Source organism: Phocoena sinus, chromosome 11 (assembly GCF_008692025.1).
Source record: "Phocoena sinus isolate mPhoSin1 chromosome 11, mPhoSin1.pri, whole genome shotgun sequence".
NCBI classification, from domain to species: Eukaryota; Metazoa; Chordata; class Mammalia; order Artiodactyla; family Phocoenidae; genus Phocoena; species Phocoena sinus.
The window spans coordinates 2,687,199-2,826,983 of NC_045773.1; the positions used below are offsets into that span (position 1 = coordinate 2,687,199).

At 56.8% G+C, this 139,785-nt stretch overlaps 1 protein-coding gene across 6 annotated transcripts; it reads left to right on the forward strand.

Annotated features, from left to right (window-relative positions):
* The first annotated feature begins 12,925 nt into the window (after positions 1 to 12,925).
* Positions 12,926 to 88,077, forward strand: FBLN2 (fibulin 2). Of its 6 annotated transcripts, XM_032648303.1 has the most exons (18): positions 12,983 to 13,055; positions 37,775 to 39,093; positions 64,947 to 65,058; positions 66,677 to 66,806; positions 69,088 to 69,268; positions 70,115 to 70,324; positions 70,918 to 71,031; positions 71,524 to 71,625; positions 73,503 to 73,643; positions 77,615 to 77,749; positions 79,582 to 79,719; positions 80,223 to 80,366; positions 80,477 to 80,605; positions 80,965 to 81,090; positions 83,202 to 83,318; positions 83,975 to 84,103; positions 85,180 to 85,303; positions 87,232 to 88,077. In XM_032648303.1, the coding sequence occupies exons 2-18, from the start codon at positions 37,830 to 37,832 to the stop codon at positions 87,587 to 87,589; spliced, it is 3,654 nt and encodes a 1,217-aa protein (XP_032504194.1). In that variant the 5' UTR covers positions 12,983 to 13,055; positions 37,775 to 37,829; the 3' UTR covers positions 87,590 to 88,077. The 6 variants fall into 6 exon arrangements, with proteins under 6 accessions (XP_032504199.1, XP_032504196.1, XP_032504195.1 ...); XM_032648305.1 differs by lacking the exon at positions 73,503 to 73,643 and having other exon boundaries at positions 12,968 to 13,055; positions 87,232 to 88,072; XM_032648304.1 differs by lacking the exon at positions 80,965 to 81,090 and having other exon boundaries at positions 12,976 to 13,055; positions 87,232 to 88,056.
* The last annotated feature ends 51,708 nt before the right edge of the window (positions 88,078 to 139,785 follow it).

Sequence of the window (139,785 nt, forward strand, 5' to 3'; positions counted from 1 at the left end):
TCGGATGGGTGTGTGAGGCGTGAAGGGTTCCTGGGGGGATGGCCGGAGCTGCAGGCTTCTGACTCTCTTTAGAACGTGGGCTTTGGGACTTCCCTGGGGGTCTAGTGGTTAGGACTCAGCGCTCTCACTGCCGAGGGCCTGGGTGCGATCCCTGGTCGGGGAGCGAAGATCCCACAAGCCGTGTGGTGCAGCGCTCCCCCCAAAAGAAAATATGTAAGAAAACCATAATCTGAAACTCTCATAGAGTGTGGGCTTCGGGGGGCATCTTTGTCCTTAGGTTTGGGTCCTGGCCACTAGTTCCTGGAAAAGCAAAAGTCTCTTGCAACACCCTGGGCTACTGACAGGCTCAGATAAGGCGGTGAGTCAGCCCCGACCCCACAGGGTGTCCTGATTAGATCTGAGGCTGCCTTCCCTCCTCTAGATCCCCAGATAGGGATAATCCCCCCATCACTCCCTCTTGCTCTGACATCTAAGGACACAAGGAACAAGGATTCGGGTACAAGTAGTGACCCCAGAAAGCACAGTGAGGGTGGAGGCAAGAGAAGGAGGAAAGTCACCAGCAGGGGGCGTGTTCATTAGTGAGTCACCACCGGGGCAACTGGAGCCCAAGCCAGTTGGGGACCCTGAAGGGCCTGTGCAGTACACCCCTCAGAACTGCCCTGGCGGGGGCCGAGAAAACCAGGTGTTTGCCCAGCCATCCTGCCCCTCGCTGGCCGAGGTTAACTCCGTGGCACTCGGGTGGCCCTGCACACATGGGCCAGGTGCACCCCTGGGACCAGAAGCCATGTGGGAGCAGGGCTGACCCCGGGGGCTGCGGTGACCTCCCACATGGGCTGAAGGGCGGCGGGCAGGGCACGGACGTTGTCTGCCACTGGACCACTCTGATACCCTCTGGAGACCTAATCAAAACACACATAAACAGACCTGGGGGGACATCGCAGCTCACCGCAGTCCTGTCTTTGGGTAACTTCTTATGCCCCCGGCATAAGTGTGTGCGTACTGGATTTTCACAAATCACACAGACTCACGCAACTGGCCCCCAGATCAAGAATCGGAACCTGAGCAGACCCCCGAAAGTCCCCCGTGTGCTCCCTCCCAGTCCCAGCCACCCCAAGGGTACCCGCTCCCAAGTGACTTCTTGGGCTGAGTTAGTGACCGATGTCCGTGTTGTCGTGCGTGACCGGGAATTGTTTGTTTTCACTGCGATACCATCTGCAGGTGTGTGGGCACACCCTGACTCGCTTGTCCATCCCCTCTGTGGTGGGCATTCGAGTGACTTCCAGTTTGGGGAACTACGGGCAGTGCTGCTGGGGATCTTCTTGTCGGGCCGCTGGAGGACGCCCGCCCACCTCCTCTGGAGGAGAGTTTCCGGGTTATCCAAGTTCAAGTGTTCAGCTTTAGCCAATTCTACCAAACAGTTTTCTGAGATGATCGTACTGTGTGAAGCTCCCACCAGCGGCGGACAAGAAGCTGCTGTTCTTCCCTGCCCACACTGGAGACTTCCGTCCTCTTCCTTCTGCAAACCCAGTGGGCGTGGGGCTCGTTCGCACACACCATGTCCTTCTGCTCCCCCACGAGCCTCTACCACACTTCACAGACAACAGAACAGAGGCCCGGAGAGGGAGTCCCTTGCCCCATGTCACACAGCGTGCGGGAGGCGGGATGGGACTTGAGCCAGGCTCTCTGCGGGAGGCGTTCTGCTGGCAGGCGGCGGGTGGAGGGGACGTGGGTGGATGCTCCACAGATTTCCTGACACCAAGTGGTGAGTGGGACTGAGATGCGCTCCTTCCTTGAAGCTGTGCCGCAGGCCGGGTGATGACAGCCGCCCCTGCCTGTCCTCTGGTCTGCCGAGGGGAGGCTGTGCTGTACCCCATCTTCTCAGGGCAGGGTCAGGGGAGGTTGCGGGGAGGACGCCCCTGCCCTGGCTGCTGAGAGCACTGGACGGCACCATGCTGTGACCCCGGGCAGGGAGCCTCTGGGCAGTGCAGCAACTCCCGGTCCAGCCTCTGCCCCTCCTGGCAGAGTCTGAGGGCCCGTGACCACGACCTCCAAGCCTCTCAAGTTCCTCATCTGTTAAACGGGACTGGTGGCGACGCCTGCCTGGAGGGCTGGTGTGAGCCTTGCACGAGCCAGGGGAGGAACATGCTTTGACTGGCACTCTGGGGCGCACGAGACTCAGAGGGCAGGGCCTGGAGGCTGAGAGGGATGCTGGGATGCTGCCTGCCCGCCGCCCCTTTCTCCCACATGTTGGCATGTGGCTTTGTTCAGCTGCAGCCAAGCTGTTGAAAGAGTCCAGAACACGGCCCCTTTGTTCGGTCCCACATCTGCCCACTCCCTTGGCCTGAAATGGTGGGCCAGACCTCAGGCCGGCCACCCGGGGCATGATCTCCGATGGGAACAAGGCCAGGGCTCCCCTCTGTGAGACGGGGAAACAGAGAGGGCTTAGTCCGGCCAGACTAGAACCCACCAGCTCCCGGACTCCCAGTCCACTGCTCCCCCCTCCTCCACCCTAATGTCGGTTCCTAGTGGTCCCTGGGTCCCTCCCAGGGTCTGTGTCGGGGCCGCCACTTTTCTTACACAAGCCCGTGCTGCCCCCGTCCATCCCTGTCTTCCGCAGAGAGTTTTGTTGATCTGGCTCTGTGCGGCCACATTCCCACTTATGAGGAACATAAGTGTGAGCAGAACAGTCACGCTCTTGACCGTCAGGGAGTTTGCTGTCCAGTGGCAAAGGCTGATGGGGCTGCTGACAATTATGCCCGGAGACACAGCACACAGGCACTGTGGCCCCACAGTCTGGGTTGTGGGGGGGGCGAAGCCAGGAGGGCTCCCTGGAGGAAGTGATGTTTCAGCTAAGACCTGAAGGCTGAGAAAGAAGCAGGCAGGCAAGGATGTGGGGCCAGTGGGGAGAGGGAGGGTGTTTCTGGCAGGTGCCACAGCACGAGCAGGAGCTGGGAGGTTGCAGAGAGCAGGGTGTGGGCAAGCAAGTGGAAGAAGCTCCGTAGGCGTGGAGGGCAAGGGACACTGTGAGAGGAGAGTCAGAAACGCTCTGCTCCTATGGAGGGTAGACACAGATCAGAGCCCAACAACTGCAGGGCCTTGCCGGCCTGGCCTCCGGGCGTGGGCTTTGCTCCATGACCCCTGGGAAGCCACAGAAGGGCTTAAAGGCAGGGAGTCACATGGCCAGACTGTGCTTTAGAAATCAGTGATTGCCAAGAAGAAAACAATATCTTCGGGGGCAAAAGACACGAGCAGAAATTTCACTGAAGATGAAATGCAGATGGCTGGCAAGGTGCTCATCCTCATTAGTAACAAGGGACATGTAAATTAAAACCACACTGAGATACCATTTCACACCTACTACATGGGCTAACATTAACAGGGTTGGAGTGGAGGTACAGTGTCGGCAGCAGCTGGCGGGAGTGCAGGTTGGTTCAAACACTCGGAAACAGCAGTTTGGCTTGAGCTGGTGAACTTGAAAATGCACACACCCGTGACCCAGCGCTGCCTCTCCTGGACCCTGGCCCTAGAGGACTAGTACAAATGTCACGGGAAGACTGGTGTGAGAGCCATCAGATTAGCATCACTTGTAATAGGGAAAATCAGACAGCAGCCTAAATGTCGATAGACAGGAGATTCACCCAGTGTGTTAGGGGCAGTGGAATATTACACAGCACTGAAAGGAAACGCAGCCCAGCTGCAGACTGACATGGGTGCGCTCATCGATGCAAATAGGAACATTTACACGGTGTTTGTTTAGGTCAAGTTCAAATACAGCCCAAACGACATAACAGTTTAGGGATGTACCCAGAGGTAATCACCCTTTTCAGGAAAACTGGGGAGATGCTGCAACTGGGGAGGAGCCTGGGAGAGGACTTCTGGATCTGGAAGGCCCTGTCTTTCACAATCTCCCCTTCTGGCATTTTCACAAAATGGGAATCAGCCACTGGGCTCATGTCACATTCTCTCCTGCTGGCTTAACATTTTTGCAATGGGTGTAACCTGCTTGTTTTATTATTAGTCACCAGCCACAGGCGACAGAATTCCTATCAGGCCCACGTTGGTTGCTTCCACGGTGGTGCCTGGCCTCTGGTACCCAGCCCAGCAGGAGTCAATGACTGTGTGAGATCCGGGAATCTCTGGGCTCTCATTGGCTGGACTGGCTCAGGGCTTCCTCGGCTGAGAGCCAATCACTGATGAGCTTGATGAAGTCCCCTTGTGTCTACTGGGGCTTTTACAGAGAACATGCTTTAAGAATGTGTGCTATTAGCTGACAGTATCTGAGTTGAATGTAGAAAAAAATCAACTTCAAATCCAAGAATGCAAATTCATCCGCCCTGTCGGGGTCATTCATGGATTCCTCTCCAGTATCTGGCAACGGACCCCAGTTTCCAATTAGAGGTTCACCCCCCCAGCCAGGCTTTTGGGAGAGCATATGACTTGGGCTGAGCCAATCAGCACAGCCCATTCCTCTGGCTGCAGTGATTGGTCCAGGCCTGAGCATCTGACTTAAACCCCCTCAACTGGAGAGAACCTTACTACCAGTGGAGTATTGCTTCATTTTGTCTGGACTTGAAGGCTTGTGGGCCAGAGCTGCTGGGAATTTTGGTCCCCAGGAGAGGTGCTTCTGGTGGAAAATGGAGGAGAGGGGAGGAGAGCTCAGAGACAAGCAGGGAGAAACTTGCTCCTGGAGACATTTGAGTACCTGGATCCAGCTATGCTTGAAGTCCTCCCTTTTTTGGCTTCAGTCTCTTTGAGTCAAGTGTTCTGTGACTTGCAGCAGGAAGTCCAGACCGGCACCCCTCCCCAGCTCATCAGTGACACCTCCTGAGCCAGAAACCCAGGAGTCACCCCTGCCCCTCTCTCTCTCCGACTCCCAGCATCACACCAGCCTGTGTGGTCTCTCTCCTCAGTATCTCTCCAATCCTACCACGTCCTCATGTCACCACCCTCATCTGAACTCCATCATCTCCCACCTGGACTCTAGTACCAGCCTCCTCAGCACTTCCCACTAATCCTCCAGCAGCTCCCCACAGCTCTCAGAATAAACACCCAATGCTTCCGAGAGCCCACCGGGCCTCGTCAAATCCTGTCCTTCCACAGCCCTTCCTTCAAAGGAGTCCTCAGGGCTTCCCTGCTGGCGCAGTGGTTGAGAGTCCGCCTGCCGATGCAGGGGACACGAGTTCGTGCCCCGGTCCGGGAGGATCCCACATGCCGCGGAGCGGCTGGGCCCGTGAGCCATGGCCGCTGAGGCTGCGCGTCTAGGAGCCTGTGCTCTGCAACGGGAGAGGCCACAACGGTGAGAGGCCCGCGTACCGCAAAAAAACAAAACAAACAAACAAAAAAACCCAAAGGAGTCCTCAGCTTTGTGTGCTCAGCCGGCAGCCGAGGGGCACTGTGGTCCGTGTGTATGGGCAGTTCAATAGTCACCCCAAAGAACTACTTCCAGCCTGGGTCACATCGCCTGAGGTCTAAAGGTTGGAACGTGGAAGGTGAAACTTCTCTCTAGGCCGCACAGAGAGCTCTGGGGTCCTGAGCTCAGCCTCTGGCCCAACCTTGGGAGAGGGACAGGCTGAGCTGACCACAGGCTGCTGGGCTTTGTCGGTGTGGAAAATAGTCACCCTGGGCCCTGACTGAGGAGGAGCAGGGAGCTCTGCGGTTACCGGAGGGCAGGGCCGGAGCCCAGGAAGGAGTCGCCTCTCTGTGCGAGGAAGACTTTTCTCTCCACACCTAATAGCCCAGTTTCTGGCTCCTTCTTCCAGGTTCACGTGGGGCAGGAGGTTCCAGGCTCCTCCACTCAGGGAAGGGTGTCCTGGGCCCTGTCCCCTGGCAACCCTATGGCCAAGTGGGGCCCAGGGGTCTCAGAGTTGGATCAGGAAACACAGGGCCTGCTGGGCCATGGCTCTGGACTGGGAGGCTTAGACTGAAGGGCTTGGGACTCTGGGGAGGGAGTGGGCACGGGGCTCACACAAGCTGCCTGGTGGGACGAAGAGAGCCTGGATTTGGACCCAGGCCCAGCTCTGAGTCTCAGCGGTGTGGTGGAGAGGGATGCAAGAGACATGGTCGTACCAGTTCTTCCTAAAGTGTATGACACCGTGACTATTTTAGTTACTGTCTTTACTATTATTCCAAAAAGCTTCATCCAGGACGCGGGGGCCCTCAGCCACTTTTCTGCTGGGGGTATACTGGGTCTTGCTGGAGTGATCCTACATTTGTAGCCACTGTGCTCCGCTGCTGGCTGGGGGGCAGCTCAGATGGAGGGGGTGGGCGGTTACCCGGCTCTGCTTGGAGCAGGAGATCTGAGTGATGCGTTCCCATGGCTACCACAAGCATCATTACCCTAAACTCGTTGGCACCCAAGGACTGGTTGGGTGGAGCCCTGTCAGGTAACTGGAGGTCATTTGGAGCCTTGGAGGCCAAGGTTCATTATTTAGAGATGTGTTTCCCCTCCCCACATTCCTAGAAGGGGAGGCTTCCAGGAATTACCGGAAATTCCTGTCCCTCAACAAGGCATTGCGCTAAGGGTCCAGCCACCAGCTCTGTGGACCCGGGTAACCAGAAGACTTGGAGTTAGATTAAAGGGTAACAATGAAAGAAGGATGGATGAATGAATGAACAAAAATAGTGCTGGAAGAAAACACAGGTAGCTTACTACGTCCCTCTTGGAATGGAGAAAGCCTTTCTAAGCACAAAGGAAAATACTGGAAAGTTTTTCTACATCAAACTTTACAAGTTCTACATGTAAAAAAAATATATATATATATACAGAAACAAAGTTAAAACAGAGGTGTCTGCTGTATGTACTTGGCGGACAAAGGGCCAGTACTACTACTATACAGAGAAGTCTTAAAAATTATTAAGATGAACGCCTCAAGAATGAAAGTGAATGAAGGACATGTACATGGAGTTCTCAGAAGACACACAAATGGCTGGTAAACATTTACAAAGGCAATCAGCTTCAAACAACGGGACAACATCTTCCCCTGGCAGACATATCACAAGCATTTACAAATGTACATGCCCTTCGCCCTTGCAACTTCTGTGAGGTGGACAAATGTCCCAAAATACAGATTCAAGAATATTCTTCAAATCACTTTTCATGATAAAAAAATTGGAAATGATCAGTGGAGGATCAGATCAACTGTGGTTATAGCAGGTAGTGGAATACTGGGCAGCTCTTGACAGTGGTTGTGTAGATACGTGTTTTGTTGTAGAAAATGGCCACGATAGATCACATAAAAATGTAGCAGAAAAAGTGTTCATTAGAATTTGATCGTGGGTATACATATATACATTCATTCATGCAACAACTTATATGTATAAAACAAAAGGGGTTGGAAGAGGTTCTCTTGTGAAGGTGGATTTTTTGGTGTTGAATGTTTTTTTATGTGTGTTTCCTAACTTGTTTATTAAAAATCAGAGTCAGCCTCTCCCATTTCACAGATGGGAAAACTGAGGCTTGGAGTGAGCAAGAAACCTGCTGGGACCAGGCCTCCCGTCTCTGGGCTGCTCCAGTAGGGAAACGGCTCTGAGACCCTTCAGCCTAGTTTTCCAGCCTGCTAGGGAGGTCCCAGCCCCTGAACGGAGTGCCCCTGGCCTCCTTGCTCTCCCCCCTGCCAGGAGAGCTGGCCTGATTGCAACGCTGGGCCAAGTCTTGTCTAGGGTGGCCAGAACTTTTCAGAAGTGCCAGAAATTTCATCACACCAGGCGGAGGGATGGGCGGGGGTGAGTCATGAACGAGCTAGGCCACAGGAGGTAGGGGCTGACCATTCCCAGATGGGAGGCGTTAGCCTGGGCAGCTTTCCTGGAATAAGCAGACAGCTTGGGAAAGTGTGAGTGAGAGAAAAATTGTAATGGCTTCCCCCACCTCCTCTCTCTGCATACCCCACTCCACGTGCATCAGCCCCTCCAGCCACTCTGCCAAGGGGGCGCCTGGTCCCTGTTCATACCCTGGGGATGGGGAACCCACTGCCTGACTGCAGGGTGCTTCCCTCCTGCCTCGGAAGGGCAGGGAGAGCGTGTGAAATCGGGTCAGACTGCTCTGGGCTGGGGCCCTAGCTATGCCACCGAGCCTCGGTTTCTTTGTCTGTGAGATGGGGGTAATAATATCTAGTCCCACTAGGATTGTTTTGAGGATCGAATGAATTAATCAGTGTAGGGTGCTATTAAAGTGTGTGATGAACAGATACGAGTTTACTTTTCATTTATTTAAGGTAAAGCATCCTTGGGGATCATAAAAAACTGATCCCTGGTGGCTCAGGGATCCAAAGGGATCCTGATGGCTAACTAACCCGGTGTCCAAAATGGGCCTGGGAAATGCCGGTAGGTAATGTCGCCACAGTGAAACTCGGGCTATTAGCCAAGGCTCTTGGGTGCAAGCAATAAAAGCCAAATTTAGATTGGCTGAAGCCCCCAAGGGAATTTAGTGGCCCCTGGAACTGAAAGGGGTGGGCTGGCTTCAGGCCTTACAGACTCACAGCTTACTGCATTTGAGAGCTCATTTCTCTCTTAGGTGAAGGTCTGGGCCAGGTACAGTGGCTCCACGATGCTCAGGTATGCCTTCCACCCAAGTGTGACTTCCACCTGGTAGTCGAGGCGGTGCTGCCGCTCCGTGCCCACCCCAGGCCGCCGCTTCAGCCAGCAGGACGGAGGAAGGGAGGGAGGGGCCACACCACTTCTGCTCCCATTCAGTGGCCTCAAATGTTCACTTTCCTACCTGGATGCCGGAGAGGCTGGGAATGTAGTCTTTAGTCAGGCAGCCGTGGGTCTGTGTCAAGTTTCTATAGTTTTGTTTCTTACATGAAGAGTGGGGGACGGCTGGGCGCGTCTGCCCCGGGTGGCCCAGCATCCACAGGGGATGGGAAGGCCGGGAGGTGGGGAAGTTTTCAGTGCACGGTCAGCTTTCCATGGGGTTGAAGAGTAGGAGGCCGGGGCTACGGACAGGAGCATGCGTGGGGTGGGCGAAGAGGCTTGAGAGGTGGGTGGAGTCCAGACCAGAGAGGACCTGAATTGCGTTCCCAGGACTGCCTGTGCGCCCACAGATCTGAGCTCCATTCACTCCACCTGCCAGCCGCTGCCCTCGGCCACCCCTTGGGCCTGGGGGGTGTCTACCGCGGCCCACACCTGGGGGCAGGGCCAGCACAGACCCTGGGACTCAGGGCCGTCTGAGCAGGGGATGCCAGGGCCTGGCATGAGGCATCGTGGGCTCCAGGTGGGAGGGACACAGTTGGAAGAAGGGCAGAGGGAGGCTGTGCTTTCTACACTTGGCAGCATCTCCGGGCACCTGGGGCTTAAAAAATACTGATGCCCAGCTGCATCCTCCGGAGACTCAGCTCGACCCGTTCTGGGTATAGACGCCCCCGGGTGATTCTAGAGGACGGATTTGTCCGACAGCTGAGGTCTGGGTGGTGCTGCCCTGGGGCTTGTTGGGCAAAAGTCTGACAGGCAGTGCCACCCCTGGGTGAGGAGCGCCTCTGTGCGAAAATCACTGCCCATCCGCTCTGAATATGTATCCTGTAGTTACGGAATATTCTCGAGTCTGGCTGGGCCCAGACACTCACTTTCCGCGCTGCCCAGTCATGGTGGCTACATCGGATGCTGAATGTGAGGCCGGGGCGATGACGGAGCCGGCCCAGTGCAGAGCTCACCCCTGGACAAAGGGGGGGGTCCCTTGGCCCCCAGAAGCAGCAGCAGGACAGGTCCTGGCAGAGGGGTCAGGCCCACCATCCAAGGAGCTGGCTGCCCCCATGCTGCCAGCACCCAGGTGTGCAGGGAGATGGGGGCACCACGCTGGCTCACGTTGGTCTAGGTCGTGTGCCGTTAGGAACAGTAAGCATTTAACTGAGGGCTCATCACCTGCCAGACCTGCTCTAGGCATCTCCAAAGCAATCATAGGAGACAGGAAATATTTTGTAGACGAGGCCACTGAGGGCAGAGGGCTAAAGCCACCGTGAACATCACACAGGGGCACGTGGCTTTAAACCAACCATGTGGCTACAGGGCCCATGCGTGTAAACCCTACGCTACTGTTGTGTGGGTTATTATTATTGTCACTCTCATTTCTCAGATGCCAGAAGAGGCACAGTAACCTCCTCCTGGCTACCCAGCGAGGATGCAGACCCAGGAAGCCCGGCGGGCCTCCTCCGCTCCACCCGGGCGGGCCGGGGGTGCAGGTGGGCCCTGCACCCGCCAACCCTGGCGCCTCGATGCCCGGGAGGCTGCCGAGATGCCATCGATGTAACTCGGCTGCCCACTCTGAGCATTCTGTCTTGGCCTTATCGGCCCGGAACTCCCTCCAACCGTGTCTTGGCTGAGCCCCGGGCCCCAAATTCCTGGTGGGTGATGTGCACTCCGTCTGCGATAACAGCCCTGGCAGGGCTCCGAGGGGGCGGCTGCCTTAGTGCATCTCCAGCTCAGATAACAGGGAAGTATCTCCACTTTCTCTCCTGGAAAGCTGGCCAGGCCTTGGGGGCGGGCTGAGGTGAGGCCGCATCTCCGCTCGGACACCTGGGGCAGGAAGGGTGCACATTGGAGGGCAGAGAGTCGCCCAGGCTCACGTGAGGCAAGGCCTGGTGCCTTCCACAAGTAATGACAGAAGGATTCAATCTACCACTCACTCAATCATCAGATGCTTACTGAGCTCGCCCCTGGGGCCAAGCCCTGTTCAAAGTACTCTTGGATTTCAGTTCAGTTAATCTTCCCAACAATCCCACCAGATTGGCCCTGGTATCATTCAGCTCACTTTACAGTTGAGGCAATCAAGACCCAGGGACGTCAAGCAACTTGCCCAAGGTCACACAGCTGGTGGGTGGTGGAGGAGTTTTTACCAGGCTATCTTACCTACAGTCACTTATAAATGAATTTTAAAAAGGCCGCTAGTGACAAGTACTCTGAGGTGTAGAGAGGGGAGAGTGTGACCGGGGGAGGGGCAGTTGCTATCTCTGCTGGGGTCTTAGGGAGGGCTCTCTGGGGTGGTGACGTTGCACCTGTATCTAATCAAGGATGAGCCAGCCATGGGGACCTGGGGGAAGGGCATTCCAGCAGAGGGAACAGCAAGTGCAGAGGCCCCAAGGGAGAACAAGCTCCAGTGGGGAAAATGGCCCAGAGAGGAAGGGCCTGGCATGGTTACACAGAAAGCCGGGGTAGCCTGGCCCCAGGCTCTCAGTGCAGGCTTTGCCCCTCCGTCTCATTTGTGGCTCCTCCGCGGCCAGCCCTGTCTGAGCCCCTGGGCACTTTCTGGCTTTACCGCCTCCCAGCTGTGTGACCCCAGGCAGGTGGCTTCCCCTCTTGTTGCTTTTGCTCTTTGCTGCCTCGCCCCAGTCCTGGGCTCCGGAGGCCCCTGGCATGGGGGTGGGGCACATTCTGGGTCCACGGCTGCTGCTCTGATGTGAGGTGGCAGCCGCTGGGCCATCTGTCTCCTGGCGTGGATGGAAGGAGCTCCCAGAGGTCCTGGGCTAGGCCTCAGGTCCTGGAGAATGTGGGCCCAGGACTGCGAGAGACACAGAGACTAAGGACAGAGTCGGAGGGAAATGCAGAGACCAAGGACAGAGTAAGACAGAGAGACAGGCTGCTGTCAAAACTGAGATGGAGACCCCGAGGGAGACACAGAGCAGGAGAGACAGGGTGGGTGAAGAGTGAGACGATCCAGAGAGACACAGAGACATGGGCCATCTGAAGGGGACACCGAGAGCTACAGAGAGACGTCGATTCACAGCAGCAAAGAGAGATCAAGACGGAGTGGCTAAGATATAACAAGAGAAAAAGTTGTGAATGCTCTAAACGCCGCTGAATTGTACACTTTCAATGGTGACTTGTACACTATGTGAATTTTACTACATTAAGAAGAGAGAGACAGAAGGTGGCAGAGAGAGACAGAGATGGAAGGACAGACTTCTGGGATCCCGACTCTCTCTGGGACCCTAAGATGGTGGTGGGGAAGGGACCGGGGTGTGGGTCCCTGTGCCAGAGTCCAGGCCTGCAGGGCCCAGTGGGTTTGGGGCCAGTCCCCCTTTCACCGGGTCTGCTCTGGTGCCAAATGTTTGCCCCGATCTGCCAGTGCCTGGTTTTGCTCGTGTGGGTTTTGGGATGGGGTTTTGAGCCCTTGGCCTGCAGAAAGCATCTGGGAGGTAGCCTGTTCCCCGTAGGTCCTCTTACCAGGCACAGGCTCCAAGGCTGCCAAACCTTGTGAGTGGGGACCTGACGATGACCCATCCTGCTTCTGCTCTGGGGGTGAGAGTTACGGTACTTAACGTTTTGAGCTGAGAGCCTGGACTGTTCACTGCCTGTTGGGCCCTGTGCTGAGGGCACAACATGGGGTTCTCCATGGCTCCCCACAGGCAGCCCAGGGTTAATCTGCCCAAGAGATGAGGAGGCTGGGCTCAGAGAGGTCAAGGGCCTTGGTTGAGGTCACACAGTGGCCACAAGCAGATGTGGAGGTTAGGGAAAGGACAAACCTAGGCTGGAGGCTGGGGACCCGGTGCCAGCAGGCCGGGGTGTGGGGGCGCCCACGGCAGGCAGCAGAGGATGGGAGGCGGCCAAGCTGGGCCTCCCTCCTGCCAGTGTTACTTCTAAGCCTCGCAGGCCCTCCCAACTTGCCCGAGGTGGCCGGGCCCATCTTCCCGGCGGGGACACTGAGGCCCAGGCTGGCTGAGGTTCCGGGCCAAAGAACGCTGCGGGCAGCAGGGCAGGGGCTGGGACTCCGCGTTCAGACGGGGCGACGAGGGGGTGCGGCGAGGGGGGCGCGCCACGGGGGAGCGGGGCTCGGGGCGCACGCGCGGCGCGCCCAAGTCCGGCCCCGGGTGCGCGGCTGGGCGAGGAGCGTCGGCGCCGGCTCCGGCTCGGCCCCCTCCCCGGCCGCGGCTGAGACCCCGCCCCGGAGGTGGAGGGGGCAGGGCGGGCAGGGGGCCCGGCGCCGGCTCAGCCCGCCCCTCGACCCGCCCCGCCCCGCCTCGCGCCGCCCCGCGCCGCCGCCGGACTCCCGAGCTCTAGACGCGCCGACGGCGGGGCGGACGGACTAGCGGACAGACGCGCCCGCCGCGGGACGAGCGGAGCGCAGCGCGGTGAGTGCACGCGGACCTCGGCACGCCCCGCGGGCTCCACGCCCCCGGGCCGGCCGTGGGGACGGCGCCCCGGCGGGCAGATGCGACACCCTGGCCGGCGCCCGGCGGCTCGCGAGGTGGCGGAGGGCCCCCACCCGCCCGGGTCCCGCCACCCTCGCCCGCTTCCGCGCCCCCCCCCCCCCCCGCCCCGCAAGTCCCGAACCCGGGTCATCGTCCCGGGAGGGAACTGGGCCCTCGGTCGGGCACCGCCGCCGCGCGCTCTCTCCTCCCCCTCGCGTCCGCCCATCGCAGGCGGCAGAAGTTCCTCAGGCTCCGCGGGGCGGCCCCGCGTCTCCGTCCCGCATCCCCCCTCCAGACCCTTTCGCTCTCACGCACGCCCGGCCCCTCACACTCATCTGTCACACGTCGCTCTTGCGCACGCAGGCTTCACACACACGTGCCTGGCACACGGGCGTCTCCCAGACACGCACACCTCTGTCAGACCGCCGTCTGTGAAACGCGTGTGCCTCGTTAACACACACGCGTGTCTGTCACACACACATATGTCTCACATGTGTCACACACGTGTCTCTCACATCCCTGGGGCGGCAAATAGACCCCCCCCCACCGTGAATCTTGCACACAGAGTCGTACACGCCAACAACTTAAGAGTCCAGCGGACCCCGGCCCTCTCCCCTGGGCGAGCACAGTCCTCCGTGCCGTCCTGAGCCGGGTGGGCCCCGAGTCGGGCTGGGGGAAGCTCTGGGCTGAGGCTCCCTTAGGGTGTGGGGAGCACAGGCAGGGGGCTCAGTAGGCAGGGGTGGCCCCGACTCCGGGGACCTCCCCATTCCTCATCACCCCCTGCCCCTCTGCATCCTCTCCCCCTTCCCACTCTCCCTGCAGGGGTGCCCTCCCTCCCTTTGCTGTCACAAGGTCTCACCCCACCTCGGTTTGTGACCACCACTTGGGCGGGTCCGAGCCAGCAGGTGTCGCCGTGACAGGCCAGAAATGGAAAGAAAATTGGGGTGGTGTTCGTCATCCAGAGCCCCTTGAGTAAGGGTGCCGGTCCAGGGCACTGCCTGAGCAAGCCCTGATGCCTGGTCCTGGCACGCGTTTGTGGCCGAATCACTGGGGCTCTGAGCCTCACTTTCCCCACGTGCAAATGGGGGCGACGATCCCCGCCAGGAGGAAGGGAGGGCCCGGGAACTACTGCCCCCACCCTCGCCTCTTGGCGTCCAGCGGGCCGTGTTAAGAGGAGTGGGCAGGGGAGGGATGAAGTGAAAGGCTGTTACCTCCTGCAGGCGCAAACTTGCCAGCCCCTACCGCAGCTGGCTGTGCATGTTTTGTTTGGCTCTTACCATGTTGTTATTATTTTTAAAAAGTTAATTAGCTGCCAGCATTTACAAATTGGCAGCTTTCACATAAAAGTCCGGATTTCCGTCTTCTGAAAAATCACAAGGTCTGCAGCTCAGGACCCACATCCCTGCGAGGTGCCCTTCGCTAGTGCTGCTTTTCTGCTGCCCCTGGGCTGGGGCAGGAGACCATCTGGCCACAGTTCCCACCCGGCCTGTGTAGACCTCTGTGTCGGCTGTGCCTGCTGTGTAAACTGGGCCGTTTTTGCAGCAGTGCCCACCCCAGAGTGGACCTAGGGTAGTCCCCTCGCCCATGGCTGGGGAAGCCTTGAGTGAGCCTCGTATGGCATTAGTGGTGGGAGCCATGAGGGGACCTGGAGCGCGGGGCCTCTTTGTGATGGTGGCCGGCAATGTCTTCTGGGCTCTGGGGGTGGGGGCTGGGGTCCCTGTGGGAGGGAGGCAGGGATCTCAGAGCCAGGCCGCGTCCTTCGCTTTTCTCCCCAGATCCCATCCATGATCCTGCAAGGTCGCAGTCTTGCCCCTTTTGAAAGATGGGGAGACTGAGGCCCAGGAAGGGTCTCCCAGCAAATAAAGGGCACAGCTGGGATTTCAACCTAGGTTTTTCTGACTCTAAAACCAAGCTCTCTGCAGCCTTTCAGTGAGTCCACGAGGGGAGGGACTTGGTCTCATTGACCCTGGGCAAATTCCCCAAACCACGTTCACACCTGACAGGCAGTAGGTGCTTAATGAACGCTCGTGGAAGGACTGAGGGCACAGTCCTCAGTCCTCGTGGAAGGACTGAGGGCAGTGAAGCTGCCTTCTCGGCAGGGTTCAGCGTGGAGCTCAATTCAGGGCCTAAGGTGACAGTCTCACATGACCTAGAGGACCACTACGGTTCCATTTGATTGGCCTGAAAGCCCAGCACACTTTCCTGCTCTGCTCTCGAGTGACTGTGACCCCAAGACCAGTGTGGTGAAGACCCCAAGTCCCTGCAGGGCCTCAGGGGGACCATGGTGTGTCCTGCTGGGCGTCAGAATTCTGTGTTTGCCTTGCACGTGGGGCTGTGGGTGGGAGCATTTTTTCCTTCACTCCCTGGCTGGCCTTGGTGGAGGAGGCGCTCTGCAGAGAGGGACGCGGGCCGAGGGACAGGCCCAGCTCCCGCGCGCGCTCCTTGGTGGCCTCTTGCTGGGTGGCGTGGGGTGGGGCAGCTGCTGAAGTATTTTACGTCCTGGTTCCTGTGACTCTCTGCTGTCTCTGTTTACCACGTTATGCGGCTGAATTCATGGGATCTGAATGTCCCTGTGATGTGTGTCCTCCTGGAAGTTTGTTGACTGAGTGAACGAGGACCAGCCCTGTCGGCGGCACGTGGGACTTGGGGATGTTGGGCAGCCCCTGGCCTCATCCGTGTTCCTCCTGGAGGTTTTCATTTCTGCTGGGCCTGGCCGCACAGGTGGTGCAGAGGGTCTCTCCCTCCCGTCAGCCTCAGTCTTCCCTTCTGTAAAGTGGGTGCTGTCTGACCACTTTCTGGGGCTCACAGTACTGAAGTGGGTGTTGGGGATGGGAGCTGGGGGTCTGTTGCCTAGGAGGTAGGTGGTGTATCCCCTCTCTGGCTTCTTGAGCTCTGAGCACCTGCCTCCCCACCAACTGAAGGCCCTGCCCTGGGATGTAGTTCTAGCTCTCAGTGGGCAACCCAATCCAGGCGGGAGAGCAGGGCCCTCTGAGAAGGGGATCTCTGAGCTGAGATGGGAGGGTGTGGGCAGAGGGTACAGCTGGTGCAAAGAAAGGACTTTCGGTGGGGCCTGGCTTGGTATGTGCGAGGGACAGGAAGGGAGGAGGCAGGAGCGGGTGGGCGAGGGGAGGGGGGAGGAGGAGAGGGGTGGGGCAGGACATTTGAAAGCTTCGGAGATGTTTCTCTCCAGGGAGCAATGAGATGTGATTCCCATTTTAAGACACCCTCCCTAGCTGCAGGATCTAGAGGTTGTAGGCCTCCGCAGTGAGGATGTTGGCAGGAGGGCGGAGGCCCTGTCCCGGCCCCTGAGCCGGAGGGCAGGTCTCAGACTTGAGAAGCCACAGGTAGGTGGGGAAGCAGGGCTGTGGACAGACACTTGAGACCCAGGGTGATATGTGCTGGTCAAATAGATGTTGGTGTAGCCATACAATGGGATATTATGCAGCTGTAAAAAATGAGGAGGCTCTGATCTTCAAGATCTGTTGAGAGAGGAAAACGAGGTGCTGAATGGTGTGTAAAATACGCTGCCTCTTGTGTCAAATAAGACGTAAATCCACGTTTGCTTATAGGCTCATAGGCAAACACTGAGAGGAAGCCCGGGGGGGTTGCAGTGGTTACCTGTGGTTACCTGCAGGGCGTGTGCAGGTGGGGGACAAGGGTGCAAGGTGAGGTGACACTCCCATTGTGTGCCTTCTTATATTTTCTGGATTTTGAGCCGTACCACTGTATTGCCTGTTCCAATATTACATTAAATTCAAAAGCAGTTGGGCAGTTGGTGGGTGAGTGTTCATTTGTGAGTTTTAAGTGCAGTGTTGAAGGATGGGTTTTAAGTTCCCTTTACCGACCTTGTTGTCGAACACACCGACTTCTTTCTGGCGTGGTATACAAAGGTTCCCACTGTGATTAAAATTAGATGGGAACAAAGTCACTCTTTTGCACAGTTTGGCAATCGGACAAAAGAAAAAATGCCCCCTTTTTGTCTTCCCCCTTTTCCTGTGGGTGTTTCCTTCTGCCGACTTGACTGCTGGCTTTTCCTGGGGCGGGCACCACAGCAGTTAGCATCCCATCCTCAGCCTGTTTCCACAGCCCGCCTCCCAGCCGGACCGGAGCTTAGCGACAGGTCCAGCCCCCCGGGGGTCTGTGCAGGTGGCAGCTGGGCACAGGGAAGTCCCCGCTTTGGACACCTGCCAGGCTCAGATCCCACCTCTGCCACTCACAGGCCATGCTTCCTTCGGGCCAGTGACCTTTTCTGAGCCTCAGTTTCCTCATCTGTCAAATGGGTGTCATAACCCCTCTCTTAGGGTTGTTGGAAGGAGGAAGTAAGTGATACCTACCAGGGTGCTGGTCACTGTTCTTGGGATAAAGCAGTACCAATACGACCTCCAGTGCCCCCACAGAGCTTGCTTTCTGTCAGAGCTGGCCGTGTGCGCCTGGGCTAAAAAGCAGACGGAGCTGGCTGAGACCAGGGTGGGGGTGGGGCTGCTTTAGGTAGGGCGTCGGAAGAGGCCCGTGGAGTACGGACACTCAGGCAGAGGGCACAGCATGTGCAAATGACCTGGAGCAGCTGGAGGACAGGACCTCTGTGAGCAAGGAGGGTGGTCAGATCTGGGGGTGCAGGAGGGCTTTCAGTTTTATCTTGGGTGTGGTGAGGTTTCAGTTCGGGGAGGGGTGAGGTCTTCCTGGGATTTTCAGGCTCCCTCCACTCCCCACCCCAGCTGCTGGGAGGGGAGCAGCCTGGAGGGTAGCAGCAGCCTGGGGCCTCCATCCGGGCCTTGTGGGGCAGTGGGAGTGGAGTTGCAGCCTCCCTCCTCGAGGGTGGGCAACCCTGGGCAGGGGTTGTGTGGGAGCAGCTGGGAGAGGCTGGCTGGACTCGGGGTTCCTTCCACATCAGGGGCCTTGGTCCCTCTCCTTGCACACAGCACTCACAATGGCCTCTGGTGTGGGCCGGCCCATGGTCCCTCCCTGGCCCTCCCGAGGGCCCCAGAGACCCATGTAGGCAATTCTGAAATGCTTCGGTCACGGCTGTCCTGGAGGAGAGCACAGAGGCTCTGGGAGCCTAGGCATGGTGAGGGAGGGCTCCCTGGAGGGGGTGATACTGGCGCTGTGATGTGAAGGTTGAGGGGTGGACAGTGGAAGGTGGATTGGAGGAGGGGGGAAGGAAGGCTGTCCCCGTGCACTGGACCAGACACGGAGGACCTCATGTCCTGCTCTGAGGGTGGCAGATGGGCAGCCTCGGGGTGTTTCTGAGCAGGGGAGGGGCATGGCCAGAGTGCTGGAGGGGCCCTCTGGCAGCCCAGGTGTGTGTGGGGGAGTGGAGGGGCAAGCTGGCAGGCTGGAGGCTTGAGCGGTGACGGCAGGGAAACAGGCTTGGAGGGGGTGGGCCTGACTGCAGCCGCACAGCAAGTGAGGAGGAGGGGCTGGGCGGGAGCTAGGTCTGTCCACCTCGAGGTCCTGCCCCGGGCTGGCCGTCCTGGCTTATGGGGTACTGTGGCACGTACGCACCACTAATTCCTCTCCTTTGGGCCGGTCCCTTCCTGGGGCCCCTCTGGGGTCAAGCCATGCGTCATTTTGCCCCATTGTCCTCAGTGTTGTTGGAATTTGGAAACGTTGCAAAAACACCTCTGTCTTCTCATATATGGAGATTATTGCAGAGAAAGTGCTGGTTTGGGGAAAGGTTATTTCCTTCCTCGAGGGTGGGGAGCCTGGCTTTTCGGTGTGTGGGGGCTATAATGTGGGCAGCCACTGCGACCCCGCCCGGGTCAGTGTTGGTGAAGAAGTGGTGCGCCTGCCTGCCTGTCTCCTGGGGGCGCGGGTGCGGCCGGGGGGTGGGGGGAGCGTCGAGAGCCTCCGCGTGGCCAAGAGGGTGGGGGCCGCGGGCACCCGTGTGCCCGGGAGGCTTTTGTCTTCAAGCAGACCCTGCTGGCCTCAGGCCATCTCACCTCCCAGGGCCTCCGTTTCCTCATCTGCGTACTGGGGACAGCCCTCCTGGTTCTGCTGTCATTTGGTGCCCAGGAATGGCCTGAAGCGTGGGAAGAGGGTTCTGAGGGGCTGGGTGATGGTGGGGTGAGGACCTCGCCAGGCCAGGGAAGCACCTGCCTGGGCCCAGATGATGGGGGCCTTGGCTTCTCCATCTGTAGCATGGGCCTGGTGGCGGTGCCTGCCTAGGAGGGTCCTGTGGAAAGCCCCCAGCGCGGCTCTTGGCACGTATGCAGTGCTTAGTTAACACGTGTTAGCTCGGTTCTGTCGAGCGTCACGCCCCCCTTCTCCGTGATCACTGAGATGCCATCGTCTGCATCAGGGCTGGCCCTGGGCCTTGTGCTCTGGGCTCACCCATTGTTGGTAAGCCTCCCAGAGTTCTTCCTGCCTCAGCCTGGGTCTCTCATCCAGCTGTGTCTGCGATCACCAAGTGAGCTTTTGGCGCTCCAGAAACTTCTGTTCTTAGAGTCTCCCCACAATGGTCTTGACACACGTGCACAACCACGTGGTACCCTCCTTGACCTGAAACACACGCACACACATGTTCTCTTTCAAGACCACCATGCTTCATTCTGGTTTCCATGTCAACTTTCCGAGTCCTCAGGAGCTGAGAGATTAGCCATCCTCCTGGGGGTTCAGTGCTGGCCGAGCTCCCTCATCTGACCCCCTGCATATCCTCAGAGCAGATGAATTCAAGTGTTGTCCGAACATGGGCACTGCATAGGGGGTCTTATGCCCTTTCTTGGCAAAAAAAAAAAAAAAAAAAAAAAAAAGCCAGGGCATGTTGGCTTCCGCTTGTGCTCAAGCGACCATTAGCACAATGCCATCGCGTTTTGTGCTGGATTGCCCCCACCTCCTGTGCCTTTACATTATAGTTAATAGATTTTAAATAGTTCTTCCCCTGTTTTGCTTACACTGATACTAAAAGGAGGCCGTTTTCCACAACTGTAGACAGAATCAGGATCACTCGCTCTAAATCAGCAATACCCGTGAGAACAAAGATGACAGCCCCAGCGCAGGACTGAATCCCAGCCCCTGCTGTTCCCTGCCTCTGCCGGCCTTACGCCCGGTGCGCCTGCCTCCTCTGTGCTACGAAGGAAGGTTGGCAAGGGTCAGGGAGGTGTTCGCTCCACACAGAGTTCTCTGCCATCCTGACTGCGTAAGAGGATAAAGGGGGATGATTACGCACCACAGGGCCGCTGGTACTTCTGCCTTCTCCCTGAGGTCTCACCTCACCCCAAGAGGTCATCTCTAGCCCGACTGGGAGAGGACCCTCTAGCTGGTCATTACACACCTTGCATCTTCTGGGGATCCCTTCCTTGGCACGTTTCCTCCTGGGCGGGGCCGTGAGAGGAGGCTGCTGTCCCTCCAACAGAGATGTCTTCTCTGAGACCAAGTTCCTGGTTCTCAGGTAGCGGCTGGTCCCCATTCCCACGTGGGGGCTGTGGTGTCCCCTACACCCCAGCTCTGTGCCCTTCTGGCTGCCTGGGCAGAGCCCTGGAGGGTGAAGGCAGCTTAGCCTGGGCCGTCCTGTGGCCTGGGGTCCATGCTAGTGGGGGACAGGCTGGAGCTCAGGGCCAGGGATCCAGTGCCGGGAAAAGGGGGCGATGACACCTGGCAAGGTGAGGCTGGGCCCAGTCCAGGGAGGAGGTGGGGAACTAGGCCTGGCCAGATGGGAGGGTGCCTTGTAAACTGTAAAGTTCTGCGCCCAGCTGAGCAGTCATTAATGCTACTTCTTTTGGGTCACACCACTGACACCACAGTAACGGCCGGTCAGGTCCTACTTAGCCACGGGACCTGGCGTGGAGGAAAGTTTGCCCCAGTCCTTGTACCACCCCCTCACCTAACGTGTTTTCTTCTTTAAAATTTTATTTCTTTATTTATTTATTTTTGGCTGTGTTGGGTGTTCGTTGCTGCACGCGGGCTTTCTCTAGTTGCGGCGAGCGGGGGCTGCTCTTCGTTGCGGTGCGCGGGCTTCTCATTGCGGTGGCTTCTCTTGTTGTGGAGCACGGGCTCTAGGCGCACGGGCTCAGTAGTTGTGGCTCACGGTCTCTAGAGCGCAGGCTCAGTAGCTGTGGCACACGGGCTCAGTAGTTGTGGCTCACGGTCCCTAGAGCGCAGGCTCAGTAGTTGTGGCACACGGGCTCAGTAGTTGTGGCTCACTGTCTCTAGAGCGCAGGCTCAGTAGCTGTGGCGCACGGGCTCAGTTGCTCTGCGGCAGGTGGGGACTTCCCGGACCAGGGCTCGAACGCGTGTCCCCTGCATTGGCAGGCGGACTCCCAACCACTGCACCACGAGTCCCCTAACGTGTTTTCTGAGTACCTGACCTTACACTCTCAAAAGTGAGCGAGAATCGTTTAAGGGATTGCTGGGGATGGAAAGGTTGTGGTGACATCACGTGCCTGTCCCCAAGGAAGGACGTGCCTGACCCAGATACACCCCCTCGGTGTGGCTGTGGCTTCCCATGCGTGGGGTGGGAGGAGTGACCCTTCCTTGGCCTCAGACCCCGGGGGGTCCCACAGGGATGGTGGAGCCTGAGCAAATGGCCTGGTAGCCCACCACGACCTGGGCTCAGACCCCCATAGTGCTCTCCCTGCTCCTGGCGTCAGGAGAGGCCTTCCCATCGCTGTGGGAGAGGGTCTCCCTCATGTAGGCTTATCTGTGTCTGAGGGGGTCCCTGCATGGTCAGTGCAGGGCTGGGGACTCCATGCCACCAAGGCTGCCTCACGCCCCATCTTTTTTGTCTCTGCTTTTCTCTGTGAGTCTGGATGATTCTCTCAAAATGACTTAAACGTGCCCACCCTCAACTCACAGTTTCTTCCCACCAGAGTTGGTCTGTGTTTTCTTCTAGTTCCAGTTCAAAATCCTGGGGAAGAGCTCTGATTGGCCCAGTTTGGGGTGGGGGAGCTCTGATTGGCTGAGCTGAGGGCAAAGAACTCTGATGGGCCCAGTTTGTTGGGGGAGAGCTCTGATTGGCCCAGCTTGGGCAAACCTCCACTCTGGGCCAGTCAGTCGGCTGTGGCTAGGGGTGGGGTCACTTAGTCCTGACAGTGACTGCAGCTCCAGCTGGTCCCTAAGGATGAGCGTTGAATGAAGCCGGCTGCCACCGCAGGAGGTGTGCACTGCAGGAACAAAGTTCAGTAACTGCAGAGACTCAGATGTTCTAGGAATCTGGCCAGTGATACATACAGCACAGTTGCTACTCTTGCTTCCTCATCACAGCTGTCAGGAGTGTTCTGGTTGCAGGTGATAGAAAGTACGACTTCAGCAAAAATGTCATGGGACTAAAATGTACAATGGCTGGCTCAGGCTTGGCTGTATCTGTGGGCTCTAGAGATGCTGTGAGGGCTCTGTCTCCATCCTCCATGTTGGTTATCCTCAGGCGGGCTCTGCCACGTGGCAGTCGGGTGGCCCAGCAGCTCCAGGCTCCCTCCCTTCGGCCCAGGGGCTTCACCGTGGGCCCGCGCAACTGGGTTACAGGACCATCCCTCACCAGTCATTGTGAAGGAGGAAGGAGCCTCTGATTGGCCATTGTGTGGGCCACGTAGCCTGAAGAGTGGGAAAGTTGGGGTTCTCTTACCGGGAGGAGGGGGCAGAGAGCCGCACAGCATCGCCAGCCTGCTCTCCATAAACGGCCCCCACATTTCCTTCCCCATCCCCATTTCGCGCGGTGGACCCATCCCGAGGGAATGTGAGGATGTCCCAGTGTGAGTAGAGGCAGCTCTTCACCACCTGGGGTAGTTCCTGTTAGAATGGGGAGTTGGAGGTTGGGGTTGGCACTGCGGGGTCCTGGTCTCCAGCCCAGCCATACTTAAGTCCAAGTGGTCGGGAACTCCATGTACAGAATGCAGGGAGGTCAAAAAAGGCAGCCATGAACTCTGAGGAAAGGTTTCCCTGAAGAGGGAATATTGAGCTGGGTTTTTAGGGATGAACAGGAGTTTGCTCAGGGGCAGAAGGGTGTGCCTGGCAGAGGGAACAAAGGAATGGGCAGACTTGAGGAGCTGTGAAAGATTTAGAGGGCCTAGGGCAGGTCATTTACTTTTTATATTGACTGTGTATTGAATGCCTGTTGTTTGCCCGGTGAGCTGCTGGCGTCTTTACGTGCCCTCCTTGAGTCCTCCCCGTGTTGCTGGGAGGCCATTGTGATTGGGCGCATGAGCAGATGGGAGTGTGTCTGTTCCGGGGTCATGTGCTCTGAGCCGCCCGGCAGTCTGGGGGGAGCTGGGTTCACATTCGAACCCTGACCTCTGGGGCCCAGGGCTTGATCCCACTTGCTGCCCATCTCTGCTCCGGCTGGGGCGGCTGATGGCGGCGGGGGCCCTACGGTCATGCCACAGCCTGGGCTAGACCCCGCGGTTGGCTGCACACCAGCTGCCCTGCTGGCAGCCTTGAGAGATTCCTAAATTTCAGGGCCATGCGAGTGAATAGGGGCGCTGGCCTGGCAAAGGCGCAAGAGAGTTGCAGAGCTTCCCTGGCTGGGCACTCTGTGGGGCTCAGAGGACACGTGAGACGGGGCTTCTGTCTGAAGGGTGGGCAGTGGTGGTTACGCTGTGAGGCTCCCAGCTCAGCCCCTGACTTGCCAGGGGGCCTTTGAAGGCCCTGCGGGGATGAGTGTTGCTGACACTCACATTTATAACTCATCTCATGTCCTGTGTCAGCCCTGTGCTGGGGCCGTACAAGTTAATCAATCCACCCAACCCCACCCTGCCACCCACCAAAAGCATCTGAGTGCCCATGTGGGCCAGACCCCGGGTCAGGGCTGAGCAGGAGAGCAGGGTCCCTGCCTCAGTCTCAACCGTGTGAGATGTCAGCTCCTAGCGTGGGGAGGGAACCTGCCAGCCTCAGCCCCAGTGAGCATCCGTCTGGTTAGAGAGGAGGTGGTAGCAGAGTGCGCCTCGCAGGGCGCCGCGTGAGCCTCGCTGAGGGGATGTTGGCGGGGCTGCCTGCGCTGAGGCCGGACAGGACACGAGATGCCTTAGGCGCTGACGGGCTCCAGTGCAGCTGTGAACCCGGCGGCAGCAGGAAGCAAGTTCTGGGTTCTAGGAAGCAGCGTGATCTGGGCAGAAGGTCAAGGTCAGGGGCTTCGGGGACTAGGGACCCCCTGCCCCTGCTGCGGCTGGAGAAGGGACGGGACCCACCAGGTAAGGGCGGCCCAGCATGCACGTGCATGCACACGCAGGCTCGCTCACACTCACACACACTCACATGCCTAAACACGCCTCACGTGCACACACCTGCCCACGCTCACACAGACCTAGATTTCACATACACACAGATGCACTTACACACCCAAACTCCCCCCCCCTCCCGACCCCCGGTCCCCCGGCGCTCACACGGACCCGCATGTACACGCACCTCTCATGCAGGGACCCTTGGTCTTTCAGCTTCCCTTGAAAACACATCTTGTATCCAAAGGAGGAGGAAAAGAGAACGCAGGAGACGGTCTGCGTGAGCTCAGAGGTAGGGTGAGGACGGGGTCCGGGCCCCGCTCTGGGGACTCCCTCACCTCCTGGAGTGGTTTCTTAGTGTAGATGGAGCCCTGGACTCAAATCCAGGATCTGGAGAAGGAGTGAGAAGGGGCCGTGCCAGGGTTTGGGAGGCTCTGGAGGAGGGTTGGACCCCAAAGTTTATCTCCCACCTTTGTCTTCCTTTCAGGGGAAGAATTAAATCCCCCAAAGACCAGTTTATTCTGTGAGAGGGGTGATGGGTAAACCCATTCTCGGTGCCTGGTACGGAGGAGGGGCCCCTCCCGTAGGGACCTAGTAGACGATCCCCTTTACCGGGAGAAGCTTGCTTTTCTCCGAGCTTTTAGTCACAGAACGTTGACGTTTGTTGACCGGCATCTACTGAACTGACCACGTAGATTTGTCTTCTAGTGAATGGCATTGACTTGCTGGTATTGCACTACGTTTGCATTCCTGAGGTAAACGCTGTTTGGACTCAATGTATTATTATCCCTGTAATACGCTGCTGGGGTCAATTTTCTGCTATGTGACTCAGGGCTTGGCAGCTAGATTCATAAGTGAGACTGGCCTCCACCTTCCTCTTGGAGTACCACGTCTGCTTTTGGTATCAGGACTTTCCTAGTCGCATAAAATGGCGGGAGGAGCCACCTTCCTTTTTCTAGGTGTTGGAACAAGTTTTTAATAGGGTGGGAATTTTTGTCGGCTCTGACTGTACCCTGTCTTGGGTTGGCCTCTGTAGATACTTTTAAATTTCATCCCACAGCACCCTGTGAGGGGAACGAGATGCTTCTCGTTGAACAGACGGGCAAGGTGAGGCTCAGAGAGCCGGAGCCTCTGCTCCGTGGTCAGACGGCAGGTGGCGGCTCTGCTGGGCTGTGAGCGCAGGCCAGTCTGACTCTCCCTGGGCCTGTGCTTTTCCCGCTGCTCACCACGGCGCAAGGATCGTCTGAGATGCTGGCCTGCAGGAGAGCCGTTGCCCTTGCTCTGGGTTTTCCGGGGAGGCTGGGAAGAGCACTGATGGCGCATCAGGAGAGCTGGCCTCGCTCCGCTCACCATCCGCTGGCCCACCCACCATCCGTGCATCCGCTTGTCCATTACCCGCCCAGTCGGCCAGCCGTCCTTCAGCCCTTTGTCCCTGTGCTGATGTACCCACCATTAACCCACCTTTCCATCCACGCCTCCTCCATCTCGTCACTCATCTTTCCACCCACCCACCTGCCCATCTATTAGACATTTATCCACAGGCTGGTTACTCATCCAGCCACTTTTCCACCTTCCCATCCATCTGTCCTCCATCTGCCATCCATTCACTCACCATTTATCCATGATGGGACCACCATCCATCTGACACCCAGCCATCTCTTCATCAACGATCCATCCACATACCAGTTCACTTAACCATCCGCTAGCCACTTTCTCCTCCATGTGTCTTCCACGTGATACCCACCCACTCATCTGTCCACTCATCCATGCATCCATCTATGCATCCATCCATCCATCCATCCATCCATCCATCCATCTACCTGCCCTTGGGGCTTGGCCTTAAGGTAGGGGGTAGGGTTTGGGTGTGCAGAGATTCAGGAGCGAGGGCACCCTGGTTTGGGATAATGATACAAACCAAGATCAGGAGTTGGGAACCAGAGTCTTCGAGGTTAGCGGGAATTGGGTGTATGGAGGGCGACCGGGAAATGGAAAGAAAAGGTGGGAGGGAAAGATAGGTGGGAGCTAGATGGTGAAGGACTTAGAATGCCACCCTTAGGAGTTTTCACTTTATCCTTGGTCCAAGGGTATTCAACCCAGGGTCCATGAGTGAGTTCCAGGGAGTCTGTAAGACCCCTAAAATGATAGGCAACAATTTTTTTTTATATATAAGCCCATATATCTGTTAAGACTCTTGGTTGCAAGTGACAGAAAACCTGATCCAAGTTAGCTTGAGCAAAATGGTTGCTTGAGCAGAAAGTTACTTGAGCAACTTATTCATTGCAAAGTTCAGCTTTTCAGTGAGCTTCAGGTGTGGCTGGATCTAGGTACTCAGCAGCTGTCACTGTGACTCTGTTATCTTGGCTTTTCATTTTCCCTTTTTATTTTTTGAGTTGACTCCAGCCTCAGACAGTCTCCGGCTGACAACAGGATGGCTTCAGGGACCCTCAAGGTTAAATCATCTTTTGTCTGATACAGTGGGAACAAGAGGCCATTTGCCTGATGTCTCACTTGAATTGGGTCTCACAGGCTCAGGGTGGCCTCGTGTCCATCCCTGAGTTAGGCATTGTTGCGAGAGGAATGAGAAACACTGATTGGCCTGACAGTTGAGTGGTGTGGACCCCAGAATGAAATCCAGGGGCCCTTGTTGGAAGGAGGGTGAATGTACGATGGGTGATGAGAAACCACCCCATGTCCACTACTAAGCTTTGTTCACGCTTTCCTTTTTTGGTGGACGTGGGTGGATTACCCAAGGGCCAGAGGTGGTAGGGAACCATCAGGATTTTGAGCAGGGTGGGAGGACATCAGACGAGAAGTCGTCGGCAGGCAGGACCACAGGCAAGCTGGATGCCCGTCTGGGGCCGGGTGGAGGGTATTGGGGACGCAGGTGGGGAGAGCAGTGAGCTCAGCCTTGGCCACGGGCAGGACGGTTTCTCATCACCCTGCCCAAAGAGTGTTTCTTCTCTCCAGAGTCATGACTTGTGGGGAAGGAAAATATCGCTCCCTCCTGTGCCAAAAGCAACATTTTCTTTTCTCAAAGGTTGATTATAAGTCACGGACATTCATCTGTGTAATTTTTCGCCTGTTTATGTTGATAATGAGATTAGTGATTACATATGCAGGGTCACTTCTCACCCAGGGTTTAAGGAGCTTTTTATTCATTTTACTTATTTTTTCTTTATTAGCTAAGAGAGGGAAGGGAAGGGAACAAAACCTGGCTGTTGAACTGGAAGGACAATTTTCCCAGTGTTTTCATGAGCTCACCCAGGGAGGGTCCCCAGGGGCCCATGAGCGTGAGGACACGGGCCGCCAGCACCCTCTGTGCATTCCACCTGGGCCTGACTGCTGTCAGCGCTTTGCACCCGGGGTTGGCCTGAGACCCGGTGTCCCTGTGCTCTGGACCCAGCCCCCCAGCGCCCCCTCGGGGGTCTCAGGCCAGCCCCCTGTGCCCTCAGCCCTGCCCGCTCTCCCCAGGCCAGACTTGTCGTTTTGCAAACGATCGCATCAATTACTGAGATTTTTGCCCATGAGGAAATGAAGGAAAATCAGTATTTAACGGTGGAAACCAGGCTTGATCATTTTTCTTGTGGTGATTTGTGATTGTTTTTCATATCCCTCCCCTCCTATCCATTTCTTTTGCCAAGAAGTCTCTGGCCTCTGCTCTGTTTCCTTTTTCTGGACTATTATAATAGGCTCTTTTCTTTTAAAAGTCTCTGCTCTTGTGAAAAAATACATATAAAAACATACAAAAAGTACATGGAAGTCAGCGTACACCCGCCCCCCATCGCCCTAACCCCAGCACCCTACCCCCTCCGCGGTCTTTTCCCCATCCCCCCCCCCCCCCCCCCCCGCCACCGCAGGTGCCGTACTCCCTCCGTGATGTTAAGCTGTTACCCAGCTCTGCACTTCCTGGGGCTGGAATCTTCCTCCGCCTTCCTGAGGACTTCCCAGCGTGCTGTGGCTCATTGGTGCACTGCCCCCGCCCCGTTGGAACAGTGTCCACCCCGTCAAGACACTTTGCTACATTCTCTGGGGCCCTGGGCGTGGGTGACTGACTGACCGGTGTCCTCTTCTGACCTTGTCTCCTTTCTTAATTTTCATGCCCCGCGCCCCTTTCCCTCTTGCTGCCCACCTCACCTCCTCCCACTCCCTTCTTTGTTCCTTGCAATGCCAGCCGCAGTGGGTCCAGCTGGTTCCTGCCTCAGGGCCTTTGCCCATGCTATTACCTCTGCCTGGGATGCCTTTCCCAGTTCCTTGCACGGCCGCCGCATCTGCGCCAGGCAAGTCTCAGCCGAAGCGTCACCTCCTCGGTGAGGGCTTCTCTGCCCGCTCTTGCCAGGGGCGGGCCCCAGGCCCTGTCCCTCACAACCTCCTTACTGTCTTCTTACTTACTTGTTCTTTGTCTCTTCTCTTCACCGGGATGTTGGCCACACGGGGGGAGGGCCTCTATGGGTCTTGTTCACCGCCACATCGCAGTACCTGCCGTGGGGACTGGCAGGTAGCAGGTGTGTAATGAATATCGACAAACTGAAGGACTCTGGCTGTGCTCCCCTGGCCAGGCAGACCTGGCTTCATGTCTGCGCACCACCTTTTACTGGTGGTGTGACCGGGGGCAGGTCATGTATCCTGTCTGGGCCTGAGTTTCCTTATCTGCAGAGCATGGTTAAACGAAATCAACAACCCTAGAAGCTCTCAGGCCAGTGCTTGGCATCATGTCGGTGCCGAGGAAGTGATAGTTAATATGAACCTGATCAACAGCTAAAATCCCTCCTAAGTTTCTGTGCCAAGAACACGTTTATTATTTTCCCCAGTGAATTAGATGACTTCCTCTTATCATACAAGGAGCACCAGGTCATCCTCTAATTTCCCTTTTGGCCTTGGGTGCCAGGAAGCTGACCATGATGGGGAGGTCTCAGGGGCAGCTCTTGTTTCCTGTTGGGTCTTCAGTGCAGCACTGTTTTTCCTTTCCGCTCTCTGCTCTTTGATTACTCACTCTTGGCTCCACAGTGCACGTTTTATTACTTTTTACTGTAGTAAAATACATATAAAACTGACCCTCTTAGCCGTGTTTTAGAAATTTTAATTTATTTTTGACTGCGTTGGGTCTTTGTTGCTGCACACAGGCTTTCTCTAGTTGCGGCGAGCGGGGGCTACTCTTTGTTGCGGTGCGCAGCCTTCTCATTGCAGTGGCTTCTCTTGTTGAGGAGCACGGGCTCTAGGCGTGTGCGCTTCAGTCGTTGTGGCATACGGCCTCAGCAGTTGTGGCTCGCGGGCTCTGGAGCACAGGCTCAGTAGTTGTGGCGCACGGGCTTTGTTGCTCTACGGCATGTGGAATCTTCCCGGACCAGGGCTCGAATCCGTGTCCCCTGCATTGGCAGGCGGATTCTTAACCACTGCACCACCAGGGAAGTCCCAGAACGTCCTTTTTAAGGCTGAGTAATATTCCATTGTGTAGAGAGACCACATTTTGTTTATCCACTCATCTGTTGATGGACACGTGGGTTACCTCTGCCTTTGGGCCACTGTGAATAATGCTGCTATGAACATCGGTGTGCAGATAATATTTTTAGTACATTACTTTCTTACCTTTCTGAGCCTGGGGTGATCTCAGCCCAGATTAGAAATTAAAGCTAGGTTTGGGGATCATTTCTTGGAGCAGACTCTCTGACCTGCTGTTGCAGGGGTGTGTGTATGTGTGTGTGGCAGAGCCTGTGCCCCCGCTGGTGCCTGGGCTGGTTCCTCCTCCTGATGCACTCGTCACCCAGCTGCTGCTAGTGGCTCACACCTGCGCGCTTCTTCAGACGCCCTTGGCCAACAGGTGTTGGTTCCCCGCATGGGCCCAGGAGGTGATCCCCCCACTTCGTCCCACTGCCAGCCTTGGCCAATGACCCACTGATGTCCCTGAGTGGGATGAGCCCTGGGGTGCCAGTCACATTGCAGAGCCCCCCCCCCCACCCCCACGTTGCAGGCTGGCGTCGGACTTCAGCTGAGACCACATCTTTGCCACCCTGTTTCCCATTCCCTTCTCCCAGGGGTTCTCCCAATAAAACACATGCTCAGAACCCCATCTCAGGCTCTGCTTCTGGGAGGTCCCGGCTTCAGACAGTGTGTAATTAACTCGAGCGTCCCCTCCCGTGGTTGTGCGGCTGTGGGGATGCCGCTGGATTCTGATACGATTGACCTTTGAGCCTACCTGGGTAGGAGCGGGCTCCTTGGAGGGGGCACAATTTCCCAGTGTCTGCCACTTACAGGAGAGACAGGTCCTAACCCGGGAAACCAGGCCGTTCAGGCAGTGGCTTTGGGCCAGGGGGAGCAGGAACTCCTACCTTCCCTGGGCCTCCCTCCTTTGTGTGTAGACAGGAGAGGCCCAGGAGGGTTCCAGAGGATAGAGGGGAATGGGGGAGCCCAGTGATGCCGATGGAGAGTGAGCGTGGACCAGCTGCCGTGGACCAGTGATACCCCGCCATCAGGCCCAGCTTCTGATTTTCCTAGAGAAGTTGGGAATCCAACTTAGGTGTAAAATGTTCTGATTTTAAGTGTTATGACATTAAATCAAGTATAAATGAATAGCATCGCAACGTTTTAATGACAGCAACTAATTTCAGAAGTGCCGTGTGGGCCCCCAAACACACTCCATAGACAGACGGCCAGGCGGCTGGTTGGTGACCGCCCTCTGCTGGGCTTGGGGGCAGCGGGCAGCCATCTGGGCAGGCTTCTGGGAGAAGCTGGGAGCGGCACTGCCCTCAGAGGTGGTGGCCGGCGGGCCAGGTGGCCTTGATGACTCGCGTGCTTGTAACGAGTGTCTACAGGGTCCTGAGTGTCTATGTCCCTTCTGTCATCCCCAGCTGCTTGAGAATCTGTGTTTGGCTGTAGCTGCCTCTTGTTTAAAAGATATAGATCCCCTGCAAACATTTTTAACCACACCAACACCAACCTGAGACTTTGTTCTTGTCTGGGGCTGCCCGGTAAAGATGTAGGATGCCCAGTTAAATTGGAACTTCAGAGAAGTGGTGAGTAAGTATCTCCCACATATTGCACAGGACATACTTAATGCTAAATCATGGTGCACTGTTTATCTGAAATTCCTCTGTAACTGCACGTCTTGTATTTCTATTTGCTAGCTCTGGCAAGCCTGTTCTTGTCAGAATCAGAAGGCTCAGAGAGCCAGAGAAAGGAAGAACTTCTTAACCTTGTGATTTGGTGTCACATGAGGCCAGACCCCACTTTCGGTAGTGGTGGCACTGGTGATCAGTCAGTGCCCCAGGGCCATGAGGGGGGCACCAGGGTGGCCTTGTCCACTCGGAGAGTTTGCTTCTGGGGCCTTCTCTGGGTGGCCACTGAGGTTCATTATCAGGATGGGGTCACTTACTGTAGGGACGTGTATCTGTGTTTGCGGGCGGGAGCAGTGAGGGCGGCAGAGGTGCGGTCAGCTCTGATCGCCAGCCCCCCCTTGCCCGGGCGCCCTGGGGTGGGGGAGGGAGGGAGGATACGGGACGGTGGGCGTGTCTTGCACAGAGCCCTCAGCCTCCTGTCTCCCTGGACACTCCCGGGAAGAGACCCTTGCTGAGTGTGCCCCTACCCCATCCCCCCACATCCTGGTTGTGAGACGCTGCCCCCGGCCTACGTGAGAAGCCCGCTGCCCCCGCCCTAGCAGGGGTCTGGCCAGCCAGGGCCTCCGCCACCTGCCCGCTCCTGTCTTAAGCTTGCTTCAGCTCCGCACAGCTGGATGCACCTCGGTATCGTGTTGGGGGCTCCCATCTTCCTTCCCGTCTAAGGCTTGCTGTCTCCGTCTCTTGGTTATGGACCGTGAAGCCCGGAGAGGATGCCCAGACGCCCATCGCCGGCTTTCACTGCTGGGCACAGTTGGCTGCGTGGCCTTTGTTTCGTGCCGAGTGTGTGAGGGCACATCGCAGGCTGGGTGGTACTCGGAGTGTCAGTCTTTCAGAAACACCCCCGTCTGCAGCCGTCGGAGCTCACGGAATGATGCTATTCCTTCACGTCCCCTGGCCCGTGGCCCATCTCGGACCCGGGGAACCCGGTGTCTCTCAGCCGTCTGTTCGCTCCAGGCCCGAGCGGGAATCCCGCACGCGGTGGCTGTCACGTCTCAGGCCAGTGCGAACCCAGCACAGCATCTCCTCTGCCCATGTTTGCTGTGTGCCGAGGACTCGGGGCCTTTGTCCTTTAGAAGGTCCCCCCTGGACTCTCTGCTGGGGCTGCTTACTTGGGTCCCAGTGCTTGCGGGTCCAGCTGCCGTGTGACCAGCGGCCCGACACCTGGTGGTAGCGGTGTATTTGCTCAGGGGTTTAGGCAGGTGTGTCGTTGGGGACCCTGGTGGTATTTCTGCTAGTCTCCGGTCTGATGGGGGTGTCTGAAATGGCCTCATTCACATGCCAGCGTGTGACCAGCGGGAGTGCACACTGGGCTTGCAGGGTCTCCTGGGCAGGGTCCTCACCGGTTTTCCTGGTGGCTCAGGACTCCAGAGACCAAGGTGGAAGCTTGCCAGCTCCTGCGGGGTGGGGGTGGGGGGGTGTCGGCGTCCCTCTGCGTCCCCTGTGGGAGTGGTCACCATTCTGAGTCTCACTGGTTCATGGTTACAGCCCCCTGCCACCAGTCGCAGCAAAGCGGGGATGGGCTTATGGGTTGGCTGGATGTGTTCGTGCCCTCACCTGAGCCCTCCTGCAGGCTAGTGGGGCTCCAGCGGGAGCTGTGGCCATGGGGGAGGGGGAGGAGCCATCACCAAACCCCTGCTCTGGAGGGAAGGAGCAAGGGAGGTGGGGAACCAATACCCCAACCCCTCTCCTGCCCTCTGATCCCCTGTCAGTGGTGGCCCCTGGGCACTGCGGGAGCCCGGGGACGCAGTCTGAGGAGGGCAGCGCCCCTGTCCCTGCCGGTGCAGAGCCAGGTGGAGAAGGGCAGGGCAGGGAGTGGGTCTGGGGGCCGGTCACCGGCCTAGTGGCCTGTACCCGTGTCCTGTGTCCCCTCCACCACTGGACAAATACCCAGTGGCCACATGGTGCAGAGTTCTCAGGGAAATGCACGGGGCAGGAGAGCTCGGCACTCACCCTGCACGCACGTGTGGCCTGCTTGTGTACGTGCCCCTCTCCTGGTGTCCGCTCCAGGGCTCCCGGAGGCCAGCTGGCACTGTAGCAGTCGTTACAGTCGTACGTGTTAACGTGCGTGCATGACCCAGCTTCGTTCATCCGTGGGTGTCAGGAGATCCTGGGGGTCTTCCTCTGCGTCTGCCGGGTCCCCGATGAGCCCCTACCTCGGAGTGTGCGCCCCGTGACCCAGCCTCAGGCCCAGCCTCAGGGGTCTTTGTCACCACAGTCTGCCTGCCGGGGCTCCCCACTTCAGGGAGGTCAGGTCCCCTTTTTCAGCCCCTCCCGTCATGATTCCTCTTTTCATATTGGAGGGGGGCCGATTTGCAGAAGCCACACGTTCAGGGGGCCACTTCCTGCAGGGGCCGTGGGAAACGGCAGCTGGAGCCCCCCGGGAGGGGCATGTTTGAATCTGAGAACCAGCGATGTAGAGATTGTGCCCTCCTACTTCTCACTCGTATGCGTGTTCCCAGCCCCGCTAGCTTATCTCCAGGGACGGGGAGCTCCCTCCGCACCTGCAGCCTGGTCTGACTCTGACCTGGAGAAAGCTTTCCCCACGCGGAGCTGAGGTCTCTTGCCCTCTATCCTCCGTACACACCTGAGGGGCCACAACCCGTCCTGAGCAACTGGGGAGATGTGCCAGGCGCCCCTGAGGCTGCTCTTCCCCAGGGTAGCCACCCCAAGGGACCCAGCCCCTCGCCACTGGGCCACCTCCTGCACACACATCCCAGCCGGCCCCATCCCTCTCGAAGGTGGGTGCTGCCCCTGCAGACTGACGGGGATTCTGAGCAGCATGCAGGGACCCGGACTTCCATTTTCCCAGCTGGAGACCACAGTGGGAATGACCATGGGGCTCCCAGTTCAGAGGTGAGCCTGGGGGGACCCAGAGCTCAAGCACGTCCAGCCACGTGTGAATGAGAGGAGAGTCCATGGCGTAGGCTTCGTGGGGAACCGGGAGGCCACACGCTGTATGACACCTCAGGGTGGCTGGGGCTCAGGAATTTTCCAGAGAAGTAAGAAGCTGGAATTTTCACGTGAGCATTTCCAATCTGTAAGTGCTGGTTACTAATTGAAAAGTAAAAGCTCACTGCGTGGGGGACTTCCCTGGTGGCGCAGTGGTTGAGAATCCGCCTGCCAACGCAGGGGACACGGGTTCGAGCCCTGGTCTGGGAAGATCCCACACGTCGCGGAGCAACTAAGCCCGTGTGCCACGACTACTGAGCCCGTGCGCCACAACTACTGAAGCCTGCGCGGCTAGAGCCCGTGCTCCGCAACAAGAGAAGCCACGGCAATGAGAAGCCCGCGTACCGCAACGAATAGTAGCCCCCGCTCACCGCAACTAGAGAAAGCCCGCTCACAGCAACAGAGACCCAGCGCAGCCAAAAATAAATAAATTAAAATAAATAAAAAATTTTAAAAAAGCTCACTGCGTGGGACGCACAATGCATTCGTGGACTAGGTAGTGCCCATGGGCCCCAACTGTGACCTAAGGTGTGGTAGAGCCTCTCCGCTGTGTACAGATGCAGAGCTGAGAGGCTTAGAGGGGGCAAGGGCCTTGCTCAGGGTTGCACAGCAAATGAAAACACCAAGCGGGGGGCTGATGTTCTTTGTCTTTCCTCCGGGCCTGGATTCACATGGTTGTGGGCCGTTTGTGACGGTAGGGGGTCCAAGGGCCAGGCCCCGCTGGGAGCCGTGTGTGGGCTGTGGCGGGAATACTGCCTCCTGGATGCAGGGTTCCTGTGAGTGTGTGATGAGGAGGAGTGGGGGGCACGGGGGGAGGAAGTTTCTTTCTTAAATGACACTGTTGAGGGCAGACTGGAGGGAGGGCCTTCGTCCCTCCCATTTCCGTGGTTTGTCATGGGGATCTTGGGCCTCTGTCCTACGGGGCCCTCCACCCTCCTGAGGCGGCCGTTCAGCTTGGGGGGACGTGCGTGTCAGCTCCTGTCCAGAGACCCCCCCCCCTCTCACCTCTTTCCGCGCCCAGCACAGGCTCTTGTCCCTGGAGGCGCCCTTACCATCCTCACCCGGACCATCTCTGGGCTTCTCAAACTCGACAAGGCCCAAACCAGGCTGCCCATCTCCCATGCAGGCCTGTGGCCCTCCTCCACGGCTTTCCCTGCCTCAAGAAGCCCCAGCTTTGTCCTTCCAGGTGTTCAGGCCCAAACTTCTGCTCATCCCGGCCCCCCTCCTCACCCCCACCCAGGCCGTCAGCACATCCCGCCACGTCCTCTCCCGCTGCCCATCTCTCGCCCACCTTCCCATTCTCAGCGCGGCAGCAGACGAACCCTTTAAGTAGAGCGTCCCAGCAGGTCATTCCAGGCTCCAGGGCTTATCTGGGCATTACCACCCTGGCCCTTGCCCACTGGTTCCGCTGTAGTGGCCCCTGCTGCTCCCCACCCCCCTTGTGCAGTCCTGCCTCAGGCCCTTTGCACTTGCTGTTCCTGCCACCTGACATGCTTTGCCTCCAGACATTCATGGGGCTGTGTTCACCGATTTGCTCAGGCCTCAGCTCAAATGCCACTTCCTTGGAGAAGCCTGGCTTGACCGCCCTGGCCAAAATAGGCTCTCCCACACCCCGGCCTCTTCCTGTCCCGTTTCCTGGCTTTCATTCATTTATGTCTTCATTGTCCTCATGACTGCCTGGCGTTCAGTAGCCTCTGGAATTGCTCCGCGCACCAGAGTGCCAGTGCTGGCAGAATGTCCGTGGGGCCTGCCTCACTTGCTGGTAAGCCCCAGTTCTGGAGGGTGCCGGCGTGGAGGGCCTGTGCCCTCAATCCTGGCTGACTGGCCTCGGAGGCAGACCTCCTCTCCTGCTGCGTGACCGCTGAGTTGCTCCGTCACTGCCCTGCCCGACAGGGGTCCTCGCGCTGCCGTCACACTCTGCCCAGCTCAGCCAGGAGGCGGGCAGCACGATGGCTGCTTCTTTCTCCTCTCTGTTAAAGACTTTTAAGAAGTTCCTGTTATTCTGTTTTTTAGGTTTGAAATTTACAAACTTAAAATAGTAGAGATCTCACTTTATTGTCTTTTTTTCTAAATCAGACAATCGTTGCAGTGACTGCGAATGATGGCGCAGCTTCGGGGCCGGGAGTGGGTGGAGAGGGAGCCCTTGTCTGTGACTGAGGAGCGTGCAGCCCAGGGGTGCAGGCCTGACCCCGAGTCACGCGGGTCCCAGGGCTGTGGGACCGGCGACTTTTGCGAGGATGGAGGTGGGGGGAGGAGCGAGGACAGTGAGAAGGTGACATTTGAGTGGCTTGTCGAGGGTAACAAGGAGGGGCTGCGGGAGGGTCATGCCAGGGCCCCTGGAGGGGAGGGTTAGGGTGGCTCGCACAGGGAACCCAGACTGTTGCTTCGTGGTTGGGAAGCCAGGAGGCCGTGCACATTGGGGTCAGCTGCTTTCAGATCACAGCGGCTTTGCAGAGAAAGGGCAGGAGCGGATGGCGGGGAGGGAGGTGGCAGGCGTGTTCCAGGGCAGGTGGGGGTACAGCTCGAGCCAGGGCGAGGCTGCGGTGGTGGAGGGAAGTGGGCAGAGGGCGGAGAGCTGTTCACGCAGCTCATTGGGTGGGCGGGACTTGGTGTGTGTGTGTGTGTGTGTGCGCGCGCGCGGGCGCACGTGCGGGGGACAGCGGGTGTCCAGGATAATTCTGGGAACGGTGGTATTGTTTGCTGAGGCATCTGAGGAGGTTGGCAGGAGGCTCCCCTGCAGCGTAACTTGCGGTGCAAGGGGATCTGTTAGGGGGTGTTCCTGGGCCCTGGGGTCCGAGGGCCATGGCAGGGGGCTTGGCTGTGTGCCGAGGCCTGGGAGGGCCTGGTTCCAGTGTCCACTTGGCTGTGCCCTCCGGCTGGCAGCCACGGGACTCTGGGTGCATGGCTGGGGATCAAGCTGGGTTTCGGGGGGAGATAAACTGTTTGGGTGCTGGTGACTGTGTGTGTGAGACCACCTGTGGTGTCCCGGCACATAGGTGAGGCTGTGGGTGAGACAGCGCATGTAACTGTGCCCGGAGGGCTGTAACCCGGCCTCTGCGTGCCTGCCGCAGAGGGCGTGAGACCCCGATGCCCCAGGCGTGCCAGCCATGTGCCTGGAGAATGCATGTGACAGTGTGCGTGTGTGCGGGACCGTCGGCCGAGGGTCCCACCCGGGGACACGTGTCAGGTGGCAGGTGAGAGTGGGGGTCAGTGGCCCTGGGCAGGGCCACGCTGGCGACTCTGTCAACACCTGAGCGACGGCAGTGCCTGTCTGTGCATCTGAGCAGGTGCGAGTGGGAGCGTGTGCGTAGGGATGTGAGGACGAGTGCACGCGTGTGAGTGAAGGTGGGGAGGCTGCCCAGCCGTGCGCACGTGCCGGTGTGTGTGCCAGGTGTGCACACGTGTCCCCCTGTGGCCGCCACGTGGTGCTGATCCGTGTCCTTTCCGATTCCCCCAGGGCCTCGTGAGAGAGAACGGTTGATCTGGAGGCGACGCGTGGCTGGCTGCGGGGCATGGCACCACTCGCGGAGCCCGTGGGAGCCTGGCTGGCCGTGGCCGTGGCCCTGGCCCTGGGCCCAAGCCCCAGCACGGCAGTCCCGGGGCAGGACTGCACGGGCGTCGAGTGCCCCCCGCTGGAGAACTGCATCGAGGAGGCGCTGGAGCCGGGTGCCTGCTGCGCCACGTGCGTGCAGCAGGGCTGCGCCTGCGAGGGCTACCAGTACTATGACTGCCTGCAGGGCGGCTTCGTGCGCGGCCGCGTGCCCGCCGGCCAGTCCTACTTCGTGGACTTCGGCAGCACCGAGTGCTCCTGCCCGCCGGGCGGTGGCAAGATCAGCTGCCAGTTCATGCCCTGCCCGGAGCTGCCGCCCAACTGCATCGAGGCCGTGGTGGCGGCCGACAGCTGCCCGCAGTGCGGCCAGGTGGGCTGCGTCCACTCTGGCCGCAAGTACGCCGCTGGCCACACAGTCCACCTGTCGCCCTGCCGGGCCTGCCACTGTCCCGACGCCGGCGGCGAGCTCATCTGCTACCGGCTCCCCGATTGCCACGGAGACGCCGCCCCTGGAAACTTCTCTGACGCCGAGGAGGGTGACCCTGAGCGACACTATGAAGACCCCTACAGCTACGACCAGGAGGTGGCCGAGGCGGAGGCCGCGGCGGCCCTGGAAGGCGAGCTCCAGGCGGGCGCCGGGGGCCCGGCTGCTCTGGGAGCTGGGGGTCAGCCACCTTCAGCCATCCAGGCCACCCGCTGGCCGGCTGCCCTCCCCAGGCCCACGGCAGCTGCCGCCCTGGGTCCCCCAGCCCCAGTGCAGGCCAAGGCCAGGAGAGTGACGGAGGACAGACAGGAGGACAGAGAGGAATTGACAGTCAGGGAGCTGCCGGCAGCAGGTGGCCCCAGGGGCCTGGATGGACAGCCCACAGCAGGTCCAGCCCCTGGCCTCCCTGTCCAAGAAGAGGCGGCAGAGGCCAGGGCACGGCCCGAAGAGAACCTCATCCCGGACGCCCAGGCCACCCCCCGCAGCGCCGGGCAGGAGGGAGCTGGGCCCATTCCAGCGTCAAGCACGGCCAGTGTCCTCGCATCACAGGCCACGCAGAGCGCTCCCGAGGGCCAGGCAGAGCCCAGCACCCACGCCATCCTGACCACACCTCACCAGGAGGCGGCCCGCGTCCCACCCACCCAGGAAGTGCCCAAGCAGCCACCGGTTCTGCCCCGTTCTCGGCCAGAGGAAGACACAGACCCCAACTCTGTCCATTCTGTCCCCAGAGGTGACCCTGAAGGTAAGCCTGTTTCCTGGTTTCTCCAGGGACACTCATACCAGGGAAGGGCAGCCTCGGGGCTCTGTAGCCTGGCCCAGGTCTGTGCACAGCTGCCTGGAGCAGGGGAAGCTGGGTCTGCGGGGACAGGCCAGGGACAGCCAGCGCCATCCCCAGAGCTCCAGGCTGGAGGCTCTGAGATGGAGCTTCCTCCTGGCTCAGCTTCTGGGGGTAGCATGGTGGGTGGATGGGTGGGGTCCCTGTCACGGTAGGTGCTGGGCTACCTGATAGGGCCGTGGCCGAAGGCCTCTTACGTGTACCTTATCAGGGCTGGGGGGCCCCTGCAGAGGGGTCCACAGGTGCCCTGGCAGGAAGTGGGAGCTCACAACCCTGATACAGCTGCCTGCTCACACCTCCCTGACAGTAGCCTCTGGGCATGGATGCTGGGCTCTCGGCCTCTGCGGTGGCAGCAGAATGGATGCAGGCTCTTGTGGGTCTGTCACCCCTTCCTGCCAGGGGTCCTGCTAACATACAAGTGGTTTCTGTCCCTCCTCTGCTCAGTACCTGCTGTGGCTCCCACCTACTCAGAGTAGATACTGAAGTCCTCTCAGGGGCCTCAGGCCCTGCACAGCCTGACCCTGGGGCCTCCCGGGCCTTCTCTTCACCCTTTTCTTGTCCCTTTTGGCTGTTGTAACAAAAATACGTAGACTGGGTGGCTGAACAGCAGACGTTTATTTCCCATGGCCCTGGAGTCGGGAAGTCTAAGATCGGTTGTGTGATGAGAGCCTGCTTCCTGGTAGAGCAGATGAGGCCACATCTCATCTGGGTTACATCAGAGGGGGAGCAAGCTCTCCAGCATCTCTTCGTAGAAGGGCACTAATCCCATCATGAGGCTTCCACCCTCAAGACCTAGTTTTCTCCCCAAAGCTCCGTCTCCAGATACCATCCCACCGAGGATTAGGGTTTTAACGCATGAGTTTGGAGGTGGGAGCATAAACACTCAGTGCCTAGCAACCCTCTCCCTCCGCACTGTGCTTAGCTGCACGGGCCTCCTGGCCCCTTCCAGTACTTTCCAGCCCCAGGGCCTTTGCACTTGCCACTGCCTCTTCCTGAAGTGCTCTTCCAGGTGTCCATGAAGTTTGCTTCTTCCCTCCATTTGCTCTCTGTTCAAGGTTACCCGCCTAGAGAGGTCTGCCCTGACCACTCCAGTCAAAGAGCACCCCACCTTCCTCTTACACTGCTGTAATTCCTCCCAGTAATACCTGGCATGGCAGCACGTCGTTACTTGTTTAATTTTGTCTCCCCCGGTGGGATGTGAGAGCCATGAGTGGAGGGACCCCATCTGCCATCTTCTCTGCTGTGCACACAGTTGGTGCTCTGTAAACATCGGGTGAATTAATGAGGGAATGGGGGGGCTCTCTGGCCACCCCTTTGCCAGTCATCACCCCTCGTGCTAGTTCCCTGCCACCCCATGAGCACCCTACACTGTCATCCCCCTGTGTCCCACCCCTTTGCTCCCACTCTTCCCAGTGAGCTCAGGTAGCACCGCTTCCAGGAATCCTTCACTGGGTCTTTGTGTCTTGTATGACCCTTCCTCCATCCCCACTCTGCAGCTCCCTGCCCCCACCTCTGAGGGAGCCCTAGGAGTTGTCTGGGTGTCTAGATATCTCTCTCCACAGCTGCGAGTCCATGTCTTGTTCAGTCCTGTGTCATTCACTCTGTAGACCCTTATTAGGTACCAACTGTGGACAGTCCCTGATGGGCCGCTGGGAGGCAGGAACTGGCCAGTGTGGTCCACAGGCTGTGAGTGGGGGCTGCCCGGGTGGCATCTGGGATGGTTTCCTGGGGGAGGGGCCCGTGTGTCCAGAGCTATGGCCCTTGCTGGGCGTCCGCTGTGTGCTGAGGCCGAGACTGCAGGCTCCCCCATCCCCCAGGCCCCCGCCCTGGCGGCTCCTTCCATCCTGCTCTCGGTGGACGGGCACAGAACTCGCCCTTGCTGAGCACCTAGTGGGTGCCCAGCCCCGTGTGTGACGCGATCCGCCCACAAGCTGGGAGCTGGGCTCCTTCTCATTTTCAGCTGACCAGGTTGAGGGTGGAGAGGTGTGGCTCGTGGCGGCAGGGCACGCCGTGAGAGGTGGCGGCGGGGACCAGGGCTGGGTGGGGGCGGCTTCCGGGGGCTCCTCCCCGCCCAGCCCCGAGCCTGCAGGGGGCGGGGCGTGTGCGTGGGGCGGGGCTGTAATGAAGTCCACGTGTGCCCCGGCGGGCTTGCAGGCCTTGTGCCGGGGGATGGTGCGTGCAGCCTTCAGGGCTTCCAAAATAGACCCGGCCCCGGCCCCGGCCCCATCACCCGCCCCCTTGCTACCAGAGGCCTCTCTATGGTGTGGGCCTTGGAATCCTGGAGAGCTGCTTCGTTTTCAGGAGCCCCGGGTTCTTTCCTCTGCCCCAGGCTTTCTCAAATGGATTTTGGGGTGTGGCTGTTGGTGGAGGCCGCCTGGGGGTGGGGCCCCTGACTGAGTGCCCCTCATCCCATCAGAGGCCCCACCCATGCAAAGCCCAGAGCAGGGCAGGGACAGGCTGTGCTTCTTGGAGCTCGGGGGAAAGGGAGATGTAGGAAGTTGGGAGTGGTGGGCCGGCAGGGTGAATTTAAATGGGACCCAGGAGTTGGCCCAGGCCATGCAAGCAGAGGCTGGCTGCCGTCCACCACCCCCGTCCATCTTCCCTGCTTCTGCTCACCCAGTGTCCACCTGACACCCACCAGCGCATGTGCTCTGTAATTCAGGCGAGCGTCTCTCCGCCTTCTGCCTCATTTTCTCCATCTGGAAGCGGCAGAGAAGGCCCTGCTTCCTGGGGGTGTTTTGAGGATTAAATGAGCTAACTCATTCAAACTCGGCATGGGGCCTAGCACTGCCGAGTAATTAAAAATGTTAACCGTCACTATTCACCATCTGTTCCTCCATCCACCCACTTAATTTCTTCAGCAGATAGGTGCGGAGCACCCTCTCTGCACCAGGGGCCGTCCAGTGAACCGGGCGGGCACAGCCTCTCCCCTTTGGGGTCTGATGGGGGTGGAGGGCGGTAATGGATGAGCCCACACAGATCTGTCGGTGGTCACAGCCATGCACACGGAGTGGGGAGGGTGGCCAGGGGATGCCTGGTGGCTGGGGGTCGGGCCCGACGAGCGTCCTTGGGGCAGTGAGGGCCTTAGAGCCTTCTGACTGCTGTTGTAGGGGCAGCCCTGGGGGTTCCCAAGGGATGAAGAGGCCCTCGGTGGGGAGGACTGGGGAGGTGGTAGCTTTGTCCTGCTTGCCCGTGGGGCCGGCTGAGAGGCGCGCCGTGGGGCGGAAATGACCCCCGGCCATGTTGCCATGGCAGCCCTGGGGCCTGGAGGAGGAGGTTTCCAGCCATTGCCCCAGGCCCGGCTGCAGCGGGGGTCCTGTCTTTGAGCCGGAGCTGTGCCAGGGATCCAGGCTGCCTCTGAGCATGTCCAGATGGAGCCTAATGGAAGCCACATGCCTGGCTCCCTGCCGGGGAGAAGGGCTCTGACGTCTGTCGTCCCTCAGGGGGCTTGTGAGGGCGCCTTCTACCACAGGGCTGGCACGATGGAGGGAGCTGGGGACCACCCCCCGCCCTCCTGGGCCACAAGGGTGGGAACCCGGGTCAGGGTTGCCCTCAGAAGATGCAGCTTCCGGCCCCTCTCCTGGAAAAGGGCTCCAGCAAAACCTGCAGGCCCCAGGACCCCGTGGCAGGAAAGGAGCCCCTTCCTCGGGGCCTCACATCACCAGATCCTGTGGGGCAGCGGTACTTGAACGGTTTGACGTTCTAGTTAATAGAGAAGCTTTAAAATTCAAATAACTGTATATTACTTGCAGACACCATATTGGCTTATGACCTGTGCCTGCACCATCGTAAGCCCTCTGAGATCACTGGCTCCTTTAATCATCACAGCCGCCCCCTTGGTGCACAGCAGAGGAATAGGGCCACTTGCCCACGGACACACATGCAGGAAGCGGTGGATCCAGGTGCCCGTGCCGTTTCTTCATGTCTTCACCCCTGATAGTCATGTCTGGTGCCCGGCGTGTGCAGGGGCTGTGACAGACGCCAGATGGACCGTGTTGCCCCTGCCCTCGGGACGTTATGGTTTAGTGGGGAAGAAAACGTGGTAGTCCTAGGACGAGGACCGAGGAGTGGGGTGGTTGTGCCCTGTGAGCCTGTCTGGGGGATCGGACTCCCCTGGGGATCAGGGAGGTCTTCCGGGGAAGTGCTGTTTGAGCACAAGGAGCTGCTGACTGGGTGAGAGGTGGGGAGCAGAGAGAAGAGAGTGCGTCAGGCAGAGGGCATAGCACGTGCAAAGGCCCTGCAGCTGGAGGGAAAAAGTTGGATTGAAAGGAGGCTGTGTAGCTGGTGTGAGAAGAGGCTGGGGAGCGGTCAGGGGCCAGGCCCGGGGCGATGGTGTTTGCCCTCGGGATGAAGATCTGGGCCTTTCCCCAAGGGCAGTGGGGAGCCACTGCAGGTGTTAGGCAGGAGCTGACAGGATCTTATCTGTGTCGTGCAGCACTTCCTCTGGGTGAAGGGAGGAGAGCACAGGAGCAGGCTCTCCCCGCCTCACCCTGCAGCCCCAGGAGCCAGCCCTGGGCCCTCAGTGTCTGGGGGTCCCCAGGGTCCCCCAGAATCACTGGGTTGTGGCTCCAGGGGGCAGAGGGAGACCCGCCCAGCCTCTCCCTATTCCCCAAAGGATTCCTACAGACCCTCCCCTCTCCTCTCCAGGCTCAGCTGTGGGAGACTTAAGCTTGTGTGGCGTCTGAGTGGTCCCTGAGCGCAGCTTCGGGACCAGAGGGAGCCAGGCTGGGAGTCTGGACACCTGAGCTCATGTTCTGTGTGCCAGAATCAGCCACAGGAGCTCCTGGCTCCCAAAGCGGCCTGGGGAGGGGGCGCCCTGCGAGGAGAGCTTGCAGGTGGGCCAGCCGGCCCTTCCCCTCCTCACCCCCAGCCCACGGGCCTTGACCTGGGATGTCTGACTCTTTCAGGGCAGCGGAGGCTCTGCCGATGGCAGCGGGACCCGCAAACGAGGGGCCTGGGCTTCCCGCAGCCCCTGCTCACCCGTGGTGAGTCCCGGGCCGAAGCTCACACGCGCTCGTCGTGTGACCTGGGGCCTGGGCCGCGATGCCTCTGAGCCCCGGCTTCCTCACTGACCCCGCGTAGCCGGGGTTGGTCCTGCCTCTGTCTGCTGCTCTGCTAATGGTGCACGCCCCTGGCACCTGTCAGCTTCTTTCTGCAGAGCATCTCTGTAAGCACTCGGATTTTGTTGCAAACATTTAGAAGCTGGAAGACTTCACATAAATTCCAGCTTTCTGGCTTTTGTTGAAAATCGGCAGCTGCGGGCACACCAGGCCCGTGTACCCTGGGCCATACACTGGGGGAGCTGAGAAGGGGCTGCCTGACTGTCAGACTTGCGGGGGGGTGGGGGGGCTCTAAAGGTGATAAAACCGAGGAGAGCTGGGTCCTCTGCTGGGGGCATCTGTCAGGCACTGAGTTTCACCCTGTGGCGACCTTGAGAGAGTCTGTTTGGTCGTTCTGTTTTATGGAAGAGAAAATGGCACCCTGAGAGGGGAGGAGGCTTTTCTGGGGGTCATAGTAGAGCTGGGCAGGGGGCCCTAGTCTCCCAGGGGAGGGGCTGGGCTCGTGGCTCCCATGGAGGACGTGGGGCAGGAGTGGGTCTGAGTGGCTTGTAGCTGGGCCCCCTGGCTTTGGCTGCCCCAGAGCTTATGGCACTTGGAGGGGATGGCTGCATTTCACAGCCGCTCCCCATAGAGAGGGTCTGGGGCCAAGGCTCGGCCTGTGGTGGGGTTCTTTAATTTTTAAAAACTGTGTTTCCTTCCTTCCTTCCCAGACAGCTTTATTGAGATGTTGTCCATGTACCATAAAGCCCTCCCATGTAAAGCGTGCAGTTCAGTAGTTTTTGTCAGGGTCGTGAGAACATCATCAGAATCGAATTCTAGGTCACTCTTGTCACCCTACTGCTGTGCCGGTAGCAGCCACCTCCCACTCCCTCCTCCCAGCCCCCGGCAGCCTCCGGTCTACTCCCCGTCGCCATGGATTTGCGTTTTCTGGACATTCCTGGACATGGAATCATACAATACGTGGCCTTTGTGGACGGTCCTCCGTCACTGAGCATAACGCTTTCAAAGCGCCCTGCACGTTGTAGCATGAATAACTGCTTCATTCCTTTCCGTGGCGGACATTCCAGCGTGTGGATGGGCCCCGCTTTGTTCATTCGTTCACCAGGTGGTAGGCACTAGGTTTGCACCTTTTAGCTTTTGCGAGCACTGCTGCTGTTAATATTCGTGACATATTTTTGTGTGGACGTATGTTTTCATTTCTTTTGGGAATGTACCCAGGAGCAGAATTGCTGGGTCATCTGGGAACTCTGTGTGTGACCATAAGATGAAACACCGAACGGTAATCCTCAGCGGCTGCTCCGTGTCACATCCCCAGGCACAGCGCACAAGGGCTCCAGCTTCCCTACGTCTTCACCAACACTTGTCATCGTCTGTCGTTTTGAATGTAGCCGTCCTAGCCTGTGAAGTGTGAAGTGGTATCTCACTGAAGGTTTAATTTGCACTTCCCTGGCGGCTAATGATGTTGAGCATCTTTTCATGAGTTTACTTTAGAAAATTCTAGAAAACACAGAATACACAAGTACACATTCCATTGGCCATCAAAGTGATGACATCATTACTAAGTCACGTAGTGTGTGGAAGACTCCACGGTATGCTCATAGGAGAAAGGGTGTGAAGGAGGCAACCAGCGTTGCAGTGTTGTTCTGAAAATAATGTTGGTCCCGTGGGTCCCCGATTAGGTCCCAGGGACCCTCGGGGCCTATAGGACCACACTTGGGAACCACAGGTCCTGCGACGGCAAGCGTGCAGGTGTGTGCACTGTCTTTCTCACGTATAGCATATTGTGCACACCTTTCTGTCCTGTGCTTTCCTCCGTGAACAGCCCCCCTTGGGACTCTCGCTGTTGGCACGTGGGGAGCTCCCTTTACCAGCCAGGGCTCCGCTGTGTGCACGTCCCAGCTGTTACTGACCGTCCTGGCAGATGGATGCTGTGTTGCGTCCATTGCTGCAGTGAATGGCTTCCTGCTGCAGCCGGTGTGGAATCGCTGGGTCTGTGTGCGCATGCGTTTCTTTATTTTCTCTCTGTAAGCCATTTATCCAAGTGTAACCAGGAGAACCTATTAGAAGCATGCAAATCAGTAATACATTTCACAAAGGAACACCCCGTGTGCTCGGCACTCAGATCATGAAACATCCCGAGACAACCCAGGTCCCCTCCTCCGTGCCCGTCCCGGGAACCGCTTCCCTGACTGTGACTAGCTCTTGGACTTGCGTAAATGGGGCCACGCAGTCTGCTCTCACGTGTGGCGGCTTGTGCTCAGCACGGCATTTCTAGGTCCACATGCTCTGGGCTCCGCGGTTGGTCCTCTTCGTGACTGAGAGCTGCCCCATGGTATGGTCAGACCCCAGTTTGGCGGCTCCTTCTCCTGCCAAGGGCTGTGGGGTTGTTTCCAGCCTGGACCGTTAGGAAGAGCGTTGCCGTGCACCTGCCGTACCAATCTTTTGATGGTCGTCTGCACACTTTTCTCTGGGGAGGTGCTGGCTGCCATGGGCTCCACTGTAGAGGCCACAGGCTGCCTACTTAAAACGCGGTACTTGCCAGCTCACCTCCATTGATGGCGTACCAGATTTTGCTCACACCTGCCATGTATGGGAATGCCTGTTTCCCCAGGTTATTTATTCAACAAGTATTTATTGAGTGCCTACCGCACAGTTGTAGGTGCCAGGGATACAGCCGTGATCAAAATGGTTGAAGTTGGTACCCCTCACGAGGCTTGTGTTCCGTGGGATCGGGGCAGGGGCAGGGGCACACAGTCATTCATTACGTAAAATCTGTGTTGCATGGTGAGAAGCGCTAGGGAAAAAAAACCGAGCGGGGGCAGCCAGATGTTCCCACCTTGGCTGGTGGGAGCTGTCTTGCAGGGCCGTTAGTTTGTGAGTGTGCCCTGCTCCCCCCCACGCCCCTGCCCCCGCCTTGGCCGAGGGCTCCCCAGCGAGTCTGGCCACACCCCCACCAGCAGCACGTGGGCGTGGGGGGTGGTCTTTCTGCCCTCTCGCCAAACCCGCTCCTGTCCTTCCTGCCTGCCGGGGACGCGCCTTGGTCATGGAACGAATGGTCTCTTGCCTCAGTAGTGCGAGTCGCAGGCGACTGCAGAACATCTGGGGTGCACTGTAGGCGTTTCTTGTTGATCCCAAGTCCACAGGTCAGCCGGGCTTGCTGCCCCAGGCTGGGAGTGGCTGCTGGGAGTGGCTGGTCTGGCACAGCCTCTGCCAGGGCGGCTGCCTCTGCTCCATGAACTCGTTCCCATCGCAGAAACAGGGCTGAGAGTGAAAGATGAGACGCGCACGGGAACTCTTGGGCCCGGGCTTAGAACTGGCTCAGCCACTGCTTTCTCCACGTTGGGCTGCCTGCCTGTCAGGAGGCCAGCCCGGGGTCGAGGGCTCCTCTTTTTTTTTTTTTTTGTTTGCGGTACGCGGGCCTCTCACTGTTGTGGCCTCTCCCGTTGCGGAGCACAGGCTCCGGACGCGCAGCCTCAGCGGCCATGGCTCACGGGCCCAGCCGCTCCGCGGCATGTGGGATCTTCCCGGACCGGGGCACGAACCCGTGTCCCCTGCATCGGCAGGCAGACTCTCAACCACTGCGCCACCAGGGAAGCCCCGAGGGCTCCTCTTGATGGGCATCGCCGGGGACGTGGGAAAGGCAGGGAGGAGGATGGGGGGGTCAGACAGTGAAGCTACCCCCGGCCCCGGCCGGTGCTCCTCGTGCCTCATCTCAGTCCCCACACGACCTTACCACGAGTCCTTTCCCCTTCCCAGGGGAACATGGGCCCACAGGCCAGCAGCGAGTAAGTGGTGGGCCCAGCTCTGGATCCAGGTCCTTCGGTGCTTCAGGCATCTCTGACCTGGTCCAAGGCTCCCCCGGGGTGAGGCTGCTCTGCCCCTCACTCCCTGTGAGACTTTTAGGCAAATCACTTCACTGCCCCGGGCCTCAGTTTTCTCATCTGTAAAGTGGGCTTACCGAGGGCTCCCTCCTAGAGCGTGTTCTCACTGGGAGAAAGCTGGTGTCGGGCCTCAGGTGCTGGGGTCTGCCACGTAGCAGGGCTCCACTTACACTGGTGTCCTGGTCGCTGAGGTTTCAGCCCTGGGGGCTCTGCCGGGAGGGCGGCGGCCTCTGAGCTCCGGCTTGCTTCCCATTCACATGCCGAGCAGCTCTCCAGAGGCTGAGCCAAGCCGCCCCACCCCAGCCTCCTGCACCCTGAGCCTTCCGGAATCCCGGGTGCCTCCGTGAACTGGAGGTCAGAAGTCTCGGCTGTGACCTTCCCTGGGGGAGGGTCAACGTCGTCTGCCTGACAGCACCTCGTCTGCGCCGGGCCAGGAGCTGTGTGGCCTCGGGGTCCCTTGTCCTGCAGCAAATGGAGCTTTTAGGAGGAACTTCCGTCTAGCCGAGGTCAGCTTTGCGTGGACTGGGGCTCTGCTGGGCCCTCCTTGTGTACTCCGGGGTCTCCATACAGGGAAAGCGGGCTTGGGGCCGAGAAGTGCTGGGGATGAACCAGCTTGGTCCTCAGAGGGTGAATCCGTGGGTGTGAACTCTGCCTCTGCTGCCCTGGCTGTGTGACCTCAGGTGATGGACTCACGCTCTCTGAGCCTCAGTGTCTGCAAGATGGAAGAGTAATCCCTGTCCCCTCAGGATTACTGACAGGGGTAGGGAGAGGACGTCAGCTGGCTCAGAGCAGCTGCTGTGACTGTGAGCCCCTTCCTTTCCCTGCCCGAGGGCCCTGCACCCTGGGTGGTGGGGCATGGATTTGTTTTCGCTTAAGCGAACAGATGTGGGTCTTTTCTGGTGGCCAGGAGTTGTGCCGCTGTTGCAAAGGCCAAGGGGCCAGGTCTCGTGTGGTTGGGTTGAGGGTGTTCAACTGCCCACTGGCTGCTCCCACCCCGCCGGTCACTCCATCTGCCTCCAGGTGTGCAGGGGGTGCTGCCCCTCCACTATTCCGTCCCTGCCCTGCGCCTTTGTTCCAGTGTCTGCCCACGGAGTCAGCCCCCTCCTGAGGTCTCGCCTTCAGCGGCACAGCCTAGCTGCGGGGCTGACGTCCCAGAAATGGGGAGGGTCTCCTCCTTCACCCTCGCAGGGGCAGCGTTTATCACGTGGCTGTGGGCATCCCCGGACGTGAATCGATCGGTGCGTTAAAGCCTCGTGACACCCACGTGCGGGGGGACGGTCATTATGCCCATTTCAGAGCTGAGGTGACGGAGGCACAGGGAGGTAACTGAGGGCAGCGAAGCAGATGTTTGTCGACCACTGACTCTCGGCCTTTGCCCCAGCACCTCGCAGGGTTTGCCCAGCTGCCTGGCACGAGTAGGTATTTTCCTGTTGTCAGCAGATCGAGGCTCCAGGGCTGCCCTGTGTCCCCAGCCCAGGAGGGGCAAAACAGGGCCCAGGGCAGGGCTGGCAGGCCCCCAGCCCCAGAGTCTGAGATTCTGGGGTTCTCTGGGGTCCATATGGTGGAGGGAAGGGGGAGCAGAACGAGCCAGTCTGGCTGGGGGGAGCCTGCCTGCCTGGGCCCAGTGCTCCCAGAAGCTGACGGGGTGGGCGGGGAGAGAAGGAGACAAGCTGTCTTGTCTCCCAGCCCCCCACTCCCTGCCCCACTTGAGTACTCATTCATGACAGTTCATGGGCCCCGTGCTCTGGGCCAGACTGTATCCGGTGCTGGGGATGCAGTGGGAACCAGAACGGTGGAGACCTCCCCGCCCAGCGCACTTCTGCCCGGGCTGGGGGTGCCTGCTGTGACGCGCAGGCCTGGGACGGATGCGATGAGGGAGCGAAGCCAGGTGCCCCCGGTGAGGCAGTTGGTGGAGGGGAGCCGCTGGTCGTGGGGATGAGGACGCAGCTGCTGCCGCTCCCTGGCTCCAGTTGTCGCCCTGGAGTTGGGGGTCCAGCGTGGCCCATCACTTAAGTTGTCCGAAAGAAGCCTAGGATCTGGAATTTTATATAAGATCTCCCCGTTTGTAAATGTTGGCAACTAATTCACATATATCAAAGCCTCAGTAAAGCATGAAGTGGGCACCGGTTTGCTGCCAGTTTAGACTCACGGAGCGCCAGCTGCTTCTCGTTATACGTCTGGGTCGCAGAGGCCCAGAGGCAGGCAGGGGGTTGGCAGAGACTCACAGCGAGCTCCGAGGGTGGGGTCCGCGAAGTTCCGACTCGCAGGCCAGTGTGCTCCCCCCAAGACCTCCCTGGCCAGCAGAGTCAAAGCCCAGGAAACAGGTGGCACAGGCTCAAAGCCCCTGGAGAGAGTCACAGAGGGGACTGCAGGATGAGGGCACAGCAGCAGTGGGAGCTGTCACCCCAGGCCCGGAGGGGAGCTGTGGCCTTACATAGAGGTGGCCATGCCTGAGTGGGGGCCAGGCTCCATCAGCAGCGGGCAGGGTGGAAGGTGAATCTGGGACGGCAGGTTTGCTGGCCGCGGAGGCACCGGGATCTACAGGACGCCACCTCCCAGGCCCAGGTGCGGCAGCTTGCTTCCTGAGATGGGCGATCCCAGGTCAGTGGGTAAGGGCGCCTTATGGTCAGTCCCATCCTGGAAGTGTCGAGCCACTCGCTGACCCCCAGGGGAGGGGAGGTGCCTTAGGAAGAGGTCCGGGCCGGAGGCGGAAAACGATCGGCCAGGCTTCTGTTTTTTTCCACCCTGGGTTGGCCTCACTTGGCAGGGGGGGCAGCCGGGGGGTGGTGGGTGATCACCTGGGAAGGTCTCACTATTCCTTGTCCGCCACCGCGTGGCCCCTGAAGCCCGGATGCAGGAACAGAGAGGCCGAGGGTGTTGCCTGAGATGGCTCAGCCAGTGGGAAGCAGAGCAGGGTTCTGGCTTCCTAGCTCTGCTTCCACCTACACCCAGTTTAGGGTCTCCAGAGTGGGGGGGGTCTCCTGGGCCCCTTGATTGGGGCTCATTGCTTCACTTTGAATATTCACCAGCCACTCTGCAGGCTGCAGGGGGAGTGGGACAAAGGATGGAGATATTTGGGGTGGGGAGGGGAAGAGGTCTGGTCAAGGTCTAGTTGGGGCTGTGGCCCAGGTATGTGGCTTAAGAGAAATGGAGAGTTGCTGGGTGGGGTCCCTGGGAATTTGGTCTAGAAGAGCCCCAACCTGGCCGCATGGCCTCCCACTTGGGAACGCTAGGAGCCTGAGGTCACAGACTTGCCGCCCCCAGACCCCTGGCCAGTACAGCCCTCCCACCCAACCCCCCGCCTCATCTGATGCCTGGCCCCAGCGTGCCCACTGCCTGTTCCCCAGGCAGGATTTCCATGTTGCCACCGCTCGGCCCAATAATACCACCTGGGGCTTCGCAGGAAGCCACACTGGTGACCTGCTTCCTGTTTGCCTCTAAGAGGAGAAAAAAAACACGTCCAGTTTCTTTTTTTTTTTTTTGCGGTACGCGGGCCTCTCACCGTCGTGGCCTCTCCCATTGCGGAGCCCAGGCTCCGGACGCGCAGGCTCAGCGGCCATGGCTCACGGGCCCAGCGCTCCGCGGCATGTGGGATGCTCCCGGACCGGGGCACGAACCCGTGTCCCCTGCATCGGCAGGCGGACTCTCAACCACTGCGCCACCAGGGAAGCCCGACGTCCAGTTTTTATGCGATATTTTCAACTTTGTATTTGTTTAACCAGTCACTTTCATTAAGGTGGGAAATAAGGTTATGTTTACATTTCTCTTAGTAAATGCTGGCCCGGGAAAAGCAAAATTGCCTTAAAGTTAAGCATTATCTCTTATTAAACTGTGTGCATGTACGATGCACTGGTAATTAAATTAAACTATCTGGAAAGAACAGTTAAATAGAGTTAAGTCATTTACAAGATTCACCTGTAAAACAAAGCGCTATCCCAAGAAGCGAAATGCCATCAGACTCTGGTTTGAGCCATGGCATAGTCTGGGGTGGCCGCGGTTTCTTCAACTAATAATGAAAGAGAGGAAATTCGCAGTTCTTTTGAGGAGAACAGAATGCGTCCCAAGTGTCTTGGTGAAGTTCTGGAAGTCCACACGTTTGGTTTGTGTGAAGTGTGAGTTACATTGGAAGGCTGTGCTGGGTGGGGCTGGGGGTCTGCGGAGGCCTCGGGGAGCACAGCAGGGGGTGGACGTGGCTGGCGGCGGAGGTGAGCCTGGCGGAGGGAGGGACAGCTCTCCTTTTAGGTGAAGGCCCGCCTGATGGGCATCCAGCCTCGGTCACCACGCTCTGTGCTAGAAGGATGCTTGCAATGGTGTGATTCTAGACTGATCTCCCGGGGACTCATTCATTCTTAGGATGTGAGCTGTCCACTCCCGTGTCCAAGTACTTGGATCTCTTTATTCTGTCCTTGTGCTGGGGAAGTTATTTTCTCAGAAAATGAGGCTGGTCCCATTCAGTTTTTCAGCATTTGCCTGCGGCTTCCATGTGGCCGGTGACTCTTTCTGGGGTGCATCCTCTAACCCAGATGCCAGGGCCGCATAGTCCTCTTGAACAGAGCTGAGCTTGTCGCAAGTCTTGGCACTGCTCCGCATCAGGGCAGCCTGTTTGTGTACAAGCGGCTTTTCTCATTCATTGATTGTGAAAGTACCAACAGACGTAGCCCATTAAAATGCCCATGACAGACGCACACCCCCTGCTCCCTGGGAGGCCATGGAGGGAGGGTAGGGCCTGTGCACGGGTGATCCAACCCTCACCACCCCACCTCCCAAAGCTTCCCGGGGACCAGCCTGAAGCCAAGCACCGTGGGGCCTCAGGGCCCCTCCACATGAGCAAAGCCCGCCGTCGAGTCCCCTCGTAACTGCGGCTTCACCGGCCACGGCGCACCAGCATCCCAGAGTCCCACCTGGGACCCCAGCCGCCACCTGGCAGCTGGGACAGACCCTCTAAGGGTAGGGGGCTCAGGGAAGGAGTCTCAGCCCCATAACGGTCCAGTGCTTGCTCTTCTTTCTCTGTGGTTTGAGATACAGCCTGTGCGCGGGCATGTGCGCACGTGTGCGTGATGGAAACGTTTCAGCCTTGACACGGTGTGTCGCAACGGAGAAATAAAGACATCTCCTGTATTACTACATACTGTGATCCTACACCTGCCACAGTGACCAGTTCCCTTGTGCCATATTTGTGTTCTCTACTTGCCCCCAAAGTGTAGCGTATAGCCCGTTTAGTAAAGTAATATTTTATCAGGGGTGGTGAGATCTTTTTTTTCGGTTCATATTTGGTTGTTTTTTCTCTTGAATTTCCTTCTTTTGGAAAGTATTTATTAAAGTATACTCTAGATACTCTTGAATATCTTTCAATCTAGATTAATATAGCAGTCCTCCCTTAAATTTTTTTTTATATCTGATTATGTAGTTTTATAAAGTATTATGTATGTAAAGCACACGCTTCTTCATAAAATAGCTCAGTGGGTTCCAGGCAGCTCCACTCAAGTCAAGATATAAAACATCTCAAGCACTCCAGAATTTTCCTGGTGTCCCTTCTCGGCCAATTCTACTCTCCCTCCCCCCACTGCTCCCCACCCCTCACGGAAACCACGAGGCTGACTTTTATCACCATCAGGGACTCCTGCCTATTCTTGAGTTTATTTTGTGTAGCGGGAACCACATGGTATGATTTTGCTTGCGTTTAACTTGCTTAGCTCAAGATCCTGTGTTTGAGACTCATCCAGACTTCTGCGTGTAGCAGTAATTCACTTAAAAAAGTTGCTCTTCGTCTTTCCATTGTAGGAATGAATCATAGTTTATTGATTGGCCTAGGGCGATGGTTTGGGCGGTGGTTTGGGCTGTTTTCAGTGTGGGGCAGCGTTTATCACGTGGCTGTGGGCATCCTGTGTGAAGTTCTGTCGGGTATTTACCCAGAAGGGGAACTGCTGTATTGGAGGGTTTGGCAGCTTTAGCTGACACTGCCAGACAGTCTTCCGAAGCATCACCAGTTTCCGTCCCCGCCAGCCACGAGTGAAAGTCTTTGCCGACACTGGATGTGGCCTCTTTTTCATTGTCGCCAACCTGATGGCTGTGCAGTGGGACCTCATTGTGGTTTTAATTTTCATTCCCTCATAACTTACTACGTTGAACACACTCTCGTGTTACTGTTGGAATTCTGTTGTTCTTCGCCCGGTTCTAAATCAGGTTTCTTTGTCTTGCCGATTTCTGGGAGTTCTTGATAGATTCTGATGATGGTCCTTTGTTGGATCACAAGTGCCTTATCTCGCTCTCTGACGTTTCTTTCCGCTCTCGTGAGGACATTTTCTGAGGAGCACCTTGCACATGCTGTCTTCTGAGGAACGCAGATTCCTAGGTTTAAGGAAATACAATTTACTGATCTTTACTTTGCTGTTATTGTATTTTGTGTCCTTTTCAAGAAATCTTTGTCTACCCCAGAGTCATGAAGATATTTCCCTGTGTTACAGTGTAGATATTTTAACTTGTTTCACCGTTCGCATTAGATCACATTTAGATTTGTTTCCCTGGACGGTGTAAGTAGGAGTCAGAACCCATTCTTTTTTCAGGTGGATGTCCAGTTGCCCCCATGCTGGGCGTGGTAAAGACCTTCTTCCCCGACTGCACTGTTACCTTAGTCAGGAACACAGGGCAGATGAGTAGGTCTTTTCTGGCCTCTCTGTTCTGTTCTGTTGTCAAGCTGTCTTTGCACGCTGCCTCGATTTACTGGAGTCCTCCAGTCATTTTTGGTATCTGGTCGTGTGGCTGCCCCTGGCTGGGGCATGTGATCTGGGTTGCTGCCTGCTTACCTGTAAAACCGTCGTGGGGATAGGACCCTCTTCTAGAGCTGGAGGGAAGGTGCCGTGGCTGCAGGTTGGGGCCCGCCAGGCGGCTCGGCCAGGCCAGAGATCCAGCTAGTCAGCCAGGGTGGCCCAGCACCTCCCAGGCCGGGCCGGGGTGGTGAGCAGGTGGGTTGGGGTGCTGACTTGGGCGGGGGGTGGGGGGGGGTGGGGAGCCAGTCAACACCCCTACGAGGAAGCTAGGCTGGGGGAGGTGCTGCAACGGGCCGGGGGGGGCTGGGGGCTGTCCTGCCCCGGGTGATGGATGAAGGCATCTCTAAGGGGCTAGGTTGGGTGGGCCCAGCAGGTGGGCTCAGCCCAGCAGCTCCTGCTGGCTCTCAGCCGTCGTGTCTGGGGTCCCGGGGCAGGAAGGCAACGCTCAGGATCCTTCTTGTTTGTCCATCTTCTAGTCATTGTAAAAGGACTCCCGACACCACCAGGGCCTGCGGGTGACAACCCTGCCGCCCCCCCCCCCCCGCCCCCCGCAGTACAGAACATCAGAGCTACAGCATTCCCTGGGCTGTTTGCTCAGGCCCCGCAAACATCCTGTCCAAACAGGGTGCTGTGGAGGTGGCCGCTCATCACCCCGCAGGTGTAGTGTTTTTTTGCAGCATTTCCGAAGCCACCATTCTTTCGGGCTCTGATGTCCGGGAGAGGGGACTGTCTAGAGGGGTCGTGACCTCCAGGTCCGATTGTTCTGGGCACCCACTGCCTGTGATCAAAGGAGGTTAGATTCCCTGGAATCTCAGGATCTTTTTATGACAGCATGTTTCTTGAATAGGTAATACCTGCCCACGGGAAGGAAAACACATAAAAGATACAAAAGAGGTAAACAGTGGATGTCAGCTTGCTCCCTCCCTCCCCAGGGCCCGGTCCCTCCCTGAGACACCCGCTGCTACCCGTTTCTGGGACCTCCTTCCAGAAATCCTCCACGTGTTACTTTAAAAAAGACCAACGGTGACTTGTTATACATACTGTTCAGCATTGAGCCTGTCTTCTTCATTCTTTGTGATGTATTTGGAAACTGTTCCGCAGAAGTGAGTGAAGATCTAACACGTTCTTTTTAACACTTGCGTGAGATTGGGTGGATATAACACCAATCATTTCATCGCTGCCCTGTCGATGGGAGTTGGTTGTTTCTGGATCTCTGCTGTCACAAATTCGGACGCAGCCAGGATCCGTGACTTACATGTTTGTGCTCATGTCTGTCAGCCATTAGATTTCTAGAAGGGGACGTGCTGGGTCACTTTTTTGTGTTTACACTTCAATGCATTATTTTCTCTTTATTGTGGTAAAATACACGTCACATAGATTTGGCCATTTTAACTATTTTTAAGTGTACTAATCCATGGCGTTAAGAACATTCACACTGTCTTGCAGCCATCACCACCATCATCTCCAGAACTTTCTCATCTTCCCAAAAGTGAAGCTCTGTCCCCTTTAAACACTAACTCCCCATCCCCCATCCCTGGCCCTGGTAACCTCTGTTTTGCTTTCTGTCTCTGTGAATTGGCCTATTCTAGGGCCCTTATATAAGTAGAGTCATATAATAGTTGTCCTTTTGTGTCTGGCTTGTATCACTTTTTTTTTTTTTTTTTTTTTTTTTGCGGTACGCGGGCCTCTCACTGTTGCGGCCTCTCCCGTTGCGGAGCACAGGCTCCGGACGCGCAGGCTCAGCGGCCATGGCTCACGGGCCTAGCCGCTCCGTGGCATGTGGGATCTTCCCAGACCGGGGCACGAACCCGCGTCCCCTGCATCGGCAGGCGGACTCTCAACCACTGCGCCCCCAGGGAAGCCCTGGGTCACATTTTTAAAAGGCTGTTTGCCTCTTTAGTCTTAGAATTTTCTAATCCTACTACATTTTCCAGTAATATTTTTGTCATGGAGTATTTGTCACTAGAAGAGCATAAGGGACTGTCTCAACAGTTAAGGAAGGGCACCCACCAAGGTACCAGCCCTGGGGACAGAAGCCATGGCTGCCCTGACCTCCTCCCTGGTTACCACTGTCCTGGCTTCCGTGAGCACGAGTTCCTTCCTTTTCCTTACAGTTTTACGACCTCAACAGGTGTTTTGCTTTTCTCTGGGTTTGAACTTCACATGAAAGGCAGTGCACAGTGTCCCTTCTGTGACTGCTTCTCCCCTGAGGCCGTGTCCCCATGATTCCCCGTGTGGTCACCGCACGCCCGTTTGCACAGCCTGGTCATGTCCTAGTATCCACCTTTTTCCTGTCCTTGGGCGCTCGGGTTGTTTCCAGTTTGGAGCTACTGCTTGTGGGTCCCCAGGTGGAGACCACGGGTGCCCGTTTCTCCTGGGCGTGGACCTGGGGGTGAAATCACCACGTCATTGGATTCGCGTGTCTCCGCTTTCCTGGATGATGGTAGATCATCTTCCAAAGTGGATTTATCCTCCCTCCGCTCCTCAGGGGTGCCAGAGGTGGGACTCCTGCCAGAGTCAAGGTCGTGCTCTCTGGCTGGCGGGGCCTGGTGTCCTGACTCTGAGGGGCAGCCCGTGGGGATGCATCTGGGAGCCAGGCTGATCCCGGCCCGGGTCACCCACGAGGCTGGTGAGAGCCTGCCAGCCAGCCTGCAGCTGTCACAGTGGGAGGTGGCCTTCACCTCTCGGGCCACGGTGCTCGTGCCTAACCGGCAGGCAAGGAACACCGTACTCCCTCTGGCCGAGCGCAGGCAAAGTGAGCAGAAATGGGGGAGTCCGTGAAAAGCCAGAGCAGAGCAGGGAGGGGTTGCTGGACACCCCTCCTGCCTCTTCTGGAGGGATTACCGTCCTGTCCATCCTTTTATCAGCCTGTCCCTCCGTAATTAAGTAATTAACTGAAGAGTAGTCACCAAACACCTTTTTGTGCCAGGGGTGGGGAGGTACTGCCTACTGAGCTCCTGTCCTTTGCCAGACACTGGCTTCTCCCCTCCCTACTTTGTGAAATGCAGGCGGGAGGGGTGATTTGCCCATTTCACCGGTAGGGGCACAGAGGCTTGAGGATGAGTGACTTGGCTGCGTCCCCCAGGCAGGGAGGGGTGCCCTGGCTGAACACCAGTGCTCACGGTGATGCGTCAGACACGCCCAGGCTCACCTCTGAGACTTGGTAGAAACTGCTATGTGGAGGTGATGTGTGTGCGTGTAAAGTTCTTCTCCCTCCTTTTCCTAAGCCTGTGCCATTGGGCTGTGTATCTTAAACCCTTAGATCGCTATTTATACATCTGGGAGATCAAGGTAATTGACCGATTTCACGTCGTCAATGTGAGCTTTGCATGAGATGGTATACACCACGGGCCTGGGGTGTGCTCCACCCAGCCCCAGGTTTTATCAAGTACTAGGTCTGTGCTGGGCACTGGGAACCCTGAAATGACTGCGAACCGTTCTTGGCCCCTGAGACCCTGTCCCTCTGCTGTCTGAGGCTGGCATGTCCCTGGCAGTGATGTTGTATATGTACCAAGTGCTGCTGTGAATGAGGCTGGAGGAGGGGCTGTTTGTTCTGCCCGGGACGGAGGTGGATGCTGGCGGGACCACAGAGGATGGAGAGGCAGGGAGTGGTGTGCAGGCTGGCTTGTTAAGGCTGGGTAGTTAGGCAGGGTAGAGGAAGGGCGTTCCTAGCTTGGCGCGACATGTGCAAAGATACGGTGCATAGAGAAGCCTGCTAGCTGGTGGAATAAGTGCTGAGACGTGAGTCTGGGCTGTGCTGTGAGGGCCCCGATTGTCGCTCCAGGCAGGGGTGCTTTATCCTGCAGGGCAGTGGCCTTCCAGTGGGGTCCGTGGGCCACAGGGATCCCCGAGATGACTCTGAGCTGGCGAAGGCCATGGCATTATGAGCAAAACTAAGTAGGGTGCTGCAGCGAGGGTTGGGGTGCAGGTTAGTTTAGATTCAGAAGTCAGGGACATCCTGCCTGAGGAGATGAGAGCCCCAAACAAGGGTAGCCCTGTAGAGAGTGGGGGTCGGGCAGGGCTCAGGGAAAGGGCAGAGGATTCCAGGCAGAAAGTACAGTGCGTGCAAAGGCCCTGGGGCAGGAAGAGCCTGAGGGGTTCAAGTGGAGAGAGTGAGTGAGAAAGGAGACGCGGTGGGGAGGTCGCAGGGCCATACCAGGTAGGTCTTGGTAAAGAAAGGGGGGACTCTGGGGGGCTGTAGGCCGTGGAGAGACACAGTCTGATTCATACTTGGGAATGGTCATTCTGACGCCATCTGGAAGATGGACCAGAGGAGGACACAGGGGATCAGGGTACCTCTCGGGCCCAAGAGATGGTGGCAGAGTGAGGGGCAAGGTGGTGACAGGGGTGACGGAGGTGGCCCTGCAGGTGACGGTTGGGAGGAGGGAGGTGAGGAGGAAGGAACGGGCCCAGGAGGGTCCTGAGGTTGGCACAGGGAAGACCAGGGGAGAGGTGGTCTGGGGGAAATCGGTTGCTGAACAGATTCAGGCCGTGGGATTGCCGGGGATGCCCGGTGACGGTCGCTTAGCCACCTGTGTGTTTGCAGGAGACGGACATGAAGGAGGGCGCCCAGGTGAGGTCAGCCAGGCTGGGGCGTGGACGGGAGAAGAGGCCCTGGGGCTCAAACTCTGAGGGGTTAGAGAGAGACAGAGGCTGGGGCCTCGGAGGGGGTGGTCAGGGAGGGGGCCTAGGGGTGGGCCTCTGGACGAGCCGCAGGGGTACACACCTTGTGGGCTTTGCCCGGCCCCCTCTCGCGCTCCTTGGACGGTGCTGGGCAGCGCCGCGCTTGGCCCCTGTGTTGATTCCCCCTCCTGCTCCAAGTGGGTGGCCTCCCCAGCATAAGGGGTCACGCCCCTGAGTTCCTTTGTTTGGAAAGAGGGGAAACCGGGATGGGAAAGGCCAGGAGAGAATGGAGGGCAGGCCGCCAAGCGCAGGCTAAAACCTGCGTCTGCTCGGGAGGGGCAGGAAGGGAGCCCCATTCAGTCCACAGGGAAGTAGAGCCTCCTCAGGCTGGTGCTTAAATTCTCAGAGAGGGCTTCCAGGATCGGCTGCATCAAGCTGCCCGTGCACAGACAGGAAGCTGAGGCCGGAGAGGAGAAATTAAGGCTTGGGACTTCTAACTCCCCGCCTGATCTAGAGTGAGCCTAGCGGCGGTACTCACCGTAACACCTGTGGGGATGAAAGTGCCTGGACTCACGCCTGGCTCGTGGCGAGCACCGGTGCATTCCAGCCGTTACTGTTCCCCTGATAGGGCACCCATCTCGTGTCATCTAGCTGAGACCCAGGGGCCTGTTGGAATCTCCTAATCTCTGTAAGGCAATCTTGGAGAAGGCTTAGGGAGAAAAAGTACAGTCCAGTAAAAGAAAGGACGTTCTGAGCTGAGCTATGCAGAAAGGGACAAGCTGCCTGCATGGAGCGAGATCCCCACCACCAGAGGTATTCAAACAAGGTGAGACCCCCATGTGCACGGAGTGTGGTGAGAGAGGATTAAGCGTGGAATGGTGGCGTCACTCTCAGGGGCCACAGAGACTCAAGTCGCGACTCTGACGTTGTAGGGGAAGAAACAGACAAATGTAAAAGTAAGCTCATAGATAAACACGAGGGTTTCACATAGTGATAAATGCTGTGTGGACACTGGAAAGTGAGTGATGTGATCAGACTGGGGCTGTCTTTTGCCATACAGGTATTTCAGACTTTTAGCCAGTCGGTTGTATTAAGGTTTTCCTTTTTGCTTGTGGATTTCATTTCTTTTTCCCCCCAGCTTTACTGCGATGTAATTGACCTGTAGTATTGTGTAAGTTTAAGGTGTACAGTGTGATGCTTTGATATGCACATGTGTAGCGAAATGATTATTACAATAAAGTTAGGTCACACACCTGTCACCCCACACAGTTACCATTTTCTCTTGTTCTTGTTTGTGGTGAGAGCATTTAAGACCCACTCTCGTTGGAACTCTCGAGTGGTTAGCTATAAGCACCGTGCGGTGCATTAGGTCCCGGAACTTACTCGTCTTGTGACTGCAAGTGTGTGCCCTTTGACCAACATCTGTCCATTCCTCCAACCTGCTCTCTCCCAGTTCTTGGCAAACATTCTACTCTGTTTCTATGAGTTTGGCTTTTTTAGATTTCACATATAAGTGATATTACAGAATTTGTCTTTCTCTGCCTGAGTTATTTCACTTAGCGTAATGACCTCAAGGTCCATCCATATTGTTGCAAAAGGCAAGATTTCCTTCCTTTTTATGGCTGAATAACATTCCATTGTGTGTGTGTGTGTGTGTGTGTGTGTGTGTGTGTGTGTGTGTGTGTGTGTACACCACATTTTCCTTATCCGTTCATCCACTGATGGATACTTAGGTTGTTTCCATGTCTTGGCTATTGGCTATTGTGAATAATTTGATGAACATGGGGGTGCAGATATCTTTTTAAGATAGTATTTTCATTTTCTTCAGATAAATACCCAGAAGTGGGATTGCTGGATCGTATGATAGTTCTAGTTTTAATTTTTTTGAGGAGCCTCCATAATGTTTTCTATAGTGGCTGCACCAATTTACATTCCCATCAACAGTGCACAAGGGTTCCCTTTTTTCTGCATCTTCACCAACGCTTACTATCTCTCGTCTTTTTGATAGTAGCCATTCTAACAGGTGTGAGGTGATATCTCTTTGTGGTTTTGATTTACATTTCTCTGATGATTAGTGATGTTGAGCACCTTTTCACATACCTGTTGGCCATTTATGTCTTTGGAAAAATGTCTCTTTTGGTCCTTTGCCCATTTATATATATATGTGTATATATATATATATATATATTTTTTTTTTTTGCTATTGAGTTTTACGTGTTCCTTATGTACTTTGTATGTTAACCCCCTTATCAGATACATGGTTTGAAAATATTTTCTCCCATTCCGTAAATTGTCGTTTAATTTTATTGTTTCTTTTGCCGTACGGAAGCTTTTAAGTTTGATGTAGTCCCACCTGTTGATTTTTGCTTTCATTGCTTGTGTTTTTGGTATCATTACCAAAAATTTGTTGTGAAGACCAGTGTTAAGGATCTTTCCCCCTATGATTTCCTCTAGGAGTTGTATGGTTTCAGTAATTCATTTTGAGTTGATATTTGTATATGGTGTGAGACAAGAGTACGACATCATTCTTTGGTGGAATTTATTTCTGAAGAAGTCTCTCTTTATCCTAAAATTATTTTCCTTGCTTTTCTTCTAGTATTGACTTTGTAGATTTGGAATTTATTTTTGTGTGTGATGTGTGGTAGAGCCCATCATCAGATAGTCAATCCTTTCCCCATTGAGTGTGAATGCCACTTTTATTATATACGAAATTCCCATATGCACATCATCCTGTTTCTGAATTTTATTCTGTTCCGTTGATCTCCTTATCTTTTTAATTATTAAAACTTTAAAAGTGTGCTCTCTTCTTTGCTTTTGGAATTTCTCAGGTATTTTTAGACATTTCCTAGTTTGGATGAATTTTTAGAATCAACTTGACAAATGTCATGTACGAATTATTTTGGGACTCTGGGATTCCACCTAAGTTGTAGGTTAAATAAAGGAAAATTGGCATCTTTACGTATCGAATCTTCTCATCTAGACACGTGGTATATATTTCTAACAAAGTAAACTGTTATATATCTATAGACAATTTTTTCATGTAGATTTAGTGTGTTTACATAGATTGATTTCCAGTTTATTTCTTTTTTCAGTGGATTTTTTGTCTTAACCTTTTCTAGTTAATTGTTGCTGGTGTATAGGACGGCCACTAATTGTGTATGTTGATTTTGTTTTTGGCCACCAGATAATAATAATAATAATTAGTATTTATTTAAGTACGGTGTTAATATTGATTCCTTTGGAGTTTCTAGAAAGATGAACTCGTAACATCTGCAAATAATGACTGTCGTCTCTTCTTTTCTAATACTCCTGCTGCTTCTTTTTTTCTTGCTTTATTGCATCTGCTGGCATCTCTAGGACACCGTTAAACAGTAGTTGTCAGTAGGTACTTTTTGTCATATTTCTGACTTCAGTGTGTGTGTGTCTAAAGTTTCACCACTGGGTGTGATGTTTGCTACTTGTTTCTGGTAGACACTGGTTATCAAGAATTTTTTGTTTTCCTCCTGGTGCCTGAGAACAGCCCCTCAGGTTGATATTGAAGCTTATTTCCCTGGTTTTCAGAAGGAAAATTGAAACTCATAAGAGCTCAATGACTTGAAATGCCCACTACTGCCAGCGAAGAGGAGACGATTCTTAGTGAGCTCTGTTCCTAAATCTTGCAGGCTGCTGACATTTCTTGGTGGCATTTCTTCCTCAGCCCTGCCAGCTTATGTGAACTGCTCAAGGACCACTTAGAGATCCTTGTAGGCTTCAGCAGCTGTGCAGCTGTAGGTCCTCATAACAGAGCAGGACACTGAGTCTCTAGGGAGGAGAAATGGCTATACATGGTAGTACTAAGGTGTGGACCCCAGGTTCAGAGTTATTCTGTGACACCCTGGTGTCCTCAGCACGTATGTAGGTGTCCGAGATGGGCTTCGTCTTTGAATGTCGTTATTTTCAGACCTCGGAGGCAAATGGCTGCATTAATTGCATTCCTTATTTCCTGGTTCCTTATTGTCTTAGCAAGACTCTCTTTTTTTTAATTGATGTATTTATTCCCTTTTATTCCCTTTCCCCATTGCCATTTCTCCCTCCGCCTGCCCTGGGCAACCGTTCTCTTCAATCCGTGTGGGTTTTTTTTTTTTTTTTTTGGTTTTATGTGTTTATGCAAATTTGTACTGTAATTTTGCACGCAATCTTTTCAGTTCATATAATGGATCTCACTTGGCTTTTTCCTGTTTCCCCGCAGCGTTCTGTCCTTTGCTGCTCTGTGTTGCTGTGTGTACACGTGTCCAGCTTCATGATGCTGTGTGTACTTCTCGTCTGCCATTTCTGACATCTGTGGAGTCCTTCCTGGAGGACGTCCCCATGTTCTATTCATACTCCTCCAGTGATGGACAATCCAGGCTCCCTCCAACCCACTTCCATAAATCACACTGAAGTGAGCTTGTACTGGTTACATATGGGTCCGGGTAACAACTTCCCTGCAATACACTCCCGGGAGCAGAACGACTGGGTCCTGGATGATGCCTGTGTTTAATTGTGTAAGAGGTGCTGGGTCTCCCTCCAGACTGGCTGCTCTAGTCGCCACTCCCACACCCCAGGCAGGGCACGAGGGTTCGCACCTGTGCCTGGCATTTATCACTCTTTCTCATTTTTCTGGTTTCATAGGTATTTTACTTTGGGGCTGGTTTTTTTCATGTTAATTTTCAGAAGGTTACTGTATTTCTCAATAGCAATTCTTTGTCAGTTTTAGAACATTCCAGAAACATCTCTTAACCTGTCAGCAGTCTGTTATATTTCTCCACAGAGTTCTTTGTTATACAGAGAATTTTAATTTTGAGGTAGGAAAATTCATCCAGTTTTTAGCCTGTGGTCTGTGCCTTTGAGTTTTAAGACATTCTCCCAACCCCAGACTCCTGCCCTCCCCGGTCACAGATATTTTCCCCAGGAGCTTTCCTCGACGCTGTTGCTATTTCTTATGTCTTGTCCTGTCTTGGTGTCTTATCTGGTCCCTTGGAAGCAGAGCCTGAGCTGGGGGATCTCGTGCACGTGGTTCATTTGGAGAAACTGCCCAGGGCGGGGGGCAGGGAAGGAGCTGGTGATGGTCCTGGTCCCACGGAGAGCTCTGTAGCAGGCGTGGCCGCACAGGGCTGTCGCTTTGGAGACGGGCTTGGCCCTTGAAGCCCCACTACTCAGTGATTGGCCATCCTCCTCCCGGCCCTCTCCCCCTGGGTGGACTCACCCTCCCAGGCAGCTCTGCAGAGAAGCCTGTGCTTGTGAGCTGCTGGTGGCAACAGGCGCAGGCAGCGGGTGAGTGAGTTCCCAGCCCAGTAATGCATGGGGATCTGGCCCAGCAGCAGCAGCATGTACTACACCCGCTGGGCCTAGACACCTGGGAACCCTGCACCTCCTCCAGCTGGTGACTCTGCCTGTGTTACCACCCACAGTGTCCACGAAGGACCTGATCGAGACGTGCTGTGCGGCAGGGCAGCAGTGGGCCATTGACAACGACGAGTGCCTGGACGTCCCCGAGAGCGGTGCCGAGAGCGATGTGTGCAGGTAGGGTGGGCGCTGGCTCCATGTCCCTGTGTCCTCCTCCCCGCCCCGGGCCCCGCACTGCCCGGTGAGCACCACTCCACCTGCGTCCAGGTGCCCGCAGGTGGCTGGATGTGGCTGCCTGGCTGGCTGGCCGGGCTCTCTCCGGGTGTGTGGAGCCCGAGACTTGCCCCAAGAGTGAACTAACTGTACAGACTTGTCGCCGGCCTGGTGAACACGGTCGGAAGAGCACACGTTGGGACCGCTGTCACCTGGGGACGGCCAGGTGCGTCTCTTACCAGGTGCTGCGTTGCTGCTGGGCGGTGCTCAGCCCACTGGAATTTCCTACCTCAGCCTTGAGCCGGGGCCGTCAGCCCTCTTTTTTTTTTTTTTTTTTTTTTTTTTTGCGGTATGCGGGCTTCTCACTGTTGTAGCCTCTCCCGTCGCAGAGCACAGGCTCTGGACGCGCAGGCTCAGCGGCCATGGCTCACGGGCCCAGCCGCTCCACGGCATGTGGGATCCTTCTGTATCGGGGCACGAACCCGCGTCCCCTGCGTCGGCAGGCAGACTCTGAACCACTGCGCCACCAGGGAAGCCCGTCAGCCCTCTTTCTTTCCCCACTTTGCTACCCTGGGGTCTCAGGAAGGCTGGCCTCTCGCCGTGCTCTGCTGTGTGCGCTGACTGCTTCTTCTGACAACAGTGTTCTCAGCAAAGGAAGCAGTTATACCCATGCCCTCCTTGTGCCAGGCCCGGGTGACAGCCAGCTCAGCCATTCACTCCTTCTTTATTCCAGGGATGCCATCTTGTCCAGCCTACTCCTCTTTCCAGATGAGGAAGATAAGGTTCAGAGAGGTGATGTGATTCACCCAAGGCCACACAGCTCGTTGGGAGCTTGGCCAGGATTAGACTCCATGTTTCCTATTGTCCCGCCCACAATGCCTCCGTTAGAAACATTTAAGTTCTAGCCTTGTCCCTTTCCTTTCCCTTTGGTCATCCCACCAGTTTGGGCTGCCTAGGAGTTAGAGCATGCAGCATTCAGGAGGTTTGAAGTAGTGCGTGTTTGTATCCCTCTTGTGATGGGAGACTCACTGCTTCATAGCCAACCAGTTCCATCACCAGATGGCCTTTGCTGGGACACGCCCTTCCTCAAGCGAGGCCGGACCCCTTCCTCAGGTGGGACTGAAGCCCACCTTTTCATCTCCCTGTTTTGTGTGCTGGCCCATCAGCTGTCTCTGCCCGGGGCAGCCCTACAGTTACTGGAGGCATGACCAGGGACCCTGGCGGTCCCAGGCCGACCACGCAGCCCTTCCTGAGATTGGGTCTCCGTTTCCTTCTCAGCCCTGTTGGGGGGCTTGGAGTACTGACCCCCTCCCTCATCTGGTCAGGGACACAGAGCCCAGTGGGACCCAGGCCTGAGTCATCTTAGTTAAGCTGAGAACAAAACCCATGTCACTTGGTTGAGGATGTGCTGGGCTTGCCGATGCTCTGGCGCCAGCAGGGACCGCACCGGCGGTGGGCCTTGGCGGGGGCTTCTCTTCCCTGAACTGCAGCCTCCTGTGTGAAACAGGGACTGCGGTCCCTCCTGGCGGGGTCCCTGGGAGGATGGGGCACTTGGTGGGGCTGAGGCACACCTCTGTTGCAGGACGGCCCAGAAGCACTGCTGTGTGTCCTACTTGAAGGAGAAGAGCTGCATGGCCGGCGTCATGGGGGCCAAGGAGGGTGCGGCGTGCGGGGATGAGGACAGCGACACCTGCGGTGTCTCCCTGTACAAGGCAAGCCTGCCCTGGGGAGTGTGTGGGCTGAGCCTGAAGGTTCTTGAGGGCCGAGCGGGTGGGCCACCCTGTGGGGCTCCTCTGAGGGGAGGATGCTCACGCCTGGAGGCAGGGGAGCTCTGCATCTGCGTAGAGAACATCACCAGTTACCATATGGACCAGTTCATTCGGGAAATAGTGTTTGAAGACCAGTCTGTGGTGGGTGGCCCTGTTTTAGGCATTAAGAATGCAGAAATGAATAACACAAAACTCCCTTTCCTCACGGGGCTTTCTTTTTCTTTGGTCTTTTTGTAACTGGCATTTCAACGGAGTGTAATGTCCCCAAGGTTCATCCATGTTGTTGCACGTGGCAGAACTTCCTTCCTTGTAAGGCTGAGTGATATTCTGTGTATGGAGAGACCACATTTTGTTTATCCATCATCTGTCGATGGGCACGTGGGTTGATTCTTCCTCTTGGCTACTGTGAATATTGCTGCTGAGAACGTGGGTGTAAGAAAGCCCCTCTCTAGAGGACAGACGGTACGTCCACTTACATCACATTGGCTAGAACTTAGTCTGGTGGCTGCCTAGCTGCAAGGAAGGCTGGGAAATTTAGTCCTTATTCTGGAGAGGTCGTGTGCCCACTGCAGATCTGGAAGGAGGGAAAACGGACTTTGGGGGCTAACAGCTGGCTGTCTGTGCTGTAGAGGATGAGGGCAAACCTGGAACAGTTTCAGGAAGTATCACAGAAGGATGTTGTATTTGGGGGAGAGAAAGGGACGGAGTTGAAGAAACCACAAGCCTGGATGACGGTTGAGGGACCTCTGGAGGAGGGCATCATTTGGCAGAGGATTTTGACATCGAATTTTGTCTCATTGGGCTCAATTTTTCCTAAAAACAACTGATAGTAGTGAAAAGACCTTGGTGACCGGCGAGTTTAGAATTCCATTTGTGTTTGTATGTTTGACCCTGGACCAGTCCTTTTTCCTCATCGTCAGCTTCTCCATCTATAAAATGGGGCTAATAGTCCATGTCTTTCGGGGTGGTTGTGAGGATCAGAGGTAATGCAGACTGTTTACCAAGTATGTGGATATGTTCCCTAAGTGGTTATGTTCACCACTGGGAGATGCAGTCTGGAGCATCAGTGAGCTACTGCTGTGTAACAGACCATCCCAAACCTAGTAGCTGATGACCGGCTCAGGTCATGAGTTGGAGAGTAGTTGTGCTGACCTGGGCCATGCCCAGCTGACCTTGGCTGCCACCAGCTAATGGTTCTGCTGGCACTAGATCTAGGATGGCTGTAGCTGGGATGACACTTCCCTGTTCCATGTGGTCTCAACCTCCAGCAGGCTAGCCTGGGCTTGTTTAGGTAGTGGCTGAGCGGGGTTCCAACATGGGGAATAGATGTGTGCAAGGCCTTTTGAGGCCTGGGCTCAGAAGAGGCACTGTCACTTCTGTCTCCTCCTGTTGGCCGAAGCAAGTCGTGAGGCACAGTCAAGAGGTTGGGAAACGCACCCTGTCTTTCGACAGGAGGAATTGTACTATCAGACTGCAAAGACAGAGGACACAGTGAAGAGTGAACAACTGGGGCTGTTATTGTAATCAGTCTACCACAGTAGTTTAAACGAATCAAAGACTTTATTTTTGGAGGCATGCAGTCTGGGACAGGGGTGAATCTGTGTAATATCTTCAGGCACCCAGGCTTCTATATTTCTGCTTGATCATCTTTAGCTTGTAGTTTCCATCTTTAAGGTCACCTCATGACCCAAAATAGCTGCTAGAGCTCCAGCCATCACATCTGTTCCAAAAAGGAGGAAGGGGGAGAGCAAAAAACATGTACTTTCAAGTTGAGTCAGCCCCAGTTAAAAGCTCTCCTGAAAGCTTCACCCAGTGTCTCTTATCTGTAACTTTAAGGGAAGTGCTGCCTTTTAGGTAGCCTGAATAGATTTGCAGTCTGCTGGTAAATATGGGAGCAGTTAGTTGGTGTGGCTGTGGGTTAACTTGTAGTTCTTTTTGTAAGAGGCCATTTATGAATTATTGCAAAAAACTTGCACTAGCTGAGCCAGACATGGGAAATGGGGACAGGTGACACCTTTGCCCCCAGAGAGCACATCCCGGGCACCATGTGGAGACGAGGGTGAATTCGCTCCCATTTATCAGCCCCTCCCCAGAGCCTGGGGGTCCAGAGTGAGTCCACAGGCTCACAGGCCATGCGGAAGGCCCTGAGCGGCCGGGCTGGGCAGTGACGGCACTTCTCTCTCCAGCAATGCTGTGACTGCTGTGGCCTGGGTTCTCTCTCCAGCAATGCTGTGACTGCTGCGGCCTGGGGCTCCGCGTGCGGGCCGAGGGCCAGTCGTGTGAGTCCAACCCCAACCTCGGCTACCCCTGCAACCATGTCATGCTCTCCTGCTGTGAGGGCGAAGACCCCCTCATCGTGCCCGAGGTCCGCCGGCCTCCGGAGCCTGAGGCTGTACCACGGAGAGGTGCGTGCTGCTCCCCAGGCCAGGCATATGGGCCAGCTGGGCGACGGGGGAGAACTGCTGGGGCTTCTAGGCAAGGCTGGGGTCCTCTGGCCTTCTGTGGGGACCTTGGTCACCTTCATCTGTGGTTCAAGGCACAAGTTCCGCTCTGGACAGAGTTCTTCTGTGGCCTCCCATGATGGGCTCCTGTTATTTTCGAGATGGTGGGCTCATTCAGTTTTCTACTTATCATCCGCTCTGCCCAGCTAGTACCACCCATCTCCCTCCACCCTCCACCCACCCACCCTCCTGTTTCTTTGTTCACCTACACATCCATACTTCTTCCTCCCCATCCACCCATCCATTTCACACATCCCCCTCCCATCCTCTGGTCCATCACTGCACCACTCATTCCCCCATCCTCTCATCCATCTATTCACACATCCGTCCACCCCTCCATCCACCTCCACACCCAACCCTCCATCCACCCCCCAACCCCACCGTCCCGTCCATCCATCCGCCTACCCACGCACGCCCCTCTATCCACCCCTCCGTCCACCCACCCCTCTATCCACCTCTCTGTCCACCCTCCATCCACCATCCACCCGTCTATTCTTCCTTCCATCTACCCACCCATCCACTTACCCATCCATCTACCCATCCACCCACCCCTCCATTCATCCATCATCCATCCTTCACCCGTCCATCCATCCACCCATCCACCCACCCATCCGTCCTTCATCGTGCTGTCTCAGCTGAGCACACAGAAGGTTCTGGTGAAGACTTGATCTGGTTTCCTGAGGGCCTGTGGTCCCAACCACTTGCTAGGGCCAGCCTGGGTCTCACCATGAGCATGGACCCCTGCCCCAGTTTCAGAGGCAGAGTTGACGAGTCGGGAGGCCCTGTCACTGGGCACGGAGACTGAGCTGCCCAACAGCCTGCCCGGTGACGACCAGGATGAGTGCCTGCTCCTCCCGGGGGAGCTGTGCCAACACCTGTGCATCAACACCGTGGGCTCCTACCACTGTGCCTGCTTTCCCGGCTTCTCGCTGCAGGACGATGGCCGTACCTGCCGCCCAGGTGAGGGCCCGGACGGTCGGGGCAGGTGCTGGGGCGGGGCTGATCTTGACCGCAGAGCGTGGTGTTTCCTCGGGTGGGGACCGTGGGGGACTTCGCCTCCCGCCACCCCCACACTGTGGAACCCACCGGTGCCGAGGGTCCCCAGCGATGGGTTTGTGAGGCCAGGCAGACGGGCTCCCTCCTGGGGCTCCATCTGCAGGGCAGCCCCAGCGGCCCACCCTGGATTCAAGTGCAGGGCCAGGACCTGGGCCACGGAGGCCCTCGCCTACCTAGCCGCGTCCCCAGTACCAGGCCCGTGGCCGTCAGGCTCCGGCACCTGGTCTGGGAGGACTCTCCCCCTGCCAGCTTCCCGGGGTAGATTCATTTGAGGCCACAGACAGGTCCTCCTCCACCCTCCCTGCCCCGATTAGCTGTGAGACGGATCTGGCCTGAGGTGCGTCCCTCCCTGAACCTCAGTTTCCTCTCCCGTGGGGTGGATGGGGGTGGGTAAAATGAGCCGCCCCCCGACCTCGAGAGCCCGGCATGGTGCCTGTTGGGGCCCGAGGCTGCCTGAAGACGCGAGACCCCCCTCCTGTCTGCTCTGTCCGTGACAGACGGTGACCGCCCCAAGCCGGAGGCCGCCGAGGAGTCAGCGCTGAGGCCCGAATCCTCCCAGGTGGTCCCCAACACCATCGCGCTGCCCGTGCCGCAGCCCAACACCTGCAAAGGTAAGCTGACCGTGGGCAGGCGGGGAGCCCTCCGGGCTGGGCGTGTGCGGGGTGGCCCCACCGGGGCGTGCTGCTTCTCGGGCTCGGGGGGTCGGTTGGCCTCGCCGTCGGAGGTTGGGTGAGGAGCTGTGAGAGGTGAGAATGGGGGGTGCAGCCTGGGGCAGGCGTGGGTGACCCCAGGATGGCCCATCAGCCGCTTTCAGCCCCGCTTTCTGTACAACTGAGAGAGTACAATCCTTGCTCGCCCAGGCATCACGGAGGCCGCGTTCAGATACGTGCGGGCGTTCTCTGCACCCTTCCTCTCCTCCCCTCCGTCCTGCCTCCTCCTCACCCGCATCCCTGTTACTTGAGGGAGGGGCGTGTTGGGGGAGGTCCCAGACACCAGCCGGTGTGTGAGCGGGTTGAAGGGGTGACCTCGTGAAAGGGGCAGGAGTGGGGTGCCCTGTAGGCCGGAGCCTCGTGGTCTCTGACGTCTGTGCGGTTTCCTCGCAGACAACGGGCCCTGCAAGCAGGTGTGCAGCGTGGTCGGGGACACCGCCATGTGCTCCTGCTTCCCTGGCTATGCCATCATGGCGGACGGCGTGTCCTGTGAAGGTGAGCCCCCCTGCCGTGGGCCCCGCACAGCTGAGTGGGCCCGGAGCGGGGGAGGTGTTCCAGGGCCAAACCTCGCTGTGCTGGTGAGCGGGGAGCAGGTGTGGCTGCCATGACGACCAGCTGCAAAGCTGAAACAGCTGCGTCTGCCCACATCACGTGCCAGGTGTGCGTGCAGCCCAGGTGGGCACACGGGCTGGCCGCGGCCCCGCCACTCCCTGGAGCAGGCCTCTGCAAACTTCAGTGTGCAACAGGGTCACCTGTGGGCCTGGGACCACAGGATCCTGAGAAGTCCACATGGCCCCAGGGGTCTGACCTAGTAGGTCTTGGATGGGGGGAGGCCCGAGACTCCCTGGGTCACGCTCTGACTAGCTCTGTCCTCGAGGGTCACCCCATCTGAGTGGCCTGACTGGGTTTGTGACCGCCTTGCTCCCGTCCCAGCCACGGGTGGAACCGACAGAGGGCAGTGCCTGCCCTGTCGTCCTGTGGCAGGACATCGCCCCGGCTGGCCTCCATGGGGAACAAGGCTGGGGAGAGGCAGCCCCAGCCGAGGGTACATTCTCAGTTCTGAAGTCAAGGAGGGACGGTGGATGTTGGAGACTCTGCCTTCACAGAAGGGCCGAAGAAGGTTGAAAAGCACAGGCCTCCCTCACTTACGAACCCGCTCAGTCTGGGTCTTGTCCCGATGGGGTCTCTGCGGGCTGGGACCTCCCCCTGTGAACTGGGGGGCATCGGATCTGACACCTGCTGGGGTGGTTCCCACAGTGGATGACACCTTGAGCACCTCCTTGTGTGTGGAGACAGGGCAGGCAGACAGCGTGCAGATGGTCTAGGAAATGCTTTAGTTTCAGGTTCAAGTTCAGGAGACATGAACCTGGTTTGGGTCCATGGGTAACAGGGTTAAGTCTGCCTGGGAAGAGACCCACATCCCTGTCAGAAGCCGAAACCCACCTCTAGCCGATTGCCCAGGACTGTTCTGGTGTGGATGAAAACCATCCTCATGCCCAGAGAGGACAGGACACTTGCCCAGAGCACACAGCGTGGTGGTGACTGACAGGCCTTTCTCTCAGATGGTGGGGGCAGATCTGGCTTTGCTTCTCATCTCCCAGGGCCCTGAAGACATGAGGACTGTATCTCTTCTGGGTTGGGACTCCTTCAGGCCATGGGCCCGTGTCCCTATCCCTCCAGGCCTCCCTTTCTCTCTGCAGCGCCCCCAGTGGTAGAGGCTGTGGGGTCCAGGCCAGAGGATGCAGAGGGCGTTTTGTGGGTGTAGCCTGCCCCGCAGAGGAGCCCTGCAGATGATATTTATTTTATCATCTGTTTAAAATAGTCAAACAAGTTACCAGCAGTGACAGCTCAAGACTTTTTTTTAAATGTCCAAATTTCAGGTTTTTCTTGAAACTTTGTAACATCTGTCCACAAGGAGCCCACAGCCTTGGTCTCCCTTTCGACAGAGCACAGGCCCCGCAGTGCCCTAGAGCCCCCTTGGCCCCTTCTCCTGTTTATGTCTCCAGCCTGGCCCCCTAAGCACTTAGGTTTGCAGCTCCTGCCATTGTGTGGCTCCCGTGGCTGCCTGTGGAGGTAGAGGGTCTCCAGAGCATGGGTGGGAGACGGCCTCTGGTCCCACCCGCTGTGTGACCCTGGAGAGGCTGTCTACCCTCTCTGAGCTTCACTTTGCCACCTGTCTCTGCTAGGGCTCCTGCTCTGACATCTTTCAACTGGACAAACTCAGACTTGGGCCCAAAGCCCAGAGGGACCAGTGATGGGCTGGGAGGTCCTGGGCAGGTCCCTGCCCGTCTGGGTCTCAGTCTCCCCATCTGTCACTGGGGGCCACGCTGCTCTAACGGCCCTTCTGTTTTTCCTCCCGCGGCCGTCACTAGACCAAGACGAGTGCCTGCTGGGCACTCACGATTGTAGCTGGCGACAGTTCTGTGTGAACACCCTGGGATCCTTCTACTGTGTCAACCACACAGTGCTCTGTGCCGAGGGCTTTATCCTCAATGCACACAGGAAGTGCGTGGGTAAGCCAGAGCCCCGCTTGCCGCCACCGTCACGGCTCCCTGCCCCGCTCCACGCCAAGCCCGCCACACTGCAGCCACATGCTAAAGGGCCTGCCCTTTGCATGTGAGCTCTCAGCACGGCCCGCCACCCCATGCTCCATGTCGTGCCCCTCGTGTCCTGCTTCTCCACCGACGCCACCGGGAAGCTGCTTTCCCCAGGGACGTGCCTGAGTCAGAACTTTGTCTGAGGTGTGACCTGGCTGGTCATTGAAATGAGGTCATTGAGACGTGTGGGCAGCAGGATAGGGAGGCCTGGGTTCGAAGCAGGACCCCCTAGTATCTCTGTGGGCTTGAACTTCCTCCCAAGCCTCCGTTTTATCATCTGTGATAAAGGGAGCGCTGAGGGCACTGCTCCCCGTTTGGAGGTGATGTGACGTGTGTATCGCGTAGCCAGAGCCCGGGGCACAGTGTGCATTTACCTCAGCTGCTGAGATTGTCCTTAGATGCGGCCAGAGCCCCTTCAGAGGCAAACACCCCAGCTAGGCGTCCATTTGCTGTGTGACCCTGAGCAGTAGTGCTCGCCTCTCTGAGCCTGTTTCCTCACCTCTAACCTCGGGGCTCGGAGGCCTGGCCTGGGCTGGTACCCAGGTCCCGGCCTGTGCACGGATGGGCTGGTGCCCAGTCATGCGCCTGCCCTCCTGCCTCTCGGTGCCCTTGTGGGCCAGGGCTGGGGCTCCAGGCCTGCTCTGTGGGCAGCGAGGACTTGCTGTTCTCCCATGGCTGGGGGTCTGGTGTTTTCGTGGAGGAAACATCACGGACCTGAACAGAGATAGACCCAGGGTAGCGGGGGCTCGGGGCAGACTGGGACATGCTGTGGCAGGGACACGAGAGGCCAAGGGAGAGGCCATTCCAGCTGGCAGCGTCTGGACACACTCCCTGGAGAAGGTGGCGTGTGCACGTGTCTCCAAGGACGAAGGGGGTTTGGGAGTTGGGAGGGGCGTGAGGGAGGAAGGAACGGCTGCAACAAACATGTGGAGGTGGGAACTGCACTGCACGTGCCCAGACCCCCGCGTGTCGTCCTTGTGCTTGGGGACCACGCCCAACCTGGACGTGTCCTCTTCCTCAACCCCGCCGCCGGGCAGCGGAGTGGCCGCTGCAGACATGTGTGCCCCTGGCCTCCAGCCCCCGGCCCAACATGCGCCCTCTGGAGCCTGCTTGTCAGTGGCGGGGCAGCTCCTCCCGTCCGGGTCGTGTCTGTGTGTGTCTGGGAAAAGGCGGTCCACCCTGTGAGCACCCTCCCAGGACGCGGGCGTGCAGGGTTCCCTGGCGGCCTGGAGAGAAGACCTTGCCCTGAAAGGGGTCGCCGGGCAGCTGGAAAACGGGTTCTGGGATGAAAGAGCAGAGGTGCATTCCATTCAGCAAAGTTTATAGTCATTCTTTCAGCCTTTCCTTCCTTATCATCCAGCGCGGACCCCAGTCTCCTCTTCGTCCTTGTGTTCCACTTATGTGTTCATCTCATCTGTGAGCACTCGTTCTTTCCATCACTTGCTCATCCACAGACGTGTCTTCTGCGGTGCGTTTGTGAGCTCCAGGCATGTTCTATTAACCCTGGCTGGTGAGATGGGAGACGGGTGCCCGGGTTGAGAGTGTGGCCTCTGCAGCCAGACTGGCTGGGTTCAAATCCTGGCTCTGCCGCTTTCTAGTTGTAGGACCTGAGACCAGTCATTTGATCTCTCTGAACCTCAGTTTCCTCACCTGTGAAAAGAGAGGACTAATGTCTACCTCAGAGGGTCACTGTGGCGGTTACATGAGTCCATGTAAAGAACTTGCTAGTGTTTGATGCCATAATTGTGATTCAACAAATGTGTTATACTGAGGCAGCCTGCAGAGGTAGTGAGCCCCCCATCACTGGAGGAATGTAAGCTGAAGTGGGACAGTATTGGGCAGTGCCAAGTCCACAGGACCTCTAACAGACAGGTGACCTCTGTGGGGAATCCCCTGTGCTTTGCTGTTGGCCTTTTGTGCCCTGTCCTTTGAGGAACATCTTGGGCCCTGGGAATAGTGTTCCAGGTGGGCTTGGCTTTGAGACGATGGGAGCCCCGTCTCTGGGGCCCACTCTGCAGCAGTGGGGAAAGGGCTGGGCGCTCTGGGTTCTGTTCTCGCTGTTGTCCCATGCAGGCTGGGAGACTTCAGCCACATCCCCTCTGTGAGACCTAGTTCCTTATCCGTGAAGCAGTATCACTGGGGGATCGAGGGCAGTTCCCGTAAGCTGCCCTATCCCTAAGTGAGCCACACAATCAGTGGTGTCTGCTGTCATCTCTCACCATGATTCCTCCCAGGCTAGGGGGCGCTCCTGGCCCATGACGTTTCTGGGCTCCTGAGAATGTATCTCTCTCTGTCAATCCAGCTTATAAATCAGAAGTCTCTGTCTGGCCCAGCCAACCCTTCCTCGGAAACCACGGACCAGAACTCTCCCTTTTCCTCCTCCTCTTCCCCACCCAACCAGCCTTGGCCGGGCCTGTACACCAGTTGGTGCACCTGTGAGTTTGGGACAGTCTCTTGCCCCACAGCCCTGTACCCCTCCTCTCCACGTGGTCCTTGTCGTCCTGGTAGGCTCAGCTCAGACATGACTGTCCCTGAGAGCAGCTCTGACAGCGCAGGGCCCACAGCGGGCAGTGCTCTGGCCTGAGCCCGGGGCTGTGCAGCTTTCCTCCCCAGCGTCTCCACCTGACCTGTCTTCTCTCCCTGCCTGCCGACTGGCAGTTCCTTGGGGGCAGAGGCTGTGACACACCTCTAGGCCACCTGGGCTTAGCACAGAATAGCTGCTCGTTAAGGTGTGTCCAGTGAATGAACGAATCCGCACGACTGCTGTACCTCCCCTGCCAGGTGGAGCGTGGCAGAGACACGGGGTGTCTCCTGCCCACCTGCAGGGACGTCTGACTTGGCCACCTCTCTGGGTCTCCTCCGCCCTCCCTGATGCTACTTCTTTCCCTCCTTTGCTGGCTTCTCCCCTCCCCACCTGCGCATCCCAGGCGTCAGTACTCGGCCCCCCGGTGACCTCAGCAGTGACCACTCCCAAGTCAATGTCTCGCCTCAGACCCCTTCCATGAGCTCCGAGGCAGGCCTCTGGCTGCCGCTTGATCCTCAAGCCCAGTGTGACGTCAAGGGCTCCCAACCTTCCGCCGTGAGCCTACTCCTCCCAGCTGGCCCCAGCCCGGGTGCTGGGCCCCCAGCTGTAGAGCTGCTCGTCCAGAAAGCTTTGCCAAGACCAGTGGGCTCCTCGTTTTCTCTCTCCTTCGTCGCATCCATCATAGATCCTGTCGGTTTGACCTTCACAGCACTTCCAGGACCCGACTGCTTCTCCTCGCCTCCGTGGGCGGCAGCCTAAGCCCCATCGTCTCCTAGTCTAACAGACCCTCACCCCTGGAGTATTTGCACTCAGCCAGGGGACCCTGTTACCAATAAGTCAGCCCACTTTCCTTCTCTGCTGGAGCCCTCGATGGCTCCCACCTCCCCCGCATCTCCTAACACTCTCCTCTCCCGCCCCAGTCACACCCCTCTGGGCCAGAGCCTGAGCCTGCCTGGCGGCCTGTCCCCTCTGCCGGCTCATTCTGGCACCTCCTCAGATGCTTTGCTGGAGTGTCCTCTGCCCTGAGCATCCTTCGTGCCTCCGCCCCCTGCACCTCCCACTCCTGGTCTCCTTCGCTCTCTCTTGCACAAGACTCAGGACCGCCCTCCCTCTTAGGTTTGTCTGTCTGCTGTCCCCCCCGCTCTGAGTGTCCCGCGCCATGGCAGACTTTCTGTCTGTCCCGTTCACCATGTGCCCCTGGGGCCATGGTACGTGTTCCATAGATCTTTGTTGAACGGGTGGTTGCACAGACCGTGCTGCTCTCTGGGAAGTGAGTACCTTGAGGGCAGGGCCGGCTGGCCGGCAGCGCGTGTGCCATACCGGGAGCGCCCCGCAGCCTCTGACGGCCTCACTCTCCCCGCAGACATCAACGAGTGCGTGACGGACCTGCACACGTGCAGCCGGGGCGAGCACTGCATGAACACGGTGGGCTCCTTCCGCTGCTACAAGGCTCTCACCTGTGAGTCCGGCTACACGCTCAAGGATGGCGAGTGCACAGGTGAGGCGAGCTGGCTGGAGGCCCCGCCCACCTCCCCACCCCCGCCCCACCTTCTGATCTGCCCCCAGCCCGCCTGCAGCCCACCTGGCCCGCCCAGAGCCTTCTCCCTTCTGGCAAGCTCCCAGCCCTGGGGTTTCCTGTGACGGTTTAGGGGCAGAGGCTGGGGCGTGGGGGTGGCCCCCGAAGTAAGTGTGTCTGGGTCAGTTATTCCCCTCCCTATGCCTCAGTTCCCACAGAAGGGTCACTTCTGTCCTTTTTACCAGAAAATTCTAGCCGCCTCAGAAGAGAGAGAGGTTCCATTGAACCGTTTCAGCAGATGCTTCCCCAGTGTCGTTTGTGGGCCTGGCAGGGTTCTGGGTGGCAGGGGTACCGGTGGGGGTGTGTTCTTGGCTCTGGCCTCCTGATGGGGGGACCGGTGGGCCCACAGGCACGCGGGGCTGGGTGTTGCTTTAGGTGGGGTCCAAAGAGGCCGGCCCCTTGTGGCGGTGATGCCTGGGCGCAGACCTGCAGGATGAGAGGCCCCTGGGAAGGGTGTTCCAGGCAGAGGGAACAGCAGGTGCCATGCCCTTAGGGAGGGGAGGAGTCTTGGCACAAAGGGCAGAAAGGGCGTCTCGGGTGAGAGCACGCTGCTGGTGGAAGGAGGCTGCGGGGTTGGCAGGCCCAGATAGGCAAGCGGTTGGGAGTTTGTTTCACCCGTGACGGGAAGCGTTTTATTTTAACTCAAAACGTCTAGAAGAAAGTCACCCAGGAGGTGAGACCCAGAGCAGTGCTCCATTGTTGCAAGCCCGGAAAATGGCGGTGGGAAGCAACTCTGAGGTCGGCGGGCGCTCAGGCAGGTGCTCGACGCACTCCATGCCAGGCCCTGAGCTGGGCGTGGAGCAGGGGTGGGGTGAGCTGGCAGGAGATGAGCCCAGGCCCCTCGGCGCACACCTGTGCACACCCACACATGCCCACAGGGCTCACACAGATCCACGGTGAGCCCCCTTTAGAGAACCCTGACACGTGGGGAGGGGGGCCGTCTCCCTGGACGCCCCAGCACCCCCGCCCCTCTCATCCCAGGGCCTCCTTCTTAGACCAGAGTGGCTGGGCAGGGGCTGTGTTCTCAGCCTCCCGGGGGTCCTTGGAGGGGGTTCTAGAACCCAGCACAGGGTTGCCTAGAGGCTGGGCTCCTTTGGGAAAGTGGTGGAAACCTTGGAAACTGGAGGGGGTGGATGGATGAGCAACACATGGACAGACCCACAAGGTTGATCAGGCCGTCAGGAGGCCGAGGCCGTCTCGGCTGTGTCACTAGCCCTCTGTGTCCCCTTTCTGCTCCGTGCCTCGGTTTCCTCGTCTGGAAAGAGCCCGACATGCCTGCTGTGTGGGAAGCACAGGGGAAGCATAGGGCCTGCACTTTGTAAACTGGGTGCTGCACAGCGGGGAGGGGCACCTGTGACCTGCTGGTGCCACACCACAGGTGGGGACAGTGGTGCCATCCAGGTCTGGCAGTTCCATCGTTGGAAGCTCCAAGCCTGGCTGCCCAGAAGCAGTGCCCCAGCTATGGAACCCTGCCCGTGCCTCAGTTTCCCCTGTGAAGGAGGGGGCTTGTCATAGCCTGCTCCTGGGTACATGTAAGCAGTGAGTAAATAAGTACGTCTCAGGGCCCTTGGGACAACGCCTGGTAGCACGGCAGCGTTCCGTGAGGGGTGACGCTGTTGTTACTGCTGGCATGGACCACGGCAGCTCCCTGTGACGCAGAAGACCTTTGTAACCGTCAAGGTCACTGTGGGGATGTGCGGGCAGGGGCCTGCCAGCCCGCCAGCCCCTGACCCCCGGCCTGGTCTGTGTGGCAGACGTGGACGAGTGTGAGCTGGGCACACACAACTGCCAGGCGGGCTCCGTGTGCCATAACACCAAGGGCTCCTTCTACTGCCAGGCGCGGCAGCGCTGCATGGAGGGCTTCCTGCAGGACCCCGAGGGCAACTGCGTGGGTGAGTGAGGCTTGGAGGGGCTGCGTCTGCCTGGCCCTGGGGGTCTTTAGGAGAGGTCGTTGGGGGGATAGGCTCTGAGGGCTTTACAGAAGAGGGAGACCTGGCTTGCTGCACTTTCCCCCTCCCGGCCTCAGTGTCCCCCTGTGAATGGATGTGTCAGTGCCTGGGCCCCGCGAGGCACTTGCAGAATGGAAGCCCTTATTATCCTGAACTGTCTGCTCGCGGCTGAGTTACTTCTCTTGTGGCCTCAGTTTACCCATCTGTGGGATTGGACTGGATGAAGGTGTATCACGTTTTTTTAACCTACCCAACAGCGCTTGGGTTCTGGGAGGGAAAGCCCACGGGTCCTGGGACTCAGGGACTGGATAGTCTGACCTGCCAGCCCGACCTGGACTGGTCTGGGGCCCGGGACTGGCCGCCTCCCAGTGCAGCCCTGGACTCAGATGCTGGGGCTCCAGGAGGGGCTACAGCAGGCTCCCTGTCACCCGCACCCCCCTCCACAGACATCAATGAGTGCACGTCACTCTCCGAGCCATGTCGGCCAGGCTTCAGCTGCATCAACACGGTGGGCTCCTACACGTGCCAGAGGAACCCAGTGATCTGCGGGCGTGGCTACCACGCCAGCCAGGACGGGACCAAGTGTGTGGGTAAGGCCCGCCTCCCCCTAGCCTCTGGCTTCCCGGGTGCCCTGGGCCGGGGCGGCTGGTGCAGGGGGAGAGTCCGGGCCTCAGGGTGCCCTGCTCGCCTCCCCCTGCAGACGTGAACGAGTGTGAGGCGGGCGTGCACCGCTGCGGCGAGGGGCAGGTGTGCCACAACCTCCCCGGCTCCTACCGCTGTGACTGCAAGCCTGGCTTCCAGCGGGACGCCTTCGGCCGCGCCTGCGTCGGTAGGTGGGACTGGTGGCCGGGACCCCGTCCGGCTGCCCTGAGAGGTGCCCGCCTGCCCCAGGCCCTCCCCCCGGCCAGCCTTGCCCTGAACACATGACCGGCCCTCTCTGGGCCGGACAGACTTCCTGCCGTCCTGTCCAGCTGCGGCTCTGCTCTTTTCCTGCCCTTTGCTGTGCCGTCTGTCTCTCCACGTCTGCCTCTGGTCCCTGTCCAACACCTCCGCCGTCTTCCCCTGCTCCCTCTTCCCCCGCGTTCCTTCTGGGCTCCTGGGTCCCTCTCCTCCCCGGGGCCGGAGGCGGCTGGTGTCCAGGCCCCCTCCGCCCTCCCTGAGGCCCTGCACCTGCCGCCCGCCCCGCAGACGTGAACGAGTGCTGGAGCTCGCCCAGCCGCCTGTGCCAGCACGCGTGCGAGAACACGCTCGGCTCCTACCACTGCTCCTGCGCCCCCGGCTTCCGGCTGGCGGCCGACGGCAAGCGTTGCGAAGGTACGGCCGAGCCGGCCTCTGACCCGCGGCCCCCCCGTGCAGGGCCCCAGCTGCACGCTGTTTCCTGCCAGGGCCCCCCACTGCCATCTCAGACCCAAGGGCCGGGTGTGTGTGTTGTGTGCACCCCTGGGCGGGAGCTCCCGGCAGGCAGGGGGGACGGCCCAGCCTCTGCCCCGTGGTAGGTGCTGACCCTGGTCATGACCGCGGTGCCCTGGGCTTCGGGGGGGGGCAGAGTGAGTGAGACGAGAGGTAGGCCTGTGGCCACGCGGACGGCCCGGCGGCCACACAGCACCTGGTAGTGCCCTCCAGAGTCACCCCATCTTGGTTTTCCAGATCCCAGAAATCTAGATATGTATGCGAAGCCTGCTGGTTTGTGCACGTCGCCGGTGGATCTAAACTTAAACACACTGTGTGTTAAACCGAGCACGTGAACTCCCCCATGTGGGATGCGCCTGGGGCTGACGGAGGGGACGCGTGAGGGACCGTCACGCTGTTCCCACCTGTGTTCATGGTGTGGTTGGGCCAGGTCTGGTGGGGTTGGTATGGAGGGGTGCAGGGATCCCAGGCTGCTCAGTGAAGTGGGGAGGGGGTCCCGTGAGTAAAGGGGATGTGGGGTCTCTGGCCCCATTTGCTGGCGCCGTCTTTCCCAGCACCTCCCCTGGAGGTGCTTTCCTCATTTCCCTCCTGGGGAGGTGAGTCTGCTGAGACCCCTGGGAAGGCCATGCACCTCTCTCTGATTGCCTGGCCTGGCCAAAGAGCTGGCCTCTTGTGGGACGGGACCAGCCCAGGGATAGGGGAGCGACCCCAGGCCTGGCTGTGTCAGACGGCACTTGGATGGGCTCCCAAAACAGACCCTGTCGCTCCCTTTCACTCACGGGGGTTACAGCCACCTGTGAGCCCTCCCCCCGGCCAGGCTGGGTGCAGACAGCCGTGGGGATGGAGCATCATCCCACCCTAGTTGTGGTTCATTCGTTCACTCCTTGGCCCTTCTGCCTTCCCCCCCGCCACCCCTACTTCAGGCCACTTCTCTCCAGCTCCATCTGTGGCTGGACGGTAGAGACTCAGAGATGGAACCAGCGTGGCCCCTGGCCCCCGGGAGCTCAGAGCCTGGTAGAGGAGAGAAGCCACTCATTCATTCACTCACGGCTTCCATCATTTTGTGTGAAAGCCGTGTATGTTGTGAGGTCCCGAGGATCACGCGTCAGACAGTGGCCTCGAGGCCGCGTGTGAGCTGACCCCGTCCCCCGCACTCTGCTCTGACCACACCGGCCTCCTCGCTCTTCTTTGCGTGCACAGGGCGCACCCTCACCTCGGGGCCCGTGCTCTCACCGTGCCTTCTGCCTGGAACGCTTCCCCACATGGCCGCACGACTCTAACGCTGCAGCCCTCCCCGACGCACCCCTGCCCCTCCTCTGCTCTCTTCCCGTAGCACGCGCCACCTTCTGCCGTACTAGGTATTCCGCCCCTTTAATCCCCCCGCTTCTTCCCCAGCACACACGTGAACATCAGCTCTATGACGGGGGTGGTTGTCCGTCTTGCTCGTGGCCCTGTCCCCACGCTCAGCACAGGCCTGGCGCTTGTCGGAGCCCGGCAGGTCTTGGTTGGATGAATGAGAGACAAGTCCCTGCCCACAAGGAACTCAGAGTCCAGCAGATGCCCCATCTCACCCGTCCTGCACTCAGACAGCTCACCCGCTGCCTCGCAGGCCGGCTCGCACCCCTCCCCCACCCCCATGCAGGGCCGGCCCTGGGGGTCAAGGGCAGGTCCTCGTTAGCACCTGGGTGACGTCTCCCGGAGCCATCTCTACCCAGTGCTGTGGACCCTCAGTAGGGCAGCATCTGGCTCCCCGTGCGGGGATCTGAGCCCCACCTGTGGCTGCTTCCTCCAGGCAGTAGGCCGGGACTGCACCAGCAAGCTGTAATACATTGCTGCCCCTGCCTCACGGCATGTCTCAGGCAGGCTCCTTGCCTTTTTCTGGGCCTCTGGTTCCCCATGGGCCCGAAGGGGAGGCTGGAACTGATGGTCTCTCAAGATAAGGCTCCAGGTGAGCTGGACCTTGGCCCTCTGGGCTGGAAGGACACCTCAGTGACCTCCGGTTGGTCTGTCTGCAGACGTGAATGAGTGTGAGGCCCAGCGCTGCAGCCAGGAGTGCGCCAACATCTACGGCTCCTACCAGTGCTACTGCCGCCAGGGCTACCAGCTGGCCGAGGACGGGCATACCTGCACAGGTACCTCTCCTCTGCCCAGGGCCCCCTTCCTGAGGGACACCACTTCCCGTGTGCCAGGCTCCTCGAGTCCCCACCGGGCCGGGGACACAGGGCACACGGAGGCCTTAGCGTCGTATCAGAGTTTGAGTCCCAGCCGGCCGTTTCCTGGCTGTGCCACCTTGGACAAGTGCTTCCCACATCTGACGTCAGTGGGACGAAGGATTAAGTTAATTACAGTTGATGCTTGAATGACACAGGGTTTAGGGCCTCCCCTCCCCGATAGTCAAAAATCCACATATAACTTTACAGTCGGCCCTCTGTATCTGCGGTTCCGCACCTGTGGTTGAACCAAGGACAGATTGCGAGCTACTGTAGTATTTATTGAAAAAAGTCCTCGTGTAAGTGGACCTGTGCAGTTCAAACCTGTGTTGTTCAGGGGTCAGCTGTACCTTGTCCACACCCTGTCTGGTACCTGATTGGCCCTCAGCTGGCAGTAACAAGTATGGGGCGGCCCCGGGAGGCAAGCCCTGGAATGCGGGTCCTGTGAGCTCTGTGGCCTCAGGCAGCTCTCTTCCTCTCTCAGCCCTGTCGTCCTCATCTGTAAAATGGGCCCCTAGGCTCTGCTGCTGTGGCAGGATGACCCAGGGTTCACGAGGGGCTGAAACTCTCTCTGGCAGACATCGACGAGTGCGCTCAGGGCGCCGGCATCCTCTGTACCTTCCGCTGCATCAACGTGCCAGGAAGCTACCAGTGCGTGTGCCCAGAGCGCGGCTACACCGTGACGGCCAACGGGAGGTCCTGCAAGGGTGAGTGCGGGGTCCGCCCCACCGGGGCCTCAGGCAGCCTCCAGGCAGGCCCAGAAGCCTCACGCAGCTGGCTGTGCTCCCAGAGCTCTGACACCGAGTGCACAGGCAGAGAATGGCCGATGCCACTGGTGGCCGTGTTCACCGAGGTCTACGCCTGGGATGAGGCAGGTGGCAGTCTTTCTGCTGCTTGACCCAGCTTAGAGGCTTGGACTCTGCTCTGGGCCCTGCCCTGTGAGCGGGATGGGGGTCCTGTGGGATGGTTCTAAAGACAGGAGACCTACCTAGCCTATTCAAGAGAAGCCTCAGGGGTCCCAGGAGCTGGCCAAGCCTTCGTGGCTGCAGAGCTGTCTGCTTTTTAATTTAAAAAATAATCTGTCTGGGGCTTCCCCGGTGGCGCAGTGGTTGAGAGTCCGCCTGCCGATGCAGGGGACACGGGTTCGTGCCCCGGTCCGGGAAGATCCCACGTGCCGCGGAGCGGCTGGGCCCGTGAGCCACGGCCTCTGGGCCTGCGCGTCCGGAGCCTGTGCTCCGCAACGGGAGAGGCCACAACAGTGAGAGGCCCGCGTAGCGCAAAAAAAAAAAAAAAAAAAAACAAACAATCTGGACTCTGTAAAAGGTGAGGATCTTACCTGCCGTAAACAGCTGTGCGGGAATGATGACTTTATGTGCCTAGAGCGTGATTTCACTTTTGAGCCTGAGGCCCTGTTCTGCTTGATGGTGGGAGCACAGCACGGGCTTCTTGGACGGCTCAGACGCCACCGTGATTCTGGCTCTTGAAGGCGCTTCAGGCCGGAAACCTGTTCGAGTTCAGGACATCTCCCCTGACCCCTCCTCCCTGGCCTTCCTGGCGCGGGGGCTGGGGAATGGCCTGTGCTGGCAGCACAGAGGCTCCCAGGCCCTTGACTACTGTACAGAGTGGAAGAGACGGGAGTATGTGACGCTCGGGTGGCATGTGAGCTGTGCGCCCACAGGCCGAGCTGCTCTGAGACCCAGGCCCCTGGGGCGGGCTGGGGTGGCTCGGACGAGGGTCTCCAGCTCTGGGCATCCCTCCCATCGCCCTCCTCTGCTCCCCCCAGACCTGGACGAGTGTGCACTGGGCACCCACAACTGCTCTGAGGCTGAGACCTGCCATAACATCCAGGGTGGCTTCCGCTGCCTGCGTTTCGAGTGTCCCCCAAACTACGTCCGGGTCTCCGAAACGTGAGTGCCCCCACCCGGCCTCGGCCAATCCACACTGCCCAGGGCGGAGGCCAGGTGACAGGCGCGTGCCTTCACCACCTCCTGCTCTTCACAGGCCCCACTGCCAGGTCTGTGGTCTGATGACTATAAATGGTACAAGAGAGCACCTTGCAGAAAGCTTGGAGCATAGAGCATGAAAGGAGGAAAACTCACAAAAAAATCTTCTCTTTCAAACACACACACACACACGTTATCTTTTGCCGTGTAACGAGTTCTTTCCAGCACTTCGCCTCTTAACATGACAAGTAGTTATCATCTCACACAGTTTTGGAGGGTCACGAGCCAAGGAGCCGCTTAGCTGGGTGGTCCTGGCTAAGGGTCGCGTAGGGCTGGGTCCTCTGAAGGCTTGACTGGGGCTGCAGGATCCCGCTGCCCACTCATGGCTCTGGGCAGGAGGCCTCAGCGCCTCACCATGTGGCCTCTCCATGGGGCCGGAGCTCTCCCAGCACGGGTCATGAAGAAGGCAAGTGAAGGTCCTTTGTAACCTAACCTAATCCTAAAAGTGACATATCATCACTTCTGCCCCTGGCCACACAGTCCAGCACTGCATGGGGTACCCTGGGAGGCAACATTCAAAGTGTGAGTGACAGGAGGGGACACACCGGGGCCATCTCGCAGGCTGGTGACCACACTCCCTAGTGATGCCTCTTGGTGTTTCGCCGTATTTCCTGTCCTTTCCTTACTAAACATACATTTCCATAGAGTACTTGCTGGAGCGTCCATCTTCTTTTCTCTGCGCGGTGCTGTCATGTGGATGTGCTCGGTTGTTCGAAGCTTGCTTTCTCTGCTTGGTCGCCGTCTTTTGCATCTGTGCGTGCAGCCCGCCTGGGGTGGCACTTCTTAGCATGTATGCGCTCGTGATTTACTTGCCGGCTGTCCTGCTGACCCTGTGACATGCTTGCTAACACACACAGTGCTGGGGAGTGTCTACGTGCAGGTGTGTTGGGACGCTTGGGTGACTGTGTCTGGGTGACCCTGGGCAGGTGACCTCCCTTCCCTGGGTCTCAGCTGCTCCGCCTGCCACATGGGTGATGGTAGCGCCAGCCCCAGGGTGGGTGTCAGCACGGCATGAGTGAAAACACGTCATGAGTTTACAGAGTGTATGGCATGGCCTGGTGCTGCATTAGTGCCATGTGTTGGTGACGTCATATCCCAACCCTGCGTGGCTGGGCACTGTGGTCCCCCAGTTGGGGAACTCTGCTCAGAACATCCACTAGACCTGCTGAGCCCTGGTAGCCATTTTGGAAGCACTGAGCTTTGAGACAGGGATTTGGTGATGGAGGTGACAGTGTCTCATTGCACCCAGAAGAGACCAGATTGTTGCTGAGCTTAGAAATCGAAGCCTTGGGCCCCGTGGGGTTTGGTGCAGGTTCTGTCGTCATGGTCCTGTAGCGTGGCCGAGTTCCCGGCGTCCTCTGGAGCAGGTGTGACTCAGAGCTCTCTGACCCTCGGAGAGGGGAAAGGGCAGGCCATCCCAAGTCAGAAGAGGAAATGGCTCCGAAGGAGAGTCAATCATGGAAGAAAAGGGAATCTGAGAAAAGATTACAACAGTAAAAACACCGTGGCCAGGGAATCCATGCACATAGGCAGTGTGCGAGGGAAAGAATGCAGGCAGGGAGGTAAGAATGACAAGCTACCTGGCGCTGTGCTGAGAGCCCGCATGTTTATAACCTCACCCCTTCCCACCAGTGAAACCGCAAGGCCATTAACCCGTCCTACGGACGAGGAAGCTGAGGTCCAGGGAGGTCAGGTGACCCGGCAGAGGCTGCGAGGCTGCCGAGGGCGGAGCTGGGCTGGGGGCCGGCGCCCAGGCCTGCGCCCGGTCGGGCTGGGTGAGTGTAGGGGTGGGAGCGAGCCCGCCGCTGACGCGCCCGCCGTGCGCCCCGCAGGAAGTGCGAGCGCGCGCTGTGCCACGACTTCATGGAGTGCCAGAACGCGCCGGCGCGCATCACGTACTACCGGCTCAACTTCCAGACCGGGCTGCTGGTGCCGGCGCACATCTTCCGCATCAGCCCGGTGCCCGCCTTCGCCGGCGACACCATCGCGCTGACCATCACCAAGGGCAACGAGGAGGGCTACTTCGGCACGCGCCGCCTCAACGCCTACACGGGCGTCGTCTTCCTGCAGCGGTCCGTGCGCGAGCCGCGGGACTTCGCCCTGGACGTGGAGATGAAGCTATGGCGGCAGGGCTCCGTCACCACCTTCCTGGCCAAGATGCACATCTTCTTCACCACCTTTGCCCTGTGAGGCGCGGCCGCGGACGAGCGCGTGGAGCCCCCGGTCCTCCCTGGTCCGGTGCCCCGGCCGCACGCCTCTTTCCGTGCTCCCTGCCGGCCGCGTGGGGGGCGGGCGCTGTGGCCGGTTTACTCTGACCCTGTAAATTAACTTAATTTTGCTGACCTGTTCCTGGCGTTTCGGCCTCTCCTGTGCCCCTGGAGGGAGCTTTGCGCAGGCCACTGCTGGTGCCCCGTGGATGGGGACGGAGGATCCGAGGCTGGACATGACCAAGACTGGAATCAGCGACCACGTTGGAGATTTTGGACTCACCTGGGTGACCTGTCCCCAGTGATGATATTCTGTTTCATGTTCCACTGTGATTAGCTCTTCACTTTTTTTAAAAAATCGTTTTTAAGTGTTTTTGTTTAATTATAAAAGTAGTACATGTATATTGCAAATATATATATATATTCAAATAGTACAAAAGGGTTATGAAGTAAAAAAGTGAAAACAGAAAACCCGCTTCCGTTTGTGCAGTGTTTGCGTGTGCCAGCGGTGCCTGCGTGTCTTGGGCCCCCGCCTCGGGCCTCACCTTGGGTTGCTGAAAGGATGGCAGTGGGAGCGTGCTCACTTCGGATCCTACTTCTTCTCCTCCGCCTGCGTTTCCCTCTTCCCTCCTCTCCTTCTCCACACGTGGGCCGCACCTGGCTTGTCACTTTGGACGCTGTCCAGACGCTGGACATCTACGTTTAGTGTTACTTTTGTCACCTCCTGACCGACCGCTCTTCGCACCTAATGACGAACGTGCGTGAGACTGTTTAGCATAGAAATGAGCTAATGGTTACCTGAATCCAGTTCTCTCTCGGGCCAGCCGTTTTCCATTGGTGTTCCATCCTGCGGAGGCTGCAACTCTGTGTCCCAGTGTATTTGGCCATTGTCGGTGTTATAGCTTCACCAGTGGTGCCAGGGCTATGGGGACATATCACGGGAGGTAGGAGTAACCTGCAAAATGAGACTGGAGTGCCCTCCAGTCATTAGCGGTTCATCCAGCGAATCGTCTCTCGTGTGACTACATGTCTTCCAGGACAAGGCTATTCAGGTTTGCAGCGTCCATTTCACTTTGTCAGGTTCCAAAGGCCGGAGTGAGCTCGGCTTCACCCTTTCAGCCGTCTGGTATAATGGAGCTGAGAGATGGTGTTGCCTGTTTCTCTAAGCCTCATGAGATATTAATGTCCTGGACAAACGTAGTTGTTGCGTAACCCATTCATCCTTTCCCCTCAGCTGTGATTCCGATTCTCTCCATTTGTAACCCAGTTCTTCCACGTTGGGAATGGACTTTAGGTTTGGCCATCGTGCTGGTCTAGATGAAAGGCAGCAATGCCCGTCCAGCGAGCACCTCCCCCCCCCCCCCCGGTACCCCGGCGCACTCCGTTCCTATAGGTAGAGTTAACCAGGGGGCCATCTCAACCAGCGGGCGGCACACAGCTGCAACCCTGAGTTTGCCAGATGCGGTGAAGGCATCGTCCACCCCATCAGGCCCTTAGGAATTCTGACACCAAGGTTTAAAACTCTAGTTATGGTTTCTTGCTTAGGAATCGGCCCTGCTTCCTGCATACACAGTTGCAGCCTTGCTCCCGGAACAGCTGCATCAGATACAAAAAAAGAAAGTTGAGATGGTGTCATGCCAGCATCCTGCCCCTGTGTGAAGAATTGTGCGGTCACAACAGAATTCTACCCCCACCCCCGTCCCAGATCACCTAAAAAGCAGAGGAATCTTTCTAGTGGGGACCTGCCTTGGCTCCCTGGTGTTGAGGGTGAACGTATACTCAGGAAGGCTTGAAAGCCAGCCCTTCGCGTCTTTATCTTCCCCGCCCCATGTCAGACGACTGGGGTCTCAGATGCCGTTCTAACTCTCTGCCTAGACGTCATTCCAAGGAGGAGGTCTCTGCCTGCTGTTGACACTGTGGGGTTTGAAGAAATGTGATTTGGTGGTCCCAGCTGGCACACTGTCTCTCGTGCCCACACTTTTACGGTATCTGTAAGGGTCCAGGAGGCGTCCTAACACAGTTTCTGGTTATGCCCTCCCCATGGAGTCCCAGGTGGCATAACCTCCTCCCAGCCTTCATGTATGAGCATTGCCCAGCAGGGAAGCTCCTCTGAGCCTTTGGTGTCCAGAGTTTTTATTGGAGCTGGTTGGTAGTCGGGGCACACCTATTCCCCGACACAAGGGAGCAGTACAGTTGCTAATGCTTTTACCAGTGGTGACCCGGGGGCACGTCCTGGTGGAGGGGATGCTGCAACAGATGCAACGGTGCAAGCATTTGAAAAATACAACGGCAGAATTGGCTGGTTGCCGCTAAGCTGTATTGCCCTGCAGAGGGACAGTGAGAAAGTTGGAGCCGTTAACAGGCAGGTATTGGCTAAGGGTGAGAGGCAGGGGCCCTCGGTGGCAGCTCCCAAAGAGGCGCCTGGCTCCTGCAGTGGAAGGGCAGACCGAGTCGTGTGGCAGGCTGAAGACCTGCGTGTGAGAGTCACAGAGATCCAGGGGCGTTTGACTGCTCGGCCAAGGTCTGCCGTGGGACGTTAAGGGCTGGTGTGGAAACCTGGCGTCCTCAAGATGGAGGAGACCCTCTGGAGGTGCAGAGGAGACCGGCCCTTTCAGTAAGAGCCAGCGCTGCTGTTAGCCACCTTCCCTCACCACCACCAGGCAGCAGGTGCCCCCGCAGGAGCTGCCCTCGCCTCCTCTACTGGCTGCCAGGCTGATAACAGATTCAGTCTGTTTGGGAATTTTCCCTCCTGCACAGTGGAGTTCATATGTGACGGGCCTGAGCCGATGACCCCCGTGTTTCCCGACACCGATTGGTTCCAGGATGGGCCCCGGATGTACCCGAGGTCTTTGCGGGGGTACTGAGATGGAGGTGGTTTTCTTGACCCCTGCCCTTGAACCTAAGGGGCTGTCGGGCTGGAGGCCACCTCCACGTGGCAGCAGGTGAAAGCTGAGACTGAAGTCTGGGTGGAGCCCCCGAGGTGGCAGCGCGACCGACCGCAGAGCCTGAGCTCTGAAACCTACCAGGCCTGAGGCCACCCGACCTTTGAATTTTCTGCCTTTACCTTCTCTTTCGTGTAAGCTAGCTTGATTGTTTTCTGTCAAATGCAACAGGCAAAGTCCAACAGAATGCAGTAACAAGTGAGGAAGGGTGTGCCGGGCAAAGGGAATGGCATGTGCAAAGCTTCTGAGCTGGGGAAGAAGGCTGGTGTGCTGGAGACTTGAGGAGTGAGGGGCGTGGTTGGAGGGTGGGGGGTGGGTGGCCGGAATCACAGCAGACCGCAGATGTGACCCTAATTAATTCTCAGGGCAGTGGGGGTCTGTTGAAGCACTGGGGGCCACCTTTGCCGTTTACAAACATCCCTCTGGCTGCAGTCTGGAGGGTAGATGGTAGGCATGAGGGCAAGCCCTGTAGGGGGCTTTTTTTTTTTTTTTTGGTAGTATTTTTCGTTCTGTAATGGTCTTGTCTTAGGTGTCATTCAGTCTCTTAATTGATTTGCACCGCTTTAAACTTGTATCGTTGTCACTGTGGGTCTGGTCTGTTGCTGCAGAGCCCTCCTTGGGGTGCCCCCCTACGGTAGACCCTGTGATGCCTCCCAGGCTGCCCTCCAGAAAGGCAGCACCAGTCAGCCTCCTGTGCTCTGTGTCCCATGGGTGGTCTCACTTGCTGACACGTGCCAAGTGGAGGAGGGCGCAGGGCCGTTGGCCTGTGTGCGGGGGGGGGGGGGGGTAGTGGTGGTTCTGAGCATTGTACGTGGGTGCCCAGACCTGCTTCATCCGAGTCACTGAGCTCCCCCAACATCAGGGCCCCTCCCGGCGAGCTGAGGGCCCGCGGGCTCCATTGCATGGCTGGCACAGTGTTCAGAAGAGTTTTGAGCCAACATGTAAACATGGAGAATTTTCACCCAAACTTGTAGGTTTTCAGCTTTTCTGGAAACCCCAGGCCTCTTCCTTCCTGTGGTTTCCCAAGGTGAAGCTATTCTTTTAAAATGTGTCGATTCGGTAGCCCCCGTGGCCCCTTAGAACCTCATGGCCCCTGCGAAACAGACCGTACGTATGGCAAAGCGGTGACAGCCTGGCTGGAGATGGTGAGCGTCCCGTCACGGGAGGTGTGCAAGTTGGGCCCAGAAGGTCCGCTGGACATGGGATGGGGCCCTGGAGTGTCTGTCTTGTCCACGTTCCATGATTTTGTGAGGCAGGCGTTGTCCCCTCCTGCTTTTCTGCAAGCCGGTGGGGTGGAGGAGGTTCTTTCCAACAGGCTGGACGTTCCAGGCACATGAGCCGGGCAACGGTGCCCCCTCGTGGCTGCAGCCCGGCCCAGGAGCTCTACCAATGACCGATGGAGAGGGATGGATTTAGACAGGTGGGATGGGGGAAGGTGTTTCTGGTGGCGGGGAGGGCCGTGGTACCTCGTGGCGGCGCACGAGAGACCCTGACCATGGCCCAGTGTGGCTGGAGGGAAGGCTGTAGTGGGAGCAGAGGCTGGAGGTCTGGGGGAGGCCAGATGGGGAGGGCACCAGATGCGGAGCGAGGAGTGGTCCTCGAGGGGACATGGGCCTGAGTGGCGCCCTGACTCTGACAGCATGATCACCCCCCCCCTTGAACAGCAGGTGTGTCCGTGGCCCTGGTGCTGAGGTCTCACAGGACCAAGAATTCCCACCCATAAGAATCTTCCTGGCAAGTGAATTTACTGACCTGGCCTGGTCTGCCCTGCTGTGGATGGGACCACCATTGACGGCCAGGTGCTTTAATGGTGGAACTGGGGGTAAATGGTGCCACCCAGAGAACTGACATGCCTGGGCTCCACCAGCATCTACCGGGAGACACCACAGGGGTTCAGCCGCTGTGCTTGGGGCTCCGCATCGCTAAGATTGCTTTTCATCCTGCTGTGACCTGTGAGGGAGGGCTTCTGTTCCCATTCTACAGAAGTGGAAACTGAGGCTCAGAGAGAGCATGTGACTTGCCCAAGGTCAAACCCAGATCTGCCTGACTGCAAAAGCTCATGGCTCAAGGGAATGGGAGGACAAGGGACAAAACACTTGCAAAAGACACAGATGACAAAGGGCAGTTATCTGAGAAACACAAAGAACTCAAAATTCAACAATAAGAAAATGAATAACCTAATTTTAAAATGGGGGAAAGATCTGAACACACACTTCACCAGAGAAGATCTACAGATGGCAAACAAGCAGGTGCAAAGATGCTCCACATCATATGTCATTAGGGAACTATAGACTAAAACAAGGAAGTATCACCGCACACCTATTAGAATGGCCAAAATCTTGAATGCTGACAACACCAAATTCTGGTGAGATGTGCATCAGCAGGCCCTCTCATTCACTGCTGGTGAGAACACAAAACTGTACAGCTACTCTGGAAGATACTTGGCGTTTCTTACAAAATTAAAAATACTCTTTAACATACAATTCAGCAGTTGCCATCGTTGTTATTTACCCAAATGAGCTGAAAACTTATGTGCACCCAAAAGCGAGAACATGGATGTTTATAGCAGCTTTATTCACGTTCGCCCAAACTAGGAAGCAACCAAGATGTCCTTCAGTAGGTGAATGGATAAATAAACTGTGGTACCTCCAGACAATGGGATATTATTCAGCACTAAGAAGAAATGAGCTAACAAGTCATGAAAATACAGGAGGAACCATAAATGCCTATTACTAAGTGAAAGAAGCCAATCTGAAAACGCTGAAAACTGCGATTCCAACTTTTATGACATTCTAGAAAAGCCAGAACTATGGAGACAGTAAAAAGATGAGTAGTCGCCAGGAGTTTGGGGGGAGGGAGGGATGAATAGGTGGAGACCAGAGGCCGTTTAAGGGAGTGAAACTATTCTTTATGGTATTACAATGGTGGACAGATGTCATTATGTTTTCTGAACCCATAGGATGTGAACCACCAGGAGTGAACCCTCATATAAATGATGGACTTTTGTTACTAGCAGTGCAGCAGGGCTCGTCAGTTGTAACAAATGCGGCACTGTGATGGGGGTTGCCGATGGTTAGGCGGACTGTACATGTGTGCAAGTAGGGGGTGTGTGGGAACTCTGCACCTCCCACACAATTTTGCTGTGAACCTAAAACTGCTCAGAAAAAGAAAAAATCACTGAATTGCCCTAACCAGCCTCTGGAAACTCACAGTCTGGTGGGGTTTGGACAGAAACAGGTACAACCATTTGGACAGTCACTGCAATGATGAGGAAGCCACGGGGGCTGTGGACACTCAGAGGAGCTATTACACTGGCATCTGGGAAGGCTCCCTGGAGGAAGTGTTGTCTCCAGTGGGCTTTCATGGCTCAGGTGGAGTAGCAGGGCAGGCGTTACAGGCAGAGGAACCAGCACGAAGAGGGGCATGGAGGTGTGAGGCTCTGGGGGAACAGCGGAAGTTCGAGGGCAGAGATGAGTCGCAGGAGGTGGGCTAGGCTGGAGGCGAGGTCTGGGTTTGCACGGGCTCCTCTGGGCGCGAAGGTGGAGGTGGTGGTGGTGGTGGTGGTGGTGGTGGGTGGGGTCCGCGGCGACACCTGGCGGTAGCTCGCGGAACTGCGGGCGGCCGCGCAGGCGCAGACCGGGGAGAAGCGGTGCTCGCCTGGGCGGGCTGGGCTGGGCAGAGTGCTGGCCCTGTCCCGGAGCAGAAATCAGGGGGTCCGTGAATATAGATGCGCAAAATATGACATCTTTTGTTTGTCACTAACCTCTAATGGAAACGAAGCGTTTCCTTTCATTATGAGCACAGGCAACAAACCGCAGTAGCGTTATAGCTGTGTCGCCATCACATCTCAGGAGTCTCAACACAGCGGCTCGTCAGTACTTTGAAATTACCGCTGGATCGCGTTAGGAAGCATGGTGTTAGGAAGCAGGCCCACGTTGTGCCGTAGTATAGACTTCTTTTTAGTATTTTGATAACTATAATTTCAATCTAATTGGCAGTTAAAAACCTACAGTGTCCTCCAGACTGTCAAAGGTGCCTCTGGCACACACACGTGCACACAAGTATGCACACACAAACGCATGCACACGCAGATATGCACAAGCACACACACAGTGTTTGCGACCCCCTCCCAGGAGGAATGATGACACCAGCGAGTGCCCCCTGTAAGGTGCTGACCATATAACTTACCGTCTGCATCTGCACGCTTGGGTGCAGAAGGGGCAGCAGGTGTGCACAGACTCTCCCTCGCATCAGGGGCCTATGGGGCGTCAGTGGTTGTGTCTGTGTGAGCTTGAGTGTGGAGGAACCAGTGGAGTGCATCTGATGTGGGGGGTGCCGTGTGTGTGCGTGTGCGTGTGCGTGTGCGTGTGTGTGTGTGTGTGTGTAGGGGGTCTATCTCTGGTGTTTGGGTTCTGGCAGCGGCCTGACCTACAGCCCCGTGTTCAGCCTGGTCATTCTGGCCCTCACAGGGGATTTTGCTCAGGTGTTTCCAGGGGTGGCAGGTGGTATTGGTGGGGGGGGGGGGGTCTGCCCTGCCTCGTCTGAGGGAGACAGGTGGGCTCCGTGTCGCCTTCTTGTGTCACCAAACTCATCCTCCCTCCCGTGATCACCCCCGTTTTACAGATGCAGAAACTGAGGCCCAGAGAGGTTGAGTATTTTGCCCAGGCCACACAGGGAGTGCAGCCATGGATGATGAGGGGCAGGATTCCTGGTGTTTCTGAACCTCGGTGTCCTTGCCTTTCATTTCAGGAGAGGAAGATGCCTGAGGCCGAGATAGAAGGGGGGTCTCAGCGTTGGCCCCTCTCCTGTGCAATTCCCATCCCGACTCCTCATCCTTCCCAGCTTCAAGTCCAAGTTCCACGGCCTGGTATCACTCCCAATCCATCACCGGTGCTCCAGCCACCCCAGCACTAGCCCTTCCTGGCTCCCTTGAGCACCTTCACACCTCCAGGCCTCTGCGCATTCTGTTCCCTGTGCTGGGAGTGCCTGGCAGACTCACTCATCCTGCAGACATCTGCTCTGACCACCCCACATAGAGTTGGTACGTCCCGCTGTGCTCCGCACCATCTTCACACAGCCCTGGGGGCAGCCCTTCTCAAGATTTACCCAGGTAAACATGATCTCTGTTTCCCCAGCACTTAGCACCAGGCACAGCATAAAGTAGGCACTAATAAATGTTTATTGAATGAATAAACAAACATGTTTGCACACCCCCGCACCCACCCATGAGCTGCTCCAGAGAAAGGCTGGGTCCTCTCCAGCTACTCAGGTGGTAATCAGAGTTGGTTCAACTGCCTAGGCTGGGCCCAGAGCTGCAGTAGGAGCAGGGCTGGCTGGTGGTGGCGGCAGCGTTGGGCGGGGTCCCAGGCTGGGGTCTGGGAGCTGCACACCCGTCGCGTGCTGCTTGGGGGGGGTCCCCCCGAGGGTCCCCCATGGGCTCAGCCCTCTGTGGTTCTTTCAGTCTCGGCCCTAAAAGGTCAGTGCTGGGCCACACCTTATCCTCTCCTCTGTCCATTTATCAGGTCGGAAGCTCAAGGCTGGTCCGGCCCAGCTGGGGCCAAGGTTTATGTGCTTGTCCTCCTTACCCCAGCCACTCTGACCCTGTGAAACACGCCAGGAAGGGCGGGGACAGGAAGGGGACAGTGGGTCTCTGCGCCTGCCCCGGGACACTGTCAGCCACGTCAGGATTTATGCTTCGCTGCCCCCACTCTGAGAGCTGGTCACCGGGCTGACGCCCTTGGGCTGACGCTGGGCCATCCCTGCAGGGGGCCTGGCCAGGCCTGCGGGCCGGGAGCTTGCCAGGAGGTGGCAGGAGGGGCAGAGGCATTCTGAGATCCCGGCTGCCCTCAGATTGGGCCCAGAGTGAACACAGGTCCCCCGTCACTGATGCGGGATGGGAACTCCCGTGGTGGGGGGTAGCATCTGAGCGAGGGGGCCTGAGCTGAGCCCAGCCTGGTCCAGCTGAGACACTGGCTAGGACATTGGTCAGGGCTTCAGTTTCCTCAACTGTCAATGGGCATAAATCTTAGCAGCCACCCTTTGGGCCCCTCGGACAGTGTACGTCCACGCTGGTTAACGTGGGGACACCGGCTGTTTGTGTCTGTCTGGGGGGCTCTTCCCTACTTGTTGGACCGGCCACCCCAACCCCATGTTCTTTTGGGGAGCTCCCCTCCCCCATCCACGTGGTCTTCGCTGAACGCCTTCCCGTCCATCCGTCCAGGCATCGGGGTTGAAGAGGGAGCCTCCTCAGCAGGGGTCCTCAGGCACTGGCCCTGGCTCAGATGTTCAAGGAGTCAAGGGAGAGGTGGTGTTAGGGGGCCTGCTGGCTGCAAACTGAGTTCCAGAAATCACAGTGGACAGGGTTGCGGGGAAGGGGCAGGTGAGCCAGAGTTGGATCAGGGGGTGCACGGCGGTGGCGTCTCAGGTCACCCAGTTGCTCAGTTAGAAATCTGGAGTGGCTGGTCTCCTGTCAGTCCCCACATGCAAACCGTCAGTGAGCCCTGCCCACTGGACCCTCAGAACATTCCAGAACGCGACCTCTTCCTCGGCCACTCCGCCTCCCCTAACCCGCAGAACACTTCAGAAGCCAGCCAGCTCCTCTTCCTGTCCTGTCGGCAGCCCGGCTCCAGCCAGCATCTCTCACCTGGGTCCTGGCAGTGGCTTCAGCCTCACCCCTGAGCCACAGCCCTCCCGTCTGCACAACCCTTTCTCCTCACTGCCTGAGCAGTTGTGTTAAGTAACTGGCCTGTTCTCAGTCCCTCCCCGCCCCATGGCTTGCCATCACACCCAGGATAAATGTCCGTTCCTTACTGTAGCCTGTTGAGACTGTCCTAGTCCTGGCTCCTGCGTACCCTGCGACCTGACCTCACGTCCCTCGCTCCCTTCCACGTCCATCGGCACCTCCTCGCTGTTCCTTCTCCTGCCTAGTGCATCACGGCCTTTGCACTGCTCTTTCCTCTGACTGGAACGCTTGGTTCCCAGGTACTCCTAAGACTCCTGTCCTCCCTTCGTGCGGGTCTTTCCTCAATTGTCACCTCCCCACAGAGGTCTTCCCTGACCCCACATGTACCATAACCCCCCGATCCACTGCCTAGCATTCCCTGTCTTCTTAGCCTTTTTTTATTTACCTTTAAAGCACACGCACTGATAATATTTTGTACATTTAGTTGTGTGATTACCGTCTGGGGTCCCTGCTAGACCGACCCAGTGGTGTGATGAGTGCTACGATGGGGGCGACTCGGGGCTGTGGGGGTGGTCTCGGAGCATGGCGCTGCCCCTCTCTCGGCCTCAGTTTCTCCTCTGTACCCTAAGGCCTGGGCCCTCCCTCTGATACCGCCTGCTAATGTGATGTGGGTAATTCTGAGTCTTCGCTTTGTCCTGGAAGAGAGGTTGCCATGGAAACAGAGGCTGAGGCTCCAGCGGAGGGAGCATCCACCTCCCTTTGTTAGATCCAGGGAAGGCTGCCTTCTGGGGGCCCCGCTGCCTGGTTTCGGGGAAGAATGCTGCCTGAGGTCTGTACTTGTTGAGGGGCAAGGCCGGCCATCCTCCTCACCCTCCAGCCTGCCATTCACTCCATCAGTTTGTGAGACACTTGATGGAAGGGCAGAAGTCACCGGGCAGGGTGGAGGATCAGGGGCCCAGGGAACCAAGGCATCTGGACCCAACCCTGTGTTTAGGCAAGTCCCCCGCCCTTCTCTGCACCCCCAGCCCTGGCATTTCCATCAGCTCACAGCTCTGCTTTGACAAGATCGATGCTGAGCCCCCTCCCAGTGCCCAGGCCTACGGGGCAGTATGCAGTTATGCTGGGGGGTGGGGGTCCCCGCTAGGTTCCACCAAAGACGCGTCCTGAGAGGTCAGGGCGCCGGCGCTGCAGGAAGCCCTGCTCTGCCTCCCGGCCAATCGCGGCCGGAAGGTTCCTGACCCCAGGCTGGGGTGTGGCCGCTCTCTTCCCCGTCCTGTTGCTGCCCGGTCTGGAGGGGTAGGAAGCCCGGGCCCCCTGGAAGGGCCGCCCTTCGCACAGGTGGCAGGGCCCGGCCGTGCGGAGTCGCTCCCTCCCGCCGCCCCGCGCCCGATCCCCGCTCCCCTGCCACCTGGCGCCCCGCTGGGCTCCCCGCTGGGCTCCCCTCTGGGCTCCCCTCTGGGCTCCCCGCTGGGCTCCCCGCTGGGCTCCCCGGGTACCGCAGGAAGGTCGGAGCCGCACCGCCAGACGCCGCCAGGGGGCGCTGCGGCGCTGCGGGTCTCCCGGCTGCTCCCCAGGCCCAGGCGATGGACCGCCCACCTCACCCCTTGGTCTGGCTGCTTATCGCTGCCCGGGGAGGCGGGCCGGCGGCTCCGACCCCGACACCGCCGCGGTCCCGCTTGAGCGCCCACCGACAGGTGCCCGTGGTGGAAACCGCCCCCTCAAGGCATCCTGGGCCACTTCTCCGAAGGGCACGGGTGCGCAGAGATCTCTGGGCACCGATGTTTTTCCTGGAGAGCTGAAGGCTGAGTTCTCGAAGATGTTCCATGAAAGAGCTTGCAGTCTCTTCGGTGTCTGTAATACTGCGTTTTCCAAACCCCAGCACCAGAGTTCTGTGCTCCATGCGCTCTAAATTTTAGCACAGAGCCTGGAGCCGGATGTCTTGGCTTCAAATCCCCACTCTGCCCCTAAGCAGCTAGTGCCGGTGGGCAAGCCCTTAACTTCTCTGTGCCTTGTTTTCTCAGCTGAGAGATGGCTACACATCACCATCTCTGTGAAGTGGGGTTTATTATCGCTCATCACAGCGTGTTTGACTCATGGGCTCAGAAACCCAGAGACACAGTTGGAGGTGCAGAGTCAGGAAGCTGAGAGACGCAGTTTGTGTGAACCCTGATGGCTGAGGGCGTCCACGAGACATTTGGCCCAGACTTTTCTGTTGCTTGGAAGAAAAGGACCAGAGGCCCTAGGAGGTTGAGCCGTAGAAGGTGAAGTCTGTGTGGGGTCCAGACCGTGGCCTGGGAGACGCCGGCCAGCTGGGTGCTGTGTGCACGTTGTGGGGTGCTCCGAACCTGTCTCCCCCCACCCCCGTAAACGGGATGCAGATGCCTCTCATGTAGGGCTGAGGAGGCGCATCCAGGATGCCTCGTGGCACACAGTAGGTGCTTAATAAACATGGGTGGCTGCCTCTTCTAGTTCCGTCTCACAGCAGGAGAGGGGCTTGTATGGGGGGGGGGCCCGGGACAGGCCAGCCCATTCACCGGGAAGAGGGCAATGGCAGCTGCTGTGGGGCCATCTTGGAAGGGTGCTGGGCAGGTGGATGGCAGCCCTCACTTCCACTGGCTGTCTGCCTCGCCTGGGCACAGCCCCCTGCTGAGGCTGCTATCCCCTGAGCAGCAGGACACCGTGGGCAGTCGCTGCAGGACCAGGAAAGCACACCAGGGGCAGGTTCTTGTGAAAGGCACAGATTCAGCATGGGGACAGGATCATTGGCAATGAGATGGGCGCTGCCTGGGTCCTAGGGAACTTCGTGACCATCTCACTAGCCCCACACTGTACCTAAGAGGAGCTAAAGCCAGCGAGGATAAAAGACTTGCCCAGGGTCACGTGGCTAGACGGAGGAGGGTGGCACGAAGCGGGGCTGAGCCCGTATGCCTCTCCTGCAGACAATATCCAGGCCAGGTTCACTTCTGCAGACCTTTCGGCATGAAGATTTGCTTGTTGAGTGAATGACTGTGTCTGTCAGGCCACATTACCAAAGGTCTATGCTTGTAATGAGGGAGGGGATGTCCAGTTAGGCTTTGCTCTTCTCTGAGCTTCTTGCTTCCTGTGCTCAGCTCCAGATCCTTCAGTGGACTCTGAGATGGAGAGCAACTCCTGGAGACTCCTTCCTGTGAACAGATGGAGTGGCTCAGCCAGGAGAAGCACAGCCTCAGGGGTTCCAGCTGCTGTCCCTAATTCTCTGCAGGGTTGTCCTGGGGCAGGAGGGCCTGGGAGGCCTCTGGGTTGGCACCCTTGGGCTGGGACCCTTGGGAAGATAGGGCCCAAACCTATGAGGAAGTGCCCCCATTTTGCTCATAGCTGCCCCATAGTGGGGGTTAGCAGGTTGGGATGGCCATTTGACAGGAAAGCTCATGCAGCTGTTTGTTCAAAAGTCATTACTGAGCACCTACTGTATGCCAGACACTGGAGCTGACATTATTTTGCTGGAGAAAGGGACAGTGAACAAATTAAATTAGAATGTGATGGCAGGTGGTGAAAAGTATGAAGAGGGACAACAGAGCAGAGTCTGGGGCACATAGAACACGGGGGCCCGGGTTGGCGAGCAGAGGTGTCACAGGACCAGACACCTGGATGATGGCAAGATGGCTGCCATGTGGAAGGCCGGAAGGGTCCCAGGCAGAGGGATCTGCAAGGGCAAAAGCCGGGAAGTAAGAATGTGCCGGTATGGCTGGAGTGGGGTGGGTGAGACTCCAGAGAAGGGCTGTGCCCCACGCCCCAGGGCCCCCTTGCCTCCTGCCCAGTCCAGTCACCCCTTCCTCACTCAAGCTGGCTGCGAGACCCCAAAGCCATCTCCAGGCGGCTGTGTCGATTCCTTTGGCCACATGGGGGCAACAGAGAACACCACTGGGAAGGACTGGGGAGGCTGGGCAGCATCTGAGCGCCTTGCGGGCTCTCGGGACCCCCATCGGGAACCAGGGCTGAATACTGGACCCCTCCCTCTCTGCTCCTCTGCACCCATCCTGCTACTGTCTTCTCAAGCTCCTCCCTTCTAACGAGCAGGGACACATGCTACAGTCCTGGCTCCAGCCCTTGAGGTAAGGTGGGTCCCCCTGGAGACTGGAATCTGCATCTATGAGGTGGGAACAGAGTTCCATCTCGAGGATCGCGTAGGTCCCAGTAGCAGTGTCTGTTTGCCGTGCTGTGTGCCTCGGCCAATTAGCTATGTGGCCTGGGGCCACCCGCTTACACTCTTTGAGCCTCAGTCTCCCAACTGTAAAATGGGGATGATGGCAGAACAATGGCGGGGAATCTTGTGCAAGAAAACTGACAAAATGCATCATGCACACCAGGGACCCAGCACAGAACCTGGCTCTTAGTAAATGCTCCACGGGGATACTCAGTCACGACAAGTGCATTCATGACTGGGGGGTGCAGAGCCGAGAGAGACCTGCAGTTCAGATGAGAAGCTGAAGCTTATGAAGAGGGAGGGTGGTTTGCCCAACTTGACTCGCCAGGAACGAGGCGGAGAGCCCTGCCAAGACTGCCTGTCAGCCCGGCCACGGCCATCCTGCAGCTGACACAGGACTGGAATCCAGGACGCCCTCTTTGTGGCCGCAGCTTATCCTGCCCTTCCAGAGGGCCTCCGCCTTCAAGGCCCCTGTGCCCAGCCTATCACCCAGCTCTGGACACTCCTCCCCATGGTGGCTGTCCAGGCCCTGCTTGCACACCCCCAGAGAGGTCACCTCTCTCCCTGACAAGCCGGTGCTGGGCCTCTGTAGAACTCCAGGAAGGAGCTTGCGAGGGCGGGCACTTTTCAGGCCATGGCGCCTGGGTTCCTTTTTCTCCCCAGCTTCCCCTGTGCCAGACTGTGGAGGACTAGAGACCTGGAAATGGTGGAACACCACATTCTTGGAAACCTCGTCCCTTCCCGCCTTTGAATTCTTAGAGCTTCCTCTTGGAGCTGGGGCCCCTCATTTCCGATGGAACCTGTGGGAGCGCCCCTTGATTTTGATGTCCTTTGGGGTGAAGGAGGTGTTTCTGGAGGGTGGGCCGTCGGTGGGGGGGGCAGCTGGAGGTGATGGCGGGGGCGGGAGTTGGGACAAGAGAAGGAGGGGGTTTGGCGGAGTGGCGTGTGGACCCCCGTGGGGTAAACTCTTCTCCCAGTGGGTGCACCTCTCCCTGTGGTGTTTTGTGGGCAGTCTTCCGAGCCCCTTTTCCTCCACGTCCTTGTGAAACACCCCAGCCCTCTTGGAGTAATTCCTCCGAAACCTCGAATACCTCCAGCGTCTCCCAGGGTATTTTTCTTGTGGTTAAGGTGGTATTTACAGTGAAAACAGCTATTGAAGCGAATCGCGAAAATAATGTCAGTGTTTCCACTTTTGACAAAAATGGGAAGGCAGGTGGTTTCTTGTCTGCGATAAGCGCATCTGCTCTTGCAATAATTACTATTTGAGATAATTATGAAAAAGAATTTAAATACTTAAGGCATGCACAGGGGCCAGGACAACTTTCTTTCGCCTTATTCATAATTTCTCCTGCAAGTCGGAGTCTTGTCCCGACGTGGGCCGAGGGAGGGGCCCTGGGAGGCCGTGGGCCAGCGCCCAGACCCCACCGCTGAGTCTGGGTCAGGACGAGCGTGGGTCTTGGAATAGGATCCACCTGGGTTGCATCTGGATTTGTCAGGGCGGTGACTGTGGACAGTTTCCTCCGCGCCTCAGTTTCCTTATCTGTGAAATGGGGTTAATCCTCGAGCGTGCCTTAGAGGACTGTGATGAAGCGGCGCTCTGTACGGTGCACAGCAGGGCTCAGCATGGGCTGGGTCCCGTCCCATGCTGTGCGAGGCCTGGGCCAGCTCCTGCAGCTCCCTTGCCCACAGAGATAGAAACCCAGTCCTCGAGAAGCCCCGTGAGTTTGCGTTCCCTCCCTCCAATCTCCTGCAGGACATCTCCCTGGGATGCAGACTTCAGAAGTGGCAGGTCAGCAAATACCCATGAGCTTGGAGAGGAGCCGCCTCAGGGAACCCTGGTCCCCGTCCCCAGGTGAGCCCAGAGAGTGCCTCGGGTGTCCCCGTCAGAGCTCAGCAGGGCAGGGCCGAGCTAGGATGTTGGGAAAGAAGTGTTCTTTCTGTCACCTGAGGTGTCTTAGCCGGACCTGAGTGACCATGTGCCAGGGATGCCAGGGGAGGGACAGGGTTTGGGTCAGAGGACTCCTGAGGACCTCTGGTCTTAAGATTTAAGGGCAAATCAGAACCCAGGAATCCTGGGTCCTGGGGGAGGCTAGGGAAAACAGATGTGGAGGGTAGTGCCAGGGCTGATGAAACACACACGCGGCCCAGAGAGGGGAAGGGCCTTGCCCGGGCTCGTGTAGATGCCCTGGCAGAGCCCAGGCCTCCAGTGCCTCCACACAGGGCTGCCTCTAGGGACCTTGGGATCACCGTGGGTGAGAATGAGGCAGCGGGCTGGCCCGGGTGACGTTTGGCGAAGAAGGTCCTGTGACCCACTGGAGCAGACATCAGAGGAGCTGGCCCAAGCCTCACAACAAGACAGGGCAGGTGCCTCAGTTGCGTTGCGCGCTGGCCCTGCCCTGACTCATCATCTGGCCTTGCACAGGTCCGTGCGTAACTCCATTCCACTTGCCCCGTCTAGGCAGTAAGAGGTTGGACTGTAAATGAAAATGCCGAAGAGCATTGGCTTAAACAAGAGAGAAATTTCTCTCTCTTTCATATCTAAACCTAGGGGTACGTGGTACGGGTCGTGTGAGGACCAGCCTCCCTCTAGCTCCTGGCCCTACCAAACAGAGGTGGAGATCTGGTCCCTGGGGTCCAAGATGGCTGCCAGAGTTCCAGCTATCACATCTGACTTCTAAGCAGCAGAAAGGAGGAAGGAGAAAGGAAGAAAAGGGGGCAAAGTGTGGGTATCAGATGTCTTTTAAGAAAGGCTCATGGAAGTTGATGCTGGACGCTGTTTCTTACATCCCGCTGGTCAGAGCTGAGTCACATGACCAGTCCTAGATGTGCAGAGGCCGGGGATGAGGTCTTCATACTGGGAGCCCAGCTGAAAATCAGAGAAAGAAGGGGAGGGTGGTGCTGGGGGCCACCAGCTGACTCTGCCATAGGGTGATCTCGTGGGGCCTTTCTGCTTTGACTCTTGAGGGGTCTGAGGGTCTGGAATTGTGCAATCTGCCATGTCCAGACTTCCAAGAAAACAACGTGGGCTAAATTGAAATGAGCTTTCGAAATTCTGAGATTCTAGCATTTCCAAATGGGGTGCCTGTGTGTGTGCGCGTGCCCGGGTGCTGAGGAGCAGGGCTCAGGTAGCAGATTCGGGGAGTTTGGGGACGGGGGCTGGTGGTGCCCCACGGCGGGCTGCTCCCTCGGCTCCTGGAATCCCCTCGTGCCGGCCTGTCTGCACATGTGCCTCGTGCACCGGAGGCCCGGGGCAGGGGCGGCAGGAGGGGGCCGCCCAGGAATGCCTGCTCTTTTTAAGGCAGAGTTGTCCGTGCAGACTCCGGAGGTCTGGCGCCATGGCCGGCTCGGGCGCTGCGGGGCGCCCGAGAGCAGGCTCCAGGCACTGGGTTGGGTGGGGGTGGGGTCAGGGCCAGAGCTTCTACCTGGGGGCCTCCTGGTTTTGATTCAGGTATGTTTTGCAGCTATTCCGAGTAAGATTCTGTTCTAGGCACTGGGCACTCAGCAGAGACGCTCCCGGCCCCCCGGGAGCTGCCGTCAGTTAACAAAAGATACAAGTGAATAAACGCGAGCAAAACCAAGCAGGAAAGGGGGTTGGGGTGATGGCAGGGATTGCGGTTTTAGATCTGGGTGGTCAAGGAAGGACTTGCTGGGAGGGTGACACTTGGGCAAAAAGACTTGAAATAGAGGAGGCAGTGAGCCAAGTAAGCATCTGCAGAAGGTGTGCTGGGCAGAGGGCACAGCCCAAGCAAAGGCCCTGAGGCAGGTGTGTGCCTGGTGCATCTGAGTTACAGAGCAGGGCCAGGGTGGAGTGGGCTGGGCAGAGGGGAAGGCGGCAGGAGGCAAGGTCAGGGAGGTCACAGAGCCAGGTCATGTGGGGCTTGCAACCATTGTAAGGACTCTGGCTCTTACTGGGCGTGAGGCGGCAGCCGGCGGTCTGAGCAGTGGAGGGTCACACTCTGACCTAGGTCTTCACGGGGTGCCCCTTGCTGCTGTGGGCAGAATGTAGCTGAGGACGCTGGTGGCTGTCTTCCTGCAGGCTGTCCCCCTGCTGAGACGCTGGTGGCTGTCTTCCTGCAGGCTGTCCCCCTGCCCCAGCAGCATGGAGCTCCAGCTTTCCATCCCGTCTCCTGAGTCTTCCTCCTTCTGGCCTCTCTGCCTTCTCCACAGCCACTATTCCAGCTCAGGCCTCAGCTTCTCCCACCGTGATTCTCTTGCTCCTACTGCCTTGGTTTTTCACCCCCTCGGGATGGCAAAGTGGCTGCAGAGGTTCCAGGCCTCACGTGTGGGATTTTTAGCAGAGCCAGCAGAGGCTCTGGCCTTTGCGGGTATTAGGTCATTTCTGTGCCAGTTCCTGGGGCAGGAGGATGCCATGCTCTGATGGTTCTGGGTTATCTGGATCAATTGTTGAGGCAAGTGCCTGTGACTCTGACCTGTCTCTCTTTTCTGCCTTTTAAGGACCCTCGTGATTATGTGGGGCCTACTTGGATAGCCTGGGTCATCTCCCCATCTCAACATCCTTAACTTAACCACATCTGCCAAGTCTCTTTTGCTGTGTGTGGTAACACATTCAGGGTTCCCAGGGTTGGGACGTGGACGTCTCGGGGTGGGGGGCATGATTTGCCTCTCGCGGCAGCCATGCCCTCTCAAGGCCAACATGCGGCCCCTGCCCACCGCCAGGTGTGGCCCTCGGGGGGAGTCTGGGCTAGTGGGAGTGAGGTGTGTGGTGAGGGGTGTGCCCTGACCAGAATGCACAGGACCGGACCTGGGACTTGCTCTGTGACCTTCGGCGCTCCCTTGACCTTGCTGGGCCTTGGTTGGTTTTCCCACCTGTGAACGAGGAGGGGGCTGGTGACGTGTTCTTTCAGAGGCTTTCTAGCCCGGGCACTTAAATGCAACCTTGAGTTGCAGTTTGAAGTCAGAAAGTGCTGGATTCCAAACCTGTTTCCATATGTCCCTCCCCGAGACCCTCCACTTTCCCATCTGTAAAGTGGAGTCCTTTGTCCCCACCCTGCCTCCTTCTCATGGTTGCTGCCAAGAGTGATAATGGCCGTGAACACGCTTTATTAAGCTCCAGGCTGAAGGGAGCATTTATTGAGCACCTGCTGTTTGCCAGGCGCTGTAAGCCACTCTGTAAGCTGGATTCATCACCGGCTTTCACGTACGAAGAAACTGAGCCCCAAGGCGGCCGTGTGAGCTGCCTGATGGGGCGGCAAGTGTGGGAGGGATCTGGATTTGAACAGACAGTGCAGCCTGGGGGAGCTGCTGGGCAGGAGGATGAGTTGGAACCCCTTGAAGATCTCCGGGTCACCTCCAACCTGCGGTGAGCGGTGGCAGCTCCGACCTGACTCCCCGCCTGGGAGCAGGAGGTGGGCGGAAGGCTGATGTGCTTCTGGGTAGGGCCTCCCGGGAGGGGCCGGCAGGAAGACAAGGGGGCCTCAGGCCCTGCCAAGGGGTATTGATTCCAGGCACCAGGCGCTGTGCTGGGGCCCAGCCAAGAGATGAGGTCATGAAGGACGGGGACGGAGACTCCGGGGGCCGGCGTCCCGGCCGATGACGTGATCGCCAGACGTGAGGAATCTCTCTCTGCCTGGAAGACGCAGCTCCTCTCCTTCCTTCTCCTTGACAACCCCCTTACTCCAGCCTGTGGTGCCCGGGGAGGGGGCCCACCTTGCTGCTGTGCTTTGTGACCTTGGGCAAGTCACTGCCCCTCTCTGGGCTTCCTCCTGGCACCCCATGGCTCTGAGAGCACCTCCAATGGATACTTTGATCAGTTCCCACTCAAGATCCTCAGGCTCCGGAGGGTCAGGCAGGGAGGCTGGCATGCCCCAGAAGAGGGTCATCAGCAGCTCCCAAGACCCACCCACAACTGCCTCAGTTTCCCCACCGAGTCCTTAGGGACAGGAGGTGGCTGTCTTGCCAGCTCCCTCTGGCCTGTTCCCGTTGTGGAAGCCGAAGTGTGCAGTGGGGGTTGGAGCCCCAGGTTCTGCCACTTACAGGCTGTGTGGCCTCTGGTAAGTTGCTTCACCTCTCTGTGCCTGGTCTCCCATCGTGAGGCTGTGGCAGTAGCTGAGAGATGTTGAATGGGCAGGTGGACACCGGCTGTAGGCTGACCATCTCATCCAATCACACGTCCTCACAGCTTGAGTTTGGGTCCTGGCTTTGGTGCTGCTGGGCTGTGAGACCCAGGGTACTTTGGTGCCTTTCTCTGAACCTCAGTTTCCCCATCGGTAATGTGGGGACCACAGTATCCCCCAGATGGGGTTGCTGGGGTCGTGAAGGAAGGCTGTGTGGGGCCAACTCTGACACAGGGCTGGGCACCCAAGGCCACCGCCCCACGGATGCTGACCACTGGTGTCCTGCCTGCCCGGCAGGCCCAGCCCTGCGGCCACACCTCCCCTCCCCTTGCGCTGGCCCAGGGTCATGTAGGCCCCCCCCGGTCCCCCAAGAGTGTCCTGTTTGAGAACTCAGCTGGGGGTCAGCACATCACCAGCCAGGGCTGAGGATGGCAGACTTACCCATGGAGGTGGCAACCATATGTGTCACATCTCCCAGAGCCACGGCCCAGCACCCACCCGCTGTAGAACCACAAAGCCATGCAGCTCTTTGAAGTTCCCATTTTAACTCAGGGGAACTGAAGTAACTTTTGAGGGAAAACCCCCAGATAAACAAAAGGAAAACAAGAAAACGTGCCTGCAGTTTCCTCCCCCAGAGATGGCCGTTGGCATTTCCAGTCTCTTCTGCTGTGCTTGTGTGTATCTATATTTAGATAAAAGGGACCGTGCCATTTTTCCTTTTAATGGAACATAGCGCACGTCTTTCCGTGCTGGGAATCATTACTCCGCGGCATCACTTCACATGGCCACCACGTAACACCGAGGCCTTGATACAGTGTAATGATCCACCCCACCTAACCCTCCGTTGACACAGAGTGTTTACTAGATTCCATACCCTTCCCCCCACCACCACCTCGTGCTCGCTGTAATTAAATGCATCTGATCACTCTCGCAGCTAAGATTGCCTGGTCAAAGGATGTGCGTTTTTTAGAAAATAAATAAATATTGAAAAAATTTATTGGGCTGCCCCCCGTCTCAGTTGTGGCACGCGGGAGCTTCGTTGCCACGCGTGGGATCTTCAGTTGTGGCATGTGAACTATTAGTTGTGGCATGTGGACTCTTAGTTGCGGCATGCATGCGGGATCTAGCTCCCTGACCAGGGATCGAACCCGGGCCGCCTGCATCGGGAGCGTAGAGTCTGACCCACTGGACCACCAGGGAAGTCCCAGGAGGTGCATTTTTAATGTTTGATTCTTGATACCCATTCATATTCCCAGCAGCTGTGTGTTAGTTTTTATGCAAAATGTCCTGGGATGAAAAGTGATTGTGTCTTGTTTGTTTCCTCCTTCAGACACGATCTCCCCTGCTCTGGGAGAATTGATACCCCCTGAGAGGCAGACTTCATTCCTAGGGATCCTTTGTGTCAGCCTCACACTGTCTGCCTCTTCTAGTTCATTCTAGCTGGGCTGACCACCTCACTGTTCTTCCAACTTGCCAGACCCATGCCTGCCTCGGGGCCTTTGCACCTGCTGTTTCCTCTTTCTGGAATCCTTCCCTCAGACAGCCAATTTGAGTTGTTTCCTCAACAACTCAAATTGTATTTACTGAGAGGTCTTTCTTGGCTGTCCTAGCTAATAAATACCTGCCCACCCTCATCTCTTTATTCTTCTATTTATTCTCATCATAGCACTTTCACTTTTGGAATTTGTCTTTTTTAGGTATTTGCTTACTTGCATAAGGGGTACCGGGGGCACCAAAGGAAGGCAGTGGATTGGCTGAAGGTCAGCCCAGGTCTCTGCACGACAGACGAAGCAGGGCCTCCCCTGTGCCCTTCCCTGCAGTCTCCCGAGAGCCCAGTGCCTGGAAATGAGAAGGAGAACGACCATGAGCTGGGAGGCAGGTGGGCAGTGACCTGAGAGTGGACACTCTGGCCTCTTGTTCAGCAGAACACAGGGGCAGTTTGAGGGGCAGGGAGGGCAGCAGGCCTGGTTCCTTCTCCGAATCTCAGTTTCCTCAGCTATAAAATGGGAATAGTGCTTTCTAACTAGCATGTGTGTTGTGAGGAAGAAAGGTGATGATGTATGTCAGGTGCCCGGTGCCATGTCTGGTACCCAGTAGTGGAAATGTGCAGAGTTTCATCTTGGCTGTTTCCATGTCTGGGGCTCTGTTCTTTGCACCTGCATAGGGTACCTCATTTAATCCTCATAGCACCTGGGCGGTATGTGGTAAATCCTATAATACAGCGGCGGTCCCCAGCCTTTTTGGCATCAGGGACCGGTTTCACTGAAGACAATTTTTCTGTGGACAGAGGAGGGGGACGGTTCAGGCGGTAACGCGAGAGGTGGAGAGTGGCAGATGAAGCTTCGCTTACTCACCCACCGCTCACCTCCTGCTGTGCGGCCCCATTCCTAACAGAATAAACATCCCTATTTTACAGCCAGGTGGACTGAGCCCAGAGAGGTCATTGGCCAAGGTCATGGAGGCTGGAGCTAGGATTCCACTGCAGAAACTCACCCCCTCGTATAACCACTGTGTGACCCTGCCTGTTTTGTTTGTTTGTTATTTTTAGTTTAATTTTTAAATTTTAATTCATTATTTTACTTTTATTTTTATTTATTTAAACAATTTTTATTGAAGTATAGTTGATTTCCAATGTTGTGTCAACTTCTCCTGTACAGCAAAGAGATTCAGTTATACATATGTATACATTCTTTTTTTAATATTCTTTTCCATTATGGTTTATCATAGGATATTGAATATATTTCCCTGTGCTATACAGTAGGACCTTGTTGTTTATCTATTCTATACATAATAGCTTTCATCTGCTAACCCCAAGCTCCCAATCCATCCCTCCTCCAATCTCCTCCCCCTTGGCAACCACCAGTCTGTTCTCTATGTCCGTGATTCTGTTTCCATTTCATAAATAGGTTCATTTGTGTCATATTTTAGATTCCACATGTAAGTGATACCATATGGTATTTGTCTTTCTCCTTCTGACTTTATTCACTTAGTGTGATAATCTCCAGTTGCATCCACATTGCTGCAGATGGCATTATTTTGTTCTTTTTTACGGCCGAGTAGTATTCCATCGTATATATGGACCACATCTTTACCCATTCATCTGTTGGTGGACCTTTAGGTTGTTTCCATATCTTGGCTATTGTAAATAGTGCTGCTGTGAACATAGGGGTGCATGGTTCTTTTTGGATTATAGTTTTGTCTGGCTATATGCCCAGGAGTGGGATTGCTAGATCATATGGTAGTTCTATTTTTAGTTTTTTGAGGAACCTCCATAATGGCTTCTCCATAATGGCTCTGTCTGAGAAGCTCTGTCTGAGAAGTGCTTTTTCCCAGTCCCAATTTCTGGGGAAGAGATGGGCTATCTTCAGAGATATGTTTTCCTTTCATCCATCTGTCCGTCCGTCCATCCATCCATCTGTCCTTCTATCTGACCATCCATCTTTCCATCCATCCATCCATCCATCCATCCATCTATCCATCTATCCATCTGTCCATCTATCCATCCATCTGTCCGTCCACCCATCCATCCATCCATCTGTCCTTCTGTCTATCTGACCTCCATAATGGTTCTCCATAATGGCTGCACCAATCTACATTCCCACCAACAGTGTAGGAGGGTTCCCTTTTCTCCAGCATTTATTTGTAGACTTTCAAATGAAGGCCATTCTGACCGGTGTGAGGTGGTGCCTCACTGTGGTTTTGATTTGCATTTCTCTAATAATTAGCGATGTTGAGCATCGTTTCATGTGCCTGTTGGCCGTCTGCATTTCTTCTTTGGAGAAATGTCTATTTAGGTCCTTTGCCTATTTTTTTTAAATTGGGTTGTCTGTTTTTTTTGCTGTTGAGTTGTATGAACCGTTTATATATTTTGGAAATTAAGCCCTGTTGGTCACATCATTTGCAAATATTTTCTCCCATTCTGTAGGTTGTCTTTTTGTTTTGTTTATGGTTTCCTTTGCTGTACAAAAGCTTGTAAGTTTGATTAGGCGCCGTTTGTTTATCTTTGTTTTCATTTCTACAGCTCTGTCTGTTAAGTGGTGGGGATGCCTTAGCAGAGGTGGGATGTGGTCTGGCTCCCAGAGCTCTGGGAGACCTTGGGCCAGGTGCATCATCTCCAAAGACCTCAGTTTCCCTATCTGCCCACATTTGTCAGTGATTCTCGGGGGGGAAAAGTAGGGTTGAGTCTTTGGGAAGCTTCTGGCAGATGGGGCACTGCAGCTGCCAGTGTGGGATAAAGGAAAAGCAGAGAAGGGAAAAGGAAACACTTAGGGGAAGGTCGAGGATCAGGGTCCAACTCCTGCACTCGCCATGAGGACACTGCCCTGCCCTCCCCGCTCTCCAGCTCCCTGTCAGCTGTGGTCCCTCCAGGGAAAATGCCATCATGTCCTGCCTGTGGCTGGGCCACAGGTGGAGATGGCCCAGAGCCGTGGACAGGCCACACACGGATTCAGGAGTTGGAATGGTTTTGTCACGTTGGCAGGAATGATGCAAAGTGAATTTAATTAGCAATAAATGTCAGTTCCAGCGCCGGGGTCCCCAGAGCAAGTGGCACGTGGCCAGAGTCAGAGGCTACGGCTTAGCGCTGTCCCTGGTGGTCAGGAGCTCGGTCCCTGTGTGGTATAGACAAGCAAATGTGCCCCAGGCCATATTACTTAAGGCGTAGAGCCTGGAAGGAGGAAGCTGGTTGCTGCCTCCACCCTTGTACTCTTCAGAATCCCTTGAATGCTACAGCTGAGATCCTTGGGACAAGGACAGGTATAGGCTGGGGGTGTGTGGTGGGGCAGCCAGGCAGCAGAGACATCACTTCATGGGGAACAGTTGGAGGAGGTGGGCCACTCAGCTTAGAGAGGCGAACCCAGGGTCCCAGTCACTGCCTGCTCCGGTGTCTGTAGGGCTTTCCTGAAATGAAGGGGGGTGGGGCTGGGGAGCAGGCAAGTCTGTGGGTCAGAGCGCAGGGTCAGGGCCCTCTGTGTGTGTGACACTGAGGGAGGTTGGTACTCTGTCTGAGAAGTGCTTTTCCCAGTCCCAGTTTCTGGGGAAGAGATGGGCTATCTTCAGAGATATGTTTTCCTTTCATCCATCTGTCCGTCCGTCCGTCCATCCATCCATCTATCCATCTATCCATCTATCCATCTATCCACCCACCCATCCATCCATCCATCTATCCATCCATCCTTCCATCTGTCCTTCTGTCTATCTGACCATCCATCTGTCCAGCCACCACCCATCCATCTGTCCAGCCACCACCCATCCATCTGTCCGTCCATCTATCCATCCACCCATCCATCCAATATTTATCGATCCTCCTTGCATTAGGCTGGTCACAGCAATGGAAACAGGCTCCATTTCTGCCCTTGCAAAGCTCACGGTCTGGAATGAAGACTAAACAGGCAGCAACACCTAGAGGGGTGAGAGTCAGGAGAGAGTGGGCGCTCTGACCCTGGAGGTGGGAAGGAGGGTGGAGAGACCGTTTGCCGGGGAGGGATTTAGCTGTCACATGGGAGGTGGGGTAGGATGACCTTGGGGTCTGTCAGCGGGGAGGCGCAGGTTGGCGCGGTTGCCCTGATCTCAGGCTATTGGTGGTGGTACAGACCGCGAGTCCTACCCCCCGAGGCTATGAAGCATCTCTTCTAGGGAGCTGGATGGGTCTTTGAACATCCCTGCTGGGATGCACGGAGGAGGGGAAGGCAGCGTGTGAGCAGGTCTTGGACCACCCAATTCCTTCCAGCAAAGCGGCCTGAGCTTTCTCGTGCGTTGGGTGTTGAGGTCAGGGTTTCGTGCTTACACGAGCTGGACCCCACGTCTCTCTAGGGTCCCTCTGTGGATGTGGTCTTCTGAAGACGTGAGCTATGACTCACACCTGGCCATTCAGAGAAGAGCATGTCCTGACCACACTGAACGTGGCCTCAGGGATAGTCACATGACATTAGACACATGAGGTCACAGACAGGCCAGTCAGCACCGGTGCTGAGATTGGCTCCATCAGGGGGCCACCTTCTAGGGACTTGGGGCTGCTGGCCGGCATCTTGCCACCGCAGGAGAGATCCTGCCTGAGGATGAGCCACACAGATCAAAACAGTGCTGAAAGAGGCAAAGAGATGGTCCTGAGGACACCTTTTACAAGGTGTCCAGCCTTGCCTGAGTCCGAATCCATCACTAAGCTTTTCATTTTACGTGAGCCAGTATTCCCTACTTCTCCATTTCTCATTTTCATTTATTTTTCCAGCTTTATTGAGGTATAATTGGCAAATAAAATTGTAAGATACTTAAAGTGTATGTCATGATGATTTGCTATACGTATACGTGGTGCCTCCCATCTGGTTGATTTACACATGGTCACCTCACATGTGTATGTTTGTGTTCTGTGTGTGTGTGGTGAGAACATTTAAATTCTACCGTCTTAGCAAATTTCAGTTATACAACACAGGCTGTCAACATAGGCACTATGTTATACTTTAGGTCCTTATTGATCTTATTGCCGAAGTTTTGTACCCTTTAACCAAGCTCTCCCTAATCCCCCCGTGCCCAGCCCCAGGCAACCATTTGTCTACTCTCTGATTCTATGAGTTTGACTTCTTTTTTTAAAGATTCCCCGTATAAGTGAGATCATACAATATTTGTCTTTCTCTGTGTGGCCTATTTCACTTAACGTAATGCTTTTAAGGTCCATCCATGGTGTTGCAAATGGTAGGATTTCCTTCATTATAATGACTGAGTAATATTCCATTGTATGTACATAAACCGCATCTTCTTTATCCGTTCATCCCTCGGTGGACACTTACCTTGTTTCTATACATTGGCTATTGTAAATAATGCTGCTGTGAACATGGAGTGAAGCTGTCCCTTTGAGATCCTGTTTTCATGTCCTTTGGATAAATACCCAAGAGTGGGATTGCTGGGTTATATGGTAGCTCTAATTCTAATTTTCTGAGGGACTTCCTTACTGTTTTCCATAGTGGCTGCACCAGTTTACATTCCCACCAACAGTACACAAGGGTTCCTTTTTCTCCATTTTTTTAAAAGCCAGTTTGCATCGGCTGCCCTTTGCACCTGAAGTAATCCTGCCCAGTATACCCTCTGGCATTGTACTTGTAGAGAAACCAGGGAGGGAGACCTAGAGAGGGAGACCTTGCCTAAAGTCACCCAGTGAGCTGGTAACTGACATGGGAGCTGACCCAAGGCCCTGCCTCTCCGAGCCTCTTTGCCTTGCTTAGAATGGCCTCTGGGAGGGTAAGCTGGTAGGGGGCTGGGAGCCCCCAGAATCAGGCAAGGTGGGTGGGCCAGTTCTTTTGCCTCCCAGCAGGGGCCCATCTCTGTACTGGGGGCCCTGGGGCAGTACATGAAGCTAGAGCTGGGGAGGGTTGCTGTGCTATTGCCGAGGACCAGCACAGGAGGAATTCAGCTCAGGGGCAGAGGAACAGCTTCCCACACACAGAACCAGATTCCACATCGGAAGAGCCTCAGTCTCAACTCACGCCTGAAGCTCAAACAAGCTTCTGTGTAGCCCAGAGTTTCTGGGGTCCCTCGGCCTTGATGGTTGATGGGCCAGGAGGAAAATGACAGCATTTTTCATCTTTTTTTGTTGTTGTTTTATGTTTTGGGGATTCTTTAATGGTTTCAGTTGAAAAATAAATAGTAATTCAGCCACTAAAAAAGTTTGAAAGACGCTGAACTCATGTCCACAGCCATTTTACAGATGGAAAAACAGGCTCCAAGCAGAGTCAGAACTTTGCCAGGGCCCTTCAGGGGGGCGGCACTGGCCTGGGACTCTGGTTTTCTGCCACCCCACCCCCAACCTTGGGCCACAGGCTTGCTGTGTGACGACTGCCAGGCTCCATGCCCTCTCTGAGCCTCCGTGGGATCAGGTGGTCTCTGGGAGCTCTCCAGCCTCGTGCTTTGCATCCCTAGCCACCTCCTGGGTTCTCCGGTCCTCACAGCCACCTTCAGTGAAACAAAAAGTCATTTCTGTCTTTACAGAAAGGACGGATGAATCAGAGGGTTGGTCAGTGAGGGGACTAATGCAGCGCCCCAGCCAACTTCGTCACTCCTGTGTGCCTTGAATGAAATTCCTCTTCTGTATGTGCCTTTCAGAAAAAGAAAAAAATAGAAGAACACAGGGTGAAGAATTCAGAGAGATGAATTGACCCTGATAATATCAAAGAGTTAATTTCTGAGGTCATTCCTGAGCTGTCAGGGGTCTGGAAGACTTTCTGTAAGCCATAAATAACACATTTTAATAACGGGGGACTTTGATTCCTCTCTGGGGGCTGAAACTGTATTGTGATTCGGGTGGCAGCTTGTTAGGGCGCCGCACAGGGTTTCTCCAGCACTTCTTAAGGGGTACATATTTTGGGTATGTTCAGGTCTTCATGGTCTACTGGAAACCCATCCTGCTGAAATGCTTTTGACCCAAGGAAATGGACTTGTAGTGGAAAACATTTTTTTCCAACTCTCAGTTCATTGTTTAGCAGTTTCACCCTGCATTTGGTTGAAAGTTTTGATTAATTATTTTCCCCATTCCCCTGACCTTACAGCAGCTGCAGGACTCAAAGGCGACTCTAGTCTCCCACCTCACTGGGACCCATGTGTAAGGCTACTGTGGATAGTGGAATTTCAGCGTCTCGGGGAGTAAGAAACCCTGCCTTTGACAACCTTCAGGGCTGAGATCTGTCCAGACCAGGTTCAATCTGAAATGTATCGTCAAAGATCTGGGCTCTAGTCTTTGCCATGGTTGTGCTGTGTGATGCTGAGCAAGTCACTTAATGTCTCTGGGCCACGTCTCCTCCTCTGTGGAATAATAACTTTAAGCCCAGTGATTCTGTGGTTCGATGTTCTTTGAGTTCTGGAGAAGAGCTGTTTTCCTCTCCTATGAAGGGATAGTGACACATCCATGCAAGAGGAACTTGGTTCCTTTTCATGGAGCTGAAGACAGAGCTACAAACACAGAGCTTATAGCTACCCTAAAAACTGTAGGGCTTTAATGCTCCATTCCAACCTTTGTATATATTTTAATTCTGTAAAGAATGAAAGAGAAAAATATAGATTAGCATGATAGATACTGCCATTTACCTAACCAATAACCATATCCCCCATCTCTCAATAATAGGAATGTGATTTTGTTCAGAGCAGCACTCTGCCAAGGCAAAGAGCTACTTTTCTTGCTTCCCTTGCAGCTAGGAGTGGTCGTGGGAAACAGTCCTAGCCAGTGGGTTCTAAGCAGGTGCTGTTGGGAGGGACTTCTGGGAAACTCATTTGGCTGCTCATCCTCTGGCAATTCTTTTCCTTTCTGCTTGGGATTTGGCTGCAATGGCTGGAACTCTACAGCTGCTTTGTGAGCCTGAGGACAAGGGGCATACCTGAAGGAAGGTAGAGGATAGTGTGGAGTAGCTGCCTAGGCCTGGTCTATATACCTCCTGGTTTTTAGTTATAAGAGAGAGAAACAAATCATCATTATGTTTTCAGCCACAGTTATTTAGATTTTCTATCAAGTGCAGCCCCACAAACAAAAGCAATGACAACCAAGAACTTCCAGGCAAGGCAAAATGAAAACCTTTCTAGAGATCAAGTCTGGGAAGAAAGTAAGAATGCAGCTATACGGGCCACAGAATTCTACACAGCTTTAGAAGCTGACCTTAAAATTTGGCTTGAGCTTCCTAGTAGCCAAGTAAAGGAGGAAACACTGCCACTGACATGATTCTCATTCTCTGGCAGCCTCTGTGAGTTACCCCCTCTCCTGTGTCTTGAAGCCCTCTTTCTCTGCTGGCTCCCTTCCTTCCCTGGCAGGCTGTTTCTTTTCTCCCTTTCTCCACACTTCCTGAATGAGTCCTCTGCACCCCGGTCTCTGTTCCCCATCTTCTACTTTCTGGATCCATGGCCAAAAAAGACTGTTGCACACCTCTCACACTTGATCCTCATTCATTCATTCATTCTACAGATTTTCACTGACCACTTACTGTAGCCCAGGGGTAACCGCGGTGAAGAGAATCTAGACCCTAATCCCCGCCCCTGCTTCGAGCTGATGGACACAGCAGCGTTTAAAGTCTGTGCACATGTCTGGTGTCCTGCACGTGCCCGCGGAGGAGGAGGACAGCACAGGGTGAGGGTGGAGAGCACGGCGGGAGGGAACAGATCGTATAAATATAAGGTAGCCAGGGAAGACCTCGCCCAAGGAGGGGAGGGAATGATCTCCAGGAAATGTGTTCTGTTACTGAGTACAGCAAGTGCAAAGGCCCAGAGGCAGAGGTACGTTTGGCTTGTTTGAGGACCAGTACAGAGGCAGAGTGGCTGAAGCTCAAGAGGGAGAGAGTAGTTGAAGATGAGGTTGGAGTGGGGGGTGGGTGTCTCTGGAACATCCCAGGTGGCTGTGAGCCAAGGGAGGGTGTGGAGCAGGGGAGGGTGGTGACCTGGCTTAGGCTTTGGCAGGCGCCCAGCCTCCTCCTGGAAACCCTCTTTGCATTTTCCTCCTGCCTTTCCTCTGACCCCTCTCTGTTCCCTTTGGGCTGGTTTCCTTCCTCTCTCAGGTGTCGAGGTTTAAAGGGCTCTGTCCTCGGTTCTCCGCTGCCTCTGACTCCTTCCCCTGCATCACCTCAAGACTGCCTGCTTCTCCCTTCCTCCCTCTCCATCGTCTCACCTCCCGTCACCCTGTCCCTCCTCCTGTCACTCGCCGGCTCTCACACTCTCAGCTCTCAGTCAGCCTCCTCCCTGGCTTCCCTGCCTCCAGTCTCTTCCTGCCAGCCTGTCCATACCCACAGTTCACCCTGTAACTCAAAACCAACTGTTCCTTTAAAAACGCTGCAATGTTCTGCCTCCCCTGCCCCCCACGACCTTCCTGCAGGTGGAGACCAAACTCCAGCACGTGTCCCTGGGTGTGAACCGGACCCTCGACCCTTGTCAGCTCCAGTATCAGCTATAGCCCCCCACCCCCTGCCCTGGGAGATTCTCTCACTTCCCTGCAGGGGGCATCCCCTCCCACACCTCTGCACCCTCACACACCTCGTCCCCTCTGCTCAGAATGTACCTGTGCCTCTTGCTGACCTGAAAATGCTGACTCACTCTCGAATGAGAGTCAGTCAGGATGATTCTGACTGCATGAAAGCTATCCATCAAGGACATTTATTTTTATGTTACAGAGAGTCTGGAGGTGAGGGAGGCAGTGCGTATGTTCAGGGGTTCAACACAGACATCAGGGCCCTAGTTCTTGCCATCCTTCCAAGTGGACTCCTCTGCACGTTCACTTTCCCTTCAGGGTTGTGCCTCATGGTCCCAAAATGGCTGCCAAGACACCAGCCAGGCACCGTAGACCCAAAGCAGGAAGTGAGCGAGCAGGGTACCAAGGGACTTTCTCCTCGTGTGCTAGTCCCTTATCAGGGAGGAAACATTTTCCCAGAAGCCTCCAGCGGACTTCTCCTGCTGTCACGTGGCCACCCCTTGGCCAGTCACAGGCAAATGATGATAAGGCTGCCATGATTAGCATGCAGCAATCATCCTTTGTTCTCTGGGTCGATGTGTTTTAGCCCCACTGAGAAATGAGGGCCTTGTTACTAAACAGAGAGGAGGAATGACTGTTGTGTGGACACCCAGACAAATCTGCCTTGTGAAGTCTGCTCAGATGGCCCTCCCCTGTCACATTTCTTCCCCCAAGCCCCCAACCTTGGAGTTGGAGAGAGCCTAAACTCCGGACCATATTCCAGTGACTACTGGACCTGGATTCAGTATTTCCTAGCCCTTATCTCATGCATCTATTTCTGTAAGCTCTATTTCTATAAGCCCTGTTACCCCCATTTTGCAGAGAAGGAAGCTGAGGCTCGGAGCTGGGAAGGGCAGGTGGGCATTGAAGGTCAGAGGAGAGGAGGGACTGGCCTGAGGTCTCCCATCGAACTTCTACTGGAGATAGGCTGGACAGTGGAGCTTTCTGCAGTGATGGAGCTGTTACATGTCTGCACTGCCCAATATGGTAGCCACTAGCCACGTGGCTGCAGAGAGCTTGAATTAGGGCTAGTGTGACAGAAGACAGAATTTTTTATTGAAACAGACATGTGGCTAGCGACTGCTCCACGGGATGGTGCGGTGCTGGAACCAGGCCTGGAACTTCAGTGCAGCTGCAGACAGGAGGTAGGCGGGCCATAGACAGACAGGTGGCCTCAAAACGTGTGAACTGGAGTTCGCCACATCCTGGCCCTCGCTGGGGGCTCCAGTTGAGAATGTGTCACTAGAAATGCAATTATAGTCTTGGAAAGGGCTTGGCAGGGTGAGGAAATCATTCACCCACCCTAATAAGCCCTGGAAATCATTTACCCTGAGGAGGATGAGAAGCAAGGCCCTGAACTGGTTCTGCTCAGAGCATTTGCTTGTGGAGTCCAGTCCACCCCACGAGTGGCAGGCAGTGGGCTCCAGTCTCCCACCTAAGATGCAGACTAGTTCATCAGGACCTGAGTGCCAGGAGTTGGGGTGGGGTGGAGGTCTAGAGACGCCATCCAGGCAGCCCCTCTTATCATTGCAAGGGAGTCTGAGGCCCAGACAGGGGTATGCTCTTAATGGAGCTGGTGGTACCTTACCCATCTGTCATAGGACTGGACACTTGCCAAGGTCCTCATTGCGGCCACCTCAGCATCCACCCTTCCCTCCTTCCCACTAAGCAGTGGTCATGAGGTGTGGGAGGTCACTGTCTCCACCTTAGCACTACCATGGACACTCCAAGCCAGTAGGCACAATCCCATCTCTTTTACCGTAGTGATGGACCACTAATGGGTGCCTAAACCAACCAGTGCACAGGGACAAGTCACCCTGAGGGCAAAGCCAGCATCCAAAGGACTGTGGAGAAGAAAGAGTCACAGAGAAACAAAGGCAGAGCCTTGATCAAACCATGCTCAAAGTCAGCTGTTTTTGGAATTTTCCATTATGTGATCTAGTAAACCCGCCTTATATGTTAGATGAGTCAAAATTGGGTTTTCAGTTACTTGCCACCAAAAGCATCCTTCCTGACGCAACATGTGACATCCGTTCTGTCATCACTCCACAAATTCTCCCGAAGTAATAGTGAGGAATCCCAAACTATAGGTGAAGAGGTCTGGAAAGCGACAGGTGCTTGTCCCAGGTTACTCAGTCCATGGGGTAGTGGACCTGAAAGACAGCAACTGTGTACTGTCCTGTTCTTTCATTTAATTCTCACAACATGTCGGTGCACTAGGGATCAGTGCCCCATTTTACAGACAGGAATATTGAGACTCAGAGACAGAAAGGGACTTGCCTACTTCTCATGATGACATGATGATACCGGAGGAGAGCTGGGACAACATATCAGTTATTCCGAGCCCCGGTTTAGAGATGTTACGTGAAGCGCTCTAATGGCACTTTTTTTTTTTTTGCATGAGAATGCCCTAACTGTCTTCACGTGGCTACTTTGGTATCGTGTGTTCCTTCCCTCCATCTTGGAGAACTTGTATCTAGGGAGCTGGATGGATGTTTCCTAGTTGGGAGCTGCACTGAGATGGCCCTCTGGATCAGTGATTGCCATGTAACAAACCACCCCCAAGTTAGCAACTTAACTCTGCACCCATTTATTCTTGCTCTCAAGTCTGTGGTCAGCTCGTTGGTTCTCATCTAGACCAGGCTCCACTCTGGGTGACTTGAGAGAAGGGAGTTTACTGAAGGGCCAGTGAAGCTCACAGAATCACTGGAGTCGGGAGGACCTAGTTTGCAATGTGGGCCAGAATATCTGCGAAAGTTGATGATGCTCAAACTCTACTCCCTAACTGACACCACCTCTGAGGGAATTTCTCAGAGTTGCTCAGATTAGTGGACAGCGTGAGACACATAGGACTGGATTCTGCTCTGCTGCCCACGGTGGTGAAATCCAAAGGCACCTGCGCCGGTATCAGTCAGCTGCTGCAGTGTAACAAAACGGCCCCAAACTCAGCTTCTTCAAACATCAGCTTGTGTTATTGCTCTCGAGTCTCTGGTTCAGCTGGGCAGTTCTGACACACTCACATTCTGGAATAATCATATAGCTGTTAAAAATGAACTTGAACGACAGATGTCAACATGGACAAATGTACTGTTGAGGCAGAGAAGCAAGTACAGAAAGGATACTTACAATGATACATTTGTATAAAATGCAAGAACAGTGTTTATAAAAAGGGAGGTACCTGGAGGGCTCTCTGGAGAGCTGGCAGAGACCGTGTTGTCACCTGACCGCTGGCCTGCCAGCTCCTCCTTGTTCAGAGTTCGTCAGCCCGTGGGGCTGCCCTGGGCAGGAGAGGGGGAAGCTGGTGCTGAGAGGTGGGCATCCCCTTCTGCCTAAGGGGACCTCCAGAATGGGGAAGGGGGGCTCTGAAGGACATCTGGGAGCATTAGGGCAGAGCCTGGACACTGCCCCAAATGACAGCCCTGCCCTCCCTGACACCCAGATCCCCTCCTCGTGTCACCCCTCTCCTCCCAAAGCCTTCTCCACCTGCCTTGCCGTCTGATTCAGTACCTCCCTCTTCTGGGCTATTCTAGAGCTCTTTGTCCTCTCCTCCTCTCTTAGGGTCCCCAGAACTTTGCTCTGTTCTATGTGTGTCAAATCTACTGTAAGCAGGATCTGGAAGGATGGAGGGGCTGAGAGATGGTCTGGAAAGAGAGGTCGGATGGAAGGAGGGAAGGAAGGAGGGAGGGGAAGGAGGGAGAAAGGAGAGATGGAAGGGAGGGAAGGGCTAAAGGGCTGAAACCTCCTGGCCACATGCATTCCCTGCAGCATCCCAGCCCAGAGGAGGCTTGCCTAATCTTGGTGACTGGCTGGCTGTGGGATTTCTTAGGGAAAATGGTGATGATGACGGTCCCCCAAGTTTTCTCCATGTTGACACCGAATGTCCTTCGACTTGGTGTCTTCTGACACTGTGGAGAGTGAAGGACACTCCTCCCTGGGGGCGCCCCCCACCCACGCTCCCAGCAGCTTCCTTCTCTGTCACCCATCTCCTTCCTCTTGGCTCAGATGTGCTCAGACCGTTGTTGTCCGTGGCCAGCAGGTCCCTCTGCCCTTGTCTCCACCTGCGTTCCTGCTGTCAGTCTCCCTGCTCCCTGCAGGCAGAGCCTGAGGCGAGGATTGGGTGCCTGGGGTTTCTTGAGAGAGCTCTCAGGGGAACCTGGGAGGGAGAGGAGCAGGGTCAGACGGGGAAAGAGAGAGCAAGGATGCGTCTCAGGAGAGGTGTGGCCTTAGCCTGACCCACGGAGAGCTCTGCAGAGGAGAGGGTGCTGTGGAGCTGCCCCCGTGGGGGGACTGGACCTCGTAAGGTCCATCACTGGTCGATCACCGCTCCTGAGGGCACGTGTGGGATGGACAGAAGTCTCGCTGCTATTTATTTCCAGATTCTTAGGGTACTTTCTCAGTAAAGGCATGGCTACGAGCTGTTAGTAGGGCCCTCGCAGTAGCTGGGGCATGGGTGCCGCCCGGTCAGGGGATTTGGGGACCAGCAGCACCCACGACCTCACCAGCCTGGCTGCACCTGCCCCCTGGGGCCCCGGGCTGTGCAGCAGGTGGAGGGCTGCCTCGACTTCTGCCTCCTCTGGGCACTGCTGGGCCACTACTTTTGCTGGAGCCTCCAGCAGAAGGAGCGTCTTGGTCTAGATGAGGGGCTCTCAGTGTGAGCCCATTGAGGGGATTTTAACAATTGGGAAATGTCACACACTGCCCTGGATTTCTGGCCTCTCTTGGAATCAGGGAGATCCAGCCCCTTGGGTCCACACTCCTGCAGGGCCGTAGGTCAGCTGGTGCTGGGCACGGAGCCACCGTATCTGGGTCACTGGCTCCCCGCCCTGCACAGCCCCCTGGCCCACTCCCCTCAGTTATGGCGGCTGCTGGGCCCCTGTGGGCCTCTGAGGTTTGCACTCATGGCCTAACTGACCCCGCTGGCCTCTGAGCTCAGACATTCTGTGTCTCTGTGTTTTCAGTGACGTTCCCCTTACTGAGAGCCTACGGTGCGTGGCACTGCAGCTACTTTACATCCAAAGGTGACAAGCAATTCTCAGTCTCTTACCAAAAAAAAAAGACAAAGAAAAAGAAAAAGCTTTCACTCTGCTGGGGACGAGCACGGGACTAGATGGGGAGGGACACGAACCTGGCTTGAGCAGCGCCACAGTGAGGCTGGCTTGGGAAGGGGTATGTGAGTGCCTATTGAAGGCCTGGTGGGCACACGTGTCTGTGGGGGTGTGTTTGTCAGCGGGCAGGAGCCCAGGAAGGAGGATGCTGTGTCGTCCAGGTGGGAGGTGATGGCGGCTTTAACTCCAGTGGTTGCCATGGCAACTGAGAGCTGGGACTGCATCACAGGGAGACCAAGAGGGCTTGGTGGTGGTTGCATGGGGGGCCAGAGGAGGTGGGCAGGACAGGATGGCTTCCAGGTGTCGGCCGGTGTCCCAGGCTGACTCACAGATAAGCAGGTGAGGGTTCTAGAAGGGGCAGGCCTCGCCTCAACTGCCCTCTTGGCCGGCTGGCCATGTCGAGCCCGGCAGGGAGAGAGCTCGCTGACCCAGACCAGGCAGCCCAGCGGCGAGCCCTTGCTGTGCTGGACGGGGTGTGAACAGCCCACTTCTGGGGCGCAGAGGTGCTGAGGCCTGTCTGGGCTCAGAGTCTGAGCCCTACTACTACCCTCTGTGCTGTCTCCCCCGGCCCAAAAGCCCCGGGATCCTGGGGAGTCAGGAGCCAGACCCTTCCCTCTGCCCTTGAGGCCCTGGTGGTCCCCGGGCTGAGATACATGTGCGCCCTCCCCGCAGCCCGGCCGTCACCCTCCCGAGCCGGCTTCTCGGATCCACCTCCAGGAGATGAGCTCAGGGGCTATTCCTGCCCAGTGACGTCACCTGGCCCGGGGCTGTGCCCTGGGGCTGGGGACCACAGCCCTCAGACACCCGCTAGCCGCTCCCCATCACACTCCCACACCTGTGCTTTCCCCCCTTGACACACCCTTTACTCACTGTCCTGCCCCCCTGGCCACAGAGCACGCACTCCCCAGTCTCACACACACACACCCCCGACACGCATTCCCACGCGCGCACGTGCCCTGCTGCACAGTCTCCCTCAGGTCCGTGTTCTCACGCGCCAAGGGCCACGCTGGTGTCACACACACCATGCTCGCGTCTGCCCCCCCCCCCCCGCGACGTGCACGCTCTCCATCCCTGATCCGCAAGCCCACCCATGAGTCCACGGCCCCGAGTGCAAATCTCCACGTGCATCCTCGTCCCCAAGTTCACACCTTCAAACCTGTAGGTTCCCCGTGACCACCCCCGGTACCTCTGAGACAACGAGAGCCACCCAAGGGGGCCCTGTTGTCTGCCATCTCCGCAGGGAGGAGGAGGCCTGTGACCCAGAGCATGGGGCCAGCCCACAGGAGCAGAGATGGGGAAGCCAACCCCAAGCCTGTGGAAGGGATAGCTTTCTCTGGGTCGAAGCTGGCTAAGTGTGGGAGTGAGCGCCCCATCACAGGAGGTGTGCAAACATGGGCTAAACTCCTGATGGAGAAGGGGTGGAAGGGCCTCAACCCAGAGACCCTGGGAGGCGGAGGGGATGGAGGAGCTGGGTCGGGCAGCGGGCTCTGGGGTGATGAAGGAGCCGGCCAGGGCAGGAAGGGGGCAGGGGGGGTTGCTGGAGGGGCAGGTAAGGGTGGGGCCGGCTGGCCCAGAGGGTGAGGGCTGTCTCGCCATGGCCACCATAACTCAGCTGGGGTGGACAGTTTCCTTTCTCCTGCCTGATTTACTGCCTGCTTCGGAGGGGCGAGGCCCATTCTTTGAACTTCAAAGGGAGCAGTGAGGGAAGCCGGGGCAGTGGTGACAGCCCACTGAGCCCGGGGGGCCTGTCCGCAGTCGGCCAGGAGGCTCCCGGGCCTGAGTCTGCCGGCCACTCACCAAGGCTTGCTAAGCCGCAGCCTCTCGGCCTGTGAATGTGGTCCCGGAGAGGAGGAAGAAAGGTCTAGTCCTGCACGTGTTTTCAGTGTCGAGGGCTGTGACACCGGGGTCACAGCGGTCCGTTCCACAGGGGTCCATTCCAGCGTCCCAGGCATGGAAGGTCTGTCCAGGACCGAGAGGGGGCGTGTCCCTTAGGTTTTAGCACACTGCTCTGTTGTCATCTTCACAAAGACAGAAACGAGGAGAGACGTTCTTAGGTTTTCCTTTCTGCATTTTCAGGTGGGTAAATCACGGCCCAGAGACCTTAGGTCTGCCTTCCAGCCACACAGGAAGGCCTCTGGCCCCAGTCCCTGGTCTCTCCCACACGCTGCCCCACGGCTTGTGCCCCTGGGTCCGGAGTCAGGCAGCGTTTGTCTGCTGGGTTTCAGGCAGCGTTTGTCTGCTGGGTTTTTCATCCGTTTTGCTGAAGGCCAGCCATGGCTGGCCTGGGCTCTGCCGCGGTGCCTGTGTAACCGCAGGCCGCCGTTTCCGTTTCTGGGCCTCAGTTTCCTCCTGAGGATCCCAAGCTCCGTGGCAGTGGCCTTAGTGCTTGATCAGAGCAGCGTTTTCTTCGTTGCGCCCTGTGTTACATCGAGCATTCAGAGCAGGTGTGGGTCAATGTTCAAAATAGGAGGCTTCCCATAAAAATCTTGGTTTCCACCTTCTCTTAAAGAATCAGAAACTTTGGTCATGTTGATGTTCCCATCTGCTGGTCACAGGCCGGCCAGAGCTGGAAGTGGTTCCCCGTTAGGTGGAGGGCACGTTCTCCAGCCCCCGCACCCCCTTCCACACAGTGCCCTTGTTGATGTACTCCGCTGGCCCCTGGGACGCCTGAGTTCGAGACCCCCTAACTTGCCTAAATGGACCTGCTTTGGAATTCCTGCCTCATTTCTTATCTGCTGTGTGACCTTGGGCAAGTCACTTAGCCTCTCTGATCCTCAGAATGGACTGAAGCATGCGGCACCTGGAGAGGTTCTCAGCACAGGCCCTCCCGGCATTTCGTCTGTGCTTTGGGAACGTCTTGGTCTTGGCTGACGGCAGCTGGGCTGCTGGGGCCTGTAGGAGAGCTCAGTGCTTCCCGCTCACAGTGCGCACAGGAGGTGAGCGGCAATGCAGGAAACGTCAGAGGGAGGCAGTGGGCATGGGAACAGCTTGGCAGAGGGACCTGGATTTGAGTCCTGCTTCCAGCACTTTCTAGCTAAGTGACCTTGGGAAAGTTACTTAACCTCTCAGGCCCCTGCTTCTGTGGGCTTCTCTTCCCTGGAGGCCTCACATCCGTGTGGTTGTGGGGAGGTCGGGGGTTAGTGTGGGAAAGTGCCTGGTATGTAGCTGGTGCTTCACGATCCAGGGCAGTTAGGGCCCCAGGAGGCACCGCTGAGGGGAGTGCCAGGCATCGAGAGGACCTTCTGGAAGACCAGGGAGTTGAGGGTCTGGACAGGAGGTCTAAAGATGGGGGGAGGGGAGTCTGGGAAAGAGCGAGGGGCACCTGGGAAGACTGCAGCTAGTCTGGGAAGGGCCATAGGGGTGACTGGGGGCTGGCAAAGGGCCGAGGAAGTGAGCTCAGGTGCCCAGACCACACCGTGGCGTGTGGGGAGCCATGCGGGGTCTTGAGCAAGGGGGCACCTGTCTCTCTGTGACGTCAGCTGTGACGTAAAAGGATGCACTTACCCTCGTGCCCCTCCTGTTGAGGTGGATACACACACTGTCCTCAAAGTTCCTACCCTGGGGCCGTGGAGACAGCAGGGCCACTGCCGCCTGGGTCTGGGTCCTTGGACTCAAATCCCTGCCTGCTACCCGGCCTCACCCTGGGTGTCAAGCACTTCCTGAAGACCTGCTGGGGTGAAATGAGCCAGGCCTTTGGGTTCGTTCAAGTGAGCGGGGCCCAGACCCCAGCTGCACCCTGTGTGGCCAGGGCAGGATTCCTCGACACCTTGAGCCTGGGTTTCCTTATCTATGCAACTCAGGGATGAAGCTGCTAGAAGTTTACAAGTTCCCTTTCAGTGTAGGCATGTTCGAAGGCAAAAGCGTTTTTTGTAAGGGAGGGGGATGGCGCAGGTCCCGCCTCCCCTGCGGGTGAGCATACGGCTTGAGCTGGGATCCCATTTGTGTGGCAGGTAGGGACGGGAGAAGGGGACCCTCCCGCCCTGTCCTCTGGTGCTGCCCCTGGACAGACACACGGCAAGACAGACGTTTGTCGAGTGCTTACTGTGTGCAGGGGCTTCCCCAGGGCCCCACCGGACAGACACTTCAGGCAGAAATGTGTGACTAGCACCCAGAACGCAGCTGCGTGGAGAGAGGTTGGTCGTGCCGAGGAAAACCCTCAGCTGGGAATGCGCACTGCCTTTCAGGAATGATTTGGGGACCATAAATTGTCGGTAGCACGGCAATCTGCAGAGTTTTCATAACGCTGAAGAGTTCAGACTTGTCTCGAGGGGTAACAATTTCACCAGTAATGCACCAGCTCCAACCGTTTGTTATTGCAAAGGTGGATTTTTTTTCCCCTTAAGGTGGATCCTCCTCAGATTTCACGCTCTGCTTTAACATGTTTCCTTTCACCCGAAACATGAATTAAGATAGCCCATGAGATGTACAGATGGAGGAGGAAAGAAACGGGGCAGAGTGTGTGCTGAGCGTGTGTTCTGCGTCGGCGCCTGGCGGAGCACACACTTCGGCCGGGCCCCCGGCCTTGACCGTCCCCTCCCCCCCCCCCCCCCCCGCCGCCTTGGCAGCCCCTCCTGCGCTGGGTGGGGCAGGACGGACCCCCCCTTTCCGGCTCCGTGGTCCTCACGACAGCTGCCTTAGATGCAGCCATGTGACATACCAGGAAAGGGAGCCTCGGGCATCCAGCAGGCTGCCCAGAGTCTCACAGGTGGGCCTTGGGGAGCGAGATTCACACTCAGGGCCGTGTGGCTTGAAAGTGTGTTTTGGGGGAGCAGAAATCTCTTTGGGGGCGAATCTCTTGAATCCCTGCTTATCTCCAGTGGCCAAGAGAGTGCTCTCTCCGGCTGGAGTGCCTACTTCGAGTGTGGAGGAGATTGCAGGGAGGCGATGTTTTACATAGTTGATTCCGGGGTGATTTGACGGCTCCTCGAGCACCCTAGAAGCCCCGTTTCCATGACGACTGTTGCTGTGCCGCTCTCGGGCATTTTGATCCACTCAGTAAAGCGGGCCCTGAAAGGATGCCAAAGAGGACACTTTCTGCTTAGAAGCGGGTCATTTGCATGACATTTGCATATTTGGGGGGTGTTCTTCCCAAACTGGGGCCAGCTGACACAGGGAGCGCGTTGTCCGCAGAGCCTGACTTGACAGAATAAAAAGGGTCAGAATTCTGCTCTGTGTTGACAGAGGGGCTGAGGCTGAGCTGGAGAAGGGCAGGCTCGGGGCCCCATTGTGGAGCCCAGGTCCCTGCAGGCTGTCCCATCCTGCAGGGCTGGGTCCACTGGTGGGAGGTTGAGGGGGCACCCCAGCAAGGCAAAGTCCCATTCAGCCAGCTAGAAGGTTCTCTGAGCAGGGCTGTCGAGATGAAGCCCTTTGCTTTTGCCTTTATTAGAACACTGGGTGCTTTATATGCGTTAGCTCTGTTCTCTAGTGAGTAGGGAGCGTTTATGCTGTTCTCCAGGTGCAGAAAGGGGCCGCCATTTGCTCCATGACAGGTAAGAGGACCAAGTAGAGATGGGTATGTGAACTCTGGGGGAAGGCAGGATCTGGTGAGCTCAGGAGGCACGCAGAGGGTGTTCCAGGATGGGGACAAAGCCGTGGAGGTGGGTGTATCGGTCAGCTTGGGCTGCGTGACAAATACCACATTCCGGGCAGTCTCAATAACAGACACTTATTTTCTCACAGTTCCAGGGGCAGGGAGTCCGGGATAAGGTATCCGCAGAGCCGGCTCCTCCTGAGGCCTCCCTTCTTGGCATGTAGACGGCCGACTTCTCCCTGTGTCCTCACGTGCTCATCCCCCTGGGCTGTCAGTGTCTTCCTCTCTTGTAATAAGGACACCAGTCAGATTGGAGTAGGGCCCACCCACATGACCCCATTTTAACTTCATTACCTCTTAAAGAGCCCCATCTCCAAATACAGTCCCATTCCGAGGTCCTGGGGGGTCAGGACTTCAACATGTGAATTTGGGGGGACACAGCTCACCCACAAACGGTGGAGGTTGTTATGGGGGTGTCCGTGGGCACACTGAGAAGGAGACGAAGAAGTGAGAGGGTGGGTGGGTGAGAGCGTGGCTTGGGGAGCTTTGAATGCCTGGCTGAGGGTCTGTGTGAGGGACACATACCACAATCCCCAGAGCAGGGAGCTTCAGGTTGCAGTGGACATTTGGAGCCAGCTGGGCTGGTGCAGCTGAGTTGGACTGGGTTGGAGGGCCTGGGGGAGTGATATCCCTTCCAGCGCACAGCTCAAGTGTGAGGTCCTCCTGTGCAGGCCAGCTTTCTGGGGGCTGATGGGCCTTCCAGTGCAGGGAGAGTCACCTGGTCTTTTAGCCTGGCTTTCCCCCCACAGGGTGAGCCTTAAGCAAGGGTTTAGGACCTGGTAGTTTATTTTGGGGTGGGATCCCAGGGACCAGGAGTAGAAGACTGGGGTGAGAGATGCAGGGAAGGGGACAGGCCATCCAAGGGGTGCACTGAGCTGCTCTGGGCACCAGGGGCCCATCCTGCTGGGGCCCCCTGGGATTGTGCCCGAGGGTGAAGAGGGGCTCCTGCCACTCGTGCTCAAGTCCACCGTGGTGGGGGGCAGTGGTCCCTGCCCTCCCAGGTTTGCCCTGTGCCAGCGTGGCTCTGGGTTGGCCGTGCCCCACGTGGTAGCTTCAGGAAAGCCCGTGAGAGTGAAGCCGGGACAGCCTGTGGGGTGCTCCGGTTACACCTTTACAGAGCTGGTGGTCGTGCCACGGCCGGAGTGAACATGTGGCCAGAGCGTGAGGTGGGGGCCCGGGAGTCCGAGGCACCTTCCAAACTGGCGAGAAGTCTAAACAATGGAACCACCTGCTTCGGGGAGCCAGAGTCCCTGCCAATGTTCATTTTTTGGACAGAGGCTGACGAGTGCGTCTCCCGGGCCAGGCTCCGTGCTGTGCCACGTTGGGCACCACGCGATGACAGGTGCCGTGGGAGACCACCCAGAGGACCCTGCTCCTCCCTCAGTGAGGAGGGGGCAGAAGTGATGCCTGCCGGAAAAGGGCATCCTCCTCCACGTGGTTCATCTCCACTCACTGGCTGGATGATGCCAGGGCAGCCACCACGCTGCACAGGTGCTGGTGCCCAAGATGGGTCCCCAAGTGAGTGCGTGAAGCTGAGCTCCTTGGCCAATGACAAGAGTGAGAAAAGGCCTTTGTCGCGATGAGCCGCTGAAACTTCGGGGCTGTTTGTTACAGCTGTCAGTCTTCCCTGACTAACACAGAGACTGCTTATCGGAAGTGTAGTGTCACTATAATGACCTCAAGGATGCGGCATTGGCTTGGCTGTTGAATGACCGACCGTGTGGAAACTGATCAGAGTCTTTGAAATCTGGCGTCCGCGTGACGAAGTGGTGAACCCTTTGGGAGCGCTGCCGCCCGGGATAACTTGGAAGGCCGAGCACGTGGGCGCTGAGCCTATAGCTCTGGGGGAAGTGATTGAAAAGAATTAACGGATTAGTGTGTCTTGGCCACTATTGGCTGCACTTGGCAAGATGTTACAGGAAAGAGAGGAGCTCAGGATAGCAACAGCTGGTTTGAAGCAGAAACAAAAGGGAGTAGAGAGGAGGTTTTCAGTGCTGGAAAAGCCAGCGGCTTCTGGATCTGAAACACTAGGAAATCAGGTTGAGAAGAACTTCAGGCTGCCTGAAGATTAGCTGAAGGACGTGATATTTCCACTCAGTTACATGGCCTTGGGATTGTCATGAGGAAGGGGAGAGGGAGAGACAGGAAGACAAGGAAGCAGGAGAGAAATGACCAGGGCTTGACAGTTGTGTCTAGGAGAGAACTTGGGCCTGGTTGTGGGCACATAGAATTGACTGGAGGCAGATGGATCAGAAACCTAGGTTCGGAGGGAATTGTATTGCTAAAGAAACATTGATCCTGGACTAAAAAGAGTTTTGACTGAAGCTTAAAACAACCGTCGTGCCCCCCACTCTCTGGAAACTCATGGAGGAAAATGGATGAGTTCTCCAGGAGAGCAGAGCCGGGGTCTGGGCAGGGGCTGTCCTGCGTGACCCCTGCCCCACGAGCTCCCACTATACTGTCTTCTGTCCTTCCCTCTGCCCTGTCAGAGCTTTCACTGTTATCTTACCATCACGCACTGTGTGTGTGTGTGTGTGTGTGTGTGTGTGTGTGTGTGTGTGTGTGTAGGGGGGCAGCAAACATGTTTCCTGTCTAGTTCAGAGGCCACAAGGCCACGCGGTGACTGGACGGGACGCTGGGTACGGAGACATCTCTGTTACTTCCTGTCCCCCTGGGTGCTCCACGAGGCCATATTGCCTTGCAGTTAGCCAGGGTCGTGTGACTGAGTTATGGCCAAAGGAATGTGGGCAGAGGGGTGCACACCACCTCCAGGCCTGGCCCCCAGACCCTGCCTTATCCTCTGGATCCAGGCCCAAGCTGGACGAGGCCAAGGTGACCTTGGGGACCACATGTTGAAGGGGGAGGTGCCTGGGTTTCTGGGTGTGCACGTGGAGCTGAGCCCTGGGCCCCCTGCGTGAGCTGACGTGATGGACAAGGATGTGACTTGGGGGCTCTTCGTTACAGGGTGACTCATCCTGACTAATGTACGCACCTATCTTGCCCGTCTCCAAACCTGGCTGGACTGTAAAAGCCACACTCTCCTCCTACGGAAACCTCGGGGATAGCTCCATTGCTCACAGGGCCATCACGTCCCCTCACCACAGCCCCCGGGGCCTGCACGCCGGCCCTCTCCTGTCTTTCTGAGCCTTTGTCCCCTCTCGCTGCCCCTTGCTCTCTCTTCGGGTCACATCTTCTCTTCCTCAAATATTCTATGCTGTCTCCTCCCTCAGGCCTTCCTCCGGTACCTTCTGCCTGGAAACCTCCAGCACTGCTTTATTGTGTTCACCCCGCGACCCGTCAGATCGTACCTCGGGTGTCGCGCCCTCAGGGGAGGGTTCCTGGCACTCGCAGACTGGATTAGGTCCCCCTCCCCGCCCATATGTCAGTTGTGGATCTGAGTTACAATCTCCCAGAAGCCACCCTGGCTCGGGCAGAAGAGGAATGTTCTGGAAGTTGTGCTAATTAGATGCTGCTAATTGTCTCCCCCGTCGTTCCCCTCCTCCCGCCCTACAACAGAGCCCCAGTTTGGTTCAGAGGGACCGTGTACCGTCGCAGCTCCTTTCCCAGACTCTCTGGCCGTGGGTCCCAGTTCTGGCCAATGTGATGTAAGTGGGAGTCTACTTGGTGGGTTCTTAAAAGGCCATTGTTTTCCTAAAATTGCCAGCCAGGCCTTGCCCCTTCCCCTCCCGTCTTCCTCCTGCGGCCTCTGCAAGGATGCTGGTCCAGGAGCTGGCAGGAGCCCGTGCCCTTGCAGGCGTCCTCCAGCGACTATCCTCCCTGCAAAGGAACACAAACCCTGTCTAGTCCTGCATGCAAATGGGGCTTCGTTACGTGCAGCCGAACACATCGTGCCTAAGGCAGAAGGCTTTTAGAGGTCCAACAGGATGGATGGGAAGTCCAGAGAACCATGCTTGGGACACTTGGTACCCAAGGCCACTGCTGCCAGAGCACACAGCCTCCGTCAGGGCCTTAGGGACCATGTGAGGACGCCGCTCCTTGGTTCTTGGCATGAATCCAAAGCCTCTTGCCTCTCAAGACGTGTTTCAGATCCAGAGCCCTGGGCAGGGCAGTCCAGTCCTGGACAGATATACACACACGTATATCTGTACAAACACACACACACACATATATACACACACACACATACTTATATCTCCACAACTTCTTTATCCATTTCTCTGTTGGTGGACTCTGAGGTTGTTTCCATGTCTTGGCTCTTGTAAATAACACCATGATGAACATAGGGGTGCAAGTATCTTTCTGAGTTAGTTTTTTTTTTGGTTTCCTTACGGTAGATACCCAGAAGTGGAATTGCTGGATCGTATGATAGGTCTCTTTTTAGTTTCTTGAGGAACCTCCATACTGTTTTCCACAGCGGCTGCACCAATTTACACTCCCACCAACAGTGCACGAGGGTCCCCTTTTCTCCACGTCGTCACCAGCTCTTGTTATCTGTTGTCTTTTGACGATGGTGGCTCTAACAGGTGTGAGGTTACATGTCATTGTGGTTTTCTTTTGCATTTCCTGATGATTAGTGACGCTGAGCATCTTTTCATGCGCCGGTTGGCCATCTGTATGTCTTCTTTGAGAAAATGTCTATTCAGATCCTCTGCCCATTTTTTAATCGGGTTGTTCAGTTTTTTTGCTCTTGGGTTGTCCGACTTCTCACATATTTTGGATGTTAGCCCCTTATCGGTTATGTGATTTGCAAATATCTTCTCTCATTAGATGGTTTGCCTTTTTATGTCACTGAGGGTTTCTTCGCTGTACAGAAGCATTTGAGTTAGATCTGGGGGCACACCTTGAACGCCCACCTGCCGCTTGGGCTGCTGCCATGTTCCTGAGCCCACTCCAGGGACCCCACCCTCCCAGGAGCCGGCTTTCCTCACTTACCTGCCGGCCTCCGGACCCCAGCAGCCCCACAGGCTCGTCCAGCCTCCACACAGAGGTTCAGGCTGGGGCCACTAGATTCGGAGACGGGTTTGCCGAGCCCCCCTGTTCTCAGAAGATGAAGTGGGGGAGCTGAGAACCGTCGGGCAGGGAGGCTGGTGGTGAGGGGTGTGGTCCAGGCGCCGTGCTGGTGGGCATCCTGGTCTCAAGTCCTGGCTCTGCGGTGTGAGCACCACAGAAGTAGTCCCCAGCAGCCTCGCCCGACTCGCAGTGAGATCTCCCCGCTCAGGGGGAGCTCAGACCCCCGGATCGAGGTGGGCTGGTGGGCCCTGATAGCAGGCGGCCTGCCACCCCATGGGAGCAGTGGCCGGCGGGGTGTCCCCGTGCAGGCGAGTGCCGGTGTGGCAAGGGGACGGGAGCAGGCGGGCGGGGGCGGTGCAGGAGAGATGCTGGCCTGTGGGCCCTGGAGGTGGCCCGGAGGGGCCTCCCGAAGACAGGACCGGATTGAAGGGTGCCCGTCTCCGGGCTCCTGGGATGGGGGGCGTCCCCCCGTTGACTGTGATTCAACTTCTGTCAGAGGAGGACTCAGAAGTGAATTTGAGGTATCGAAAAATCTTTTAAAAAGTGTCTTGAACATCGGGGCTGTGGATTAGCTATCATCCGTGCTCCGCGCTCAGCTGTGGCCATGGTTATTTTCTCATTGCTGTTTCTGTTCAGCTCTGGAGGAGGCAAAATGGGATTGTCTGTCTGTGTGTGTGTGTCCCATGCATGTGTGTGCCTCTGTGTGTGTGTGTTTGTGTTTGCTTTTAATGTGCGTCTGCAGGTGTGCATGTCTGTGCTTACGTGTCTTTGTGTGTGCGTGTATGTGTGTATACACCCTCCTATGTGTGTGCTTGTGTTTGTGTGCCTTCCCGGTACGTGTGTTGCCTACACCCAGCCTGGCTGTGCACAGCTGCCCTCCCTCCATCCCAGCCCCAGAATGCTGTTTTGTTTCTCACCCTTTCATATTCAAATGCCAGCCTGGCTCCCAGCATCCCCGGGGGATTTATGGGCTGATTGTGTATTGTTGAGCAGGGTGAGTGGGTGAGCTCATCACTGGCTTGTGATGGTAATTCCTGCCTGGACCGGGGACCAGGGCCCCCATCTGCTTCAGAGGGGCCTGCCTGGGTCCTGCCCCCCCGACGCCCCTCATTGCCTGGGTTCCCGAGCTGTTCATTCAGTCCAGAAACAGGGAATAAGACAAGTGACAGCAGCAACGGCAGCGACGTTTATTTACTGGGGCTGACTGTGCTGGACATGGTTCTCAGCCCTTTCAAGGTTCACCTCGCTTTAGGTCGATGTGAGTGGGTGAGGAGGCAGAGGGAGATGCCCACGGGCAGACAGCTACCACCACGCTGGGTGCCTGGCTAGCGGCGGGTGGGAAGGGCAGAGCCTTTGGACGGCGGGGTGCCCTCCTCCCTGTTCCCCACCAGCCCCATCTTCTGCCCAGGCTCTCTCCCTCATCCGCGTCACTCTTCTTTATCACGTGGCTTACCGTAGCCCTGGTCTCATCTCCCGTGTCCTGGACGCTGTCCTCTCTGCCTCCTGGAAGCTTCCGCATCCTCAGCACAGCCGCTGGGATGTCTTTCCTAAAACCTCCTCCACTCCTCCTGGCCTTATGCCTTGTGTGCCTCCCCACTGTGCTTCAGCCGAAGCTCAAATTTCTCCTGGCATTTAGAACCCACTGGCATCTGGTCCTATCGCGCCCAGCTTCAGCAGGGCTGTTCCGGGGCAGGTGGAGCAGGTAGAGAGCAGAGCTGGGGCCGGTACTGAGCTCCTCAGTGGGAGAGGTGTGTAAGTGGGGCTTTGACTGGACTTGGCTCTGCCCCCGCGGTCCGTGGTGGGAGGTGGGCATTCAGGCAGGAATAGCTGGGAACAGCTGCTGCCACCCTCAGCAGCGGGATGGCCCAGCCAGAGGCTGCTCGGGCACTGACCCTCCATATCCTGGGCTTGTCTGACCTCAGATGCCCCTGCTCCACCCCTGTTTGCAGGGGAAGGGGAGGAGAGAGGCTCTCCTCAGGTCCAGACTGTGGGCCACATAGAGGAAACCAGAGATTCATGGACACAAGGGGCTGGGTGGAATTTGACCGTGGGGTGGATGGAAAGATGGATTGGGGTGGAGCTTTGGAGTCAGATTCTCCCGGGTTCGTCTCCCTACTCTGCCAGCTGCCAAGTCAGCAAACCTCTTGGCTCCTCAGTTTCCCCATCTGAGAAGTGGGACAACACCACTGTAACACGGAGTTGCTGCTAATGCCAAGGGTTCCATCAGAGAAGGGCCTGCATTTAAGGACTGTTTTTTAAAAAAATGGCATTTCTACAGCAGGCAGCTGTGCATTTGGGACCCCCATTTTTCTCAGTGGAGTCCTGGGACACTGTCATTTTCTGCCTTTGTATCTCTCTGAGCCTCAGTTTCCCCATCCGTGAAAAAGGCATGTTGCTGGCCCCAGCCTTCTTACGGGGCTCTGAGCGTTAGCCAGCCAGCCTGCCTACCTCCACCTGCCCGATCCTGAGGCGTGAGTGTCCGAGGGCTGGGGAGAGGGGTAGGGGATCCTGTTACTGTCGGCGGGTCCAGCTCCCAGACAATGGGAATCGTATTAACCTTGGCCAGGGAGATCACCATCTGTCCAAACAGTGGGCACTAGGCAGCCCGCTGCCCGAGCGTCTGAAGCGCCAGGCAGCATCGCCTGCTCCCTCCCAAGTACTTACTCAACAGATCCGCCTGGGGTCCACCCTCCCTGACCTCAGTCCTCCTCTCTGCACAAAGGGTGTCGACTGGCCTACGCCAGGTGGCAGCCCCGAACAGTTCCTCCCAGGCCCTTCAGATCTGATTATTTACTACTTCATTCGTGTGGACCTATTTTCTGCCCATCCCAGTGCTGTAGGCTGAGGATCCAGGGACGGACCCCCAGCCTCTACCCTGAAGTGCTCCCCATCTCATCAGGAAGACAGACAGAAAAGCCGTCAGTGACAGTGTGAGGCGGTGAGGGCTGTGAGGATGGTTATGAGGATGATAATAAAATATGATAATAATAATAAGTTACATGCCCACCATGTCCCAAGACGTTTCTAAGCACTTTACATGTACTGTCTCATATAATTCTCACAACAGCCCTGGGAGGAGCGTCTTGTTATTTTCCATTCTCATTTTTCAGACGAGGAAACTGAGGTACAGAGAGGTTAGGAAACTTTCCTTGGGTCAGAAAGCCGGTAGGTGGTGGATCTCAGAGCAGTGAGGGAGCCCAGAAAGGGGGTGATTATATCCTTCGGGGGGAAGGGGAAGTCTTTTCTTAGGAGGAGCCATTTGACCTGGCCTTTGAAGGATATATAGGAGTCCACCAGACAGAGAAGCAGTGGGAACAATGTGTGCAAGCCTGAGGCAACATAAAGAAGCCAGACTTGGCCCAACCAGGGCCATGATTCTGGAAGCCACAGGGCATCACGGGAACCAGGCAAGGAAGGAACCACAGCCTGAGAGACAGAAGTGGAGCAGGACCCAGGAGGGCCGTGTGTGGGCTGAGAAACCATCTCTGTAAATGAACCGTGGCCTAAGGGGGAAGTAACGGTGAGGGTGCTCAGATACACCCCTCCCCAGCCACTCCAGGATCCTGGTCCTCTGTGAGGGGCAGCCCCACCCCAGGGGAGACACAGGGGCGGGGTGGGGGGGGGGGTCCTGTGCAGAAGAGCAGCACAGGGGGGTGAGGCTTTGGGAGAACACGGCTCTTGCATATTCGCTAGTTCTTTATTTAATATTTTGATATAGGGCATATATAGTTTTTCCTCCAAGCTAGGACAGTTTGAGAACAAATGGGACCTCATTAATCGGTTGCCCCAGGATGAAGGTTGTAAATCAGGACAAATGGTCCCACAGCCCAGATGTGATCTACCATGCGCTTTACAACTATTAACTCATTTAATCCTGACAAACCTTATAAAGGGGGTTGCTATTACCCCCCCCCTTTCCAGATGAGGAAACTGAGGCACAGAAAAAAAGAAGTTCGTCTACATTAGTACCCACCGTGTGTTAGAACTGAGCTGGGCCATTTCACATAAATCCATCTAACCCTGACAACAGCTGTGTGAAGGATGTTTTGGGAACCCCGTTTACAGATGAAGAAACTGAGGCTCTGAGACCCAACCCGAGTCCAGGAGATCCCAAGTCTCAGCCCCTCTCACTGCCTGACAGAGTCTCCTTGCTCAACATTCCAACCCAAATCTCTTGCCTGCTTTTTTCTTTTCTTCTCCATTTCTCCCGGGTGGATTGCAGCAGGGTGAGAGGTGTGGCGCCAGCAGAAAAATGCATGTATTCTTTTAGGTGAGACGGGAACAATGAGGGGTGGAGGGGCTTGGCTGCATGGGCCGGGGCTCTAGGTGGGCTGGGGAGTGGACAGTTGGCAGTGGAACTGCCGAGCTGGAAATCTAGGCTCAGTGCGCATTCTCTCTCTCTCTCTCTCCCTCCCTCTCACTCTCTCTCTCTCTCTCTCTCTCTCTCTCTCTCTCTCTCTCTCTCTCTCTCTCTCTCTCTCTGAGGGAAGCAGGTGCACAGAGAGCGCCCCTGTGGATGGGGCAGTCTTTTCTGAGCAATCCCATCACCTAGGGCTGAGTTCTGGCCTTATGTCTGTCCTGCCCATCACTGACGTGTTGTGTGACTTCGGGCAGGGCCCTTCCCTCTCTGGGCCTCGATGTCCCATTTGAACTCCAGGTTCAAGGGCCTCTTAGAGCCTTGGGCTCTGTAGCTGGCTCTCTAGTGATTAGGGACTCTGGATTCAGGGTTAGGTGGCCTGGGTTCAAACGCAGCCTCTGCCTTTTCAGATGTGTGTCCTTGGGTAAGTTATTTAACCTGCTTCCGTGTTCTGCCCTGGAAAATGGGCCAGTGATCGCGATGATGAGAACTATGATGGTGATGTCGTCTCACTGGGCTGCAGTGCCTGGCCCAGAGCAGGGGATGGGCTGTGTTTATTATTTTTACCTTCTAGGGTAAACGTGAGAACAGAGGCTCCAACGGAGGAGGCGGGCTGCCCTGGATGGGGTCTTGCATCCAAGTCCCTGCACAGGAACTGGGGTTGGCGGGGAGGTGGAGGTCTGGGGGTAAGGACAGGAGGGAGTTCCTGGCCAGGGGCAGGCCCAAGCTGACCAGGCACTGGACAGACAAGACATTGTGCAGTGACAGGAGCCCTGCCAGCTGAGGGAGCCTCACCCAGCCCCCTCCTGGGACCCAGTGCCTCCACTCCACGCCCCAGTGGAGGTGGGGCGTGGGCCCTGTGGCCAGAGCTGGAGGGGACCACCACCCCTGGCCAGCCCGGCGACTCTCCAACCTCAGCCATTTGGGCGCCACCTTGGAGATTTTTGCCCCGTGAGTGAGCATTACTATAATTTATTTCATGCTTGTCTTAATTTTAAATTTATTTTTTCATTTAATTTTGGGGGGGATCTGAGTTATGCTCACATGGTTCAAAAATCAAAAAAGTTTCATGAACGCTTTCGGGACAGTCCGCCTCTGGCCCCGTCTCCCACCACCTGGCCCCTCCCCACGGGCCAAGGCTATTATTCTACATCAGTAAATACAATACAAAGTATGTATTTGATATATTTTCCCCACTTTAAAGACAATCCAAAGCATGCAATGCACACCGTCCTACAAGGTGATTTTTTTCTCTTGATACGATTTTGTAAATCAACTTTTCTACTTAAATGAATTTAAATGAAAAATA

Coding starts and splice junctions, on each gene's coding strand:
- FBLN2 (XM_032648303.1), top strand. CDS start 37,830: ATGGCACCACTCGCGGAGCCCGTGGGAGCCTGGCTGGCCGTGGCCGTG. Junction 71,626..73,502: donor GGACGGCGTGTCCTGTGAAG/GTGAGCCCCCCT, acceptor GGCCGTCACTAG/ACCAAGACGAGTGCCTGCTG. Junction 73,644..77,614: donor TGCACACAGGAAGTGCGTGG/GTAAGCCAGAGC, acceptor CTCTCCCCGCAG/ACATCAACGAGTGCGTGACG.